The sequence below is a fragment of the Mus caroli genome, unplaced genomic scaffold (assembly GCF_978045245.1).
Source record: "Mus caroli unplaced genomic scaffold, Mus_caroli_1 scaffold_7, whole genome shotgun sequence".
In the NCBI taxonomy this organism is placed as follows: domain Eukaryota; kingdom Metazoa; phylum Chordata; class Mammalia; order Rodentia; family Muridae; genus Mus; species Mus caroli.
In genome coordinates this window covers 4,515,590-4,659,768 of record NW_028227262.1, presented here as the reverse complement: position 1 = coordinate 4,659,768, position 144,179 = coordinate 4,515,590, and the positions used below count along the sequence as shown (strand labels likewise).

At 46.5% G+C, this 144,179-nt stretch overlaps 1 protein-coding gene across 3 annotated transcripts; it reads right to left on the bottom strand.

Moving 5' to 3' along the window:
* Nucleotides 1–53,779: 53,779 nt before the first annotated feature.
* On the bottom strand, nucleotides 53,780–134,508 carry Bcat1 (branched chain amino acid transaminase 1). Of its 3 annotated transcripts, none has more exons than XM_021164868.3 (11): nucleotides 105,582–105,806; nucleotides 104,270–104,341; nucleotides 94,548–94,748; nucleotides 89,941–90,051; nucleotides 87,955–88,074; nucleotides 77,385–77,548; nucleotides 73,734–73,876; nucleotides 68,377–68,462; nucleotides 65,271–65,411; nucleotides 62,133–62,207; nucleotides 53,780–57,986 (listed from the first exon to the last, which is right to left on the bottom strand). In XM_021164868.3, exons 1-11 carry the CDS (start codon nucleotides 105,789–105,791, stop codon nucleotides 57,945–57,947), a joined length of 1,365 nt encoding a protein of 454 aa, XP_021020527.1. In that variant the 5' UTR covers nucleotides 105,792–105,806; the 3' UTR covers nucleotides 53,780–57,944. The 3 variants fall into 3 exon arrangements, with proteins under 3 accessions (XP_021020527.1, XP_021020528.1, XP_085695908.1); XM_021164869.2 differs by lacking the exon at nucleotides 105,582–105,806 and adding an exon at nucleotides 134,338–134,508 and having other exon boundaries at nucleotides 53,781–57,986; XM_085839782.1 differs by lacking the exon at nucleotides 105,582–105,806 and adding an exon at nucleotides 104,418–104,497 and having other exon boundaries at nucleotides 53,781–57,986.
* Between the last annotated feature and the right edge of the window lie 9,671 nt (nucleotides 134,509–144,179).

Genomic DNA, 144,179 nt, shown 5'->3' with positions numbered 1-144,179 from the left:
TCACCCACCCCAACTCTTACCCTGGTTTTAGTCACTATACAATGATTAGTTTTAAGTGTTAATTTGCCTGGACTTCAGCACCTAGATGGTGAGTCGAGCGTCATTCTATAAGTTTCTATAAAGTAGTTTTTAATCGAAATCACCAGGCTCTCGGGAGAGCAAATCACCATCCATTGCGTGAGTGGTTCTTCTCTGTTCTGCTGAAGGCACTGACCGCACAGCAGGCCACTCCGGGGATAAAGAACTCACTGTGCAAGCACTGGATCTCTAGGGATCACATTGCAAAGCTCTTTTATGGCATCCTCCTGTAATCCCCATGCTGGGGAGGTGGAGACAGGCAAAAGGATTCCTAGGATTCCTGTCCAGCCAACATAACCAAGCTATTGGGTTCCAGACCAGGGAGTGTTCCTGTCTGGAAAAACAAGGAAGATGTTTGCTGAGGAAGCTTCTGCAGCAAGAGGGCAGAGGTTGACCTCTGGCCTCACAGACACACACATCCATTGCACACACATGCATGCACACACACACACACACACACACACACACGCATGCATGCACGCTCATGCTACTGACCTCTTCCCAAATAAAAGGGAATCGTGTCAGCAGGCTGCCTGCTCGTCTATACAACATCACCAATTGTTTCTGGGTCTCCAGCCTGGTGCTCAACATCACAGATTCAGAAATTATTAGTTACAGAGAAACAGAGAGCACCTGGTTTCTATTGCTGACCTATTTTCAATAGAATTCCCAGCTTTAGGGGTGCCACAGGGGGAACGGAGAGGTGGCTCAGTGCTTATGTGTACACCTGCCCTCGCAGCACATGGACGCACAATTAAAAATAAAACTGAGTCTTTGATGGGAAAGGAGGCCATAAGAATACAGAGAGGCCTCTAATATGATGGAGTCTCTGTCCTGGTGAGAGCCTTCACAGAGCGTAAGAGCAACTGCGATTCAGAGACAAGGGAGGGCTCTCTTCTCAGAAGAACACTCATCTCTGTAACTTCAAGACTCACCCTGACATCCTCCACTTCAGCTCAGGTCACGGGTTCTGTGACTGCCACTGCAAAAGACTGCATGGCCACACAATGCTCTGACACACTGCATGGTCACACAATGCTGTGACACAGTTCATGGCCACGCAATGCTCTGACACACTGCACGGCAATTCAGCCTCCGCTCTCTACTCCTCTACTTACCAGGTTGACTGACTTTGTCAAGGATCGAGAACTGTTTGTCAAGCTTCCTCACTCCTTATTTCTCTGATCCTCCAAACCCCTTCTGTAATCAAAAGACCAAGACCAAACTATTGATCTGCCACTCGCCCTGATAAAGGCTCTGAGTGTCATGCAAGAACCCAGGACTCTGCTTTGCCACATGGTGAAAGTCTGGAGATCGCCAGAAGTACTTGGTTAGGGTGGCTCCTTGAAAGACAGACGATGGCCATAAACACTCACAGAACCCTGGAGGAGGCCTCTCAAGAGCAAGGTAGGCCTTTGCGCTATAACATAATCTCTGATGGCCCTGAAGAACGTATTTACTTAAATTCACAAAAGAGGGCTGGCTTTGCTCTGTTTCACCAACAGATTAGGGTTTCAAAGAAATACTGGCAATGTAGGTCATTGTTTTATTCTTTTTTAACGAGCTTTGAAGCCTCGCTGAAATCTTATCAGGGTGTCAAGATTTAAAAACTCCCACCTGTACCTCGTTCCTTCTAGAACTCTTTTGAGCAGTTGCGGCCTCCTCCTCATGCATGCTGGGCTCTAGCTATGAGAAACCCTGCCAGCCACTGCTCCGTTCTTACTGCCTCTCTGGTAGGCAGACTCAAAGCAGACATGAATTCCTAGGGATCGATTATAACAACCAGCAATGCAATAGCAGGCAGCCTCTCTCAGACCCTCCATTTTTCCAGCCGTAATTCTCCCAGAGTTTACTCACTGGGCTCTTTTTAAAAGGCGTGCAAATCTCAACACTGCGGCCATTGAACACCACAAGTGTGACTGTAAAGAGAGCCCAGCAGAATGAAAAGGCCGTGCTCTCCCGTTTGTCAACAGGGGGCTTCTGTGTAATGCTCCCTCTGCATCCAGGTCTGTGTGCTTGCTTGTCTGTTCTGGAAATGAATGCATCAAACCATGGCACACCAGAAACTGCCCGAAGGTCAAAGGCAGCCAATAAGTACGTTCTGCAAACCCCTAGTCTCCTGACATGGCAATCTGCTTTCTTCCGATCACCACAACTTTGTCCCTCGTAGATGGTTTCTCTGTAAACCAACTAACCAACCCCAGTTCCTATGACAACAAACAGCCCAAGCAAGGTGGCAAATTCTCAGATAGAATATGCTCTCACGGTTAACTTCACGCACTCTTTGGAAGTAATGGAGTTATTCCTAATGTCTGTGTATATTCTACCCAAATTTCAGACGATCTTGGCTGTCAGTGTAATACTGCACTAACTCCCAAAAACCAATGAAGCAAATCCAACAGGAGGCAGACAACAGGACTGGAAGTCAGAACTCAAGGCAAGCCTCTGATCTAGCTCAACATTTAAATATAAATATTAATATATTTAATAATAATAATAATAATAATAATAAGGCTCAGAGAACACATGGTATGGATTTGCATCCCAGCAATACTCCCCTTTTACCTTCCTGGAAAGTTGGAGGTAAAATCTTTTATCAAATAACTCAAAAAGAACTTGCCGCAGAAGTGTGAATTTTCCCAGCCCAATGTCCCAATTATCTAGCATGTTGAGCACAATATGTCTTTGAATTCCTTATAATTCCTACCCTCCATCTCATGTGGAATTCTATCAATTCTATTTTCATAGGATGAAGTCATCAAGGGTGGAAACTATGACTTAGCGGGGAGGAGTGGAACACTGCTGTGTCTCAGCCTGTGCTCTGGCACACAGGGACACGTGAATGGAAGTCTTCTGCAGGCATCGATCTCTTACTATAAAAGGGGGATATTGTGTTTCCTCTGCCCAACCGTATTTTCTGCCCACTGTGGAGAGAAGCCTGTTTGCTTTAACAAGTGTGGCTTGCTTTCCCACTCCTGGTATCAGGGCAGATGAAATCAAGCACCCACTGAGTGGAGTTCCCATTGTCTGTGTGAATCATCCATCTGTCGTAAGAAGCCAAGGTTGAAATTATGGGTTGTAGATATGAGGTGCATGGCTAAATAATATGGTGCTGAGAGTGGCGGACTTTCCTGAATGTCCACTTATATGATCAATGGGGACCTTTGAGTCTTCCCATGCAGGTCCACCTTAATGTACTAGGAGGTGGTCCACACACCACACTCAAGCCCTTATTCTGAAAGCACAGTTTATCTGTGAGCATCCACATTCTCTTCCATTTCCACCCACAGATTCTAAATCCTTTGTGGAATTTGAAATAATTCCTGGTGCCATGACACAGACTACAGATTCCACAGGAGCGCACGATGCAGACATCCAACTGTGAACCTCTCATTGGTGCCTAGATGTGGCAGACATCTAGCACAGGACAGCCATCTTTGGGGAAAGCCACTGCAAACGTTTTCTTTATTGTTTGAGAACTTTACACTCTCATACACTGTGTTTTGATGAAGCCCATCCCCCACCCGGGATGGTTTACCACTCTAGAGGAGGTAGGTCCTGGGAGAATAGATCCTAAAAATGAGGTGGACTAATGACTCATCCACAGCCATCTTTATTCGGGGCATCTGGCAGTTTATACCCGGAGGGGTAAGAAAGGTCACCTGTGTAAAGTTCTCATGAGTTCAAGCTGTATATAATCAAAGGGACAAGCTGCATGGGGAAGCAACATGCATTTCCATAGAGCCATATAAGCAAATGATAGCCAACTGCAGTGAATAATCTGAAGCAAACTCACTCCAATCTGCTACACCTGGGCAGGGCATGAAAGCCCATTCCAAGAACAATTGTCTCTTGTCTGGTTGGAGTTTTCTCACAAGCACTCAAAATATCCCCCCCACCCCCGCCGTATGACTCCATTCTTGGACCGTGTTCTGAAACAGGATGATTGCACAGGGCAGCCAGCTTGGTTCTGCCCATTCTGCTTCCAGTATTGCAAAAGAGTTGACTCTCAAGTGTCAGCTCCTTGGTATCTCAAGGCTTTGAATTCTCAAGCTAGAGATGTGTGGTGTTAGCGCTGGTGAGAAAACCCTCCTCCTCCTCCTCCTCCTCCTCCTTCTCCTCCTCCTCCTCCCCTCCCCAGAATGCTAAGAACAAATCTGTTCCCAACTTGGGTTTCAGGAGCTGAAGAGATGGCTCAGCATGTAAGAACACTGTGGGTCTTGCAGAGGACCTGGGTTCAATTCCCAGCGCCCATATGGTGCCTCATGAAAATGGGTAACTCTAGTTCCAGGTGATATGATGACCTCGCTGACCCTCTCGGACACTGCACACATGTGATGCACATACAGACACTCAACCAAAATACCCATACCCATATAATAATAATAATAATAATAATAATAATAATAATAATAATATTAATATTAATAAAATGGAGCTTTGAGGAAACCCAGGGAACTGTTGCTGTACATTAGTATTAAAACTGTTGATGAAAAAAAGCATTTTTAAAGTTCTATTTTATGTTCAGCTATGTGTATGTGTCTGCATGGGTAGGTAGGTATGTTCGTGAGGGCTGGTTACCTCAGGGACCAGAGGACTGGATCTCCTGGAGCTGTGCGCTGCTCAGCATGGATGCTGGGAACTGAACTTGGATCCTTGGTATAGACTCTCAACCATCAAGCTGTCTCTCCAGCCCCAGAAAAACATGTTTATACCTCACTTGAGTGTCAGTTTTTAGTGCGTATGTGGAGAGATGGTGTCGATCAGGTTGTGTGGCAGATGTGGTAGACCCAGTTAGTCACCTTCCTGTCACGAGCAGGGAAGAAAGTTTATTCTGGAAAGACAGTGGTTTTCTTCAGTTAGGAATCAATAGCAGACTTATTCCTCGCTCTAGGGAAAGGGAAATATCAAATCCCCCCACAGTTTTCCCACCACTATGTAATACCTGGTGGTCTGGAGGCCCAATGCAGAGCTCAGTGTGCTGACTTCCTAAGCAGGTTTTTAGTTACTGGGTGGTGGTTGTGCACACCTTTAATCCTAATACTTGAGAGGTAGAAACAAGCAGATCTCTCTGACTTCAAGGCTAGCCTGGTCTACAGAGTTCCAGGACAGTCAGGGCTATAATAGGGAAAACCTCTTTCAAAAAACAAACAAAACCAACAAAAAGTGTTTTTAATTGGAAAAAAAACTCATACCATATATTTTCATCGTTTTCCTTTCCCCAGTTTCTTCCAGATCCTCCTCAACTTTCTTCTCTCTCTCTCTCTCTCTCTCTCTCTCTCTCTCTCTCTCTCTCTCTCTCTCTCTCTCTCTCTTGCTTTGTGTTTAATAATAAACTGAATTTGAGGAGGCCATGTCACTCTGTGTATAAACATGTTCATAGTGACCCAGGGTTCCCTGGAGCATCTGTACAGACAGGTCGCTGGGCCCTGGAAAGACTTCATGATCAGCGTTTGTAAAGAGTGGGTTGGTCTCCAGCACTTGCGTGAGTCTTTTCCATGTGGCTGTTTGTTAGATCGAGTTCACACTCGTGAGTCTGACGACGGACTTCTCATCTACCCCACAGGAACTCTCCCACTGAAGAATAACAATTTGGCTGGAGAGTTGCAAGTTCGGGGTTAGAGCCAAGCAGAGGTGCATGCTGGTACTCCAGCAGCCAGAGGCCAAGGCCCAGGGCTGTGAGTTTGGGGGCCACAGTAACTAAAACAAAGCAAAAAAGATAACCTGGAGTGCTCCCTAACTGTCCTGCCAGCCACCAGACTAGAGGCTGCCATCAGAAGGTCAGGAGTGAAGGGGTAGTTTCTGCGTGTGCAACCATGAGAGCCTGTGTCCTGCCCACACCCCTCCTTCTGAAGCCTCTGGAGGGGCAGAGGTGGCAGCAGAGGGGAGGTTGGAGCGCACTTAGCTTATTTTGGAAACTTTCACTGTGTAATTTTTCATGTCGCCTACTGCACTTGGAGTATATTCTTGGGGTGTAAAACCCCAGAGGCCACTGTTCTCCTGATACTCAGGGACCAAAACTGCCACCTAGTCACCCTTTGAAAACTCCTATGATTGGTGTTGGGGGTGGGGGCGGGGAGTGATAAATGACATCTCTCAACAAAGGACACACTGAGTTTCCAAGAAAAATAGACTCTTAAGTGAATTTCTGGTAAATTCGAACGGTTCTGCTGATGAACTGAAGAAAGGTCAGCAAGTGTGGGCTCAGAGAAGAGCTGCGAGACCCCGAAGGCCCAGCTGGCCTGTCAGGCACAGGGCAACGTGCTCTACTCAGACCTTGAGGCTGTTGGCAACACGGCCTTCACTGCTTACTGCCCAGGAATACAGGATGGAGAGCGAACAACTCAGACTGGTACAGGAGCAGCACAAGAAGGCAGCAGCCTCCTTCCTCTTTGTCCTATAGTAAAGTAAACGGCTCATGGAAAGGCTGGAACTTCCCACAGTGGGGAGGTCGGGAGGGGGGCTGTGTCTCCCAAACTTTAGTTCACTATACCTGGAATTCCTGCCTGCCCCAGCCCCCGTCTTGAGGGGCGAGTTCAAGAATCTTCTCCAAGAAGCTGCCTTTTCCTCCTCCATGTGACCCCCGGAAACCATCAACACCAAGACGACGTCCAACCTCTAAAGCAGCATCCGGAGCTAGGGAGGCAGCTCCGTCAGTGAAAGGCCTGCAGGAGCGAGCCAGGCCCTGGGATCTGTCTTAGGTGACGTTACCCAAAGTCAGCTGCGGAGGAAAGGGCTGGACATGGCTTACACTTCCGCATCACTGTTCATCATCAAAGAAAGTCAAGGCAGAAACTCAAACATGGCAGGAACCTGGAAGCAGAAGCTGATGCAGAGGCCACGGAGACGTGCTTGCTCCCCATGGCCTACTCAGTCCACATTCTTACGGAACTCAAGACCACCAGGCAAGGGACGGGCTCTTCTGCATCAACCATTAATTAAGAAGATGCCCTACAGGCTTGTCCACAGCCCAGTTTTATGGAGGCATTTTCTCAATAGAGGTTCCTTCCTCTCAAATAACTCTAGCTTGTGTCAAGTTGACATAAAAATTATCCCAGAACAGGTTCTATACTCAAAAACCATGTTTTTAAAAGCCAGGCAAGGTGGCACATCCTCGTAATCTCTGCACTAGGATAAGTAGATTCCTGATGCTCACTGGACAGCCAGTCCAGCTTGCTTGGCAAGCTCTACACCAGGGAGAGACCCTGTCTCCAAAACACAGAACATGGATAGCACCTAACAGTTATAGCTGAGATTGTCTTCTGGCCTCTACAAGCACACAAACAAATACACACACACACACACACACACACACACACACCTGCTTAATTATTAATTTATTGATTTTTAAAACATAAGCTATAAATACTAACAAGAATGGGGAGGGAGCCCTTGACCTTCCATATTCCCAGTGGGGGCCAGCTTACCAAGCAACTCCAAGCAATGCTCCCTGACTCAAACCCCAGGCATCAGATCTGAGGGTGTTTCCAAGTAGTTACAATAATGAAACCAGACAACATCCGCCAGCATTGCCTTCCTTTTGTCTGACATCCTTCAGAAATGGCCGTGGTCATTTTTCATTAGTTCCCTAGGCTGGCAGTACTCCCCCCCCCAAAATAAATAAATAAATAAATAAATAAATAAATAAATAAATAAAAGTAAAACTACTGCATGTGACATTGATGGAGTATGTTTGGTATGTGGTGAGATTCTGTGTGTGCCTGTTCCATGTACCCTTAAAAAAAAATTTAGCAGCATCTTTCAGAGGAAGGCGCCTGGTAACCATGGTGCCTGGGATGCAGAGGCCCACAGAGCCGTGCCCGCTGCCCTGTGAATAAGGCCTTTGTTCCCTGCACTGTTTTGGTAGGAAATGGTTGCTATTTAGGTCTCCAAGCGGGAATATAAATTACATTCACCTAATCAAACAGACCAGTAAATACTGCAGTTAATCTGACAACTTCAAATTCCTGAGCTGCATTCTGACACACAATTTAACGCCAGCAATCCTTGAAAGCCTGCGTGCACCGTAAGCCTTTGGTTACTAAGAGCTTTGAGGTCTTTCATTTCATTCCGTCTTATTAATTACCACGAATGCCCGGTTCTAAATCACAGAAGAGGAAAGAGATGGCCTTGGGAAACATTAAAACTAAGAGTGAAGAACTCAGACGTGCTGCTCGTATGTCACGGAGGTGACATCAGGAAAGCCCGTGGTGACTCCTGGAAAACAGAAGCCCACCTCGCCAGGTCTGTTGGCTCAGGACTTCGAGGGTGTGTCTAACAGGTCCACTGCTCTGCTTCCGACTAGGTCAGCCCTGTGACTGTGAACATAAAAGCAACACCTGTTTATCCACGGTTAATCAACCGTCTTCCCATATCCAGACATTTCCCAGATTATCCACAGAGAATCATAGTTATCCGAAGTCTTGCTATCCAGTCTCCTTGAGGGTCCTCCCTCCACTGCAGGGACAGGAAAAACAAAAAACAAACAAACAACAAAAAAAACCTGAACTCCGCTAGCTCTGAAATGCAACATCAAATGACATTTTAAAGCCAAACCTCCCAAAAATGTGTTCATTTAGTCCCCGTGAATAAGCACCTACTGTTCGCTCACAGTTTTAAGACTCCTTTCAAACTTTTAAAGTGTCTTTAGGGCGCAGAGTCCAGTGTACACATAGCAAATACTAAAAGTGTTATCTGAACCTATGCATGCTCTTTTGAAGGAGAAAAGAAAGAAAAAGCTGTTTCTGGTTTTTAAAGGAGCCATTGTCGCTTCTGGTTGAATGTTTATTTTACTGTCTCCTGGGCGGGAGGGCGGGCAGGGGAGAGCAATTCACCTATAAGCCTGATTGCAGCTCACTGGGGCAATCTGAATACTCTAATCAATGCCAGTCACACTAGGAATAAATAAACTTTTATGGCACCAGGGTTGCTACCCTCTGAGGAAATTGTTGTTAATTTATTGAATCAATAATCTCAAAACAATAAATTATGATGTCCTTTGTTTTACTGAGCCCTTCTCCCAGTGTGTTAAAAAGCAGGGGCTTGTGTGAATTATCACAACATGCTGGAAGGAGGGGTTTGGAAGCCACCTCTTTGTATGGGGTCCATTAAGAGAGGAGCTAGAGTACAAAAGTAAAGAGTGGACCAGGGCACGTGGGCAGGGTGGACTTGAACATGCGCAGACAGGAACAGAACAGTGACAGCTCTGCTTCCTTTTCTACCTAAAGTGATGAGGAAGGAGCCCAGACTCTGTCCTCAACTCTGCCACTACTTAGGACAATGCAGGTTTATCTGTTAGTTGTGTGAGAGAATTACTCTATGTGTGGGGGGGGGGGGAGGAGGAGAGGGAGAAAGACAGACAGACATGACATGTGAGGGTCATGCGTGTACTTGTATGGCTGTGTGCCTTTGCAAGTGCAGGCACAAATGAATGTGTGTGAACACACAGACGGAGGACAGAGGTCAGCTGACCTTTATTTGATAGTGTCACTGTGCGTGCATGGTGTGCATGTGTGTTCATGAGTGCGTGTGCGTGTGCGTGCAGGAAGGTCAGTTCTCTCTCCACCTTTATGTGACTTCCAGGAATCACACTCTGGTTCCCTGGCTTTCCCAGACAAGCCATCTGGATGTCCCTGTTGCCTCATTTTTGGGGACAGGGTCTCACTCTGAACCTGGAGCCCACTAAATCTGCTAGGCTGTCTGGACAGTGAGCCTCAAAGATCTGCCTGCCTCTTCCTGCCCAGCACTGGGGTTTACAGACACGCGTGCCCCGCTTTGTATGTGGGTGCCCTGGGCCTAAACTCAGGCCTCACGCCTGCAGGACAAACACTTTATCAACTGAGCCATCTCCCCAGCCCCCAAATTATTACTTACGAGGGCATATTTATTACAAATCAGGATAAGATACTTCTCTGATAGGCTGCAGCTTGACTGCTGTGTCTTGCTGTTTCTCTCTGAGGTACACAGTCTGTTTTTTAATCTGCTCTCCATCGAAGTCCTTGGGGAAAGATGAAACTCTCGGGCTCATTTTGGATGTTGAACTTGCTACTGTCTTGACTTACATGGAATAAGTTAAAGGAGCTAACACAGTGTCTGGCCCCATGGTCGAGGCCAAACAAAACATAACGGCCCCCCTCTCTGGGGCTATCAGCCTGTTGCCTCTCCGCCGCACACAAGTTTAACAGGTCATGAGAATCGTACCCTAGAAATCTTAAGCAGTTTTCTCATTATGTTTTTACCTTTCGTGGCTATCAAAGTATCTTTTGGGTACCTATTCATCCTGTTACAAAATTGTACCCAAACGCGGGCTCCCCAGATCTAAAAAAAATATATATAATATAATGGGGAAAAGCACACATCTGGGGTAATATCTGCAGATGAGACATTACTGTGGAAGCAGTGTCCCAGAAGCCCCTAATATCCAAAGCTTTCTGTAGATTAAGCTGCTTTAACGGCCCTGCGGCTCCTATATGCAATTATCTGCTCGCTTACCGAGGCCCTTAAAGCCGACGTGAGGGATCTTCCGAGGCGAGATCTGCATACCTTAATTACGGAACCAATTTGGGACACTGTTTGCTCCGATGTTTTTAAAGGCCTTCCCTAGATTATAAGAACACGTCTAATTCAGGGTTGTTTTCTTGTGTGCTTGGAGACTCACAGACTTGAACGCAGGCTGCTGCAATGGCTCCCGGGAGCCCCTGGTTACCACCACAGTCTGCTGGGGGCCTTTCGGGTTCTGTTACAGACTGACCTAAAACCAGAAATATTAGTCCCCGGAGCTGAACTTGTGACAGGAGTGTGCCCTCTGTGAAACCCAGCTCTGATGATGGGATTGTAATGATCGAGCAACAGGGAACTGAAAACCAACGATTTGTGAAGTGTCCATCAATCTTAGACCAGAGTGCCTTAAAGAGCTGCAGGTGGGGTCTGTAATGCCTCCTTGGGATTCCAAAGAGCTCAGCAGACATCCCTGGACCAAATAAGGGAAAGGGGACGCACCTGTATACATCGCCCACTCGAGGAGAAAGCTGACACTAAGGTTATCAAGTCTCCTTGGGCTGGTCCAATTGTAAAAGATTGTTCCAGGCAAGAAGATACTGCTTTCTAAAACTCTCTGAGCTGAAGAGCCTATCAGAGTCCTGGTGCATTCCCAGGGGTCTAGTGCCCCTCTAACCTGGCTGCAGACTAGGAAGAACACAAACAGAGGCATCTTCTTTACATAAAACTGCTATATATGATATGTCAGACCAATTAGCATTCTGGGAGATCAGTGATATCTGGTTGTATTAAACGTTAAAAGATGGCGTCTGCGTCCAGGAAGCCTTGCGGAGCACCACCGTGAGAGATTTCCATGGGACCACTCTAGATATTCAAAGCACTTGTTTGGGATGGAGGATCAGATCCGGTTAGGATCTTGCCTAAAGTCGCAGGCTGACAGAGTCTGAAAGTGACAGACGACATGAACGGATCTCTGTAGCTCTGGTACCAGTCCTTCTGCCTGTATGGACTTCCCCTGAAGTTCATCTCTTCATAAGTCTGTATGTCTTCAAGCCTGGGTACCCAGAGTAGACACTAATCAGAATCTTGCTCCAGTGTGCAGTCCGCACCCTGAAATTCTCGTAGGCAAAGGATTCAAACTGAGCACGGTGACTGCATCAGCCAGGCCTCTTTAAAGGCACAGAGTCCATAGATTAGTTTCACAGTTAAAGGGAACTTCCTAGACTTTACGCGTTCACAGGGGCCAACTGGTGAGGCTGGGAACCCCGGAGCTACTCAGCCCACAAAACACGAGGCATCCACCACCCCAATGTGATGTTGAAGGTCTAGAGAATTCCCAGGTAGGCAGTGATCTCAGTCCACCATAGAGGACCAAAGAGGCTGGGTTCTGCTATCAGCAAAAGAATGTAGCAACAGTGGTGGAGGAGCTCGCCAGGAATACACTGGGCTCCTCCATCCGGCTGCAACCGGAAACTGCTGCCCACATTTAGGGGTGGGTCTTCCCGGTTCAAAAGCCTTTACAGGTGCATCCAGTATCTGATCTTCTAGTTAGCTATTGATCAAGTCAAGTGGATAGCCAAGAGTAACCATCACAGAGGCTTGCATCTGTTATTCCAGCTCTGGGGAGGCTGAGGCAGGAGAATTGCAATGAGTTTGAATATAGCATAACACATAATGGGAAAAGTTAGAGCTATAAAGCAAGCTCAAGCACATAAATAAAATCAATACCTACTGTCCAAGTACTGGGCTCCTACATGTCTGTGAATTCATTTCTGTAAGGTAAGGTGAATTCCGGCTTCACATCAGCGTATTAATATCCAACAGTTATTACTTTCTTACAGCAAACGTCCTGCAGTGTGTACATGATTCCCCTTAATGCTGCACAGAATGAATTCTATACTGTGATAAATGGGAGGAGAGGCCAGAGAGATGGCTCGGCCCTTAAGAGCAATTTCTGTGCTTCCAGAGGACCCAAAATGGGTTCACAGCACCCACGTCAGATGGCTCACGATGTCTAGTAACACCAGTTCCAGGGTATCTGACGCCCTCTCTGACCTTCAGTCATATATACTCATGTGCACACACACAGAGAGAGAGAGAGAGAGAGAGAGACACATAATTAAAAGTAAAAATACATCTTAAGAGACATACATATGGGAGGTGACATCATTGCACGGATGGAGACGGAAGGCAGGGCAGAGATTGAGGGGTGTGGTGAGGCCATACTGTAGACTGTAGTTCAGCATTCAGACTCCCCTCAGGATTGGGGCTCCCATTTCCCAGCTCCACCCACCCCAAGCTTCGGTTGTGGCTGTGTGTTGAAAGAGACCTCCTCCGAGAGTCACAGTGAGCCAAAGCCACTGCCTCTGCCCAAGGTTACACACTTTCTCGGGAAGCAGCTCATTTGCCAGGGTACATCCGTGTCCTTTGTCTTGCTTAGCCATGACATCAGTGGGTCGTCCTACTGGGGAACTCCCATTGGAGTCAGCCTGCTCCTGGCTGAATGAATCCTTCCACCCCTTCTTGCAGCTCATGTTCTGGAGACGCACCCGTTGTGTGAGACATTTCCTGGGAGATGTGAACAGGCATCTGCTCGCCTCAGGGTGGGCACTGCAATGAACCGAGGAGATGGTTCTACTCAAATCCAACCTAACAAGCCAGTGGGTTTCTTGGAGTTGCTTACCAATAAAGTGAGTGTGGGTGAGGGGTGCTGATGGGAGCATGAATGACTGACAGCCGGCTGCATCACTGAAAAGCCCATCCCATGAGAGCTGCAACCTAGAGCTCTATACTTGGCCTGCAGGCAGCTCAACAGGTCAGACTGTCTCACCCCTCCTTAGTCCTCTGTAGGCGTATAGATTAAAAGACATCAGAGAGAAGCCATCTGAGGCTGGAGAGATGCTAGGCTTGGCAGTTAGGAGGGAGCACTAGCTGTTCCTGTGGAGGATCCAGGTTTTGTTCCTAGTCCCTACCTGGTGACTCAACTGCCCGTAACTTCCGTTCTAAAGGATCCCACACTCTCTTCTTGTAAGGGAGCCTAGCCATGGGCACGGAACACACCCAGGCACCAAATTCTCCGCACAAAGGAGATTTTTTTTTTACCCAGGAGGGACAAGGTGGGAGTGGGAGGACTGCCTCTGAATTGGGCAAAGGCTTACAGAAGGTATATTTTTAAGAGCGGGGCTTTTAAGGAGACAGAGGAGAAGCCCGTGTTAGGCAGAGTTGGTAAGTCCTGATTGGAGCTGTTGGCCAGGGAGGCCAACATGAATTTTGATTGCCAGGCCCTATTAGAGAGCCCTTCACTTCTGACTTCTAAGGGGACTGAACACACATGGTTCACATAATACACGTAAATGCACATAAAATAAGCAAACATTTAAAACTAGAGTAGCCTATTATCTTAATGGATCTTGACTTGAACAAACCAACTATAAAATTTCTTGTGTGTTAAGCTATCGGAAAGATTTATTTTATTGATATAATGCAGCACATTTATTGATTCGAATCTAACGAACCACCACTGAGTCCCTGGATGGGTCCTGTTTGAGCATGAATACTTTGTTAATGTGCTACTGGATTTAATTTTCTGCTGTTTTGTTGGAGATTTTAATGTCAACTTCCATCAAGTACACAGACCTATAATTTTATTTGTGTTGGTTCCCCCCCCCCCCCGCGCCCCCACTTACATTTTTCAAGACAGGGTTTCTCTCTGTAGCCCTTGCTGTCCTGAAACATACTCTGAAGACCAGGTTGTCCTTGAACTCATGAAGATCCGCCCGCCTCTGCCTCCCAAGTGCTGGGATAAAGGGGGGTGTAGCAAACGCCTGGCCTTGGCTGTGTTCTTAACCTTGTTTTGGCAGGAAGGTGAAAATGGCTGTCTAGGGGTTTGGAGAAATTGCATCCTCTTTCACGGCTCAGAATAACGTAAGGAGAACTGGTGTGAGCTGTCCTGACAACCGCAGGTATTCAACATTGATACTGCCTGGTCCTAAACTTTCTTTGACGGGCATTTTTTCTTTTTTGCTTTTGTTGTTGTTGTTATTGTTTTGGTTTGGTTTGGTTTTGGTTACCTTCTCAATGTCACAACCCACAGTTTGGTTAGAGTTTCCTAAATGTTCACAATTCCTTCTAGGTAAGGTGTATGGGTTTGTAAATTTTCCATTTCTGCTAATTACAAAACTTAACCTGCACCCGTTTCCAGTGCTTGGTAAGTCTTGCGGGTTTCTGTGGTGTGCTGCAAGGCCTCTGCTTACCTGTGTCTATCTGAGTGAGGGTCCTCTCTCTTCAGGCGCAATAGCTAAAGGGAGTATCAATTTTATTTAACCTTTCTGAAGAGCCAGCTCTTTGTCTCTCTGACATTTTGACCTGTAGTCCTCATTCCACTGATTTATGTGATTATCTTTGTTTTGTTTTGTTTTTTCCTTCTAATTTTTGGGTTCCATTTGTTCCAATGGCAGTTCAGTTGCTTCAAATCTTTCTATATTTTGATAAAGCCACTGAATTGTATAAACTTCCTTTTTGGCACTGCCTTAGCTATATTCTATAGACATTGGTATGTTGAGTATTTTCAAGAAAATACTTTTTTTTTAATTTCTTCCTTGATCCATTGAGTGTCCAGAAATCAGTGGTTTTGTTACAGGGTTTCCCTCATTGTTTATTCCTAGCCATGCCATGTTCTTGACATGAATATTTGAAAGGATACTTGACATGGTCTCAGTTTAGTGCCCTGCATCCTATGTATCCTATAGACTGTTCTCTGTAGTGATCAGGAGAATGTACATCCCACAACCACTGACTGGAATGCTCTGCACACGCGCTGCCTTTATTATGTGTACGATGAAACCTCACTCTCCTGTTTCTTTGTGGCCTGTCTGGATAATTTGTCATTGTCAAAAGTCTGTGTTAAGATCCTTAGCTGTTCCAGTATTTGAGCGTATCTATCTCTGTGGGTCTATCATGACTCAAATATTGGATTCATAATTTCTATATTAATTTTGTGCCATACACTCAAAATAATGTGCAATCGTCATATTGAGCAACTCCTGCTGTGGTCCTCACTGGATGGCAGGCATTACTTCAAAAGTTTGACACCTAGCTTTCTAAACTCTGTATTGATTCTATGTGAGTTTCATACCATGTACCCCAGCTCAGCTCAGCTCAGCTCAGCTCAGCTTCCTGTCCCCACATATCCATCCTTTGCCCTTGCAACCTCCCTCCCTCAATAAAAACCACATATACACACAACAACAGGAAATAAACAAACAGCACAGAAAACATCTCACTGTGGAAACTGTAGTATGCCTCAGTGTGCCCTGCAGTATTTCCCTCTGTCCACACACCTTCACTTGCAAATGTTCGTTGCAATAAGTCATTGGTCTGGTTTAAGATCTCTGACTTCTGTGACGCTGTCAATATTGAATGCTCATCTGGATTCCTCCCAGTTTTCCTGTTGTTGCCCTGTGTAATGGAGATCCTGCAGCTTTGGACCATCAGGACTGGCCCTTTCACATGCCCCAACCATGCAGATGATAGGAATTTTGGGGTGGGCCATTTGAGAACCCTGGACCTGGGCCTGGGTGGTAGCAGAGTTGGTCAGCCTGCTGGGTCTCCCCTATGAGCTCTCAAGGGCAAGCTCTCCAGACAGCTCTAGTGAGGCCACCATCAGCAGGAAACAGGGTCAGCTCTCCTGCTGCCCTCAAACCGGCCCACCTGCACCCAGGCCTCCAGGGCCAGCTCCACTGTGCTGCCCAGGCAAGGCATGGATGTGACCCACTCTCCCACATGCTGCAGCCTGTGAGAGGCTAGGCCAGCTCTCCTGCTCTCACGACCAAAGGTGGGGAGGGGGTAGGAGGAAGAGAATCATCACCACCCCCATCACACCAGACAAGTTGCAGGACCAACTCTCCCACTCTCGCCCTTGTGCCCCCTCCATCATGGCCAGCTCCACTGTGCTGCCTAGGAAAGATGTAGGGCCCACTCTCCCAGGTGCTGCAGCTGGTGAGAGGCAGGACTAGCTCTCCCAAGCTTATGGCCCCTGAGGTCTGCTGTTCCCTTCTGAAAACCCCCTATCCCATCCCCTCTCCCCCTGCTAACTAACCCACCCACTCCCACTTCCCTGTCCTGGCATTCCCCTACACTGGGGCATAGAGCCTCCATACGACCAAGGGCCTCTATGTCTTTTAAGAGAGGAATTTGGTCCATTTATATTTAAGGTTATTACTAACAGTAGACGTCTTACAATCAACCTTATGTAACTTAGTTTTCTACTAGTGTCTCTCCCCATCTCCTACAGCTTCCCTTAGTGGGTACACATACTCTACATACCTTCCTGTGCTGTCTCCTTACTTGTTAATGTCTCCTCGTTTTAGCTCAAGGTCTTCCTTTAGCACTGCTGGTAGAGAAGCCTGGATGGAGGCATACGTTTCCTTTCTAAGGGTTTGTTTCTGGTTTTTTCAGTGCTTTTGGCTGATATTTGGAGTTCTTTGTGCTGACAAAAATCTGGTGCATGTTTCTAACCCTCGTGCCTTTCCTCTTACTGTCCATAGTGAAAACATAGGAATTATTTTATCTTAATAATCATTTCTTCCCTCTCCCACGACCAAGCAGAGGTGAATACAGTAGAAGGCCCCAATCAAGGTTCACAAAACCACACAGCAGCAGGCAGGCCTTGGATAACGTTTGCCCAGTTCAGGTGATTTCCTCACGTACTCCGAGACCCATCAGGATATATGCTGATCGAAGAGGCTCCCAGCTTCTCAGGAGAAAGCAATGGCGGATTGATTTGGCCACCTGGGCATCTGTGGCTCTAGGAACTGTCATTCATCAACATTAAGCTGATTTCTTTTCAAAGGATCTTCTGATCACATAGACTTGAGTTTTAAAGTTCACATGCACAGAATGTCTCTGCCCCTGCCCTGCCCTGAGGATGAAAACCATGTGTCATGGATGTGAGGCTGGAGCTGTGGCTCGGGTACATGGGTCTGGCATGAATGAAGGCCTGGGCCCAGTCTCCACACGGCATAATCGAGGCATGGCACACATACCTGTGATCCTAGTGTTGATAGGTAGAGACAAGATGGGAAATTCAAATTCAAGACCATCCTTAGCTACACAGTGAGTCCAGGCCTTGCCTGTCCAAAGCAAGAAAGATGTGTACGGTGTGTGCTCTATCCGAGTTGTTACTCGTTCCTAGGCTGGTCGTGTGCCCTGGGGATGGATGAGAGTCTGCTCACTATTTACTCCCTGTGATCGTGGTTCCCAAGGCGGAACTCAAGAAAGGAGACAAAGCCATGGCTAGGCTGTCCACATTCTGTCGTGGAAATGGGGAGGGGCTCGTGAGGCCCCCACCCTAGCTCCTGAGGAACTTCAGGCCATCTGCTTACTCATATTCCTCAGTGGTGTGATCCCTGGGGAGTTGTTTTGGCTCAAGTAAGGAACCCCTACTAGTCCTCACATAGGCACCCTCATTAAAGCGGGCCACACCCAACAAAAGACATGAAACAGAGGGGAAATTGGTGGGAAGAAGAATAGTAGAAAGAGCAAGGGGGAAGAAGGAGATGGTGTGTGTGTGTGTGTGTGTGTGTGTCTGTGTGTCTGTTTGTGTGTGTGTGTGTGTGTGTGTCTGTGATTGTGAAAAAATAGATGGATTTAATGAGTAGGAAAGAAAAGTCAAGGAATAATCAAAATAGTAAGAAAGAAAAGAAAATGAAGGGAAATGAAAGGGAGAGGAGAGAGAAGATGAAAGGAAGGAAATTGGTTGCTGGTTTTTAACTCCTCTTTTCAATTAACAGATAAACTGTGTGTTTTTACCATGGGTAACATGTTTGGAAGTGTGTGTAACATGACATGTCATGACATGTCACTATGGCATGTGCATAGTGACACAGGTAAGTCAGCTAGTTAGCACAGGCATCACCTCACACAGGCTTCATTTCTACAGTGAGAAACACTTTGTAGCCACGCTGGAGCATTTTCCAAGAGAATGGGCGATGAACTACGGTCACCATATTGTCCCATATGTGTTTTCACTCCCATGTGTAGCTTTTACTGTGTGCTGGGAAATCATCCCACACCTATATGCTAGATTCCAAACACCATTTTCCCATGAGCACTGTAATCTGTGTCTGTTCCTCCGAGTTCCCGGAGCCGGACATGAAGGCTAACAGGCAGGAGGCTGCAGGTTGTTCCCGGCACTGCAGAGAATGAACAACAGCTGCACTGTCCAGACAAGATTCCCACACTCATCCTCACTGCCTCGGAGTTTGCTTTTTTGAAGATGGAGGGCAAATAAACAAGCCCCTCTATCAAAAGCAAGGAGGAAGTCACAGTTTACAGTGTGTTTTCTTTACAGATTTAATACCATCACTTTTATCCTTATTTGGCTTGCAAGGCCCCCACTGCCCATGTCCTCTGGAAGTGGAGGACTTCAGTGAATTAGATCCCTTCTCGTATGCTAGATTACACAACCAGCTGGAAGAGTTTATGAGCATATGGCTTGTGCTCTGTGACTCTGGGCTAAACTGGTGCTGGAGGGATTTAGCTACTCCCCTGGACCTAAATACTATGAGGTCATGACAAAAAAGGCACCCCATTACAGGAAAACTCACCCACCTTTTTGTTCTAGCTGACCCTGGTTTTTCTGGAAGACAAGTAAAAACAAACTGCTACTGACTTCCACCTTGTATAACAGTCTACTGTCTTTGGCTAATACATAACAATGATTTGTATCCATGCAGAGCCAGGTGATACTTTGAAATGTAGATACTTTGTGTTCTAAGTTCATCCTGGCTGCTATGGGAAACATCAGGAGAAAAGCGGCATAAGGGAGGAAGGCCTGGTTCTGCTTCTAATTCCAGGTCACAATCTATCTTTCAGAAAAAGTCAGCTGGGCTGTGGTGGCGCACGCCTTTAATCCCAGCACTTGGAAGGCAGAGGCAGGAGGATTTCTGAGTTCCAGGCCAGCCTGGTCTACAAGAGTAAGTTCGAGGATAGCCAGGGCTACACAGAGAAACCCTGTCTCAAAAAAACCAAAAAGAAAAAGGAAAAAAAAAGAAAAAAAAGTCAAGGCAAGATTACCAGCAGCCAGGTCAGGAACAGTAAGAAGCAAATGTGCCCCCACAACTGTTGATTGTCATCTAGCAAACAGTGCTTCCTTCACACAACAGCCTGGGCTTTCTTTCCTGTGTCAATTAACAATGCATCCCCTACAGGCATGCATGCCCACAGGCCTAGGCGATCTAGGCAGTCCCTCATTCAGCCTCTTCCTATGTGGCACTAAATTGTAGCAAGTTGCCCTGTGTGATATTTAAACCAGGTTAAACGCACCTCTCTCTTTACTTATTATTTCCTTGTGATAAAAGCACACTCCTTTCTCCTAGCTTGCTGAAATGCATGCTATGTTCTTCTCATCTGTAGTCACCCTACTGTGCACGTGCACATCTCTGTCTCCTATGTAACTATAAGTTAATTCCCATTGACTACCCTCTCCCTGGCCTTCCCTCCTTTTCTCCACTTTCTGCTGACATCAGTCCACCCTTGGTGCCCGTGAAACCAGCCTCCAGATATCATGAATCACATCATGTGCTACAAACCGATATTATTCTTTCCTGAAGGTTTTTCCATTTATCTTGATGATCTCCTCTTCCAGCCATATTATAGGATCTTTTTCATGGCTGAACAGTACACACACACACACACACACACACACACACACACACTGTAGATGTTTATCAGTTGATGGGCACCTGGACACTTTCCATTTCTTTGCTCTGTTCATCATGCTGGCTGATGAGGCAGGCAGTTGTAGTTCATACAGGTCTGTGGGAAAAGTGTTTTGATATGTCTTCTCAATAATGTTTTTTTTTTTAATCAATAAGACTTTCTACCTTTCTGGACTCCAATAGCCTGGGATATAAAAGAGGGCGGGGAATGGTGGATTTTTGCCCTTGTAATGAGCCAAAGGGGGCTTTTGATTGCTGGACTTTGATAGCTGGATCTTTGGAATCAGCCTCAGGAGGAAGTGGCCAAAGTCAAGGCAAGGAATAAGAGACAAAGACAGGAGACAGAGGACCATGGAGAAGGGGAAGGGAAAGGGGAGGGGGAGAGGTGTTTGTCTCACAGTGGAACAGAGGGATACCTCTGGATAGAGCAGAGAGCGATGTGGTGCCTCTTTCCTTGGTTGAGAGATGCCTGCAGAATTCACCCTCCCTCCTCCATCTTTATGGTTTCTTCTCTGCTGGCTCATCCCAGCAGCCCCTCGTGCTCTGACCCTGTATCTTCTGAGGTTGCTGGATCATCCCAGGGGCCCCTCCTGTGCTGACGCTCTATCTTCTGAGGTTAGGACACACCTTTGCTCTTCTATTGGCACATTTCAGGAAAGTCACTTATGTCAGTGGTCATCGACCCCTTCCTTCTGATTCCCCTTTATCAGCTGATCACAGTAACGTTCCAGGGCTGTCCTGTCTCTGCCTCACAACCCTCTGCTGGTCTGGTGAGATGCCTTCTTGATTCGCTACTGTTTCCACCTCAGAGAGCAAGCCACTATCACTGGCTTCTGAATTACCAAGGCCTGCCACTGGACCTTTCTGCCATTCACTGAGAACGTTCAATATCAAATCCAAGAGGGGTCCTTTTCAGAAGCAAGCACCTGCCCTCTGCTCAGAGCCTCCTTGCAGCTCCCATCATGTTGGAAGTTTAAACTGTCATCATATCCCAGGATCCCCACCCTATCTGCCCTGCTCACACCCCTTCCTGCTCCTGCCCACTCTCTCCACCACCCTCTGTCCCTCCAGCCATGGCTCTATCTATTCCTTACCCTGTTGCTGGAACACCGCATAGTCCACAGAGGCAGAGGACAGGGTTTGGATCCCTGTAGATCCCAATGGCCCAGAGCAAACACCCTGCACATAGCATCGAACATGTAGCTGTTGAGTAAGGGCACCAAACTTGTGAACATAAAGGTAATTCGGACATGCTTTCTCACAAATAGACTCAAGCCTACCATTGAATTTCTTTTTGATAGCCTTTAACAGGACAGCTGTATGACCCCTCCAAACCCCAGAGACTATGACAGAAGGGGAAACAAAAAGACTATGAGAACCGGAAGATGAGGAAGAATACTGTGTGACACCATCTTGTGGATATGACATGGCTGTTGCAATAATGAACACTCAGCGCCTATGGCCACCTGCACAAGACATACAGACATGCGGACAGACAAGAGTCTGGAGAGGTGGCTCAATTGTTGCGTACACACGCTGTGCCCCCAGAGGACCAGAGTCTGGTGTCCTGCACTGTGTCAGATAGCTCATCACCACCAGTAGCTACAGATCCAGGGGAGCCAGCAGAAGTGGCTTCTACAGACACTACACACATGTGCACGTGTGCAGATGCTTGCCACATCAGGTACATCATTATGAATAAATAAGTAAATAAATAAATAGGGCTGGAGAGATGGCTCAGAGGTTGAGAATACTGACTGTTCTTCTAGAGGTCCTGAGTTCAATTCCCAGCAACCACATGGTGGCTCACAGCCATCTGTGATGGGATCTGATGCCCTCCTCTGGCCTGCAGGCATATATGCAGACAGAACACTGTACACATAATAAATAAATCTTTTTTAAAATTTTTTAAAAATACTTTTAAAGTTTTGAAAAAATTCTTTTGAGTCAGTGCCATCAGACTAATAGTTTCTTAACTCTATATATCAGAAAAAAATAGTTGATTGTGAACTATATAGAAATATTTCCTTTTGAATTATTTTGTGATTTTAGTTACTGGACAAGAGAGTTTTGGATAAATGAGGAACCTGTCCATACACACCAGAAACGGTGACAGAAACTTATGACACCTTGGGTCATAAGGCATATGATAAAACAGAGAAACTAAGATGTTTAAAGACTGGCCAGCCTGAGCATAGGAGCACACATCAGTAATTCCAGCAGATGTACTTGGATTTCTGTGCCTCTGAGGACAGCCTGGTCTACACAGGCAGCTCCATGCCAGCCAGAGCTACGGAGAAGTCCTGTCTCATATAAAAAACACCAAAACACAAGATTGGGAGTTCAAGGCCCAGCTCCATGGTGAGTTCTAGGACCAGGTCCTCGAGACACACAAAGAACAAACCACTTCTCTGAATTTGATTTGAAAGAAATATATATATATATATATATATATATATATATATATATATATATTCTAAACGGAGTATGGCAAGTTTACAAGGGTTTTGCCTGGTATTTCTTGGACATAAAAATAGAAGTATTCCCTTTCTCTCACATAACTAAGAGTCAAACACACAGATTCTCAGAATGCATCTTACAGTTCTGTCTTTCCCCAGAACCATGAAGTCTGGCTGACAGGCCCTTCCTCTCATTACTCATCCCCCATTGAAGAAGAAACTGCAAGGGAAATCCCGAGCCCTGGACACACCCTCTCACCTCCTCTGCAGCCATGGCATCGCCAGCAAAGGATTCCAACAAAGCAGTCAGCCCAGCCCTGCAGAGTTCAGCTTGCTTCCGCACAGGGAGCAAGAGTCTTGATCCCCACCGAGCCTGGCGAAGATGTTTGTAATTTGTGACTAAAGGAAACCTCCTGAGACCTAACTGAAGGCCCTCACTCTGCTTTTTGACATGACCATGTTTCTAGTAAGTTCCATTGAGGTTAGGTGCCTACTCCCTCTAGAACTGATAAGTTATTCAGGGGTACGCCTCGGGTATAGCTTGCTAGACACACCAGGCCAAACCAATTCATTTTCTCTCTCTCTGTCTCTCTCTTTGTCTCTTTCTGCCTCTGTTTCTCTCTCACACTCTCTCTCTCTCTCCCTCCCTCCCTCCCTCCCTCTCCCTCCCTCCCTCCCTCTCCCTCCCTCCCTCCCTCCCTCCCTCCCTCTCTCCTTCCCCCTCCCTCTCCCTCCTCTCTCTCATCTCCTCTCTTTTTTTTTTCCCTTTCGTTTGTTTTTAAGACAGAATCTCATATATTCCAGGCTGGCCTTGAACTTCTGGTCCTCCTGCCTCTCCGTTCCACAAGCTGAGGAAATCTGCATGTATTGACACACCTAGGAAAAACCTGACAATAAATGGGCACACATAATTTCCACATACCTACTTTTAGTCATTTGCTTTTAAAAATGCAGGGTGTCAAAGGAGGCTGGAAAGCCTGGGCCCCTGAGTTCCCTAGTCTATTCTTGGTTGGCATATTGAGTTAACTTGGGGTGAACTGTAATCCCATATTGAAAAATGTTTGGTGCAGTTTGCTTCCTGCAGTAGAGAAAGCTTCACTTCAAAAAAAAAAGAGAAAAAGTTACCCTGGTCTAAGTTTTGAAAGTAAAATGAGTCGTTCTGAATACAATTACGCCTCGGCTCAGTTTAAAGACACTCTTTTTATAAACGGTTTAACATTTTGAGTGATGGTGTGACATCTTTAGAAGAAGTATTTGTTTGAGTGGTGTTTGCCACCATCAGAAGAAATCCCAAGTTTCTGAAACCGCGGCCTGCGCTCCGCTCCACTCCTTTGTTAGTCCTCGCTGCCTGCGCGCGCAGGGCTCTTCCTGTAACATATGGGATTTTATACAGTAAAGCAAAGCTGTGTTTGTTAAAAATAAAAATAAAAGTCTGCTGATTTTAAGTTCTCGTTTTTATTCCATGTACGCTACACCCTGTTGGGGGGCGGGGGGGAGCTACCGATCATACTACGTTGCCCCAGATTCACGGTACAGAAGCCTCTGTCTCGAGAAAGGGGCGTTAATGAGAAGAAAAGCCAGGCTGCTGTTTACGCAGCCGCAAACATCACAAGGCAGTACTCTATGTTTATATTTGGCTGGAATATTTATAGAGGGTACGCGCTACAGTGAAGCCCTCTTCTCCACTCATAATGGATATCTTTGTGCCTGGATTCTCATATGGGCACAGTTGACATCTTTATCCCTCTTGGCGCCCGTTACTTCTGCATTAGTTTGTCCTCTGTGGCTCACTGTACTTTAGCAGCACCTTCTGGCCAAACAGAGACACGCAAAATCTGTAAGAATAAAACAGCACCGCAACCAGCTGGAAGGGCAGGCGCAAAGGGCTGGTGGGCACTCCCATAAATCTATGCTTCCCTCCCCTGTGGCCTGGTGGAAGCATCCAGTTTCTTTCTGTACAGTAATGGCCAACACCTGTATCTCTATTTTATTTATATCCTCACTAGTCAGCATCTTTAGAGTTTTCTAAGGCTGTTCTTAGAAAGTGGTACCAGTGAGTGAGCGTGCGGGTCCCTCTTGTGGTTGTGGGCATGGGTTTCAAACACGGCTGGTTTTCTTCCTGCCTTTCATAACCAGGGTCTTACTCCTTTGTATCTCTGCACCCAAGGCTCTCCAGCCCCACTTCACTTCTTCCCCTGCCTCACAATGTATCAGTTGCCGTACTATTGTGCTCCACGTTCAGAAAGAGACCCTGCCTCAACAAACGAGGTGGAGAGCAATAGAGGAAGACGCTCAACATCCACCTATACCCTCTACAAGTGCATGTCCATCTTCCTGTCTCTCAGTCCCTTCACAGATGTCCGTGCGTGGGTGAGTGTAATTTCTATGCATTACCGATATCTAGTTTGGGAGATGTTGATGGTGATCTTGGACTTGTAACAAAGTTCTCTCACTTGCTACAACAGTGGCAAAGTTTAAATTCTGTTACCAGTCCTTGCTTCCAGGCTTGCTCTTCCTTGTGTAGACATGAGAGAGAAGCTTATCTTTGCAAAGGATATCTTTCTCCACAGGAGTGTCCCTTCCTAACTTGTCTTCCTTTCCAACACTTTCTTGTCTTTCTTTTACCTTTTAACTACACTAATTCAAGAAAATAGAGAACAATTAATTCACTGTGCTAGGCTTTGCATTCTGATTCACACCTGTAAACCCAAGCACAGGAAAGGCTGAGAGGGAAGGTTTCTATATGGCTCTAGGCTAGCCTGGGCTACAGAGTGAGACCCTGCCTCAAAAGAAAAAGGCTAGGGAGAAGAAAAAAAAAACTATGCTTAGGATCAAGTGACGTGGGGTGATCCCTGCAGAATACCCCATCTGACCTTGGTCTCTTCTTCCCCATGCAGGAGAAAGTCTCCCTAGGCTTGGTCCTCTAGTGGCAAAGACAACTTTCAAACAAAGCCTTGGGTGGTGCTTACAGGAGACAAGTTCTTTACCTAGAAGGAAATCCCACAAGAAGACAGGAATGTTTCTGGTCTATGGTCTCAGAACTGAGCACTTGACATTCAGCCCTTAGAGTCTGCGTTTGCTCTGAGTGGCCTTGTGTTTTGTGCTTCTGTGTTCAGCTGGAGCATGTTCATCCTCCAGGACACAGAACACACTGAGTCTAGAGAGATACTCTGTGGTTGAAAGCATGCGCTGTTATCCAGCACCTACGTGGGAGCTCACACCTGCCTGTGATTCCAGCTCCATGGGATCCAACGCCCTCTTCTGGCCCCCACAGGCACTGCACTACCATGCACACAGCAGGCTTGCACGTGCGCGCACGCTCACGCGCGCACACACACACACACACACTCACTGTTGCACACACACAATTGTTTTTAAAAAAAATTGAATACATGAAATGTTCTTTCTGAAGAGGACGTGAGCAGAGGCAGGCACGACTTCCATGCACACATCTCCCTCCTTTCTCTCTGTCATACTGGGTTCCAGAGTGATAACATGCTGTATTACATGAGTGATCAACAGATCACTAAACTTGATTGAGTAGGCACATATGCTTAGAAATATGCAATACACAAGCAACAAACACAAAAACCCTAGACACAAACTACTAAAACATCATCAAGGTGTCCATGGTAATGAACGCCTTTAATCTCAACACCCTGAAGGCAAAGGCAGGTGGCTCTCTGGGAGTTCAAGGGTAGCCTGGTTACAGACCAGCCCTGGCTACATAGCGAGACCCTGTCTCAGAACAGCAAGAAGGAGCTAGCACCCTGTCCACCAGGTTGATGCTCCTTCCTTTGCTGCTGTTCAGCACTTCCCTGACTAGAGTAAATCATTTTCAAGAGAAGACAGGGAGGTCGCTTTTGCTGCCTTTTCTTAAACACTGAACGCACCATGGTTAAGAAAACAAATGTCCGTACAGCTAGCTGATTTTTCTGACTTTCCCTGTAGCTCCTATCTCCCAGGCACTTTCTTGAGCTCTGTGGCTCTGGGTTGCCGGGGATTCTGGGGGGATGTTATGCTTCACATCTCCACACCTTGAAGGGATACAGACAACTCTGCACGTCGGACAGAAAGTGAGTTTAACCTCTGAGTCTTGCATTAGTAGAGACTGTTTGGGCCTCAAATAGGCTGTCAATCATTGCTGCTCTCAGGCAGGTTTTCTGAATCTCTAACCATGGGATTTACACTTCCCCAAACAACTAGCTAAACTATTTCAATGACTATCATGTGGTCCTAATTATTATAAATTAGATGAGCTGGCTGACAACGTCAGAAACATGGATGCTTAGCACCATCTAATGTTCAAGAATAAAACAACTACATGGTCAACACCAGGAAGACCATCCTAGAACAGAGCCTTCTTTTTAATGCGTGCTTAGTAGCCTGCATGTATATGCACACACAGCATCACAGCATATGTCCGTGGACACCAAAAGAAGGTGTTGGATCCCTAGTACCGGTGTTATAGACACATACATATATATATATATATACATACATACATATATATATATATACATATACATTGTATATATATATATATGTATGTATGTATATATATATATATATGTATGTATATATATATATATATACACACACACACACACATCCAGATCAAGGTCCTATTTATATGTGCAGTTTTCCTTTTCTATGAGAAATAACTCAGGAACAGGCACAGGTCTCAGAGGTTAGGACACAAATCGGGTAAAAAGGAGCATTGTTCTGCCTGGAGCAGGTGAGAGTTAACACAGTAATTCAAATCTTGAACTAAATATCCAAAGTCTGAGCCCTGGATTTTGTGGGTCCATACACGGGCAACCCATGTTGACTTTCATGTTGACGGTTGGGGAAGAAGGTGGCTACATTCATGCTGGGGGCTGGGAAAGGAGATGGCTCTGTCGTTACAATCCCAAACTTTGGTCATCTTGCTCATTTTAGTGCTTGCACACCTGTACCTGTGCCTGCCTGGCTATTGCATATTGAATGCTTATCTTTAAATGGCCTCTTAAGTCCCACCCACTTTGGCCAGATGTGGTGGTGCACTTCTTTAATTATCCTGTGTCAAAAACAAAACCAAAAACAACAACAAAATAAAAAAAAAAAAAAAAAAAAAAAACAAAAAAAAAACCACCCAGTTCAATGGAGCGGTCCAAGAGGGACCAATCAGATCTTATTACCTTGTAACTTTGGTCATCCAACCTCTGCCTCTCATCTCATTCACACACACACACACACATTCTCTCTCACATGCACATGTGTATGCATGTATTTGCAATTTAATGTCATTTCTGCTGTACAGAATCACCCCCTTTTCAATGCATAACTAACTAATCAGTGGAAGGTGGGCCCTCCCACTGATGAAAGCCCATGCCTACTTAGTGATTCTGTCTTTCCCTCAGTTACTATTTATATATTAGCCATAGACAATCTTGATAAGGGTAACATTGATAACAGAAAACTGGTGAGGTGCTAGCTCTCCACTGCTACTGGCCCTAACTGAGAATACTAGGAAAGAACAAGGACAGGATTTGCCTCCTGTCACACCTACTCTGTCTTCTGATTGACAGCTCCAGGTTGACAACATTGGACGTCTCTCACTGGTGGATTTATAACTAGGGCTCATTGCTGGGAAAAAAACAAGTAGAGAGTCCCTGGAGAACAGATTCCTTCTCCACTTTCATTCAGGGCTGGACTTAATATCTATCTGTGAGCATGCATGGGAATGAGTAGATATAATAAAGTTTTTAAAATTCTTAAAAATGACTATCAGGTACTCAAGGTTTTTCCAAACTTCCTTCTCAAAATAACAACCAGGGCTGGCCAGATGGCTCCATGGCATGCAAGCTTGACAACCTAAGCCCCATCCCTAGAACCTGTGTGTTGTAGTTTCCTGTCTGTTGTGACAACCCTACAAACAAAAGTAACTTAGGGGAGAAACAGCCTTATTTACCCACAGGTCACAGTTCATCATGAGTCAGGTCAGGGCTGGAGCTTGAAGCAGAAACCATGGAGGAATGCTACTTGCTGGCTCACTCCCAGGCTCATGCTTAGCCAGCATCTTATACAGCCCAGGACCACCTGCCTAGGGAATGGCACTGCCCACAGTGGACTGAACCCTCTACATCAGTTAGCAATCAAGATAATTCCCTCACAGACATCTGCACAGGCCAAAGTGACCTGGGCATCTCTTCTCAGGTGCCCATAGGTGCATTAAGCTGACAGTTCAGCTAACTAGAGCATGCCATAAAGGTGAGAGAAGAGAACTGGCTCCACAAGTCGTGCACTGACCCTACATGTGTACTGTGGCACATGCACACCACGAACATACATACATGTATACATGCACACCCACATACATACATACATACATGTACACCCACATATACAAATACATGCACACCCACATATACAAATACATGCACACCCACATACATACATATATACATACATGTACACCCACATACACAAATACATGCACACCCACATACATATATACATACATACATACATACATACATGCATACATACATACATACATACATACATCACCTTGTCACTTATGGATCATGTTCACAAGCATGGAGTTTGACTGATACCAACTGTGTGGAATAGATACTGATGTTATGGTTGGAGAAACAAATGTCTACATTTAACTAACCAGGAGTTTGTTGACAAGGATAGGGAGAAATGGGTTAGAGAGATGGCCCAATAGTTAAGAGAACTTGCTCTTCTTCAGAGGACTCAAGTTCTGTGCCCAGCACATATTATCATGCAGCTCACAACCGCCTGTAAGTGCAGGTCCAGAGGATAGGACGGCCTTTTCTGACCTCCACAGGCACCAGGCACATGTGAGGTGCACAGATCTGTATACAAACAAAATTCTCATATGTACGAAATATTTTTCAAATTTTAAAAGGCTATGGAGAAGGTGATTAAAGTTATATTAGCAGTGACAGAAGGACTTGATTCGGCCCTCCAGCAAAGGCAGTATCATAAAATTCAGTCTTTAACTCCAAGTTCACTATAAGTAGTAGGTTCTAAGGAAAATAATGTGATCAAAAATACAAATAGTCTTCATCTCAGAATTCTTTATTATAGCAATAAACTGAAACTAATCTATGATATAAACTACTAGCATTCAGAAAAATGTTTCCTCTGACATTTCCTGACCTTAACGGTATCAGATTTGATTGCAGGACAGTATTTTGGGTCACTGAATATAAGCAGAAGTGACAAGAGTGGGTTCAAGTTCAAATCTACCCCCACCCCAAACCAACCTCTATGCATTCTTGCACTGGAGATAGTGAAGGGTGGAGGGTCAGACAGAGAATCCTAGAGGCTACTGTGCATATGCTCAAAACTAGTGCAAAGGAGCCTGCCTCCCTCCACCAGCGAGGGGGAACAGCTACAGCAAGGCGGAGCATCTGTAGTGAGAGGCAGAGCATCTGCAGTGAGGTGCCTGAACTCATTGCACTTCTTGTGAGCAAAAGATACAATCTTACCAGATTAAGATACTAAGTCTGAGTGTTTACCCAGCACAGCTGCTAATGTCAACATTAAGACGAACTTAAGTATCCAGTGATGGAGAAATTGGTCCAATAAACTTAAGTGATTTTCTCGCAACTTGGATTCTCTTTGAATGAATTATTGATCAGAATCTGGGCAGTCGCCAAGCCAGAAGAGAGATCAAAGCTGTGTTTCCATCCTGCTGGGTCATCAGCTTTAACCACAGCTCTTAAACAAATGCAAACCGTTTCCTCACTGCCAGCTTTGTGTGGCTAAGCTGGGGTCACTGGGCTTCACATCTTTAGCTCCTTACACTATTAGAGGCAGCAAAAGTAAATGAACAATAATTTAAATAAGTATGTGGAAATTCACCTCTAGTTAAATCATTTCAAAGTAAAATGACACAGTCTCTTTTCTTTACACTTGCTTTTTGGGAAGGACACACCCCTATGACAAGTGAGGGTCAGATGACAGCTTACAGAAGTTAGAGTCTCTCCGTCTACCATGTGGAGCCCAGAAGTCAAATATAGGTGATCAAGCTTTACCCACTGAGCCACCTCACCAGCCCCTGAGATGGCATGTTGTCATGATTTGCCATGAAATCATAGAAGAGTATTAAGGATTGACTAAACCAAACACCCCACTGTCTTGAGGCCCTGCCCCCCATCATTCAGAAGCCATTATTCTATTCAGACACATTTAATGGTGAGCACTCAGTGTCTCTAGAATAAAAGGTAGCTTAGAGTTCTTGTGTCATTTGATTTTGAGTGGCTGTAGACACAGGTATGGAAGGCAAGGTGGCGGGTAGATGGGCTGTGAGGTGCTAGGCCCTGCACACAGCACGTTCATGACTTAATCACAACCACAGCCCCACTGGGTGATTTGTCAGGAGAACCCAAGGTCAGAGAACTGCCATTCACACCTGGCTTATGAGGAATCCAACTCTGGCTTTGTGTGCAGTAGTCAAGCACTTTACAAATGACCTGCATTTCCACACAGAGCACATGTCTTGGTTTTTTTGTTTGTTTGTTTGTTTGTTTGTTTGTTTGTTTTGAAAAAGACTTCTCAACAAACTCAATTAGCTACATCTGCATGGGCTAGGTCTGTGTGCTGGAGACTCTGCAGTCCTATGTTAGCTGTACAACCACAGACAGACTCTCATGCCTCCAGCTCTTCTCTGTAAAATGGGGCAAATAATGAGTTAAGGCTGGGCGTGATGGCACATCTGCGATCCCAGCACTTGGAACATGGAGGCAGAAGAATAGAGAGTTCGAGGCCCTCCTAAGCCACACGGCCAATTTGAAGCCAACATGGGCTACATGAGAACCTATGTCAGAAAAGACAATCAAAATAACTAACCTGCACCCATCCCCCAAAATGATATCTCATACATGCCTCGGGAGACTTGTGATCGTTATCATAGATAGAATAGTGGAAAATGATTCTGTACTTTTTTTTTTTTTTGGTTTTTGGTTTTTGGTTTTTGGTTTTTGGAGACAGGGTTTCTCTGTATAGCTCTGGCTGTCCCTGAACTCACTCTGTAGACAAGGCTGGCCTCAAACTCAGAAATCCACCTGCCTCTGCCTCCCAAGTGCTGTGATTTAAGGCGTGCGCCACCACCACCACCTGGTGATTCTGTACTTTTTTGTGTGAAGAAAAAATAAAATAGAAGTATTGTTCTAAAAAATTAGAGATTTGCCTCCACTGTGTTATCTTTGAGTAGCTGATGGACAAAATATGTGCCATGATTGGACGGCAGAGCATGTGGTTAAAATGTAGCCACACGTCCTAAGCATATCCAGTTGTTTCCATTATTGCAACAAAATCCCAGAAGCTGGGTAATTTATGAAAAGGAAAGAGATTTATTGGCCTTGAAGACTGATGTTCTCCACAAGCTTGGTGTGGGCCCTTCTGCTTTTCTCAAGAGGGAACAAACACTGTCACGGCAGCCAGAGAAAGTCACAACTGCAAAGACAAGGTGCAGGGTGTGTTGCTTGGATCTTGTGCAAGAATTTGCATTTGAACTAGGAGTAAAGTTTCCAGAAAAAGTCCCCACCTCTGTTAGACATTTGACAAGGCCGATTAACCAGTTGTGAGGCACTGGAATGTTGCACAATGTGAGCCAAGATTATCGTGTGCTTGCTGCCCATCTATGTGTGTGGCTGATAAGTAAATTCTTCTAGTGGACAGACTTCTTGCTTCTACAAACCCAAACGCTAGGAGAATCTCCTCAAGTAACCCCTGAAACCCGCAGCAGAGACTAGCCCACTTCGCTATATCCCGCTTTCCTAAGATTTCTGCCAATGCATTTTAAAAGTATCTTTAGATGCTAGAAAGATGGCTCTGCGGTTAAGAGCAAGCACTGCTCTGCAAAGCATTGTTCTCAGTGTTGTTCTGTCCCCAGACACACACACACACACATGCATGCATACACACACACTCATACACATGCACATACACGTGTGCATGCACACACTTAAAAAATAAAATAAATCTTTTAAAAATGGAAAGTGTGTTGACTTGAGTATCTCTTGGCTAATGCTACAAAACTTAATGAAACTGCTACCAACTGAACAGAACAGGGTCTGTGGAGTTCTCTGCATTTGTGTTCTGGGCCATGGTCACTCATATTTGACTCCAAACAATCTCTTATTCCCTTTGAGGTGCAAGCTGTGTTTTTTATGTTAACAACTACAAAGAGCATATATACATGACAGCCACCTCCAGCCCCAGCACCTTCAGAATCATCCCCACCTTTTAAGAACAGACCACCCTCTTCGTGGAACAACCCTAGAAAAAGATTGGGTTGCTAGGATTCTGCCATTTCTGTCCAGTACGAGGCTTGTCTTGGGGTGTGGGACAGGATTATCTTGGCTCCAGGGTATCCCTCTGTGGGAAACACCAAATATCCAGTTTCAATCCGTCCCTTTTCCACAGGCATCTTATCCCCCAGTAAGCTGCATATATCCCTAAACCTAGCTCAGCACCCACTTCCTGGAAAATTCATGTAAATCACTTTGCAGCCCTCTTTAAGTAACTGACAGAAATTAGGTCAGGAGCTATTTATTAAATTAGTTGCTTATAAAACTGAAATTGAACAATTCAACGTGACAATGTGCCTTCCTCAAACTTTAAATGTAAGTGATAGCCCTGCAGATAACTCCTTAAATCTCTGCTAAGGCAGATACTACAATTGGCACATAAATCAGCGTTCCGGGATCTGCTGTGAAATGTCAGCATGGAAGGTGTGCGGCGCGTGTCCACAGACATAAACTGAAATTGATGGCTGGGTGGCTCATCCCTCTACTCAGCCACTGATGCTTGTAAATGAATTGCAGATAGATTGGCTCATAAAGACAGGCTCTGGAGGGGTGGCCCAATGGTTATGAGTGGGGAAGGTTGTTCTAGAGGCCCGAGTTCCTGTCTCAGCACCCAAATTAGGCAGCTCACAGCTACCTCTAACTCTAGAGCTGGGTGAGCTGGCGCCCTCTTCTGGCCTCAGAATACGCTGCACTCAAATAAACATGCCACACAGACACATGCAGATATGTATACACATGGTTTTTGTTTTTTGTTTTTTGAATCAGGGGTTGGAGAGATGGGTCAGAGGTTGAGGGCCACTTCAGAAGGACCCAAACTCAGTTTCTAGCATCCATATAACATAACTCACAACCACCTATAACTCCAGTACTAGGAGATCTGATACAGCTGGTGTCTGGTATCCATAGACACCGCACACACATGACCCACACCCATACACATACAGAAACATACACACATGACCCACACCCATACACATACAGAAACATACACACATGACCCACACCCATACACATACAGAAACATACACACATGACCCACACCCATACACATACAGAAACATACACACATGACCCACACCCATACACATACAGAAACATACACACATGACCCACACCCATACACATACAGAAACATACACACATGACCCACACCCATACACATACAGAAACATACACACATGACCCACACCCATACACATACAGAAACATACACAGATACAGAAACACACACCCAAACATAATTTTAAACGGATAAAAATGAATATTTAAAATTAAAAATAATTTACAAAAGCTCAGCAGCTCCCCCGAACGTAAGAAGAATCGGTGACCACATGAGACAGGGAGAACGCAGGGAAAAGCTGGTCTATCCACTGCTGTTGTCAGGATTTAATTAAGTATAATGAATCCGTTCATATTGTTTCAATCAGAAAGATGTATCAGAGTTCACCCATCCCTTACAATATCCATAGGGGTCAAAAGAACAAAAAGTGTCCACCAGGGACTGCTGACCAGCAGAAGTACCACGTGGCAAGAGAAGCCACCCTGAGTCATCTGAGCCACTGCTGGAGAATGCTGGCTATCTCTGTGGACATTCTGAGGCTCGTGTAAATGAGTGGAGATAATCTGTCAGGATCAGACCCAGAGAGACATAGTCTTTCCAAAGACTTTATTCCCTCCTTACAAGGGGTGGAAGAAGGAGACGGTGCAATGCTGAGCTGTTAACAAATAATCCAGGGTTCTGGGCTGTGGCCTCATGGCTCTGTGTGAAGGCCAGAGGAGGTCATCAAACCCCCTAGAGCTGTGGTTGTGAGCCACCCAACGTGGGCTCTGGGGACAGAAAATGGGTTCTTTACAAACAGCAAGTGTGGTTTCACATTGAGCCATCTCACCAAAACTCTTGGTTTTTTTTTTTAAGGTATTTTCCTCATTTACATTTCCAATGCTATCCCAAAAGTCCCCCATACCCTCCCCCAACTCCCCTACCCACCCACTCCCACTTTTTGGCCCTGGCATTCCCCTGTACTGGGGCATATAAAGTTTGCAAGTCCAATAGGCCTCTCTTTCCAGTGATGGCCGACTAGGCCATCTTTTGATACATATGCAGCTAGAGACAAGAGCTCCTGGGTACTGGTTAGTTCATATTGTTGTTCCACCTATAGGGTTACAGATTCCCCCCAGCTCCTTGGTTACTTTCTGTAGCCTCCTTGGATACTTTCTCTAGCTCCTCCATTGGGAGCCCTGTGATCCATCCACTAGCTGACTGTGAGCATCCACTTCTGTGTTTGCTAGGCCCCGGCATAGTCTCACAAGAGACAGCTATATCAGGGTCCTTTCAGCACAATCTTGCTAGTGTATGCGATGGTGTCAGCGTTTGGAGGCTGATTATGGGATGGATCCCCGGATACGGCAGTCTCTAAATGGTCCATCCTTTTGTCTCAGCTCCAAACTTTGTCTCTGTAACTCCTTCCATGGGTTGTTTGTTCCCAATTCTAAGAAGGGGCACAGTGTCCACACTTTGGTCTTCGTTCTTCTTGAGTTAAACTCTTGGTTTTTAAGCTTTCGTAACAACTCGGAAATTACTTAACGCAGCAGAACGTGCACGCCCCACCCTGTAGATGAGATTCTTGGGTGGGGATCAAAGCACATAACTCTTCTCTGCAGAGGAAATTGTGAGCTGGTGCGTTTAAATGTCTAACTTCCCAGACCAAAAAAACAAAAAAATGAAAACAAAAAAACAAACCCTGCAGCGTCTTCAAGCAACCTTGAGGAACACCTGAGGAGCACCTGAGGAGCACCTGAGGAACACCTGAGGAGCACCTGAGGAGCACCTGAGGAGCACCTGAGGAACACCTGAGGAACACCTGAGGAGCACCTGAGGAGCACCTGAGGAACACCTGAGGAACACCTGAGGAACACCTGAGGAGCACCTGAGGAGCACCTGAGGAACACCTGAGGAACACCTGAGGAACACCTGAGGAGCACCTGAGGAACACCTGAGGAACACCTGAGGAGCACCTGAGGAACACCTGAGGAGGAGCACCTGAGGAGCACCTGAGGAACACCTGAGGAGGAGCACCTGAGGAGCACCTGAGGAACACCTGAGGAGCACCTGAGGAACACCTGAGGAACACCTGAGAGGAACACCTGAGGAACACCTGAGGAACACCTGAGGAGCACCTGAGGAACACCTGAGGAGGAGCACCTGAGGAGCACCTGAGGAGCACCTGAGGAACACCTGAGGAGCACCTGAGGAGCACCTGAGGAACACCTGAGGAGCACCTGAGGAACACCTGAGGAGCACCTGAGGAGCACCTGAGGAGGAGCATCTGAGGAGCACCTGAGGAACACCTGAGGAGCACCTGAGGAACATCTGAGGAACACCTGAGGAGCACCTGAGGAACACCTGAGGAGCACCTGAGGAACACCTGAGGAACACCTGAGGAACACCTGAGGAGCACCTGAGGAACACCTGAGGAACACCTGAGGAGCACCTGAGGAACACCTGAGGAGCACCTGAGGAGCACCTGAGGAACACCTGAGGAACACCTGAGGAGCACCTGAGGAACACCTGACAGGAACACCTGAGGAGGAGCACCTGAGGAGCACCTGAGGAACACCTGAGGAGCACCTGAGGAACACCTGAGGAACACCTGAGGAACACCTGAGGAACACCTGAGGAGCACCTGAGGAACACCTGACAGGAACACCTGAGGAACACCTGAGGAACACCTGAGGAGCACCTGAGGAACACCTGAGGAACACCTGAGGAGCACCTGAGGAACACCTGAGAGGAACACCTGAGGAACACCTGAGGAACACCTGAGGAGCACCTGAGGAACACCTGAGGAGGAGCACCTGAGGAGCACCTGAGGAGCACCTGAGGAACACCTGAGGAGCACCTGAGGAGCACCTGAGGAACACCTGAGGAGCACCTGAGGAACACCTGAGGAGCACCTGAGGAACACCTGAGGAGGAGCACCTGAGGAGCACCTGAGGAACACCTGAGGAGCACCTGAGGAACACCTGAGGAACACCGCCACTTTGCATGCGGCTGTCGATCTTTCAAAGGAGATGGTGATGTCATAGTCTTCAGTCAAGCTGTCCTTCTTCCCAGTCTAAATGTCAAGGACTGTTGAATCTGTGAGACGTGTGCATGGGCCTGTCAGTCGCTTGTGCAGGCGAACACTCCTGGAAATGCTGTGGCTTCAAGATGCATGGTGCAACCCAAAGGTGTGTGGAGTGGCTGTGGAGGCTGGCTCTGTTAGCAGTACAGGTGACAAGAGTAAAAGCCCCCCTTCTCCACGCATCAGATCCTCACAGCTAAGCTCCACCTTCTGCGGTCTGACTCAGTGCTGTAACTATTATCCCGCTTTCTAACTTTCTTTTTTTGAAATTCTGGTCAATAAAACATCTTTAGAGAAAAGGACAGAGTGCATGCATTATTTCGTTGAGGCCTGTATAGACTGGGCTAATAGGTGATAGAGTGTTCACTTCCTACACATTTATACTAGAAATGTATCCATCATTTGAAAGAGCCAGAAGGCTGGACAACCTAGCAATTTTAAGACAGAGCTGCATACATGGGCAAACTGCTTCACTAACTGAGCCACTGGATACCTCTGCTGAAGTAGATGGAAAAGAAGGCGGCCTCCACGCCAGTTCCGGATATTTGGTTACCCAGTTTTAAGCACTCCATTTTCCTGCTGGGAATCCATCAGCTACCTTTAACTTCAGGGACATATGTCTGTCCTCCATGGAGCCTGCTTTTGTGTGTTATATCTGGGTTCTTCATTTAGAGAAAGCCCATCGATTGTGAGGTTTCCTTATCTCTTGTTGGGCACTTGTCCTGTTCAGCTGGTAACCCTCTTGTGGACAGATGTCTTGCCTGAACAGCCTGAAGGCTTGAGTCTTAGGCCAAATGGCAGGCTGCTCTGCATTATGGAACCTATAGATGTTTCAAGCAGGCCTTGAGTGTATGCTAGCGGTTAGAAGGAGTCATGTATAATGAGTTATCTAAGGAGTTTGAGACACCTACAGCCATAAAAAGACAGATTAGAAAAATGGAGAAGAAAAGAAAGGTCCCTGCCAGGAATTAAAGCCATTTTTCATCCTCAGAGCAAAGATTCCAACACAATTAATGACTGCTCAAGGCCTCTCCCTTCCCACTATAAACCTGCCATTTCTGGGACTCTCACCAGAAACCCTGTTTGCAGGGGAAGGGTTTGTACAGCCCTACCATCTTCTTATTTCACCTATAACTCCATCCAAGGCATCTACAGAGACACCTCATCTGTCTCTCATCAACAGAGAGGAAAAGAGGGGGTAGTTTCTTAGCAACTTTTGAGATGTAACTTGAGACCCACCAAAACCTTAAACTTGGCTACAGTTAAGATGACTCTTTGCTTCCATTCTGTGAAGACAGGAATGGCCTTACCCAGACTTGGTCTCTCACTTACCCATGAGAAGCACAGACCCTCTACTTGAGAATGCCTTACTTGCTTCTGAGTATCTCGTTCTCCTTGAGTCTCATTCTCATACCCATATTAGGATATCTGTAATTGCCAAGGAGCAGCCTCAGCTTGGTCGGGGCCCTGAGGGATGGGTGTTCGGGAGCCATGAAAAGTACTACTCATGGGTAGAAGCTGGCAGCCTGTGTTCTGATCAAGACAGCTTTCTGAAGATCACCAGACAGCTCAGCTCTCACAGAGCAAAGCCCAATCTTTTATTTAGAAATCAATTTAATCATCCACCCCAGGTTCCCTTTTGATTATCCCACCACCAATCAGCACGTTTTGACCTTAGCCCCTTGACTCCTAGGACAAGAAAGCATGCACATTTTTCGTAACACTGCAAATGAATAAAGAGATCTGCCTGCCTTTGTAAGCACAGACAGTAAGCTAGCTGGGTGGGATCTAGCTCTGAAACTGCCTCTCTCACCACACCAAGACCTAAAGTCTCTCTGTCCCAGGCTAACCCTGAACGCAGAAATCTGCCTGCCTTTGTATCTGCCTGCCTTTGCATCTTTCTGACAAGCTGACTCATAGTGCCTGTTCTTTTAAGTCAGTAAAGACCCGTATATATATATATATAATTTATATTGCATCCTTGTATTTTGCGTAGCTGAGAAATTTTATATTTTTGAAATCATGTTTTCAGAGTTCTTTCCCACAACCTTAAGGACTACCCCAAAGGTCTCAGTGGTCTACCATTTTTGCTAAGGACATAAATACACCCTCATCTTCCGGATTCATGCTGTCTGATTATCATGGAGTCTTTAACTTTTGCAGAGAGGACATTCCCTGATAAACTTGGCAGGGAGAATATTTCCCAAAGGAGGAACATGAAGTAAAAAAAAATATATATTACAAACAAGCTTCATGCCCAGCAACTGTCAACACTTGTGGAAGCCCACACCCTGCTGGCTCTGCTCCAGGGACAGGGCCATGTCATGCCTTCCCTTCTATGAGCAAGCAGGAATTTAACAAAACTTCTAACCCTGCTTTGTCATAAACTGGCTAGTCCTAAAATTCTTCTCTGCCTCGCAGCCCTGGCTGATTTGTCCTAAGTCAAGGTTCCTAGAAGTCCCAGGGGAAAGGGGACACAATTCCTCAGGCGGTGGAGAGTGCCAGTGTAGAGGTGTCCTCTTATCTCTGTGAATCATCTGTACATCACCCCCAATGAAAACGAGAAATGAAGCCCCCGAGGTCACTAAATTTCCACTCTACAGTTTCCCAAAATCTTTTTCCCATAGGCAAAATGACATCAAATTCCTTTTCCTAGGCTACTGTGGAAGAGGCTAGCCCATGGAGGCCACTGTCTTCAAGATCATCCTGTAACCCTCTGCCAGCTCTCCCTCCAAGGCACATCTCCTTTCTCCGCTAATAAAGAGAAACTCCTCATCACATTTTGACTCTGGAATCATTTCAGTAAACCTTGGGCCTCTGGGGTCAACCTGCATGTTGATATCAGCGCAAGCTACTTGCTTGAGTTGCAGTTTGATTTGTATTTTCATGGATTTAAATTTATATTTTGGAGAGGCTGCAATGCAATTTCAATTTCCATCATGCATAAACAGACATGGTAGCTCACACCTGTGATCCTAGCACTTAGAAGATAAAGGAGTTCAGGGCCATCCTTCCCTCAGAGGAACAAAAGAAAACACCACAAGGCACCACGTGAAAACTGAGCCCTGACATCCTGGTGCTGAGCCTTTAATAACTTCAGGTAGCAATGCGCAGCAAAATCAGCTCATCAGCAAAACAATAACACAGCAGGATTGCATGAGTATATGCCAATAGTAAAGGATTAGCAGGGCGGGGGCGGTAACAGAATTAACATGTGTCTCAGTCTGGGTTTCTATTCCTGCACAAGACCAAGAAGCAAGTTGGGGAGGAAAAGTTTATTCAGCTTACACGTCCATATTGTTGTTCATTACCAAAGGAAGTCGGGACTGGAACTCACACAGGGCAGGAACTTTGGGGGCAGGAGCTGATGCAGAGGCCATAGAGGGATGTTCCTTACCGGCTTGCCTCCCCTGGCTTGCTCAGCCTACTCTCTTATAGAACTCAAGACTCCCAGCCCAGGGATGGCACCACCCACAAGGGGCCCTCCCCACTTGATCACTAATTGAGAAAATGCCTTTCAGTTGGATCTCACAGAGGCATTTCCTCAAGGGAGGCTCCTTTCTCTGTGATAACTCCAGCTATGTCAAGATGACACACAAAACCAGCCAGCGCAACATGTTTCTTCTGCTTATTATTTTAAACTTAAAATATCGTTGAAAACAAAATTATATTAATGTTAAAATACTTAAACCAATCGCTCCTTCAGCCAGACCCAGTACTGAGCAGCCAACACTGTCAGCTTGGGAAATCTGCACTCAGAGGGCTCTGGAGATGTGGACTTCCTCTGCATCTTTTCTGGCAGATCCAGCAGCTGGACAGAATCAAGATGAAGAACATGGAGTGTCCATCACTCTGACCGACCCCAGGCCCCATGGAATGAACACATATGCTCATCTCTACTGTGAAACCTTAAATGTCAAAACATTCTTCAGGGCATAAAGAGGATTTCAGCAGAACTTTTTTCCTATGTCCATTTTGGTAGATCTGGAAGGGATTTTTGCTATCTATTTGACAGATGTATATATATGAGTGTGTGTGTGTGTGTGTGTGTGTGTGCGCGCACATGTGTGTTTCCTTGTCAGAAAACCACGAAGAGGATGGGGTATGTAATTTTTACCACAAGCAACATAATTATTTTTGGTGGAAATACTAGATATGAATATCCTTGAATAGTATGAAAATGTTATGTAAACTTTTATGGCGGGGTGCGGGGAATCCTCTTGTGCTCTCAAACGTGTTTCATTAACAAACGAGCTACACTCCCAGGCAAATGGAACCTCTTCACATTCCAAATAAAACTGGAGGACGATGAATCTGAGCAGCTACTTAGGGGCGTGAATCACAATCCTTAACCTTTCCCACTCACATAACCCTTTTCACACTCCATGAATATGTTTTTGGCCTACAGGAGTTCCAACTGTCCCCTTGTCTGATGAGCAGGTAACTTAAAGGACACGGTACGTGTACTTTTTTCCCTTCCCTTCCTAACAGAGCGTGAGGACTGAGAACAAAAGGCCCACTAGCAATTGACTCCTCTCAGGAGATGGGCCCATCGCCCTGGGATGCATCCCTCTCGGTAGAGTCTCAGGTTTGCCTTGAGATATCCCAGGGGCCTGTTGTCCAGCTGCTCAGCTCCAGATGGTGAATCATGGGTGAAATAGTGTTTAAGCATACTCCAGGAGCAAATCCTGCTAACAGATAGCTGTGCAGGAAGATCTAATTACAGACACTCTGATCTGTAACTTCGATAGTAGTAACTCAAGTTCTAGAGGATGTAATGCCCTCTTCTGCCCCGCTTAGGCTCAGCGCGCCTGCGATGCGCTCAGACTCAGTCAAGATGTTCATACGCATGAAATAAAAATAAATAAAAGGACTGGGATATATGTAACTCAGCATGTACAAGGTCTCAGGTTCTATTCCAATACCTTTTTAAAAAATGAAAGGTGAGGAGAGGTTATGATTTAAAGATTATTCACAATGTGTTGGGTTGTGTATATAGCTCATAACAGAATATTCTTAAGATTAGACAGTGTATTAGTTACTTTCTGGCTGCTGTGAGGAAACACCGTAAGAAAGGCAACTTACTTGTTGGGCTATGTATGGCTCCAGAGGGTTAGAGGCCCAGATGGCGATGGTGGAGTGGAGATAGCACGTGGCAGACATCGAACCTGGTGCCGGAGGTTCAGGCTCATGACTTGAACCTCAGGCACAAAGCAGAGAGAGACTGGAAGCAGGTTGCTGCTTTGAGTTCTCAGAGCCCTCCCCAGTGACGTACTTCCTCCTCCGCCACCAAGGCCACGCCTCCCAAGCCTTCCCAAACCTATCACCAACCAGCAAACAAAGATTCAAATGAGGGAACCTAGAGGGATACCTATTCAGACCACCACAGATGATCAACATCAGATACACACACACGCACACACACACACACACACACACACACCCCGCACCATGAGCATCTTCTAAGCAACTGAGATCCTAAGAGAACTGTAAGACAGAAACAAACAACAACAAAAAAGTCATAGAAAGGCAACGTGAGTCCAAGAGCAGACGTGCAGACCTCTCTGAGTTGCAACACTTGAAACAGAAAGGAGCTTCAGGGGTCAGGGGCCTGGTTAGTGAGGCTCCTTTCTCAGAGCCGTTGCTCTATTCACGTGTTGCGGACAGTGGCTCAAATTCAGAATTCTTAACTCCAAATTGAAGACTTTCTTGAGACAGTCTCTCGCTGCCAATCTCTCTCTCTCTCTCTCTCTCTCTCTCTCTCTCTCTCTCTCTCTCTCTCAAATTTGGAGAAAGTGCCTTAGACAAAAAATAAGAGGGAGGTGAATGCTGGAGAGATGGCTCAGGGGTTAAAAGCGCTTGCAGAGGACCTGGTTTCAATTCCCAACCCCCACATGGAAGATCAGCCAGAGACTCCAACTCCTCTGGCCTCCTCAGGCACAGGCACACAAGTGGTGTTCAGACACAGGTGCCCATAAAACACACATACAATATAACAAGGGTGCACAGAGGCAATCATGCGGGTGAAAAGAGAGGACACATGGTAGTTACCATGGAAACTGGTCAGCCCAACATTCCCAAAAACATGCATCCAACCCAGAAGTGTAAAGGGAGCATGACTTGAAAGGTCCATGTCTCCCCGACTGGCCAGTGAGCACCAAAGCACCCTGTGGAGGTCCGGGGTCTGAAGTGAAGAAACTGCTCTAGTTTGCTTTTCTGTTTCTGTGACAAAACACTGACCAAAAGTGATTTGGGGAGGAAGATTTTCTTTGGCTTGCACATTCCAACCACTGAAGTCATCAAACAAGTCAAGCAGGGGTAGAGGCAGGAGCCATGGAGAAATGGTGTTCTTGGGCTTGCTCAGCCTGCTTCCATACACAACCCACAATTGTCTGCTCAGGGCTGGCACTGCCCACACCAGCCATCAATCAAGAAAAGGCCATACAGACAGGCCTACCAGCCAATCCTACGGAGGCAACGTCTCAACTGAGTTTTCCTCTTCCCAGGTGGGGCTAGTTTGTGTCAAGTTGACATCAAACTTAACCAGGACTGGAGCAGAGCACTTGTGGAGGCTTAAGGCAGGAGACAAAAACCTAAAGAGGAAACTGAGGCAGAGGAGACCTTGGGATTTCACGGGAGTGGGGGGCAAAAGGAATATCGACAGCTGCATAATAACGTCCTGCTGTGTGGAAGGAAGACACACAAGGGAGGCTTGGTGTTTCTCAGTTTGGAGGTATCAGGCCATAGCTGGATTAAGGGTTATTTTGTTGTTATGCAAAGGAGCATGGTGTCCTGAACTTTAAAATATTAAAAATACATTTCAAAAAACAGACATAGTGGCACATTCCTTTTACCCAGGACTGGGGAGACAGAGACAGGCAGATTCCTGGGACTCACTGGCCATCCAGCCCAGCCAAACAGTGCGTTGCACCCAGTGAGAGACCCTGCCTCCTACAACAGGAATATAGATACCCAACGTTGTCTTCCGGCTTCCATATGCACACATAGCCCCTTTCCCCAAAAAAACATGTACACAAATACACACACACACACACACACAGTCTCTCACACACCCATGTATACTCACACACATTCACAAATACACACACACAGTCTCTCACACACCCATGCACATTCACACACACACACACACCCCTCACACCTGTCCTCACTCAGGCTCAGTTTAGTTCTAAGAAAACTGCAGCCCTGTAACTGAAGGAAGATGGCTCTCAGGGTTGTGCTGACCCTCAGAGGGCTCAGGTCCCTCCCTCGACATGTTCTCAGCCAGCCAGCTGCCATTGGCAGAGTCCTTGCCTGACCATGAGACTATAAAGAGGAGCACTCACGAGGGATGAGTTCCAAGAGACAGCCCGGCTGCAGCTTGGCTGGGAGTCTTGTTGATCTTTCTAATTGTGCAGCTATGCCCTCAGGACTAAATAATGTGTAGGAATTCACTAATTAAGAGCTCCTGTAATTTCCTGTGGTAATGGACCACCGTGATGCCTTCCTCACAGGAGACCCAGATGAGAAAGGAAATGCCAGGAAAAGGCTCAAAAGGAAGGTTTGCCATCTAAGGGAACGCTTCACACCGGAACCCAGGGCTCCTCTGAGCACTGCAATGTGAGCCTACTCTACAGCAGAATGGATTATTTCATGTTAGTGTATGAGGTGTGCTATGTACATATGTGTGCACATGTATGTGCATTTAAAAGCCAGAGGCTGACCTTTGATGTCTCTTTGATCACTCTGCACTGTATTTTTGAGACAGAGTCTCTCACTGAACCTGCTGCTTAGAGACTGGCTAGGTTCCTCACCAGAGAACTCCCAAGGATCTCCGGTTGCCCCAGCAACAGCCATACAGACACATGCATTGTGCCTCAGGATTCACACGGACACTGGGGATCTGAACTCTGGTCCTCATGCTTGTGCAACAAACACTCCCCACAGAACCATTCCCCCACCCCCAGTTCCTTTACTGATAAAATCATTTCTGCAAAGGATCTGACTGCTAGGCGTGCTGTGGCTCTGTGACGCTGAGCAGCTTCAAGATCAGTGCTTTGGGGCTAAATACACAAAGAAGGCATCTTGCCGAGATGAGAGTTCTGATTCGGGAAAGGCTCTCAGAGATTACACCTTATTTCCAAGAGCACGCAGGGGTTTCTATTGATACTGGTCTGCTAGCAAGGCAATGCATGGCAGGGTTTTAAATCACTTCAAAACCAATCCAGCAGGTGCAATTTTAGATTGTAAAAGATACCCTCTAAAAAAATTAAATTAAATTAAATTAAACCCACACACCAGGAAGCTAGAATGATTTTCAAAGCTAAATGGTTATGTCTCTTTGGGCCAAGTAGGAGCTCTTGCAAGCTGAGGCTTCGAGAGGAAATTGGCAGGACAACTCAGTGAAGACCAGAGCCAGGCCTGCCCGGAGGAGGCAGGAGGCAGGAGGCAGCCCAAATCACCATGGGCAAAGTGCTGTGGTAAATCCAGGTCGAATCAAAGCCATTTTCAGAATCTGAGTTAAAGACCGGCTGGTGGAGTCCAAGGCAATCATAATGAGGCAGGAGGCAGTGATCGCGTTCCAAACGTGTTGATCTAGAGAGAAGCTGGACCCATAATCTCTATGTGGGAATAGAAAAGTCCAGACTTGAAAAGGTGGTGGGTCCTGGCCAAAAATAAGCTGCGGTTCCGGGCACCGCATCCACTATAAAGAAGAACTTCAGCAGAGTAGAAATCCTGTCCATGAGCACGGATGGACCTACACATGAAGGTCCGGGGAGAAAGCTCTCATTCGGTGTGATCCAAGGATTTGTCCAGGACATGCCAGATGCTGGATTTTCATCTCAAAGCTAACTCCATGCTCAGGATTCTCAGCTGTTCCTTTCCTATCAGGCCTGTTTCCAGGGAACTCTCTAAGAGGGTGCATCGGAACCTGCAAGCCAGGGCTGCACATGTTCTCGAGAATAAAGGCATGGAGCCAGCAAGTGCCCTATTAGACACGAGCCACTGTGCTGGGAGCTTAAGTGGATCCTGTGTCTGTGACTGCAGATGTGTCAGTCTGATTGGAAACGGCCCCCAAAGTGTCATAGGGAGGTGTGACCTTATTGGAGTAGGTGTAGACTTGGTGTGTCACTGGGGGTGAGTCCTGAGGTTTCAGATACTCACGACAGGCCCAGTGTCTCTCTCTCTGTCTCTGCTGCCCAATAATCCAAATGTAGAACTCTCAGCTCTTTCTCCAGCACCATGTCTGCCTGTCTGCCACCATGCTTCCTGCCATAATGGTAATGGACTAAAGCTCTGAGCTATAACCCAGCCCCAATTAAATGTTTTCCTCTATAAGAGTTGCTGTGGTCATGGTCTCTTCACAGCAATAAAAACCCTAAGCAAGAAGACAGAAGAATTTTGTTCAGGAGGAATAGAAAACTGAATTAGACAGATTCTTTTAAGAGATTATTAGTCTAGTGGAAAAGACAAAGAGTAACATAATTACCAATGCATACAGTCATAGCTAACCCAAAACACCAGAAATAGAAAGAATATTAATAAAGGGGAAATATAAAAATAAAATTACCTGCAGACTTTGCAAGCTGACTCCAGACAGTTAAATAAATCAGCAAGAAGGAACAGGAACAGGAAGGAAATGTGACTCGTTTGGTGGCGTCCTTCCCTAGCTCCTGAGTATAACATACTCAAGGTGTGATGGCTCAGACACGTAATCCTAGCACTTGGGACGGGGAGGCAGGAAGATCAGAATTGTAAGGTCACCATCAAATACACGTGTGAGACCAGATTGGGTTACATGAGACTTGATCTTAAAACAACAGCAAAGGTTTGTTAAGCAGGGTTCAGAGAGACGGTTCAGTGGTCGAGAGCACTGGCTGCTCTTGCAGATGACCCTCATTCAGTTCCTAGTACCTGAATGGCTGCTAACGACCAGTCACCACTTTTCCTGGGGATCCAGCGCCCTCTTCTGGCCTCCATAGTCACTGCATACACATGGTGCACAGACATACATTCAGACAAAAAACCCATACACTTAGAATGTTATATATCTACACATACATACATAATACATGAATACAAACTTACATGTGTGTACATATATACATATGCACATGCGTGTATATGTGCTTATATATACATATGTACATAAATACATATGTATGTACATGCATGCACTTATACATATATATGCACATATATACATACACATACATATATGTGTACATGCATATATACATACACATACATCATACATACATACATACATACATACATACATACAAAAGTGAGGAACTGGGCAACACTAAGAATGACACATCCAAATGTTGATGGTGCCCTCTTCTGGTCTCCTACGTTGAGCCTCACAGAAACGGTGCAGTGAGCATGGACCTGGGCTTTATATTGTGTGAATGCAGCAGGTTCCGGAGGAACCACAACGGTCCCTGTGTCCATGAATTCAGTTGAGTCATGAGATGAGCTTTTATCATGAAGGTGGCTGCTTACTTGATAATGTCCTCCTACCTCCCCCCCCCCCAGTTACATACACACACAGGCACAGATCACACACACACACATAGGCACACATATGGGCACAAGCACACACACATAGGCACACATATGGGCACAGACACACATACACAGACACCAAAACCTTTCCATCCAACATTTAAATATTTTTGGATACATATACATTCTTAAGGCGTGGTATTCAAGCCAGAAAAACTAACAATTTCAGAGGCTTTTGTAACTCAGCCCTCAAAACTCTTTCCCTTCCAGATGCTTGAACATCCTTGTATGACAGCACCGTCCCTCTTTAGGGGGCAGAGCAATGCTAGGGGCTTTAGAACTCCTGCGCTTTAGAACTCCTGCTTCTCTTAGGCACTGTCCGCCATTAGTAAGCTAGCTGAGGTGCCTTAACTGATTAGCAGTGTTCTGAACTGGTGGGCATGGACCAAGAGGAGAGAATACTCCACATGTGTTCTTTCCTGAGGGAAAAAGCCTCAGCACAGGTGACAACGTCATCAGTCACTGGCTCAGTCTGGGTTCCTAAGACCCGGTTGGAAGGGGGCTCAATCCATGGCCTATATCTTTATCAGTTTAGACACTCAGTTTAAGGAATTCAGTTAGCTCATGATTTGAGACAGACAACAGCTTTTGGGACAGCCCCTGCTCCATTTGTTCAGGATCCACATGAAGACCAAGCTACATCTGCTACATATGTGTGGAAAGACCTAGGTTCAGCCCATGTATGTTCTTTGGTTGGTGTTTCAGACTCTGAGAGCCCTACGGGTGCAGGTTAGTTGATTCTGTTGGTCTTCCTGTGGAGTTCCTATCCCCTTTGAGTCCTGCAGTCCTTCTTCCATAAGAATCCCCAATCTCCACCCACAGCAACATTACTTAAGCAGTCCAGGTCTACCAGCCTAGGGAAATACTGCCCTTAGTGGACTGGGTCCACCTACATCTGTTAGCATTTTCTAATGTCCCATAGACATGTCCAAAAGCCAATCTTGGATTCCAGTCAGTTCTTCAATCAAGGCATCCTCTTCCAAGGGGTCAAGACCACAGCTGAAGCGAACTATAAAACAAGCCACAGTCAAAATGAACCATCAGATGGGGAACCTGACAGCTGGGAAATGCAGACATGTGACGCTGTTATCTTGAGTCAGAGACCTGAAGCAGACACCAGCAGGTTGAAGATCTAAAGAGGAATTTCTGTCACAGCCTAAAGGCCAAGTTCCTAGGAAACCTGACTGTGTCCTTAGGGCCTTGACTGACACATAGGGTTGGGGTCTGTCTAGCAGAGGGCCACCCCCTGTCCTCAGAGCTCACTGATCCAAATAGTCATTACGTCTGGAAGACTATGCCACCTTGACATCCAAGGTCTACGCTATCACGGCCTCACAAACACACAGACGGCCCATCGTGGTCCCACTCATGAGGAAGACGGAACTTGACTCGTCCGGCCATCTCCCACTCTGATTTCTATCTCTGCTGCTCACTGATGAAAGAATGAACTCGACCACAAGGTCAGCCAATGGCTCTTGGCCATTCTCTTTATTATTAGCCATCTGCATGTTAGGCTGTTTCCTTCTATCTCACAAGATGCCAGAGATTAAAGCATGAATCACCTGTTTCCCACAGTGAAGGAATCACTAATGAGAAATATTCACTACCTTATAGTACTACCCTTAAACAAGCTCAATTTAGTCTTTTTTTAAAACAGTTTAGCTTGGAAAGTCCATGCATGGAATAGTCAGCACAGATCTAAGAATGGAGCGGGAAGGGACTGGAGAGGTGGCTCAGTGGTTAGCACCTGCTGCCCTTGCAGAGGACCCTGGTGCAATTCCAAACACGTAAACGGCTGCTCACAACCATCAGAGGTAACTCGGGTTGGGGGGAATCCAATACGCTCTTCCAGCCTGTGGGCCCTGCACACACATGGTGCAGACATACATACATGCAGGCAAAACACCCAGACAGGTAAAATAAAAATGAGCATTTAAAAAAATGAAAACTTGGAAAGTTCTTTTTAATTATTGCATTTTTAAAACCTCCAGTAACTGTGATTTTGGGAGCAAATAGCCATGGGCTTTCTAGACAGAGCTAAAAAGCCAAGCAGTGGCTACTTTATGGATAAACATCTACCCCAACCCAGGATGCGAATTTGCCTCTTGTCAATGCTCTAAATGGAGTCAGGCTGTACAAGAAGTGGTTGTGACAAGAGGCAGAGGTCACATGTCTTATGTGGAACCCGACCCTTGATTAGAATATGCTTAAAATCATGTTGGATCAGCCTTGTACAAAAATCATTAGAAAAACTGGAGGCCCCCTTCTTGTTCTCTGTACGTCCTACTAAATCAACACAAAGAGACACTTGGAGCCCCGGAGGAGACATCTGTCTCTTCTCATCTGTCACATCAGTGTCTGCAAATGTGTCACCACACTCAGGAATGTCAGGTCTCCCTTTGTCATTCCTGTGGGGGTGCAGCATCGACATCCTCAGAAGGACAATGACCTTCCCAGCTCGAGTGCTGCTTCTCCCTACTCTACTCTTCTGCCAGTGCTGGGGAACTGAACCCAGAGCCTTGGGCATTCTAGTCAAGTGTTCTACCACTAAGCTGTGTCCCCCGACACATACATGTAACTCTGACAGAGATATTAGCAGGAGCCAAGATCTTCACAGGTTGACAAAGTGTAGAGAGGTCACTGAACACACAGACACGTCTAGGTTCTATATTTTTTTATTTACAGCAGTTCTTTAAAAGAAAAGCTGGGTTTTTTTTTCTATAGTTACATTAGTTTGAATGAGCCACAGAAATGCATATGTGGAGATGGCTCAGGGATTAAGAGCACTGGTTCCTCTTCCAAAGGACCTGGGTTCAACTCCCATCACCCACATGGCAGCTCACACCAGTCAAATTCTAGTCATAGGAGTCCCAACACCCTTTTCTGTCCTCCACGGGTGTCAGGCACACGCATGGTACACAGACACACATGCAAGAAACACACCCATACCCATAAAATCACTCTGTAAGTGCCTATGTAACAGGTGCATTTGAACAAGTGTTCATGACCAGCCAGATGGCTTCAGGCAGCTCGAAGATGGGGAGAAGTCCACAATGGTTGCTGGTTCATATCCTGGAACATCAGTAAACAGAGAAATGGGAAGTCTTCACTCAGCAGGCTTCTTCCCTTTCTGTGTCCAAGCGCCCAGCCCGTGAGACTCGGGGCAGGTGCTCTCCCTTCAGAGTTTTCTCTAAAAAAGCCTCCACCCAAGCTGACGTTTGAAACTGACCATTGCACCAACCCATCTTCCTGGGCAACCCTGAGAGACAGGAGCAGACTGATTCGGAGGGAGGGGCGGCTTTAATGAACTTGTCTATGTGTGCCTGTGTTGGGGGCGGTGAGAGCATTCTGTGGTACACAGAGGTCAGAGGAACACAGTTCTCTCCTTCAACCAGGTCAGTCCTGGGGATGGAACGTAGGTCATCAAACTGGGTGGTCGGCACCTTTGCAGCCCCCGCTCCCGAGCCGAGCCATCTTACCAGCCTGGGATTCTTAAACGCCCATTTCATTTCTTGTTCAAACATTTGGTTGTGTGGTTTCAGGTCTCTAGTGCCCTAAATCCTCACCTTCTTGGTGCTGCTGTGGTTTAAAGACATACATGCTATTTACTGCAGTCACTGACCAAAAGCCTCCAGACACAATAAAAGCGGCAATAAGGCATTCGTAGCTTCACGCACACCACCTTTCCAGTTTCATGACACTAGGCAAACGGTACGTTTTCAGTTGTTTTATTGGCAACAGAAAGGTAGACATAATCTGAAGAACCTGCCAACAGTGAGGAACGTGTCCATTACCCGCAGAACACCACCACTGTGGGTCCTTAACACTAGCAGGGCTTCACGTGAGACATCTGTGGTGCAAGGAAGCCACTTTCCATACTTAACTGTGCTTCTACGAACCTTTGGGAGAATGAGGTAGTTTCCTGTACCCAGTGAACTCCCACGCCACTCTCCTTACTCTGCACTTCTCTAAAGCCCTTCAAGACCTTCGAAACATCTACCCCGAAAGCCAGGCCTGTGCACAGCATCTGTCTGTCTACTTAAAGACCAAGGAAGTGGAGCCTTGTGGTGACATGGCTTTACCCAATGCTGATGCAGGAGAGATGGCGAGGACTCTGTTGTCCAGCTGACTCTGACCCCACCTGTAATCTCTGAGGTTGAAACTTGCGGTACATATCTGTTCTCAGCCACGAAGTCAAAGGGCACAGATCCTATACCTGTGTGGTTCCGTTCAGGCTTCCGCTGTAGACATGCTTTGGAGCATTCCCTACTGGACATCATCAGAAGAGATCTGCAGCTGTGCAGCTGTGTGCAAACCCACAAGTTTAATCTTGAGACCATCTTGCTACGCTACTGAAACTGAAGGTTGAATTTGCAGCCTCCTGCTTCAACTGTCTTAGTGTTTGGAGCTCATTAATCATGTTAGGAGGGTGTCTGTCGGTAGACCAGGTTATACTAGAACTCAGTCTGTAGCTCAGGCTAGCCTAAGACTCACAATCATCCTGCCTCATCCTCCCACGTGCTAGTGATTCAGCCCACCAGCTTTTTGGAACCTGATTTAAATCTCTGGAGAAATGAAAGAAGTCTCATCGGTGTTCCTGGGAAAGGTGCCAGAGCCCTGGGGTCTGAAGAGATATCTCCATCTCATCCCCACCCCTTAGGAAGATTTTCACAGCATTTATGAAACCAGCCAGAGAGAACAACCACATGGCACGGCACACATCTTAGTTGTAAGCCACATCATTTCCAAATCTGTTGCCCTTCATCAAGAAATGGGAATAGTGGTGTACAATTCTCTGGAGGAAGGAAAGGACAGACTACATCTTGCTAATTACTTGGCTTCAGGGCTTTCTGTATCTGAGAATGAAATGACTAAAGACAGAGCTTACACACCATGGTGCTTTTCCAGACTGGACGTTAGGAGTACAGAGCCTCTGTGCACCACGACCTTTAGAATGTAAACTCAAAGTTTGACTCTGGCATCTGGCAGGACAGGCCACTGGGCTGGCTCGCTGGCAACACTAACTGTACTTAGCACTGACTTTGAAGGCTGAAGGTCCCAGGACCTGGCAGAAAAAGGAAGCCCCTGCAAAAAACATGAATAGTTCACATCCCAAGATAGACTGTGCCTTCTCTCTTCACCACCTCCATTTGTCCTTCTCTTGTGTTCATTCAGTGACAGGTGCCCTGGGTCTTCACCACATGGCCATGCAGATGTCTGTCAGTGTACTAGACTTTAACTCACTCCCAGCCCCCGGTTTCCTTTAGCTCTTGGGATCTCGGTACATGATGTGAACTGAACATTGTATCACTGGAGTTTAAAAGCTCCCACATCAGTCAGACTCGTCATAGTATGAAGAGGACATCGTCAGGCATATGAAATCTCAAAACTCACACACAGCAGTTCTAAAGCACACTTTGTCTCTATGACGAATTTCATGCTTTCTTTTTTATTCTCTCTGAAAAAAACAAACAAACAAACAAACAAAAAAACCTGGATCTCCCTGTGCAGCCCTGTCTGGCTAGCCTAGATCTCATTATGTAGTCCAGGCTGGCCTCAGATTCAGAGACCCACCTGTGTCTGCCTCCTAAGTGCTGGGATTAAAGATGTGGCCAAAATCTCAAGTTCTTGTCACTTATTAGAGTAAATACGATCCACCGGTACCTTATGGAATTATTACCCACAAATGCTACCACAGTCTTCCTGAGCTTCTATATCAACCTTTCCAAATCACACAGCCCAGAAGTCTCTTACTATGGAACACATTAAGGAAGAAAGGTTCTTGATTCTACCTGGGCCTTTGAAAGGAACTCTAACAAGAACAGGAGGAGGAGGAGGAAGAGGGGGAGAAGGAGGAGGAAGAAGAGGAGGAGGAGGAAAAGGAAAAGGGGGAGGAAAACCTCTTTGTAATATCTTAAATGGCTTTTGTTTTTATATTCAAATCCTCAAACTGAAATTGGACCTGGTGCCCATCACTCCGGCTATTTGGGAAACTGAGGCAAGAAAATCGAGAATCTAAGGCCAGCCTAGGTTACAGAGTCTGCAAATTTGGTCATCAAAAGTGAGATGATATAAACAAATAAAAAGTGAAGAGAGAGATGCAGCCGGGTGGCAGAGTGCAGCTGTGTCAGATGCAGCTGACAATTCAAAACTGCTCCAGAGACAGGATACAAATTCAAGTGTATTTGTATACTTTGTTACAAATATAAGTGTAGATGACAGACATGCTGGGCAAGTGATAGGAGACAGGTGAGAATCCACAGACTTGAGCATGAAAAGACCTCTGTTCTAACCTCCCAAGCAGCAGAAAAGAAGAGAACCAGCTTATACAGGCTGAGATGAACTGTGATGGATGGCTGAGAGGTGTGCTTTCTCTGGTCCTCCTAGGTATCTATTAAACATCACTTTTATGTCTAAAGTTAGTTCAAGTTATCAGCCCACACTCTCCGTGAGGTAATCGTTATCCGCTACTTATGTTCTATGTGAACATGCTATCCCACTGTTGGCTGAGCGAGATGCATGTGTGCATGCACAATCAGTGTATACCAAACCAACCCTAATCCTGTGGCCTCTGCCCAGTAACATACAACATGAAAAATCTGAAACCCTTTGCCTCTTTGGGGACAGAGATATGTGGAACCTAGAAAGCTGAATAAATTCTTCCTGTGACAAAATAAAATGGCAGTTGCTACCACATGTCCATGAAATCACTCACAGGCACCACTGTTTGCAACTACAATGGCTAAATACTCATAAGAAACCTGCTTAGCATGGGTCCAGACATGAAACACATTATTTCCCATAGTCCTTAGCTTTGATGTGACCAATGGTATTCCTCTAAATGGTTTAGAAAGTACCATCCAATGGAAACAAGCAACTGTTGTCTGCCAAGAGACTTTCTGTCTCAGCCACAAGTTTTAAACTGAACAACATAATTTTATAAGGACAGAGGACTCTGTGTAGAACACAGAGCCAGGAAGGCAAAGAAAACGGTTATACAGACAGCTTCCTTCATACTTCAACTAGTTCCCTTAAAGTGAAAGTGCCGAATTGAAACAAAGTCTTCCCTACATCGTGCTCAAAGCTGTCACCAGGAGCCCAAGAGCGCTCAGCCCCGCAAGATGACGTCTTCAGCTACATTATTACCAAGCAACAAGTAACAAAATGATACAGTGAGGATTGTATCCCAGCGTGACTGAGATAGGCTCTCTACCTCTTCACAGAGCAGACACATCACCACAGAGCTTGTTTCTCTTCTTGTAAGAAGACTTTACATACACGTGGTGGGAGCAGAGTGTGTCTTCCCATCACATCACAGGCGTGCAGCTCCCCCTAAAGGTCAGAAGAGGACCTTTACTCTGTCAAATACTCTGGAACTGGAATTAAGATAGTTGTGAGCTACTAGGTGGGTTCAAGAAAGCGAACTATAGGGTGGCTACCAGAGCAGCAAGTGCTCTTACCACTGAGTCTTCTCCCAAGCCCCTTTAAAGCTTGCTTCTTACATCAGGAAAAGGTCTAGCTCCCTAACAAAGTTTCTCAGTCACGTCTTTGAATTTTTTCAAACACAGGCTGCCAGCTATCGCTCATTTATCCATTCTTTAGCACCCTTAATAGAGTCCTCCATAAGTAACCCTAACAACCACATTGCATCAGCAAGCCACGTTAGCCAAGGCTCAGGTTCGCTCTACTCCTGAACTCCTGGGTGTCTCATGTGTTCTGAGGAAATCTGACTTGTCTGTGAAAAGATGGAGCTATACAAAATAAGAGAATCCTCGAGAGCTTCCAGGCCTGTTTAGTCCCGGTTACACCCACTCCCATGTGACCCGGCAAATCTCATCTGCACATCCTGATTAAACATTAATAATTGCAGTGAATTATGCAAATATCAGCAATAATATTAATTTGTTGATGGTGCCCGGCAGATTAGCTTTACATGTTCCCAATGTTCCACTGTCTTATGCCTTAAACGATCAATTAGTGTTGGGATAGTGAGTCTTGAAGAAGGGGTAATTGCCTGGATACAATTTCAACCCTCATGCTGCATTACGCCCCTGCAATTAAACAAATAATGAACAGGGAAAAGGAATTACAGATGTTCCTTTGATCCCCATAAAGAAGCCATTGCAAAGGTCAGTTTCATATTCTGTTATCAGTAAGGATGGCAGACTGTGCTCTGTATCAGGCCTCTGGTTTTTAAAAACCATGTGTCCTTCCTTCCTTCCATTTTAACTGAGCCTGATGGAAGGCTTAACAGGTTTTGATTTATGAGGTCATAGCCCATGTTCCCGACCATCACATGGGCCATGCTTAATTTAAAAGTGTAAAGCCTTAAGTGGACTCAGGACAGACAAGGCACCTCCCTTCTCTCCAGACTCAGTTTGGTCATTCTGTGCTACCTGACAGCTACGACACCTGCTAGTCTATCCTAGATGTAAAGATGAAGTCAAAGAGTAGAGGGAAGCAAAGGAGCATCTCATGATGCTACTACCTCATGAGCACCTGCAGGAAGGATCCTGAACAGGGAAGGATGGAGACACTCAGCTCAAAGACACCCTCGCCCAAGACTTCAGTCACTAAAGAAAAGGCCCCTCGGACATATTTTACCATCTCCAGTCATGGCCTTCTCCAATTTTTCACTGTTTCTGTCTAAAAAGCCAGACAGATAAACAACTGGAATGGAACCTAAGTGCTGTGTGTGTATGGTTAAATGTTAAATGTCTTAAGGACTGTCTCTAATGGGTGGAGTTCTTATAAAGCCCTTCCCCCTGGGGCTCTGAAGAGACCCAAGTTCCATCAGTAAGCTGAAAGCTATGGAAACCAGGAAACCAAAGTACCATGGCTGAGTGTCGACCTTCCAAGGGTGACGGCTTTCTATCAAGACCTGACATTCTCCTGGATAAGCTGGGCCATGAGAGAACTTTTCACTCACAGTTCCTAACCAAGAAGAACATGGTCTGGAATTAGTGTCTGTTACTAGCCAGGCACTTCATCAATGCTCCTTCAAGAGAAGGGTTCAAAGTGTAGATTAAGATTCAAATCCAGAGTTTATCTCCCAACCTGACCCTTTATTTGGCATTTAACACATAATGTATAGTATCTGTCATTTCCACGTGGTTAGTACTTCATCTTTCCAGGGCAATTGCTTCAATTCCAAGATAATCTTAAAACATAAGACAATTTTCCAACTGACTGTGCTGTCTGGAGGAGTCCATGGACAGGAAAGACAGCCTGAGGTAAATACGGCTACATGCTGCCCAAATCAGGCCTGGCTTCTGAAAGGGTTTCAGCATGGAGAGACAGAAAGTACACTTCTATGTTCATTCTTAGAGTAAACATGTACTGAAAAAAATACCTACTATGTGCTGGGCTTTGAGGATGCAAAGATCTAGAAGGCACAGGACCCCTAGTCTCATAGCAGCGCAGTGAGCAGCCAGTTACGTAAAAAGGGCAGTGCGGACAACCAGCCTCAGACACCTTCGGTGAGATTAGTGCAGACCACGATACCAAGAAGGGACAGAGTCACCTTAGCATGGACTCAGGGACCTACAGAAGCATGGAGAAAAGAAATCCAGGTGACCAAACTTTTGATTAAAAAACAAAAACAAATCATGGTAGGTCACCTGTCAATCACCCCAGTATCCAGAAGGCTGAGGGAGATGGGAAGGCTGCTCTGAGTCTGAGACCAGCCGGGGTGAACATTAGGGAATACCAGGCCAGCAGGGCTGCATGGGGAGCCCAAATCTGTCCCAATTAGAAACAAACAAACAAACAAAAAAAAAAAACCAACCAAAACAAAAAACAAAAGAACCTCACCAGCAAAAGAAACAAAGTGTCCTGCTCTGAGGGTGCCCATGAGTCACAGGGAGGCCGCCTGTGACATTTCCTCAGTAGCCCTTCCAGCACACAGACATCTCATTGGTTGGGGAACCCATTCTCCTACTAAGGATCTGGTACAGGGTGAGGGAGACTACAGTAAGCAATTACTACCATGTATATAGGTGACACTGAACACTGGCAACTTTCTGTGGCTCAAGGAAAAACCTCATTTGGTAACACATGAGCAACGCGACCACAATGTGCAAGACTAGATGGTCACAGGTGGTCCCAGCTCGAGGGCAGGAGTCGCTCTTCTGTGGCACCCCGTCACCGATACCCTGAGCTTTGCCATCAGGGTAACTCGATTGTCCAGTCACTCTCCACCCTTCCATACTGAAACAAAAGCAAAAACACGTGTTTCAGTCTAAAAGCGAGCAGCTCAACCAAACCTCACAGGCTCCATCAGCTGCAGCAGGGGCTCAGCAGCTAAGAGCTCGGACTGATCTTCCAGAGGACCTGGCTTCAATCAGCACCTGGGTTCAAAAGTCTTTAATTCCAGCTCCATCGGATTCAGCACGCTCTCTGGCTTTCATGTGCACTGGCGCTTGCAAGTGCACATACCACCCCCTCTATTCCCATAGACACATAATTAAAAATAAAAGCGAATCTTTAAAAAAAAAAAATGAGTGTGTTGGCACCTACTCGTAGTCCCAGCACTTGGGAGGTGAAGGCAGTAGGATCTACAGGCATTTAAGGCTAGCCTGGAGTGTAAGAGACTATCTCAATCAATCAATAAAATAATAATGGCCTCAGTATGAACCTGCAGCTTCCTTTTCCTACCCCATGAAACAAGAGCCCATTCCTCACACCCCCTTCCCTGATGCCTGAAGCCCAGGCTCCTGCTGCCCCGAGGCAGGCATGGTGGTATAAATATCCATCTTGTTAGGATACCATGGAAGAATTTGATGCTTGCTGTGATGTGATGTCTGCGGTCTCTTCAATAGCTCTGGTTTGAAGGCTCTGCCCCCAGGGTGGAGCTACCAAATGATAGCAGAACATAAGTTGTGGCCTTGGCCCTTAGCTCACTAGAGCCATTGCCTTGAAAAGGACAGTAACCCCCTGTCGCTGCATGGAAACCTGCCACCTACCTGCCAGCCTCAGGAGAGACCAGATCAATGTCTACTCTCTAAAACTGTGAGCTAGACAATCCTTTTCTCTTTATAAAATGACTACCTCAAGTATGTTGTTTAATAATATGAAACCTATCAACGCCATATTGTTTAAGACATTTCCCATCTCTTCCTAGAATATGTAAATACACAGGAGTAACACATGATCTGTATTTAAAAAAAAAATATCTTGGCATCTCATTCCTTCTTTCAATGAAGAAATATTACTGTCTGTATACTCTACCCAAGACCTGTGCTAATCCGGAGGGGACATAAAGAGAAGTTTAAAAACAAAGCAAAAAAAAACAAAAACAAAAACAAAAACAAAAAACCCAAACAAACAAAAAGAACCCAAAACCCAAGCATTCAAGCAGCTCTAGGAGGGGACCGGTGTGACTGATTGTGACTGAACTTTGGAGTCTAAGTAGCTCAGGAGGTATTTAAAAGCTTTCCACAGGAGGTGTGCCGCACATGCTCTGGGGGAACTCTGGAAGGTTCAGGGCCAGCCTGGTCTACACAGTGGGACCCTGTCTTAAAAACAAATCCAATGAAAAAGTTCCTACAGGGATTGAACACTGAAGGACAGACAGCCATGACCCTATAATGCAACCACGAGGAAGGAGGCTCAGCAGAGATGGTGGCCTCATGAAACAAAGGGGCTTTTGGGTCCCCTCCCACCCCGAGAGTGGGAGCTGGGAGTGTAGGGTGGGTGGAAACAGGAGAGCAGGTGGCATGGCCATGGTGAGCTAGTGCCTCTCCCTCCTCATTATAAAAAGAAGGGGTGGGGCACAAAACAACCTTGTATTGGGACTGTGCCCTTTGCAGGAGGTAAAGCTAAGGTTCGTAAGCTAGCACCCAGGGACCAATGTGGATAATTAGCTACACCGGACAAGTACTTATCCTAATATTCAAAAGTTTATACATCTGAGGTTTCAAAAATTCCCCCTGGGTCATACTGGCAAGAGCTTGGGTTTTGATTTTTTTTGTGTGTGGGTTTTTTTTTTTTTTTAAACTCTTGTCTTTAATTTTGTGGAACACTTTGTAGGGAAACATCATGTTTCTGTGTAACACCCAAAGAGATCAAATGTCAAACATGATGTAACATCAGACTTCTTTTTTCCCCCTCAGTAATTACTAAAATTATTTTTCTTGGAAACAGGCGAGCTAGTCACTTGGCTAACAGCACCAATTTGCCATCTTGTAAGAGGATAATTTGGAGACTTGAGGACACAAGCATAAAATAATTGAGGGAAGAAGATGTGGTTTTGATTATGGACGGAAGGCCCTGTTGCTTAACGCATTGGGGGACACGGGTGTGTGTGCTTGAGACTGACTCTGAGTCATCTCTGATCTCCTGTGCCTGTGGTTAAGACCTTTGACTTGGTTCAGTATGGATTCTGAGTGGACCTGGGGGGCACTGTCTCTCACTTCCTCCCTCCCCCGCCTAGGCTGGCCTCAGACTTGCAAAATTTGTGATGACTATGAACTTCCGATCCCCATCTCCACCCACCAAGTGCTGAATTACCAGTATGCGCCTGCAACCGGAAATACTCTACTAGCCAGGCTGCTTCCCCAGACCTGACGTTGGACTTAGTGTCACCATCCCTGAAGCACATAAATCAAGAGGGGAAAGTTTGAGTTTTCTCAACTGCTCTACCACATGCATCTGTTATTTATTTTTTCCTTTTTCCATTGTGTGTGTGTGTGATGTTGTAGGCATGTATATATGTGTGTGGACATGTAGATACATATATATGTGCACATGCATGCAAAGTCCTAAGGTTGACACTCTTCTTCCTTATTCACAGAGATAGGGTCACTCAATCAAGCCCAGAGCGCATGGATAAGGCTGGTCGAACTGGGCAGATTGCTTTGGGGATCTCCTGGCTTTCTTTCAGAAGCAGGGATCACCAGGTGGGTTGTCATGTCATGCAGCATCTACATAGGATTCTGGGGACCTGAATTCTGTGGGTGATAAGCATTTAAGCACTCATCCCCTATGTGCGTCTTTTCTATTTTAACCTTTAAAAAAAAAAAAAAATCAGGTCTCACTACATAGCCCTGTTGATCGTCAACTCCCCATGTAGACCAGGCTGGCTTTGAACTCCGAGATCCCTTGCCCATCCCTCCAAAGTGCTGGGATTAAAGGTGTTCTCCTCACCAACTTTCTTATAAAAGATCTCTATGAAAAGCAGCTCACTGGTGTAAAATAATAAATAACTATTCTTTTTCCTTCTTTATTAGTTATTAGTTTTGGCTTTTTTGAGACAGGGTTTCATATAGCCCAGGCTAGCTTGGACGTTCATTTGGTGGAGGATGGCCTCTGGTCTCCTGAACTCCAGATGCAGTGAGATTACAAATGTGACCAGCAGTCTGGTGTGAGAGGCTGGGGACTAACCCCAAGGCTTTGTGCCCAGTAAGCAAGGAGTCCACCAACTGAGCTCTGTCCCCAGCCTGAGAAACTCGTGAGAGACAAGCAGATGGCTTATTATATAGAAAAAGCAGGTAACAAAATTGTGTTTAATTACAACTATCTTGTTGGAAAATATAAGTAGACAGGTAAATGCTTATATAATATTGGAGTTGTAAGCATTCAAAAATTAGAATTAACAGTAATTGTATCTAAGTGCTGGATCCATGGATAAATTTAATTCCTCTTTCTTTCTCTCCACCCCCCCCCCCCCCAGCTCTGGGTATTGAGACGTGACCTGACATTACCACATGGTAGGTTAAGACAGCACCACTATATTCCAACCCTGTCTCCTATTTTTAATATATTTTCCATTTTTGCAATAACATGTTATACTCTTAAATCAGAATTTTAAAGTATTGAAACACATTTATTCTGGAATGCTAGCTGACACCACATCCCTCATGAGTACTCCACTCCACCCCCACCCCCACCCCACCCCCTTTCTCTCTTTCTTCTCCGGTCTAACTCAACTCTGCTCATTCTGTCAGGAATATCTTCCTTAAGTTTAAATCACTTGCCTTGAATCACACCACTTCATCTCTTTCCTTTGTGGTTCTAGTATGTGGAGGACATAATGCTCTAGCAGTAAACATGGGCTACCTCACTGACCACAACCTGAGCCCCAGGGGGATTTTTTTTTTTTTTTTTTTAGTATTTTTTTTTCTTTTACGTATCTGAGTATTTTGCCTGCATGTATGAATGTGCATCATCCGTGTGGAGTGCCAGAGGCACACAAAAGAGTGTACCAGAACTCCTGGAACCAGAGCTGTGAACTGATTGATATGAGTGTGCTGAGACATGAACCCAGGTCCTCTACAAGAGCAGCAAACACTCTTATCCCCTGAGCCATCTCATCTCCCCAGCTTGCCCCCAACCCCAGGTGGTGAAGATGGCTACCTGGATATCAGTCAGCTTTCCCAGGATTCGACTTGCAAGCTTGGGGCCATTCTCCATCGTTGGAATGTGCAGCATCTGAGGAAGGAAGGAGAAAGGAGTCTGAGAGGGAGAGGTGCGCATGGTGGGAACAGGAAGACTGGAGTCTGAGGGGAAGAGGCACACATGGTGGGAACAGGAAGACCGGAGTCTGAGGGGGAGAGGCGCACATAGTGGGGACAGGAAGACCATTCCTACAACAGGAAGGCAATCCCACCAGACCAAGGGTAGCACCCGACATACTGCCAACACATGCTACCTCCCTAACCTGAGTCTTTTTTTTTTTCCATTTTTTAATTAGATATTTTCTTCATTTACATTTCAAATGCTACCCGAAAGTCTCCTATACCCCCACCCCTCTGCTCCTCAATCCACCCACTCCCGCTTCCTGGCCCTGGCATTCCGCTGTACTGGGGCATATGATCTTCCCAAGACCCATTGATGGCAAACTAGGCCATCCTCTGCTACATATGCAACTAGAGACACAGTTCTGTGGGGTACTGGTTAGTTCATATTGTTGATCCTCCTACTTGAATAAAAAACAGTCAATTAATGACAACATATTCATTTCCTACCAACTCAACTAAAAGCACAAAAGGCTTGGATGTCATTCTTCAGGGTGGTTTAAGGAATTCAGAATAGGGCTGGTGAGATGGCTCAGCGGGTAAGAGCACTGACTGCTCTTCCGATGGTCTTGAGTTCAAATCCCAGCAACCACATGGTGGCTCACAACCATCTGTAATGAGATCTGACCCACCTCTTTTGGTGCTGTCTGAAGACAGCTACAGTGTACTTATTTGTAACAATAAATAAATCTTTGGGGCAGAGTGAGCGGGGTTGACTAGAGCGAGCAGAGGTCCTAAAAGTCAATTTCCAACAGCCAGATGAAGGTTCACAATCTGTACAGTGTGTGCACATATACATTAAATAAAATAAATAAATCTTTGAAAAAAAAAAAAGGAATTCAGACTAGAAGGGGTCCCCGAAACAGTAGACTAACTCAACCCAGGAGTCTAAGAATTCACAGCATGGATAATTGCCCCCTACTGAACACGCTGGCAAGGAACCAGACCTCAAAGATATTTCTCAACAAACAAAAGCAAGTCATTTCAAAGAGATGAATTAAAGCAAGGCTCTTCTTTTACATAAGGAGTTTCTGAACCTACATCTGGGGCAAGGCCCACCTCCATGGGCCACAACTCCCATGGGAAGGCAGGGTTAAATTCCTAGCTGAAAGAGATCCCATGCCCTTGGCTTATATCTGAGCCATGCCTGTTCATGCCTTGCTGGCGGGCTGGCTTTTGATGCTTTGATAGTTAGTAGATAGCTCATATTCTCAAACACTCTTCTTATTATGCCTTTTAGTATAATACGATAATTAGGAACCCTTTGGGCTCTGAATGCCTCCCTGGAGCATTTAGGAGAAGCATTAAAGGTAAGTTAACCTCTGTAAACTTATTTCTAGAGTGGAGGAACAATTGGATTTTAGTTACTAAAATGGACAAATAACATACCTAGACATTATCATAAAATACTCAGACTGGGCCCTTGCAATCCTTTCTTCCTCTCTTTGCTTCTCTCTATCCCTCCCTGGTATGCATGCCTCCCCCTCCCTCTTCCCCATCTCTCTGCCTTATCAACATAAAAACCAGGTAGTTTCCCCACTGAGAAATATCTGCATGTCAAACTACATCACCAGCCAGCCCTGAAAAGCACATTCTAAAGTGTGAAGCAAAACATAATAACAAATAATAATAATAATTAATAGTAATGATAATGGATAGTAATAATGATCGGAGCAGTCAGCTGAGATTGTAAGGTTCGATTCATGCATCAGGGGACTTTGTATCTAACAAGTCATCAGAGGTCGTTAGTCTTGTAGGAACAACACCTACGCGGTTACAGGCTGCCTGCATGGCCACAGCATAGCAGCTGCACATTTATGGAAACCCTGGAAAGCAATTCCTATATCCTTACACTATAAAGACAGAGGCTGACAGATGTGCACGAGGAAAAGCCCTGGAACTGTCAAAATAATACACACAGGACACAAGCAAAAGTGAATTAATGGGGCTGGAGAGAGGGCTCAGTGGTTAAGGGCACTGGCTGCTCCTTCAGAGGACCCAGGTTTGATTCCCAGCACCCGCATGGTTGTCTGTAACTGCAGTGTTAGGGCCTCCACAGACACTGCACACACATGGTGCACAGAAAGACGTGCAGACAAAATACCCACACACGTGAAATAAAAGCAAATAAATCTGTTCTTTAAAAAAAAAAAATCAGACAAATGTAGCAAGAAGATAATAGGACATCAGAGGACATCATTTGAAATGTGCAGGGGCTGGAGAGATGGCAGTGGTTAAGAGCACTGACTAATCTTCCAGAGGTCCTGAGTTCAAATCCCACAAACCACATGGTGGCTCACAACCATCTGTAATGAGATGTGATGCCCTCTTCTGGTGTGTCTGAAGACAGTAGCAGTGTACTCACATACATAAAATAAATTATTAAATATTAAAAAAAAAGGAAAGTGTTGAAATGTCTGTGCAGTGTTCTACTGAACCCTCACAACAGCAATGGCATCTGATGAACTTTCACCTCGCACACATTCTGTGGCCGCTCCACTCCTAATTCCTAATGCAGCAGGCTGGCAGAACCAGGTGACAACGGAAGTCTCCGTTCTGACCAAGTTAGGCTCACACATTTTCCAAGGTCAGGGCTGACTTGATCTCATGATTGAGTTCTCATGAAACCACCAGGAAGGTGGAAATGTGTGAGCCAACCCAGGCCCATGCTCTCGAATTTCCCTCACGTTATGACTTCATTCAATTACAGGTAAATGTTTACATCTTTAAAATTCCATTCACTCATTTACTCGCTTATTGTGTGTGTATGTGTATGTGTGTGCGTGTGTGTAGGTTGGGGGGGGTTGGTGCAGACAAGTGCAGGAGAGGAGGTCAGAGGTAAACTTTGCAAGTCACTTTCTTTCCTTCCACTATGTGGGTTCTCAGCCTGGATGATAAATGTCTCCATCACTGGGCCGTCTCACCAGCCCTGGGCAAAGGGCTAGGAATGATGAGCACATAAAACTCTTTCTCTTACCTGGCCCTGGTACAGAATATCAGAGACTGGGCAGACAACGCAGGCTGTCCCGGAGCCGAACATCTCCTTCACTCTGTTACCCTCAAGGGCGGTGGCCAGGTCATCCATGGTGAGGTGTCTCTCACATACCTTAAACTCACCCTGTTTGGAATGTTAGAAAGAAGAGGAGGAGGAGGAGGAGGAGGAGGAGGAGGAGGAAAGGGAGGGGAGGAGAGGGGAGGAGGAGGAAGGGGAGTGGAGGAAAGGGAGGGGAGGAGAGGGGAGGAGGAGGAAGGGGAGAGGAGGAGGGGGAGGAGGAAGGGGAGAGAGAGGAGGAGGGGGAAGAGGAAGGGGAGAGGAGGAGAGGGAGAAGGAGGAAGAAGGGGAGAGGAGGAGGGAGTGGAGGTAGTGGTGGAAGAATAAAGAGAAAAAGAAAAAAAAAGAAAGTCACTGTGTGTCTTTGGATCTGGCTGAACTTGGATGTTGTCGTGATGGTGTCGTAATGGTCCGCTGCAGGGAGCAGGAAAGGGCCCCACTGTGCGATTACCTTAACAAGTTGAGTGGGAAAGGGCACACTGTGTGTTTGCCCAACATTCTGAGCAACCCACTTCCAAATCACAGCTTTCAAAGGAACTTGTCTAGATATTCATCATGGAGTCATGACACACAGTCATGACTTTAGGACGTGCACATTGTCATGGATCTCACAAGCAGCTGACTCTAAGAACCGCTTCATGCACTTAGCACATTTTCTGTATCTTCCATGATAGAGGAGAACAAGCGACCGCATCAGACGTTGGTATGATAATGGCCGTTTGACTTTGTACCCACCATGGGCCGAGGTCTCTAATGCTGAAGACATCCTCTTGACGTTACAGGTGAGGATGCTTGGGCTCCAGATGGGGAGGGGCTTTCCCAGGGCCAAACAATCCTCATCTGATTGCCTTCAAAAGTAGTAAAAAATCATAACTTGAGCTCCAAGAGCTGAAGTCGTCGCTCTTTGTTAGGAGCCAGTGTTTTGACTTTGTATGAGCAACTACAGTGAGAGCCGTTGTGATTTTGTTCAAAATTAAATAAATTACTAAACAAGTAAGTTTCAGCAAATCAGCAAACCTTACTGAGAGCTGCTGAGGTCTGCGTTCTGGAGAGAAGCAACAGAAAAATAACCCTCTTGCACATCAACAGAGCAGGGCTCGCGTACGGATTAGCTCCCTGCTCGGCAAGCCGTGACCCCAGTGCCTCTTGGCATTTTCAACAAAGCTTTAAAGTAAGCTGCAGTTAAGGAGTCGAGGAAATGTTTCTAGAAAAACCTAGCTTCCAGGCTCAAGAGCCGGAGGTGTGAAACTGGCTTGTACTGGCCTGGTCGGCCAACCTTCTGTGCTCGGTTGATTCACTCTCTTAATAAAACAGAAATTACTGAACGTCAGGAAGCTATCTTTCCAACTGCAAACATATGTGGGACAGGGCAAGCTGTTGAAATTAAACCAGCAGCTTGCAAAGGCCGTGCCCACTGTGCACCAGCCAACAGGCGGCACTGGGGTTTTGTCCACTCTGGACTTGGTAGGGTTATTTAGCTCACAGCCTCTGTTTGCAGTCTTCTCCAGAGAAACTGTGGTCCACTCCAAAATTATGTGTGTGTCCCAACATTTGTGTACGAGGACTGTCTGACCACAGTGTCCTGAAAACCTTTTCATGGTCTATGGGGACTTTTGGAACACATGAATCATTAGTGCCAGCCAAGAACCCCTGCCAGCCAGCCAGTCTACTCCACATCAGTCTTACAAACGCTATGTCACTTCAAATAACAAACACCCTAAAACTCCGGCCTTGGTCCCATGGATGTGAACATCCACAGAAAACAACTTTATATTTTCTTTGAGTGTGTTTAATTTTAAAATAAACATGTGTGGAAATCTGAGACAATGGGAACGGGGTAGTGGAGGAAGAAAAAAAAATCAGGACCAAATTAACATTACATTGATATTAATATATCAATAAAAATCTGTAGCTCCTATAATACTGGAATACATTACAGGATAGGATATGTCATCAACACAATGTAGAATGGCTTACAGTTTAGACTGGGTGGAAACATCCAGTCTGACCAGGCTGGCTTAGAAGGCACCCTGCACACGGACTGGGGCTAGTATTGAAGCCCTCCTCAGTAAGACATCTTGTCCAGCTGGTTCCCTGCTAAAAAAGGTCTGCCAACACAGACCTTCTCAGGAGATCTTTGCTCGAGGTGAGATTTAAAGATTAGATAACACAGGTGGGAACTATGGGGTAGGTTATCATTGCAAAGCAAAGCTCATTTGGATTGTGTGTGAATGTGTGTGTGTGTGTGTCTGTATGAGTGTGTATGTGTGTGCATGTGTGTGTATGTCTGTCCGTGTGTGTGTGTTTATGTCTGTGTGTGTATGTGTGTGCACGTCTGTGTGTGTGTGTATGACTGTGTGTATGTCTGTGTGTGTGTGTATGTCTGTGAATGTTTGTGTGTGTATATATACATCTGTGTGTCTATATGTACATCTGTGTATGTGTATGTCTGTATGAGTGTGTATGTGTGTGCATGTGTGTGTATGTCTGTGTCTGTCTGTGTGTATGTCTGTGTGTGTGTATGTGTGTGTGTGACTATGTATGTCTCTGTGTATATATATATATGTCTGTGTGTCTGTATGTACATCTGTGTGTGTGTATGTCTGTGTGTGTGTATGTGTGTATGTCTGTGTGTGTGTGTATGTGTGTGTGTGTGACTGTGTGTATGTCTCTGTGTATGTCTGTGTGTCTGTATGTACATCTGTGTGTGTGTATGTCTGTGTGTATGTCTGTGTATGTGTGTATGTCTGTGTGTGTGTGTATGTGTGTGTGTGACTGTGTGTATGTCTCTGTGTATGTATATATATATATGTCTGTGTGTCTGTATGTACATCTGTGTGTGTGTGTATGTCTGGGTGTATGTCTGTGTATGTGTGTATGTCTGTGTGTGTGTGTATGTGTGTGTGTGACTGTGTGTATGTCTCTGTGTATGTCTGTGTGTCTGTATGTACATCTGTGTGTGTGTATGTCTGTGTGTGTGTGTGTGTGTGTGTGTGTCTGTTGGGCTCATGGAAGTTGTTCAGGCACTCACCCACTGTTGTGCCAGCTCCAGGATGCTCTGCCTGGTCACTCCCGGGAGAATGATGCCATCTAGTGGGGGCGTTGCCAGCTCCTCTTCTGTCAATTAGAAACAGGGATGATTGCAAGATTTCCATCATTAGACAACATACCGCAGCAGTGACAATTCTTAAAGCCACTTTAATATGAGAACAGAAGAGACAGCTCAGAGGATGCCAACAGCTGCTGCTACTCAGACCAGAGCTCTGTTCTTGTACCCACATAAGGAAGCTCACAACCCCCTGACTCAGCCCCGAGGCATTTGGTCCTCCCTTCTGGACTCCATGGTCCCTGCATTCGTGTGCACATTCCTACACACACACACACACACACACACACACACACACAGTTAAGAATACAACAAATTTTCTTAAATAAGCAGAAACATATGACAGTGGGTAAGGGCACTGGCTCCTGAGTCTGACCACCTGAATTCAACGCTCTGGAATCCCACAGCAGCAGAGAACACCAACCAGGCACTCACAACTGTCTATAACTCTAATTCCAAGCATTCTAGCGCCCTCTACTGGCTGCCAAGGGTATCTGTAGAGAGCATAAACACATGCTGAAGACAACACATACACAACTAAAAAATTATAAATAAATAATTTAAAAGTGAACTCTGTTCTCAGTACTGAGAATTAAGAAATACTCTTCAAGATGAGCAGTCATGTCAAAACTATTCCCAAAGTAGATAAAAATTAATTGGCACCTATAACAACATGCATAAAATCTTGCTCTGCCTGAGCCAGAGAGATGACTGGAGGCAAGCAAGAGCTTTTTAGGGACCTGAGTTCAGATCCCAGCACCCACATAAGAGCTGGATGGGATGGCTCACACTGGTGCTACAGAAACAAGGAGACACTGCCTGGCCAACTAGTTTAGCCAAACCAGTAGCCCTGGGCTCAGTGAAAGAAAGGCCTTGTGTCTCAGCACATAAGGTGGAAAGAAGCAAGAGAAGACCCTACCTCAGTCCTCTGGCCTCTACAGCAGTGCACCCCCACAGGAGCACACACAAGAGCAGACACCCTCCCTTTCTCAATCCTCTGACCTCCACAGCAGGAGGAGGTCACAACACACACACTCACACACACACACACACAAAGTTCTTCCTCCTGGTGCTGCCTGCACACTGCCTTCAGAAGCCCACATCATCTGTGCTGCATGAATGGGGGCGATCCGGAGTTTCCCACAGAGATCTGAAGGCAGTGGGCTCAGGGGAAGCTTCGTGTCTTCAAAAGAAGAAAAGAGAAAATGTGAGTACAGTCTCAAGAGATGAACTGCCACTCTGACTACACCGGAGACCCCCAAGTGAACGTTCCACCGTCAAAGCCGGGCACAGCGCTCCAGCTGTAAGCTCTGGGTAACCCTCCCCCTTTAAAGTCACTTTGGTGGACTCAGGGAATAGATCAGTAGATAGATTGCTTTCAGAGTATGTGTGAAGCCCTGGGTTTGATCCCCTCACCACATGAATTGGATATGGGTGACTTACAGATGCAATCCCAGCACTAGGGAGTTGAAGGCAGAATTGGGAATTCAAGGTCATCCTTAGGTCAGATTTGAGACTAGACTGGGCTGCTCTATCTTAAAAAAGTCATCCTTGGTAGTCAACCCCCCCCCCTTCCTTCCCACTACTGGCATCTAGCAATGTAGACCAATAAGCCTTAAATATCACCTTACAAAGATGCTGAACCTTATAGCAGACAACCTGTCTATGACCTACCCCCTGCTTGCAGAGGACGTCACAAATACACTTAGAGAAACACCAGATAGAATCAATAGAGGAACTGCCCTGCTATTGCAGGGCTCACACTGCCCTGTTGCTTTGGGGCTCCCCCAGAGCCTTGAATATAGATAGGAACTTTAGAACTAACCCAGACCAATCCTTATTTTACCAGAGAAACAAATGTGTGTTTGCCCAGACCTGTGAGAGAAGGCTCGGATCCCACAGCAGTTCAGGCCTGGAACTACAGCTCTCTGTCTCAGGACAGGATGGAGCTAGGATCTCTCCTGCTCTCTGATGGTTTCCATCTTTGTATGCCCCAGTTTCTGCATGATGTCTGGCCTAGGGAGTTATATGGGGTTTTGTTTTGTTTTCATGTACATGGGTGTTTCACCTACCTGTATGTATGTGTGGTACATGCAGGTAGTGCCCTTGGACAGAAGAGGGCCCCAGATCTGTAAGTGCTGGGAACTGAACCTGAATCCTTTGGAAGGGCAGCTACTGCTCCTAACAATCATGGAGCCATCTCCCCAGCCTCCATAATAAGTATTTTTTAATTTTAAAATATGAATGAATGAATTCTCTTTGCTGGGCTGCAGCAGGGACCATTTATTTTCTGAAAATCACTTTTTAGAAAGAAGAGATTGGTACTGGCGATGTTCCCAAGGGTACTTGTCATTTGTAAAGTGTTTATGGTCTTAAAATAAATGTGTTTGGGATAACTCGTTAGCTAGACAGAGAAATGCATGGGTGTGTGCATGTGCGTGCATGTGTGTGTGTGTGCAGTTTTCACACAGAGAGAGACCTTTCTTACAGTTAGTGTAGATCTCCGACAACACCGAGTTAAACCCAAACAGCAGTGTTCACACACGCAAAGGCTGTTCTGTGGAATGAATTTAGCCTCCTACTGTAACCACCAGCCTGAGGTCAAGAAACAGAACATCTGTCCCCTGGTTCTCAGACAGAGCAGACGACATGGGACATCTGTCCCCTGGTTCCCAGACAGAGCCGGCTACATGATAGCATTTGGGTGAGAAGTATTCATTTTCCTCTGCAACCACAACACACTCCCAGGAGCCAGAGCGAGTTCCAGAACACCCAGGAGGAAACAGAGCCCCACAGACATGGCTTGTGACTCAGCAAATGTTGCAGTTGGTTGCTGTCCTGCATTCTGTGGGCTGCTATGTTCATCCATCTTCATCCTCCAACGAGGAGAATCGCAGGAGGTTTCTGTTACATGGTGTTAGATTATCAGTGAGACAGAGAAGAGGGGTAAAGAGGCAGGAACCGTTTGTTTTTTAATTGTGTGTGTGTGTGTGTGAGAGAGAGAGAGAGAGAGAGAGAGAGAGAGAGAGAGAGAGAGAGAGACTTTATGTCCAAGTACGAAAGTGCCTGTGGATCTCCCGGAGCTGCAGTTACAGGCAGCTGTGAGCCGTGAGCTGCCAGGTATAGGTGCTAGGAACTGAAGTTTTCATCCTGACCCATCCTCTCCAACCCCCCTTTGCCTGCTAAACACCCCAACTGAAGAAACACATCGAAACTAAAACTGGCTTGGGCAAAAGTTATAAAATCTAACTCTTAGTAAGGCTTCATATATTTTGTAAGAGGCAAAAAACAAGCCCACTTATCCCCACTGCGGCCTGCCATGTAAGCGTGTTCCATGACTTGTGTCTGGATAAGGGACAATTATTTGAGCAGGACAGTGTCTGGTTAACTTGTATGACTATGACGTAGATAGTGGCTAAGTCCTTGACACCTCCCATAAATAATGACTTTGCCTTTTCTGAATGATGTCCCTATTTGTATCTGTGGTGCTGGTAGGTGGGGACCAGGACAGGAGTGGCTAGAGAGGAAGACGTCTCCTGAACACAGAAGTCAGCACTGGCCATCTTCTCTCTACCATCACTTCCGATGTATGTTTATGTGAAGTTCTAGTTTGAAATCCCCCAAATTCCAGCATAAATTTGGTTCTCTTACATTTCCAAGTACAGCAGAAGTTGAAGAAGGTGCCTGGTGCATCTGGCAGAATCGCATGCCCAGGGCCAGAGGACACCAAGCAGAAGTGCCCAGAGTGAGTTCAGGGCAGGCTGTTCACTCTCCCTCAGATGGAGTATAAGGCAGGCCTGTACTCAGATCAGCATGCAGGGCTGCATGCAGCCTTGGCTGAATCACCTCTTCCCACCTCGATAGCAAAATGAAGCCAGTGTGGAGGCTTTAATGGTCACTGAAGCCAAGACTGGGAACTTGTACATGGAAGTACTATCTTACCGTGTGCGTGCGTGCTTGCGTGCGTGCGTGCGTGCGTGCGTGCGTGCGTGCGTGCGTGCATGCGTGCGTGAGAGAGAGAGAGAGCATATGTACATGTGTATGAGCATTTGTTCATTCAAGCATGTGTGCACATGTACAAGGGAGTGTGTGCACACACATGTGTGTGTGCATACACGCAGAACCAGAGGACAACATTGAGTGCCTTCCTCTAGCGCTCTCCATGTTATTTTTGAGTTAGCCTTTCTCACTGAACCTGCAGCTCACCCTGTCTGGGAGGCCGATGGGTGAGTGAGCTCCCAGGGTTTGCCTGTCTCCACTTCCTAATGCTGGTGTTAGAAACGTGAACAGCCAGCCACACCCCTGACTTGCACATTCTCAGTGTCTGTAATTACCATGAAATAAACAATCTACAATCATAAGCAGGTCTAAAACGTGCTCCTAAGTTCTGCACACCTATCGAAATGCTAACGGTCGACACAGGTCTGCTCTGTTCCCTGCTTTATGGCATTTCACTCAGTGCTACATAAACTGTCAACACTTCCCCTGAACTCTTATCAAAGCAGGCACTGAGCAGCCAGGATGCTAAAGATAGTCACATATAGTGGCACATGTTTATAATTATAGCATCCCAACCTCATTCCAGAGGAAGATTTCTGTAAGCTACCAAGTGGTACCCTGTCTTAAAAAAAAAAAAAAAAAAACCACTCAAGCCAGGTATGATACAATCCCATATATTCTTGCCATATAGAATGAAGGATCTAATGTTTCAAAGTCAGCCCTTGTGGTATAATGACTTCAAGGTTATCCTGGGCTATACACACACACACACACACACACACACACACACACACGCCGGGCGTGGTGGCGCACGCCTTTAATCCCAGCACTCGGGAGGCAGAGTCATTTCTGAGTTCGAGGCCAGCCTGGTCTACAAAGTGAGTTCCAGGACAGCCAGGACTATACAGAGAAACTCTGCCTCGAAAAAAAAAAAAAACAAAAAACCAAAACAAACAAACAAAAAAAAACAAAACACACATACACACACACACACACACACACACACACACACGGAGTCCAGAAGAGGGCACTGGATCCCCTGAAATTAGAGTCACAGTTGTGAGCCACAGTGTGGTTGCTCAGAACAGAACTCAGGTCCTCTGCAAGTGCAGCCAGTACTTTTACATGCTGAGCCATATGTACAGTTTGAAATCATTCTCAAGCTTTTCAAGCCAAACAGCAGAAACAAGAATAAAAACCAACCCTGATGCGGTCTCCACAGCAGCCACTATAGTCCCCCGCCCCCTGCAGTCTTGACATCGAGTCACCAGAAGAGCAATTACCTCCATCTTCGTTTACCCAGTAGAGGAAAAGATTCATTGTGCCTACTTCAGTTATCTGGTTGTCCTTGCCGTACAGCCACAGGACCTGCTGACAGCCATTCTCCATGGCCTCACACTGAGCCAGAAGGGAGGCTCCATAATTGCTAGGGAGAGAGAGAGAGGGAGTTAGTTTAAGACTTGAAGGTGGCCAAGATGGCTCACTTCCATCAAGGGCCTGACCTTACATCTTCAGATCCCACAGGGTGGCAATAGTTAACCCACTTCCATGATTTATCCTCTGATCTCCATACATGCACTGTGGACACACCAACGGGGGGAGAGGGGGGACCAATTGTTCCAGACACTGGGACAGGAGGCACATGTCTACCTGAGTCTTTCTCTTTCTCTGCCAACCCAAGATTACTATAATCCACTTATAAATTTGGAAAATTAGTGGTCTTATAACTTGGTTAAGGAATACTTGACATTGTCTTGGCTGGGAAAACCATAGGCTATACTCTGGGTTGAGGCTCCAACAAACTGACTGATCTCCTCCAAAAACTTTCCTTAAAAAACACTTCTTCCCTGGGCCGGAAAAGGGCTCAGTGAAGGAGCTTGCTGCCAAGCCTAGTGACCTGGGCTTGATCCCAGGACCCACGCAGTGGGAGGAGAGAACTGAGTCCCATGAGGGGGTCTTCTGACCCACCATGCATGCCCTGGCACATCACATCAACACACGACACACAAATGACTTAAGTACCTGTAGGACAGACAAACATGGATGTTAAAAGATAAATGCTGCCCTGGCAGAGAGAGGAGGGGAAACAGGATTTGAGAACTAACCTGGAACTCAGGCTGGGTATGAGCCAAGTGGTCAACTACTCAGGCTAACACATCTCCACTCACTCTCAGAATGCCACGAGGTATGAGCCTAGTGATCAACTAACTACTCAGACTAACACATCTCCACCCACTCTCAGCATACCACGAGGTATGAGCCTAGTGATCAACTAACTACTCAGGCTAATACATCTCCACCCACTCTCAGCATGCTTGGCTTCTAATCGTTGGGAAAGGCAAAGCCTCACTGAGAGTTAAGAGAAGTCTGCCAACCTCGGGCTTATTTACTTAAATACTCTACATTGTTTTCTTTGTGTTTTCTCTCTCTCTCTCTCTCTCTCTCTCTCTCTCTCTCTCTCTCTCTCTCTCTCTCTCTCTCTAGCTGTTTAGTGGCTTCAAATGGGAGTCCAAAGTGACCTGGTTTTCCTATTCCCCAAGCATGGAGACCACGCCCACACATGACTGGAGACCACGCCCACACATGAAATGGTCAGCCCATGCAGTCACGCTTTTAGCTTCTGAGCAGGATTTGGGAACCTTAAAGCCATTGCAGAATATTCTCTCCCTCAGTGATGTCCACACCCTCAGGCTCAGAACCTGTGACTGTGTAAAGTCACTTATGTCAAGGCACCCTGCAGGTGGTATTAATGTCTCCAAGTAACCTTGATGTCACCATGATAGCCCAGGGACAACTTGGACTGAGGGAGACCACATTTCCCCACAGGAAGGTTTGGGAGCAACTTGCAATGGGAAAGAGTGACCAACTTTGAAACTGATACAGGTGCCATAAAACCTGGTTGTTGACATGGGCAGAGAAGGGGACAAGAAGTGACAGACTATAAGCCGGGCGTGGTGGCGCACGCCTTTAATCCCAGCACTCGGGAGGCAAGGGCAGGCGGATTTCTGACTTCGAGGCCAGCCTGGTCTACAAAGTGAGTTCCAGGACAGCCAAGGCTATACAGAGAAACCCTGTCTCGAAAAACCAAAAAAAAAAAAAAAAAAAAAAAAGAAGTGACAGACTATACAAATAACAGAGGGGCTGGAGGGCTGAAGAGGGCCACTTCAATATTCTCTCCCATGAGGAGACACACTCCACATTGGGAGTCCAAGCATATATATTAACAGCTTCACACATGCACGCTGCTCAGAGTTTGTTCTGGGTTAACCTCCCTGCCATCTCCCTGGTCTACACCATTCACACTTCACAGGGTTTAAGTCCAAACATTAGAGAATGCAGTCAGAGATGGCAAGAAACAATAACAAGAGAGGTGCAGAAGCTGGAGAGACATCTCCGTGCTTAAGAGCACTCGATTCTCTTGCAAAGGAGCCCAGTTCAGTTCCTAGCACTCACACGGCAGCTCCTGACTACCTAAAAGTACTCTTCTGGCTTCCAAGGGTACCAGGCAAGAGCATGGTTCACAGACTCGCACGCAAGCAAAGCACTTGCTTTGAAGGCTGGTTTGTGTTAGCTCCACCCCTCCCTGTGAAGCTTGCTGGATGCAGACAAGGTGTGAGGTGAGATAATATTAACTTGGTTTTCTACTGTCTTCTTAGATCACGGGCTCTGTGAATAAGGCATGCCTAAAGCTCACTCAGTCCCTGCCTTGCTCACTGGCAACATGAACAGTAACACAAATATGCACTCTCGGGGTGTGTGTGTGTGTGTGTGTGTGTGTGTGTGTGTGGTGTATGTCATGTGTATGTGCCTATAAAGGCCAGGAAAGAGTCTCAGATCCCAGGGAGCAGGAGTTACAGGTTGTTACCAGCCTGCTGACACAGGGGCAGAGAGCTTAACTCAGGATCTCTAGAAGAGCAGCAAGTGCTGGTGACTGCTAAGCCGGGAGGCTAGAATTAATTCTGTAGCAGATACTGCTCAGGTGAGACGCAACAGTGTTGCATACACAAAGACAGAGGAAGCTGACCTGAGGCGCCCAAGCTACACTTTTCTAGAGAAGCCGGTCATCTATAAATGCTCTGTGAGGGGTGGGGAGCACATGGGGCTTGTGGGATACCTTTTGCATCTTGCTGCCATCAGCCTTCATATCAGAGGCCTATCCCTGGGCAATGACTTTCCTAAACCTCTCAGAACATCACTGAAAGTCACTTTCCAGGAGCATCTCTGTATGTCACCAGTTGATTCAGACCAGGGAAAAGTGTGGGGTACTTGCTCCTTCTATTGTATCCACCGAGGGACATTCTGAATCCAGAGCCAAGTCAACCCTGAAACTGGCCAGCACATCTCAAACGCTCTTTTGTTTCCTGCCAGCTACAGATGGCCCGTGAGGCTGGCCAGGCAGAGCCAAAGCAGGGCTTTCCTCTGCCCCTTCACAGCAGGTGAGCCTGCCATCTGTGGCTAAGCAGACAGTGAAATAGTCACCTTTCCAGACAGGGTTCCCTGGAGCCAAGTGAAAGCATCACCCCCAGGGCCAGTCTCTAGCTGGAAAGGACACTGGCTCAAGTCACTGCTCCACGCCCATGCCACACTGCTGCCTTAGAGGGGCCACAAGCAACACCTCCAATAACTAACATGTTTACAAAGCTAAATCTTTTTTTTTTTTTTTTTTTTTTTTTTTTTGGTTTTTCGAGACAGGGTTTCTCTGTGTAGCCCTGGCTGTCCTGGCGCTCACTCTGTAGACCAGGCTGGCCTCGAACTCAGAAATCTGCCTGTCTCTGCCTCCCAAGTGCTGGGATTAAAGGCTTGCGCCACCATGCCCGGCTACAAAGCTAAATCTTAAACCACAGACAGCTACTCGCTTGTAAACTCTACCGAGCACACGGCCATTGAAAGCACACAACTGTCACTCTACAGGAAGGACACACGGACCAACTTACCCGCCCATCTTGCAGTCTCCAGTCCCACCTTTCCAGGCTCTGATGTACTTTGGATTGGCCCACAGAGACACCGGAGTAAAAGATCCACTCGAAAAATAAGGTCCCACGGGGCTCAGGATCACAAAGAGTAGGGCTTTGGAAGGCTTCTTGACGCCAAGAGATGGCTGTAATAGAGAGACCATGCCTCTGTAAACAACAGTGAGACATCCTTCTTAAGAGTCTAAAATAGACCTGTGTCCACATCCCAGAAGGTCACCCAAACAAAGCTTAGTGACGCAAAGCCTTTTAAAGAATATACTGAGAATGGGTATTTAAATTTGGGTGTGGGGGATAAAAGGATGAGACACAGAGGCCTCAGTGGATAAATGCTTGTTTGCTGCCACACCTGAAAAGTTGAGTCTGATCCCCGAGCCTCACGTGGTGGAAAGAAGAGAGCCAACCACCACAAGCTCACCTTGTAAAACCAAAACTGGGAAGGCTGGAGTGTAGTGGGATAGCATTTGCCTAGGATGTGCAAGGCCCTGGGTTCAATCCCTAGCACCATTTAAAAAAACAAAAAAACAAAAAACAAAGAAACTGACTTGCTTATGTCGACTCCTGGAAAGCAAGCTGACCAGTGGTGGTCACAGACAGCTTCCTGAAAATTCTAAGCTACTTCCCAGACTGATGGTATTTCCGTCACAGCATTTACCCAGAAAATAACTATGTGACTCCTTGGCCTGGTTCCTGCCAGTTGGATCCTACCTGACCAGAAGTCAGTGCTGCTACTTAGAGCAGACATTCCTAAGCTGCACAGTGGCATCCGGGCTCCTGAGTACCAGAACCCTGAAATCTGTCTTCCCAGAGAAAGAGACGGAGACCAGAGGGGAAGGAAGCATCCTCCACTCTCAGCTCACTCTGTAGCACTGAGAAACCGAAAAAAAGAAGACCTGGGCTTGTATTAAAACTCCCCAAATAAAACTTTATGGAAGTGTTTATTTGTTAAAGTCCAGTACCAGAGAGCAGAACAGACATGACAGTTACTATTCACAAGGGACAGTGTCCTCACTGGTTGGCTGTCGACAGCAGCTCACACATTCATACTCACATATACACACTCACTCAGATACATACACACACCACATACACCCACCCACATACATACGTACACTCACACACATACATTGGCACTCACACACATTCACACACATACACATACAACACATACATACACACACTGTCTGTGGGTAAGGATATCACCTGAAAGCCCCCCACCTCCCTCTATCAGGAGGACCAAGCAGGGCTCTGAGCCCCTAGAATAAACTGATGGTAAACTACATGACTGAGTCAGAGAGACCAGTCTGAGAGCAGTGGGGCTAGTTTGAATATGGTTGGTTGGTTGGTTTTTGTTTTGAGACAGTCTCTCTACATAACCCTGGCTGTCGTGGAACTCACTCTATAGCCCAGGCTGGCCTCCAACACAGAGATCCCCCTGTCTCTGCCTCCCAGATGCTGAGATTAAAGGTGTTTGTTCTTTAATAGGAACGTATTTTCTCGCCCTGCAGGATGAAGAGCTTGAGAACTCTACTGTCTTCTCATCTGGGAGGGAGACTGTGCGCAGATCCACACCTGGTTTGTCCCAGCTCTGGGGGAACCATCTTATCTCTGAGAGTTTCTTCAAGGGTGAGACTGTGTGGGCAAGGAGTCAGACGGGAGATAACTGAGGAAGTCTACCTCTTTGAGGCCTTGAAGCTGCAGTTAGGATGTTTCTACTGTGTCAGAAGCAAAGGCAGCCAGGGAAAGGAGGCGCACTTTCCTAGTTGCCACACACAAACACCAGTGAGGGTGTGAGGGCTCAAAGAACCCCCAGCTCCCCGTCAAACACTCCCATTGTAGCTCTCAGTCTCTCTTCCCTTTGGGGCTTTTCTAGAAGCTGGGAGGAAGACATACCCTAAAAAGGGAGACCCAATCCACACTAACCCAGGGGGAAAGGAGTCACTTTATCCAATAAATATGCCACCTGCCTTATAAATAACCAAAAAACATCTTTTAAAAATAGCACAACTTGTCAGGAAAAGGAAAAGGGGTTAATGGGAGGAGATTGGTCCAAATATGTTATAAACGTGTATGAAATGTCAGGAGACCCCTTAGGTATAATTAGCATAGACTACTGCAATGTAAAGTTTCAAAATCCACAACCCAGAACTCAGTGGGCCGCTCCTCATTATGGTCCATACTGCTCCAGGCTCTCTTTGAAATGCATATTCTGCTTTGCTAGATAAACTGCCTCTGAAGTCTTTCTTTGGAGAAGAACCCGGAGGAATTTCACTGGTGGCAGCACCTCACATCTAGAGGGTCTCACCTGGCTGCCTTTTGTTCGGTTAAGGATGTGATTTCCTGCCTGCCATCTGTCATTCCTCCCCTGCCATTGTGAGCTGACCCTCTGTAGCCATCAACCCAAATAAACCCCTCCCTCTGCCAGCTGCCTTGTTCACGGTTTGATCACAACAGGAGACTAACCAACTCAAATGATAAGGAATCCAGAGAGACCACTCAGATATGATATGCTAGCTGTTATCTGAAGGCCACATCTAGCTTCTAAATTTCTGAATGAATTGTCTGTCTTATGTACAACCTAATAGTACTATGTCCCCTACCTCATGAATGCTGGTGCACACACACCAAGTATTTTATACAATTGCATTATACAAAAAAAAAAAAAAAGGTAACAGTAGCTACAAATTAATAATTTTTTTCTCTGTGCTAAATTTCACCTCATTTGGGCTGGGACGTTAGGATCTGTGAGGGTACACAGTACAGAAGCAAAGGTGAATTCCTTTGTGTGCGTGTGCTTTCCTGACCTTGGTAAGTTAGTTTGCATTTAGTCCACTAGGGGGCAGCAGCGAGCACAGATGGAAAGACGCAGAATTCGACACAGCCATCAAATCTCCCGCTGACAAAGCATCTTGATGAGTCGCTTCATTCATATCCATATCCTTAGCAACAGCTAAGTTATACAATAAATAGCATTTGTTAATGCTGGCCAAGGCTGTGCATAGGAATGTATTTTCTAAAATTTAATCCAGCTCCACTCACGACTGCAAACCTGAAGTTCCTCTGTGGACCATCGATGGCGTAGGAACCTTCCATAGCTTACATCCATTGTCTCTCCATGAAAAGAATTCATTGAGAGGGCTGGAGCACCGGCTCAGCTCTTCTTGCAGAGAACCCAGGTTCAGTTTCCAGCAACCACATGGAATCTCAGTAACTCCAATTCCAGGGATCTGATGCCCCCTTCTGGCCTCAAATGGGCACAGCACCCATGTGCACAGATAGTAAAATAAAAATCAAATCTTCAAAGAACTCACGGACGTTCCTTGGAGAGCAAGTGGGGAGAAAGTCTCCATGCCGCTTCAATACTGAGTCAAAATTCAGTCTAGGCTTCAAGAAAGATTTGGTGACAGGCATTGTCCCACTACCACACACACACACACACACACACTCAGGATCCCTGACTTAGCCCCTTGCTCCAATCCCCTGTTCTACCCTGAAAAGCAATTTAGATATCCTGTGCTCCTATTAAGTGAATTTTATTATGTAATGCCAACCGAATGACAGACAAGGATAATAAAGGTGTGCTTCTTATTAACTAGAAGAAAAGCCACATAACTAAGTAGGGAATAAGGATGTCAGCGGCCGGTGGACACTGCAAATGGCCTGTGCCAAGTCTGTTTGTCTCAGGAACATTTCAGCGTGGTGGGTTTGTTTTAGCTTTGGGAGATGGGGCTAAGCAATAACTAGACCCATTAGTCCTCTGCACAGACAAATGGCCCTTGGGTGTGGTGAGAAACAAAGGCCGCTTCTTTCTGGGTCACCCAGAAATCCCTTCACAGAAGGGGGGATGTCACGAGTTATTTGAAGGGTGGCAGAAAGGAGTCAGTGAACTGAGAAATTCCATTAGTCTACAGTGTGGCCTCAGAGGCAGGGAGCAGGGCAGCCCGCAAGTGGGAGGACAGTTCCGACCGAAGCCAACAAAGCAAATAATAAGGTGGCTGGGTCCAGAGGAAGACCAGCTCGCTTGCTTTCAGAGACTTCTGTTTTAAAAGCTTTCAGAGTTAAATGAGAAAATGGAACCATGTCTCATGCCTATCATCTCAGCACTTGGGAGGCTAAGGCAGGAGGATTGGGGGTCAAGGCCAGTTTAGCTGCATAAGATTTTGGGGCTGAATAAGTCTAGACGAGGAGGAGGAGAAGGAAGGAGAGGAAGAAGAGGAAGAGGAGGAGGAAGAAGAGGAGGAGAAGCAGCAGCAACAACTTAGAGCTGGAGAGATGCCTAGGTGGGCTATGAGTGCCTTCTGCTTCTAAAGGACCCAAGAACAGTTCCAGCACCCAAGTGAGATATGCCTTACAGAAGCAGTAATTCCAGTTCCCAGGGATTCAAAACCCTCTCCTGACATCCCCAGTCATAAGGCAGGCATGTGCTGCACACATGTACACACAGACAAAGCACTCACACACATATAATAATAATAATAATAGACATAATCAATACAGTAAGTACCCAAGACCTTCCCTGAATGCACTTGCCGCTGCCTGAGCTCCATCCCCGATCATCATGACTTGTCACTCAATTCTCCTCCCTCTCCACCTTCCAGGTCCTCTCCTGCCCTCCCCACCTCTATTACCAACTGGATTATGTCCTCTGAAGTCCACGTTGAAGCCCTGACTCCTGCATTAATGACTTTTCTCACTGCTATAAGGAAGAAATAGCATAGGGAATGTGGGTGTCTGGTCTCTGGGTCCACAGTCAGAGAGCAGGGAGAGGGATGGGCACTGATGCTCAACACCATTTCCCTTTTGTTCAGTCAGGGACCCAAGCCCGTGAGTCAGTACCACGACATTCAGGACAGGTCTTCTCTACTCAGTTAAACCTCTCTGCTAACACCCTCATAGACTCACTCAGAGGAATGGCTGCTAGGGGATCGCAAATCCAGTCAGGCAGAGAGTAAGATCACAGCTCTGGTATGACTGTCCAAAGCCACAGGGGCTTTTAGGTTGGTGCATCATGGGAGGTCACAAGAGTAAAGCCTTCCTGCCAGACTTGGGTCCTTATAGAGAGAAAAATCCACAGAAACTCTCCCTTATGGGCAGACAAGGGCCAGGGAGGACCACCTGGAAGGAAGGTACCACCAGAAGCCAGCCACAATCAGGCATGGATGCCCAGGCTCCAAAACACTGCAGTTTGAGCTGCTCAGTCTGTGAGAGAAAGGCTCACAGATCTCAACTCTTGGTCTCCAGATGGTAGAGATGTCTGGAAAGGAGATGGAACCTTTAGAAGATGCAACTCGTGCTAGAGGAGCCAAGTCAGACTAGGCAGCAGGGCTGTGGGCTTTGAGGGTTTATAATCTGACCCCAGTTCCCTCTCTCCCTTGTGCCAATGGAAATGTGATCTACCAACTTTCTGCCCAATGCCACACCCTCCCTACGTGATGAGCCCCATCCTTCAGGACCTCACATAAGCTAAAGTAACCTCTTTCTTCCCCAAGATGCTTTTGCTCACGGTATTTAATCATAGCAACTGAAAAATAATGAACTCACTGTGGCACTGTGACAAAGCAGCCGGTCACACTAAGACTCATCCCGGCGGCATCCAACATTGGAGCCCATCTTACACATCCTTTAGATGTCACTTCAGGAGCAAGTGCCCCAGCCTGCGTGAGGTGCTGTGGTATGTGGTTCTCCAGCACCCTCTTGTCAAAGGCGGACTAATAGACATCTTCAATCTACTCATTTCTTTCTGTTTTGATAACCAGTGTCTCTCCATAAAGCAGGACCATTTTTATCATGCGTGTTTTGTCTACATGTATGTAAGTGTACTGTGTGTGTGCCTGGTCCCTGCAGAGGCCAGAAGAGGGCTTTAGATCCCCTGTAACTGGAGTGACAGATGGTTGTGAGCCACCGTGTGAGTGCTAGAAACTGAATTCAGGTCTCTGCAAGAGCAGCCAGTATTCTTAGCCAGTAGCCATCTCTCCAACACCATTATTCCTGATTTTTATCAAATATTTGTAGAAAAACAACCAAACCTTAGTAAGACATTCCTTGTAGAAAATGGGTATAGAGATGGGCACGGAAGCAAGCAACTGTAATCTCAAACACTTGAGAGTCTGAGGCAGAAGAATTGCCGTTTGGTCAAGTTCAGCCTGGGCTACAAAGTGAGTTCAGGCCCATCTGGGATACAGGAGACCTTGTCCCACACAAATAACATCAAAGCCACTACATCTGAAGGTCAGCCAGCTCAGGGTTCCATTGCTGACCTCCCACAGGCTTTGCTATTAGAGAATAGCTCTGTCCCGGTGGGCTCAGGTGATGAGTCCCTGGCTACTTTTCGAGGATTCTGAAGGGCACTTCTGAGAACAGTGACTTCACACTTAGACTCACAAATGTCCCGCAGGGTGAGCAGAAAAGGACAAAGGAGGGCTGGCAACTTTTCTCCACTGAGGCTTCACCTCGAGGCTAATGACACCTCAGAGAAGCCAGGCCCAACACCATAGGTGTACTGGCTGGCTTTGTGTGTCAACTTGACATAAGCTGGAGTTATCACAGAGAAAGAAAGGACACTCAATTGAGGAAATGCCTCCATGAGATCCAGCTGTAAGGCATTTCTCAATTAGTGATCAAGGGTGGGAGGGCCCATTGTGGGTGGTGCCATCCCTGGACTGGTAGTCCTGGGTTCTATAGGAAAGAAAGCTGAGCAAGCCAGGAGAAGCAAACCAGTAAGTAACATCCCTCCATGGCCTCTGCATCAGCTCCTGCTTCCTGCCCTGTGTGAGTTACAGTCCTGACTTCCTTTGGTGATGAACAACAATGTGGAAAGTGCAAGCTGAATAAACCCTTACCTCCCACACTTGCTTCTTGGTCGTGATATTTTGTGCAGGAATAGAAACCCTGACTGGGGCAGTAAGATGTGCAAGGTGCAGCAGTGGAAACAGGAGGATCCCAGCCTCCTCCTCCTCCACTGCCTGCTCCCACTCCTCTTCCTCCCTCCTCCAAGTCACCAAGCTAAGCTCCTGCAGTTGGGAAACAGGTCTGTGAGCAAAGCTGCCTCCTGCATTACTGACACTAAAAAGAGGCCCCACCCTCCACCGCTCAAGTCACTAGCACAGAAATGAAGCTGTCAGTGACACAAATGACAGGTATTACAGCCTTTTCCACTGAGGCTTCACCTCGAGGCTAATGACACTTCAGAGAGGTCAGGCCCAGCACCATAGGGTGTGTGAGGGTGCAGCATACTGACAGGAGATGTGGTCCTAGAGCTTAAAACTCAGTGTTAAAACTGAAAACGAGCCGGGCGTGGTGGCACACGCCTTTAATCCCAGCACTTGCAGAGGCAGGCGGATTTCTGAGTTCGAGGCCAGCCTGGTCTACAAAGTGAGTTCCAGGACAGCCAGGGCTACAGAGAAACCCTGTCTCGAAAAACCAAAAAAAAAAAAAAAAAGAAAGAAAACTGAAAACGAATGCCAAGGAAAAGTCAGATCATGAGGTTAGGACCTGAGAAACACGGCTCGGTAAATCTAAAATCAGTCCTAAGCAGAAATGCCCACAAGGTCAAGTGCACAGGGACACTGGGAAAGGGTCAAGAGGAAGAGAACACAACAGGTCACTCTCAGACAATGTCATTTGTTCGCTGTCCCTCACAGTCGCTGGCCCGCTCCTTTCCTTCCGGTGTGATGGGACAGGCTTGGGACAGGCTGAGTGACTATGTGGCTTATAAAACCCAAGGTGTGTGGGGCCTGCTCTGAGCTGTAGGGCTGCACAGTAAGAGATGGCTCATAAGACTAGGACTCTCCTCACTGCTCTGACCTTACCATTCCAACTGCTAGCTCAAGCTGGGTAGAGGAGAAAGCAAACAAAGCCAGATGTGGGGGGTGGGGATGTGCTGGCAATCCCACTCGGGAAGCAGAGGCAGGAGATTACCTGTAAATTTGAAGTGGACAATCAGGGAGACAGGCTGAGACCCTGACCCACCAAAAAAAAAAAAAAAAAAAAAGGATTCTGATTCAAGCCGCCAATCCCAGAAGTGGGGACGCTGGCCCAATAGCACTGGTATAAAAATGAGGCCAACCTGGGCTACTGCAGGGTAAATTCTAGGCTAGTGGGGCTAGGCTAATGAGAACTTGTCTCCTCAGGCTAAATAGTAATAACAAGTAAGCTGTTGTGTTTTCATTCCAAGACTGAAACATTCCATCCATCCCAGAAGCTCCTCAAGCTGTAAGCTAAACAACTCAAAACAGTTCCAGGGTGCCCCTGATTCAGGACCGCCACCCCAACACTCTGGGCTAGAGCAGGCAATAAAAGCTGAGAATCTGTCTCAGAAAAGCTAAGCTGCAAAGAAGACTTGGAGGCCCCACCAGCTGCCGTGGAAGCGGAAACCAGCTGTGGCAGAAGCGGAAACCAGCTGTGGCGGAAGCGGAAACCAGCTGTGGCGAAACCAGCTGTGGCGGAAGCGGAAACCAGCGGAGCCGCCTGGGAGAGATTTAGATCAACTGTGAGGCACGTGGAAAGGACTGGCCAACCTGCTGCGCTGCCTGCAGGCTGTGGCGTGCTCCAGGTCCCCAGCTTTGGGAGCTGTCACCTGTGCTGGGGTGGGCTTGTGATGCAGCTGTCTTTGAGTCATTTCTTCTCCAGCAAGTGACCCCTCACCCATATTCCTGTAAGGAACAATGATGAGACTCACAGGCTCACCATGCTGGATTTTGGTGGCATGTGCTTCAGTCTGTTATGGGCTCCCTATCTGCTATGTGTTGTGGCTCCCCAGGAAAAGGTTTGTCAGCCAAATGACAAGTCCCTTACTAACTTCTAAAGTTAAGACATCTCCAAAGAGGCCAGCTAACCAAGGCTGGGTGTGAGGGAGCCAAGGGCACAACACTGAGAGCAAAGACCACGGCAAGGCACGGGGGCAACAAACTACATAAAGAGAAGACATGGGTAGGAAGCCCCCAAAACAGACATTACCAATCAAAACCTGATGTGCTGTGAACAGGCACTGCAATCAATATGGAATTGATTCATCCAATGTGGAACTGTGTAATGGATACCTGGGGATACAACTTGGTGTCTCTGCGGAGAAAGTGAGCTCTTTAACATTCACATGGGTGAGGTTTAAAGGAAATAAAACTTTAAAACAGAGGAATAACCAAGCGAAGAAGCCTTTAAAACACATTTAAAAAAATCAAAAAACAAAAGATGCGAACAGTGACTTTAAACTACAGTTAAATACTTGAGTCAGGCAGGTTACCCACACCTGTAGCCACCAACCCTTGCAAGCTGAGCAAGAATCAAGCCACAGGAGCCACGTGTGGGTACACACTTTTAATCTCAGTACTAGGAGGCAGAGGCAGAAGGACTTGGCGTTCAAGGCCAGCCTGGTCTATAGAGCAAGTACCAGGCCAGCCAAAGCTACACAGAGAAACCTTGTGTTGAAAGGACCTGGGTTTCATTACAGCTCCCATAGAGTGACTCACAACCATCCATTACTACAGTTCCATAGGGTCCAATACCCTCCTCTGACATCCTAGGGCACCAAGCACACATGTAGAATGTACATACATGTAGGTGTAACGCCCATAAAATAAATGAATGTGAAAGCAGTTCAATACTTGTTTCTCAACAGATGCCAATTACAGACAGAGAAGTCATCTGCAATGGATTTATCTTATAAAGAGTGGGTCTTGTGAGATAGCTCAGTGGATAAAGGCACTTGCCAGCAAGTCTGGCCTATCTAGCAGCCCTAGGTTTTATTATCCAACCCTTCCCTACCAGCTCCTGGTGAAGTACATTTTCAGCAATTTTTCTTCGAATGGGGGCCCTCTCTTCCTATTTTTTAGCAGAATTGCTAAGGATTCAGGATAATAAAAATAAAACCAAAGCCGGGCGTGGTGGGGCACGCCTTTAATCCCAGCACTTGGGAGGCAGAGGCAGGTGGATTTCTGAGTTCGAGGCCAGCCTGGTCTACAAAGTGAGTGCCAGGACAGCCAGGGCTACACAGAGAAACCCTGTCTCGAAAAACCAAAAAAATAAAAAAAATAAAAAAATAAAAAAATAAAACCAAGCGCTCTCCCTGACAAACTTTCTACAGCATGACCGCATCTATCTCCAAGGGTCTGTCATGAGGGAGCCACACCCCAGAACTAGCCATCAAGGGAGGCCAAACATTACTGGGACAGGTGTGTACAGGGAGGGATATGTGTAAGTGCAGTGTGTGTGTGTGTGTGTGTGTGTGTGTGTGTGCTCACGTGGTGGTGGTGGGGTGAGTGATTAAAAAAATGAAAATTACCTTTGGGGCATACAAGATGACTCTGAGGATGAAGGCACTTTCTGCCAATCCAAACTACCCAAGCTCCATCCCCACAGCACACATAGTAGAAGAACCAATCAATACCCAAGATGCAATTCTGACACCCACATACATGGTGGCTCACACGCGCCCACTTATGTACACATAAAAATAAATTTTTTAAAGACTTTAAATTATATATATATATATATATATATATATATATATATATTTCCCCTAAATGGAGCCAGGCCGTACCTCAGTTCCGATAAACGTGGGGCGGATGTAGAGGCTGGCAGAGGTGGAGTAGGGAACCCATTCTTGGTCGATCTGTATAAGCTGAAGAATACACTCTAGGAGCTCCTCCTTGTCAAACACCTGAAAGGACAGAATCCCTAATGAGTTCCAGCAAAGGACAGAGAGTCAGACTCCCAGATCAGAGAGCGGACAGAAGCTCAATTTTCAAAACTGCCCCCATGTGGCAGTGCCGATTGGCTCCTTCAACAGCTTTTATTCACTCTTTCCTAACAAGAAACATCGTGAAAGGTACCCGTAATAAATGCTTTAGAAAAAAAAAAAATCTGTGAATCCCTCTGGAAAACTATGAATTATTCATAAGGAAAAGATAAGACGTTAGATTCTCTGAGGCTTCAAGATGGCTCAGCTCAGCACGTAAGGGCTCATGCCGCCAAGCCTGATAACCACATGGTAGCAAGAAAGCCAAGTTGCTTCTGAACTCTACACTCACCTCCCTGCCCCCAAATAAATAAATGAGATTTTTGAAAAAGATGTTAGATCCCTATTGACCATACTCCCATATCAGTTATACTTTTACACTCAAATGTAACAAGTTATAATCTTTATTTTAAAGTGGACATCTGTGGTCTCTTATCAATTATAGTTGGATTTTATGCTCAAAAATCAATAAAATATTATTACTTCTATTTAAAAATTGATATCTGTGAGCTCTTCTGTTCTCAATTATAACTGGATATTATGATCAAGTATAACAAAGCATCATGGCTTGTAATTTTAAAAAATAGATATCTACAACTTTAAGGTTTAAAACAACCTCTTACGCAGAAAACATAAAACATAAACAAACCACAAGGGAAAATAAAGATAAAATTTGCCTATTTGAAACTGAAACTCTGGCTTTTCAGATCAGGAAGCTGATGGTGAGATACCAATGAGGAATTGCAACAGGGAGGGCATGTTCTGAACTGAATACTGGTCACAAAGACAAGGGGACGTCAGCTTATCCCAAAGGTGACAAGTGTGCTTTGTAAACTGATCAAGCAGCTTCCACTCATCCACAGGCCAGAGGGGGACACTTTCAGAGACGTGATGTACTATGCAAGGTAGAACAGCACCACACACTAACTAGCATGATCACACTGTACTAGCATGATCACAGTGCACTAGCATGATCATGGTATACTAGCATGATCATGGTATACTAGCATGATCACACTCCACTAGCATGACCACAGTGCACTAGCATGATCACAGTACACTAGCATGACCACACTGCACTAGCATGACCACAGTGCACTAGCATGATCACAATGTACTAGCATGACCACAGTGCACTGGCATGATCATTACAGTGCACTAGCATGATCACACTGCACTAGCATGATCACACTGCACTAGCATGATCATGGTATACTAGCATGATCACAGTGCACTAGCATGATTATGGTATACTAGCATGATCACAGTGCACTAGCATGACCACAATGCACTAGCATGATCACACTGCACTAGCATGATCATAGAACAGGAGCATGATCATATTGCAGAGGTATCAGATGTGAGGATGGCTGGCTATTCAAGTAACCTGTGCCAACAACAAGTCAGGTCTTGGGGGTGCTGAGCAGAGATGAAGTTTAATCAATTCCATGACTGCATGGGCCAGGAAACCGCAGATCACTTTGCTGTCCTCCTTCTGAGTGGCCTTGGACAAGTGGTTTAACCTCCCTGGACTGGGTTTTAATTTTCTTCTTCGTACAGAGGTACTAAAATGTACAAATTAAGATGCTCAGCATCTTAAGGGGCTTGCCATAAACCCATGTGGTACAGAGAACTGATTCTCAAGGTATCCTCTGACCTCTAATTGAACGCATCACATACATAAGTCAGCATTCACTCTCATTGTCTGATGCAATTATTCATCAAAGATTTTTTTTGGATGTGAGAGCAGAATAACCATGAAATAGAAGGGAATGCAAATGTTCATACCGGCAGCGTGGTCCTCACAGCAGATCGGCACATTCTATCCATGTTGAGGTCCGGCCGGAACAATCGGATCTTGTTATCAACTCCCCGAAAGGCTTTCAAGCCTTCAAACAGCTGAGGAGAAGAGAAAAGTCTCAGAAGGTGACTAAGAGTTGCTATCCTTGGCCTTAACTGGAATGGAGAGGGGAGGGTGGAGGGGGAGCAATGTGGGAACAAAAAGGGAGTGGAAAGGTCCTTTCAGTACTCAGCCTGATCGGCTACCAGGACAGGACCATCTAAGGCATGCTAGTGCCACTCCACCACTCCTGCTCAGAAGTTACCTATGAATCTTGGAAGGCCAAGGAAGAGAGAAGAAGAGGGAGGGGAGGGAGAGAGGGAGGGGGAGGGGGGAGGGAGTCCACTCCTGTGGGTTGTCCTCTGACCTCCACAGGCACACCGTGGTGATCTCATGCCAGCCCCCCCCCCCACACACACACACACAAATGATCACATAGATACATGCAAACATGGGGACCTGAGTTCAATCCTAGAATCGACATAAGTGAAAGCCAGGCATGGTGGTACATACTTGTAATCCCAACTGCCAGGACAGACAGATCCCCAGAGCTTGCTGGATGGCCTGCCTACTCAATCCCAAACCAATGAGAACAAGGTGGATGGTCCTTAAAAGGCAAGCTTGCTCGCTCTCTCTCTCTCTCTCTCTCTCTCTCTCTCTCTCTCGAGGGGGGGGGGGTTGAAAAGGACAGATTTCTGAGCTAAAGTTCTCTGATGAAGGGACAACTAGGCTAGAGATACCACAGAGCTCTCCGTAACGGTGGAGAACAGGAATGTTGTGGATCCAGAACCCTGAATTATCTTTCTTTAATCTCATGGCCATTAATTACCCACCTGTGCTTCTAACCTCACATTGTTCCGAGCCAGAAGCTGAAAGGACGTCATCAGACAGCAGGACTTTCTACTTGGCCACCCTGTTACCCACTGTCCCCACCAGCACATTCCATAAATGCGTTGACTGGTAACCACTTCCACAGTAGACTGTGTCATTCAGGGCCACGTGATTCCACGCGCCCAGGCCAAGGCCACTCTCTGGCTCAGTATCACATGCCTCTTACTCCCTCTGGACAGGAGCTATGTTTCTTTCACACCACACCCCTGCCTCCATGAACAAGAAAGTTCCTAGGAGAAAAAGGCTCATACAACAGCCTGGACAAGGACACACAATGGAAAACTACCGCCTCCGAGACTCACAGAGGAACACTCGCTGCCCTTAGACCCCAGTAACCACACTCCACAGCTAAGATCTTCTCCCTGGGCAAGCAGGCAAAGAGTCAAGAGACATACACCTTCTTTTCTGGATTAAATTCCAAATATGTACTTTCCCAACATGCCCCGCCCAAGCAGCCCTGAGCCACTCTGCCTCAGTAGCCCCTTCACCCTCTTTCCAACCAAGCGCTGGTCAGGGCCCACCTCATGCAGGAAGTGTGGCTATTGACGGACAAGAGTGCAGAGCTGGACCCCACAGCTCCGTGTGTGATGGAGGCGCATGCTACGGACTGAGCTGTTTTCCTCGTCCCCAATCCAGTTCTCTTTTCCCCTCTAATTGAAAATAGATTCTTTCTTCTCACATGACATATGCTGATTACAGTTTCTCTCTTCTACTCCTCCCAGTTCCCTCTGACCTCACCCCCCTTTCAGTCTCTCATTAGAAAATAAACAGGTGTCTAAGCAATAACATAAGAAATCACAAGATAAAACAAAAGCTAACACATGGGACTTGGGCAAAATAAATATGAAAGAGCCCGATAGAAGGCAAGAGAATCAGACCCACTGGTTTGCACACTCAAGAATCCCATACAAACGCTAAACCGGAAGCCAGACGATAGATTCAGGGGACCTGGGGCAGACCCGTGCAGGCTCTGTGCATGCTGCCTCCGGCTCTGGGGTTCCTAGGAGCTTTGCTCAATTGATATAGAGGGTCTTGTTCTTCAGGTGTCCTCCGTCACCTCTGGCTCTCACACTTTCTGGGGGAGGAGGGGTGGGGAAGATGGTTCCCTGAGCCCTTGGAGGAATTAGATGGAGACATTCTATTTAAGGCAGAGTGTTTTTAGCTCTGAATTTCTACCCTGTGTCTGGCTGTAGGTCTCTGCACTTGTTCCCATCTGCTGCAGGAGGAAGCTGCAGGGGGAAGCTTCTGACGATGGCTGGCTCTGATCTATGAGTACAGTATTTTATTGCTACATTTAAAAACAAACAAACAAACAGTAGTATTTGACTTTACCTTAGGTCCCTAGACTGTCGGTCTCAGGTTCTTGGTCACCCAAGCAGCCCAACCTGATTCTTACTGAAGATATTTCTGGTAACTCGGTCTAGCTAATCAAACCTTATGAAGAAGCACTGTATTTTATTAGATCACTAATAATATGGAGAAGGTTGTGGCTTTCCGGCAGAATGACTGTAATTTGAGGGCTATTTTTGGTTTTGCGTGTGGAACAGAGTTTTACTCACACAAGGCAAGTGTTCCGCACTAAGCTACATCCCCGGACCTGACATTTTCTTAAAAACTGTGATCATAGCATTTGAAAGGCTGAGCCAGGAGGGTTGCTATGATTTTGAAGCCAGCCTGCCACCAATAATAATAATAAAATAATAATATGAAAAAGTCAAACTGAAATTTCAGTTGATGTACTCCAAAGCCCCAAATTTTTTAATTCTTCCTAATTCACCTCCTATAAAGGCCAGCAGGTCTCAGACTGTGGTAGCTATGCAGTTGGGTGACATAGCTTCAAAAGTGAACCCCATGGTAATTCTGAGCCCTAAGTCTGAGAATCAAGGGACCTAGAGGCGCTGAGGTTCTCTGAAGGGGAATGGTCCGTTCGCCTGTCATTTGATGCAAAGAGCTTGCCATAAATATAACGCAGCAGGCCACGCGACTAGCAGTCATCTGGGAACGAAACTAAGAATCGAAAGTTCAGACTGCTGTGGCAATGTGTACCTGTGTCCCCAGTATCTAGAGTTCAAGGCCAGCTTCAGCTATACCATGGACTGGAAGCCAGCCTATCTTTAGAAAAAAAAAAACAAGGTACTAAGGAGTTGTTCGTCAGACCCAAATGTTTACCCCAAGTGTCCTCCAAACCTAGAGCAGGCTGGCACAGAGAGGGGGAAAAAAAAAAAACCAGCAAAAACACTGTGTCCTTGAATCTCCGCTGGGAGGCAAAACATTTCTACAGACGTTACCACTGTTTATCCCATGTTTAAAATGCCTGTGGTAAAAATCTGAAGCCGGGAGCTGGTTCGAGGGCAGATTGCTCCCCAAGACTGTGTCTCCCATGCAAGGACTATCCGGGCCCTGCCCTGCTGATCTCCCCAGATCATTCAATCTGGAGCATTCAGGGTGGTCTAACCACAGACACCCCAAGTCCCTTCCTACTGAGTGTTGTGAGCACCGCTTTAATGATATGACTTCACCTTCCTCTCTCAGTGGGGCTGCCTGGGCTGTCTCTCCCCGTGAACCTGAGGACATTTTGCTATTCCTTTGCTCTGTGCTGGCGGAATAGCTGTCCCCCATCCAAGAGAGCACACGGCCTGGTCTATGGACTGTGCAGCATAGCTCACCGCAGCCGTTGTCTGCTCTCTCGCTCAGTATCAGGCATGGCTCTACAGCAGTGGCTCTCACAACCTTTGGGTCTCAGGCACCATGTGGGTGCTGAGAACTTTGCTACAGTCCTCTGCCAGATCAGCAGGTGCTCTTAACCCCCGAGCCAATGCTCCAGCCCTGAATGTGAATTCGAATGCTTCTCACTTCAGATCATTAAATGGGTGGATTCCGGGGTGTTCTGGTGGGAAATCTGAACTGTAAACACAAGTAGTGAAATGAAAATGATCTCTATAAAGTATAAGATCTCTCAAAGGCACAATCTTGGGAACCAATATTCAGAAATGAATATTTGATCCTGTTTCCTGTGGCCATTTTCAGTCTCTTGGTAGATCAGAATTTATCTCTGTGCCTTCAGTGTCCTGGGGAAAGCCATTCCATGTGAAGAAACCAGAATAAACTGAAATGTAGGGCCAGGGGGATGGGACAATATTCTGCATATCTGGTTCAGTGTGTATGGATCAGCAGAGGACCAAGAGATGGAGTCTCCAAACACTCCACGGTGAAGGAGCGTGCTCAATGCCATCCCACAGGCTGGTTATGAGAAAGCAGTTAGCACAGCGTCTCATCCTGTGACCGACCCTTGACAATCACTCAAAGATCTGAGAAAAAGCACCTAATAAATTAGTAATACTCATTGCTTTGGGGTTCTTTGGGGTTCTGTGGCCTAGCCTGTCCAGAAAGAAAGGCATAATCTAGGTTAGCCTTGGACTTTCAGCCCATCCAGTCTTAGGTTACCAAGTGCTGAGATTTTCACACACACACACACCACGTTTTACTAATATCACAGATAAACCAAGTCAACCTGCAAAACTAGCTCTGAGACTAGCAATCCACTTGGCTGCAGGAGAAGTTTGAAGATGTTTATGACAACCTCCAGCTAAGACAGCAGGACCTGTCCCCGACCCTAAAGAAGCTTGCAAGGCCAGAGAATCACAGCCCACGGGTAAGCACTTACTTCCACAGCGTAGTGCAAAACAGAGGCAGCGGGATGTATGGGCAAGTTTTCAAAAGGCTTAATGTGAGGTTTCTCCCATCCAGACGCAGAGGACCACTCCACCGTCAGCATGTGGTCAGTAAACGTAGCTCCAAAGACCAGCGAATCCGGGTCCGGCTTCTCCTTTAAGACAGTGGCTGGTGTGATGATGAGATCTTTGGCCTGTAGAGGAGAAAAGGAAAGTGCTTGGAGCCCACACTGCATGGGCTAGATGGTCCAAAGGCCCAATGTGAACACCATTCCTTGGTGATGACACGACCGCGCCCAGCACAGAATTTAACACTGGGGGGTCTGAGGACTCGCTGCAGTTGGTGGGGTGCTTACAGAAGCCCCGGGTTTGACCACTGAAAGACTGGAGGCAGGAGGTTCAGAAGTTCCAACCTTGTGTAAAAAACCTGACCCAATCGAGTCTCAAATAACAACCCCAATATCATACCGTTAACACTGAGAACCAAATAGACCAAACCTGTGCTCAGAGTTCAGTCAATTGTTCAAAATCTCTGCAACAGGGCCTGACAAGGTGACGAAGCAAGTAAAGACACTTGCCACCAAACCAGCAAACCTGAGCTTGATCCTAGGACCTACATGGTGAAAGGGGAAAACCAAGACCCCACAAGTTGTCCTCTGAGCTATACCCAAGCACCGTACATGCACCTCCCTCCCTAGCCCCCCACAATAAATAACTGCCATTAACAATGCAAAATAATAATAACCTTAGCGCCGGAGAGACGGCTCAGTGGAAAAGAGCATTTGCTGCTCTCACGGAGGACCCAAGTTTGATTCCCAGCTTCCCCATGGTGGTTCATAACCATTCTTTTTTTTTTTTTTTTTTTTTTTTATATGTAAGTACACTGTAGCTGTCTTCAGACACTCCAGAAGAGGGAGTCAAATCTCGTTATGGATGGTTGTGAGCCACCATGTGGTTGCTGGGATTTGAACTCCGGACCATCAGAAGAGCAGTCGGGTGGTCTTACCCACTGAGCCATCTCACCAGCCCCTCATAACCATTCTTAAATACAAAGTTCGTGGGGATCCGATGCTGTCTTCTGACCTCCACATGCACCAAGCATGCACATGATGCATGCACACACATATGTAAAGACAAAACACACTTTTATTTCAGAAAATCAAATGAATCTAGAAATACATTTTTTTTAATAAAACTCAATAATCCCTGCAATAATACGGTGGTATACGCCAGTCATCCTGGCACTCAGGAGGCTGAAGTAGAAGAAGAGACACAAATGTGAGGCCAGCCTAGGCAACAAAGTGAGTGCCAGGCCAGCCAAGGCTACACAGCAAGGCTAACTCACAAACAAATCCCTGCAATGGCTTCGGTTGTAATGCCATGAGAAGCAAACTTTAGGGGTGTGGGAGATGTGGTGAAATGATTCCTGATTCCCACCAGACCCCAGAGGAGCACTCCCAGAAGACACACAGCACTGCTCACAGTAGCAGGGAGCATCCTTCAGGGCACACAGCACTGCTCACAGGAGCAGGGAGCATCCTTCAGGGCACACAGCACTGCTCACAGTAGCAGGGAGCATCCTGGGCACACAGCACTGCTCACAGTAGTAGGGAGCATCCTTCAGGGCACACAGCACTGCTCACAGTAGCAGGGAGCAGCATCCTTCAGGGCACACAGCACTGCTCACAGTAGCAGGGAGCATCCTTCAGGGCACACAGCACTGCTCACAGTAGCAGGGAGCATCCTTCAGGGCACACAGCACTGCTCACAGTAGCAGGGAGCATCCTTCAGGGCACACAGCACTGCTCACAGTAGCAGGGAGCATCCTTCAGGGCACACAGCACTGCTCACAGTAGCAGGGAGCATCCTTCAGGGCACACAGCACTGCTCACAGTAGCAGGGAGCATCCTTCAGGGCACACAGCACTGCTCACAGTAGCAGGGAGCATCCTTCAGGGCACACAGCACTGCTCACAGTAGCAGGGAGCATCCTGGGCACACAGCACTGCTCACAGGAGCAGGGAGCATCCTTCAGGGCACACAGCACTGCTCACAGTAGCAGGGAGCATCCTTCTGGGCACACAGCACTGCTCACAGTAGCAGGGAGCATCCTTCAGGGCACACAGCACTGCTCACAGGAGCAGGGAGCATCCTTCTGGGCACACAGCACTGCTCACAGTAGCAGGGAGCATCCTTCAGGGCACACAGCACTGCTCACAGGAGCAGGGAGCATCCTTCAGGGCACACAGCACTGCTCACAGTAGCAGGGAGCATCCTTCAGGGCACACAGCACTGCTCACAGTAGCAGGGAGCATCCTTCAGGGCACACAGCACTGCTCACAGTAGCAGGGAGCATCCTTCAGGGCACACAGCACTGCTCACAGTAGCAGGGAGCATCCTGGGCACACAGCACTGCTCACAGTAGCAGGGAGCATCCTTCAGGGCACACAGCACTGCTCACAGTAGCAGGGAGCATCCTTCTGGGCACACAGCACTGCTCACAGTAGCAGGGAGCATCCTTCAGGGCACACAGCACTGCTCACAGTAGCAGGGAGCATCCTTCAGGGCACACAGCACTGCTCACAGGAGCAGGGAGCATCCTTCAGGGCACACAGCACTGCTCACAGTAGCAGGGAGCATCCTTCAGGGCACACAGCACTGCTCACAGTAGCAGGGAGCATCCTTCAGGGCACACAGCACTGCTCACAGTAGCAGGGAGCATCCTTCAGGGCACACAGCACTGCTCACAGGAGCAGGGAGGATCTTTAAGGACCCAGCCACTGCCCGCTACAGCTGCCTCCACCTCCCCAGAGCATTCCAATCACATGTTCCCAGCTCCTCCAGATACGGAGGCTCACAGATGAGCACAGACAGCAAAGAAGTGCTCTCCTCTTTGAAGACGGACAGGCAGAGAGAGAATGGAGCCGCAGATGCAAACCCTGTCCTAGGAGGAGACAGACAGTAAACAAAAGCCCTCCTATTCAGCCGCACAAAAACAGGAAGATAGGAAACAACTGCACTCAGCTGTTCTCCACCAAGCCAGCTCAGCCATTGTCACAAACCCAAGTCACCTCGGTTCTGATCCTTAACTTGGGAACAGCTAGAGAACAACAACAACAATAAATAAAGTACAATTTTAAAAAGAAACTATGAAGAAGAAAGCTTTTGGTGGTATTGGGGATAGGGGGAGTCCGTCAGAGTCTCTTGTCACTCAGGCTAGCTTAAAACTCTCCAATACTAAGTCTCTGAGTGGTGCACACTAGCCAAGCACTCTGTCAGCTGTACTACATCCCCAGCTCCCACCCACAGTTCCCGACAATAAGATTATTAGCAAAGTTTCTCACAGGAAGATGCAGAACAGGTGTGTCTGTTAGATGGTCAGTGTGAGCTGAACAGTGAGACTGAGTTCTAGACATATCTTAAACACGGAGAAGCCAGCAGACATCAGCTTTCTAGACTTTCATTAATTGTTGTATGTACATACACATGGTACGCATGAATGCAGGCATACTCCGCAGCTCTGTGGAGCTCAGAGGACAACTTCTGGGATTTGGTTCTCTCCTTCCACCACAGGCACCAGGGATCAAACATGCGTGTCATCAGATTTACACGGCAATCACTTTTACCCATTATGTCATCCATGGCCCTGATTTTCTTTCTAAACAACATCATCAATAATGTGCATGGCTCTTCAAAAGATCTGGCGAAATTTCGCTCTTCCAGCCCCAGCTTCACTCACTCTGGCTGACTGCACACCACCCTCACCACTTCACTGCATTCCCAGGCTCTGCAGTACTACTTCCTGACATGGAATGGACAGACAGACAGTAAACAGCTTATCCTGAAATATCCTGAGGAGGGCTTTCTCTCCTCCCCTTACCCATCTCCCTCCTCCAGGCAGCTGCCAAGATTTACAGCTTGCCCACCCTGCTACTTCTCTCTTGAACTTTAATAAAAATGTCTTCAAGCTTAAAAACAAAAACAAACACCTGAGCCTTGCTGTTCACTGGCCATCTGAATTAGGATAATTTGAAAGTGAACTCAGGCTCTGTCTCATCAATATTGAGGGTGCCCGCTTTTCCTCGTTACTCAATATCAGCATTCTTTTGTAATTATTCTTAACATTTTAAATTTTATTTAAGCTTTAATCGCAGAGGCACTGAGGCTTGGGGGGTGGTGTATAGAATATACCGAGACTCCAGCCCTTGTTTACTGGACTGTGACTGCCAGCCAAGGACAGTTACAAATTGGCATGGGTTATCCACAATGGATTATCCAAACCTCCCACCTAGTATTTTTGAGCTACTCTGTATCTTTAATGCCATGGGTCATTAGAAACACCCATCCTTGCTCTGCAAGCAAAGGGGAGATAAAGGAATAACGAGGAAACTAGATCAAGGTGATTAATGCTTTGAAGAATTAAAGGAACTCGGAAGAAGAGGCAGGGAAGGGGACTTTGGTCTTGGCTTTGCAGAGGTATCTGAGCACACCTGAATGCAGGGAGCAAGCAGGATGTCTACAGACCTAGGAGTAATGTATTTCAGGCAGATGGACAAAGTAGGACATAGCAAAGATCCCTGCTGCAGGAAGAAGAGGAAGGGGAGAACAGGGGTGAAAGGTCAGAGGTCTACAGCTATTGCAGTTGGGAAAGCTAGGCAAGTTATGGACCAGGATAGCCGGCTATGCCCCTATATACCAACTCTCTCAGGCCTCTGGCTATTTTGCTGAGACCACAGCCTTTGCCATCTCCTTCCCAGGAAGTAGTGGGCCATAAGCTCAGGAAGCCTCTTTATTGCTCTTTGCAGGCACCTGCCTGCGGGGAGGGAGCAGGGATGCCTGGCCTGCAGAGGTGAGACTGTCCTGGATTTTCCTGGCATTTTAGTGGTTGAACAAGCAAGCCGGCTGTGGTGAGAAGATATAAGTAAAAGAATCTGAGCAGCCGGGCGTGGTGGCGCACGCCTTTAATCCCAGCACTCGAGAGGCAGAGGCAGGCGGATTTCTGAGTTCGAGGCCAGCCTGGTCTACAAAGTGAGTGCCAGGACAACCAGAGCTACACAGAGAAACCCTGTCTCGAAAATCCAAAAAAAAAAAAAAAGAATCTGAGCAATGCTGAGCTTTATGCAACTTCACCAGGCTTCCCCACCTCCATACCAGTGATTTTCCAGGCCCAGGCCCCGAGCCTCTGAGATCAACTGCAAGATAGTTCTCCATTCGAACTCTATCTGCCAAGGTAAAAATCCCTTTCAAAACTTTGAGCAAAATGTCTCAGCCTCTGGCCCCTTGGAGGTCCTGGGCCCATTGACATGTGATCTAGCTTATAGTTTTTAAGTCTTCCCACAGTAGGGAGAGAGCTCAGTGAGAAAGAGTACTTGCCGTGAAAGCAAGAGGCCCTGAGTTCAAATCCACAAGTTAAGACAATCAAGGTGTCGTCAATATGATTGTATACTCTGAACCCTTCGCCTAAAAGGCTTCCAGAGCCGAAGCTGCAGGGCAGGGCCTACAGTGTGTAAGTCCTGGGTACAACACCCAGCATTGCAACAAGCAGAAAAACGGAAGTGGGGCCCACCCACAGTTACCCAAGGCTAGACCAAAACTCTGAACCCTTCGCCTAAAAGGCTTCCAGAGCCGAAGCTGCAGGGCAGGGCCTACAGTGTGTAAGTCCTGGGTACAACACCCAGCATTGCAACAAGCAGAAAAACGGAAGTGGGGCCCACCCACAGTTACCCAAGGCTAGACCAAAACTCTGAACCCTTTGCCTAAAATGCTTCCAGAGCCTAAGCTGCAGGGGCAGGGCCTATAGTGTATAAGTCCTGGGCACAATGCCCAGCAGTGCAAGAAGCAGAAAAACGGAAGTGGGGCCCACCCACAGTTACCCCAGGCTAGACCGAAGCACCAGAGCTGCTTAAGGGCCAAGCTGAGACACAGAGCACATTTATATTCAACTTAGTGCTTTTCTTCTAGAGCCAAAGAGACAGCTCAGAGGCTGTTTCGCGGGCAAGCTGGGTTCACTCCCAGCACCATCAAGCAGCTCAGGGACAAGCATAACTTCAGCTCCAGGGCCTTCCAGCACCTCTTCTGGCCTCTGACGCCACTGCACTCACAGCAACATCAGTACAAACTCATAAGTAGGTCAAAAAACAAGTGAAATTGGTGCTCTAATTCTAACCTTTGAATACCAGTTAAAACTCTAAATGATAAAATTTCCAGGCATTCCCTCTGTTTGTGGGAGTCACGGTTATCTCCCCTGACCATTTCCCTCTAATCCAGATTTGAACATAAAGATTTCCCTCCTATATCCAGTTTTTTCAAAGTAACACAAGATCTTGTGGCCTCTATAATTTCACCAAGAAACTCTAAATTCCTTTATTTGAGACAAGTTCCATAATTCTAGAGATTAAAAGTTAGGGTTGTTTTTTTGTTTTGTTTTTTGTTTGTTTGTTTGTTTTTGACAGAGTCTTACTATATAGCCCCAGATAGCCTTGAGCTCAGAGATCCAGCAGCCTCTGTCTTCTGAGTGCTGGGATTAAAGGCAAGGCCTGATGTCAAAGGAAGTTGGGGGTGAGGCCTGAAGACATAGCTCAGAAGCTAAGAGCACCAGCTGCTCTTTCAGAAGACCTGGATTCGATTCCAGCACCCACATGGCAGCTCACAATGATCTGTAACTCTGGTCCGAGGGAATCGACACCGTCAGGCCCGTGTGGACACCAAATATGCATAGTCCATGTGGAGGGATGCACCCATAAAGTAAAATAAATCTTAAAAAACTCAGATGGGGTGGTACACATCTCTAATCCCAGCATTTAAAAGGTTAAGGCAGGTAGATTCCTGAGTTCAAGGTTAGCAGGCTAGCCTGGTCTACCTGGTGAGTTCTAGGCCAGCCAGGGCTACACAATGAGACCCCTGTCAGAAACAAAGTGGGGAAGGGGAAGTCTAACTAAGCAGCCTTTGTACAGCGATGCTTTATATCATGATCATTGGAAGCAAACAGGGCAGCCTAGTACCTGAGAAATGACACAGGGCATATTAAGAACAAGTTCCTGGGCCAGCTATACGGCTCAGTGATGCTTGCCTCCAAGCCTGACGACCTAAGATCACTACCTGGATCCCACAGTAGAAGGGCAGAACTAACCCCTAAAAGTTGTTCTGACTTGCACATGCAGGTACCTACACACATACACAAAAGAAGTAAGCAAGCACATGCAAAAAAAAAAAAAAAAATTTTAATTTAAAAGGGGGGAACAATTTTCTGCTTTGACGCCATGATGAGGAAGCACCTGAGCACTTCGGTTCTTCTCTGCACTGGAAACTCACTAAGACTCGCTCTAGCCGGGCGTGGTGGCGCACGCCTTTAATCCCAGCACTCGGGAGGCAGAGGCAGGTGGATTTCTGAGTTCGAGGCCAGCCTGGTCTACAAAGTGAGTGCCAGGACAGCCAGGGCTACACAGAGAAACCCTGTCTCGAAAAACCAAAAAAAAAAAAAAAAAAAAAGACTCGCTCTAAGCCCGCGGTGCGGTGCATCAGCACTGGAAGCACGGGGCTTCCCAGGGAGCTCCTGCATGCTTCTGCTCCACTGAGAGAGACAGCTCTCATCTACTCCGTGCTTTCTCTGAGAACCTAATGAGGTCTGAAGAAGAAAATTCTACAGCTTTGAGGCCAATCAGAGGAAACTAGAATGAAGAGAGCTCATCTCTGAGGTCCATAGGAAAAGTCTAAAGTAGTAAATACAGCTTCTTAAACAAAGGCGGTTGAAAGGATCTGGAGAGCCGGCTTGCCGGAAGAGTGCAGGCAGCTCTTCCAGAGGACCAGGTTCAATTCCCTGAACAGTGTCAAGTGGCTCACCGCCATCTGTAACTACAGTGCCAGAGGACCCAGGGCATCTGGTATCCAAGGGAACTCATACATGTGCACGCACAAACACACAGAGAGAGAGAGAGAGAGAGAGAGAGAGAGAGAGAGGACAAAGAGGCACACTTAAAAACAAATTTGTTGAGAAAAAAAAAAGAGAGAGAGAAAACTAGCCCACAAAGAGAGTAAAGCACGCTGTACAAGCCTGACTGACAGCCTGCGCTCCTTCCAGAAGGTTCAAGTCTTGATGGGAAAGGAGAGAGACAGCCCCTCCAACTTACCCCTGATACCACACATGCACCAGTGGTGCCCTCTTACAATAACAAATACACAAAAATTTTTAAATGACAATAGATTTTTTTTTAATTTTGAAGAATTAGATTTAAAAGGGGGGAGAGAGAGAGAGAGAGAGAGAGAACTGATTTCTTGGCCCAGCTAGCACCCTCATTTTAATATGTGAGGATTGAGAACAGAACAATAATAGGAACAGGACGGAGGAGAGACCAGGGAAGCAGCAGTCCATTAGCAGATAGAAAACTGTAAGAAGCAGGGATCACGGCTAAGCGTGTGACTCAGTAATAAAGGCTCTTAGTGTGTGCAAGGGCCTGGGTTCAACAGCCAGCACCATGCAAAGCCAAGTAATAAAACCTGTCATTTCTATTCCCCAGATTATCGATACTCTCAGTCCACACCTAAAACGCAAGTAGAGTAGGTCACGCTTTACCATTGCTACGCAGAGGACGTGTACAAATTTCAACTAACAAATACACTATTTTTCACTATGAGTTCTATCTTGCACTGAATGCTTTGCATAAAACCATAAAGTCATTTCAGTTGAAATGCATACAATAATTTTTTGAGATATTGATTTATTGAATTATTGTCTTTAAAAGGTTAGCAAGAGTTCAAGGCCAGCCTGTATAGTTCTAAGTCAGCCAATGTGACCCGACACTTTTCATTTATTAGAGCTGAGTCCTGGAGGTGCTTAAAGAACTGAGCCCCAGCGCTACTGACTGGTCATGTGACCCACACGTAACCAGTGTGGGACTCTTGGAAGCGCTACAAGGAAATTACATTAATACACCAGAAATCAGACAGAATCCACAGCACCTCACTGTAGTATATCTTACTATATTTTGGTTTAAAACAAATCGCTTGTGAGCAGAGGGCTTATCCTGAATTCACCATTCTGCTTTGTGCTCCTAGCACTGTCCCCGAACACTGAGTGTCCCCTGTGGTTCAAAACAGACGAGTCAAGTTCCAGTCCCTCTCTGAACCCTGCCAGGATGTGAGGTCACAGGGACATTCTGTACTATGGGTGACAATTGACAGTGAGTATCAGAGCCAGGAAAGTGGCAGAGCCAAGCACCCACGAAGATCTGCAAAACCCTCCAGGCTGGGGGCTGGTGGAGAAGGATGGAGGGCTGTCAAGTGCTTTAATAAGATCTCTGTCCCTCCAATAACTCTGCTGGGAAGCAGGAGACCGTGCCATACATAAACCACACAGTGCAAGGGAAAGAAATCGCAGTCTGGGACTGTAAACGTGCTCGGTGATTTTTTTAAGGTGAAAAAGTACAGAGCCCTTTTCTTGGGCAAACAGAGCGAAGGGTTAAGCTGATGCAATTTAAAAAGCAACCTCCAGTTCCTATTCATTAATTCGCTCTTTTCCGATAAATGTCTAATTCATAAGACAAAACAAGCAGCTTGCTGTTAGGCAAATTTTGCTTTGCTGACTGGTATTAATCTCAAATGGCTTTTCCCCTGGCTGTAATTTAAAACTCAAGAACTCACTCACTTTAAATTCCCCAAACCCTAATCTCAACCTGAAATGCATTAACTCAGTAACTTAACCACCCCAGCAAATGCCTTACCCTAAAAGTCTCGGCCACTTCTTCTGATCCTCTTTCTCCAGCAAACGGCGCGGAGCATCCATTACTGCAGTCCTTAAAAATAAAAATAATTAAATCTCCATTAAATAAAGCCAGGTGAGTCAGTGCGGGACCTGGTCAAGGGACTTACCATCACAGAAGACAGAAAAGCCAAGTCTGTACTGTCCAACAGGCAAGGCCAGCTCCAGCCAGAGACTGTCCTAGGCTTCCCACCCGGTCCCAGGTCTGACTTATATCTTCCCGCAGCTTAGGGAGGAGCTCCTTAAATTCCGGGTCAGTCCAGGAGCCGGGGTTCTCCAGCAAAGAACAAGAAGGCAATTGTCTCCCAAATGTCCAGTAAGTCGTCTAGAACGAGGGTTTAAGCCATTTATAAAGGGGTGGAAAAAAAAATCTCCCGAGCGCGCTCAGCCTCGTGGTCTTGTCAATCACGGGCGCACAATAGGCAGGCTGCTTTAAGCGTGAGGGGATGCGGACTGGCTGGAACCATTTTCTCCACCCACAGGGTCCCCCATGCTTTGGCGGCGGCCAAAACATTGCACTTGAAAAACAAGATCTCTTGATACTTCCAGCAATTAAATAAATAAATGATACCGTGGTTCTGAATTAACTAGGGAAAGGGGCAGGCATTCAAAAAGCTGCAAGCCAGTTTGCTAAATAACTGGGAAAGAGGGAACGAAGGGATCCAAGACTGCAAAGGCAGCGGACTGGATGTTTTGGTGGCAAATTCTTCCCTTTATCCTCCAGTTTTCCTAGCCTAGACTCCAGCATCCCTGGTGATCCCCAGCCATCACATCATCCGTAAGGTGCCCAAGTTCCTGTGGCGACCCTCATCTAGCACGTTTTCTCCCCGTGCTAGTCTGTGACCCCAGCAACCCTTGTGACGACCCCTGAATTCCCACAGTAATCCCTCAGTCCCCAGTAGTGTCCTCAGTGAAAGTCCCCAGGATGACCCCAGAATTCCCCGGCGGAGACACTCTTAGCTCCTGAGTCCCCGGTGGCCACCACGAGCACCCATGAATTATCTCCATCCTTGAGCCCCCTAGTGGCGCCCTCCGCGGCTACCTGGAGACTCCTAATCCCTGCGTCTTCTGTGGCAACCTCCGAGTTCCCCGCACCTCCAAGTCCCTCGCCGTGACCCCCCCGCCCCGCCCCCCCCGCATCCCCTCACGACCAGTGTTGCCTTGCGGCGATACCCAAGAGCCTAGTGGCGCCCTCCCGCAGAAACCCCCGCCCCCCGAGTGAGTCCCCGCGGGATGCTGGTCCTGGCGCCCCTCGCCTTTCGCCACGCAGGTACCTGGCGGGCCAGGGTTGCAGTTGCTCGGGGCAAGCAGGCCATGACGAAGCTGCGGGCGCGTGGGAATACGTGGCACAGCGGTGACTCGTGGCGCACCGCGGGTCCCGAGAGCCCGGGACTGCAGTTTGGCGTGGCGGGTGATAGAGGTACGATGGGAGAGCCACCAGCAAGCACCCGGCGGCGCAGGGACGAGCGCAGCCGATGCAGCATCTCCGCGTCGCGGGTGCGTGCAGTCACGCATGGCTGGGCACGCGCATAGAGGGCCCAGGAGCACCCGCGCTTTACTAAGGAACTCTGAAGGGCAGGGCCCTGGACATCTCAGCGACACATTAGCATCACAAGGGCCCTCTCTCCGATCAGGATTTGCAGCAGGGACCTGCATTTGTGCTTCCGCTCTCGCCTGCAACAGTCCTACAGTTGCTGAACTCAAAACGTGAGGACTCTGCCTCGCCGTTCCTGTGACCTAGCTACCCTGCCAGTAGCCTCCGATGCAACCACCGTGCGGCCTATGATTCAGGCAAAACAGCCGCCCTGCTAGTGCGGGGTGGTGTCTGTCGCTTTTAACCCCGGCCCTTGAAGGGCTGATGAAAGATGATTGCTAAGAGTTTCCGACGACCTGTGCTACACTGAGACCCAGCCTCCCAAGCAAGCAAGCAAACAAACCAACCTAGGAGTTAGAATCCACAACCACTACCAGCTCCAAGGACCACCAGCTGACCTTGAGTCCTTGCACTCAGGTGTCAGAAGCTAACTCCTTCATTTCTGCCTTCACTACTGATTTTAATGAGCTAAATAATAACAGGGCCTCCATTCTCCCTATTGTTCACCTCTGAGACTTGTTTCCAAAGGGGTCCCATGGACTCTCCCAAACATCACCGGCTATAGCCAAGGCTAGTGTTTACTCTCCATAACCTCATGGTAAGGCCCTGTTTGCTGAAGACATAATTTGCATATGTCATCAAACATGGAGAATATTAGCCTAACTGAAGCTCTACCCCTCCAGACCAGCACACGTGGTACATCACATACCACCAGAGGAGAAAAGTAATCACCAATATTACCCATCTATGAACCACAGGATCCACAACGGAGACCTGACTGCAAGATGGCACGGGGAGATAGTGGTTGGTACAAAGGTTATTGTTGGATACAAAGTTACATTGTTGGATACAAAATGGCTCTCAAATGGCAATGCTGGTGATTGTGTCCTAAACAGAAGGACTCTGACTTGATCAGGTAAACAGAAGGATGGTTACAAAAGGAAAGAAAAAAAAAGGCGAAAAATCAGCATCTGATAGCAATCTCTTATTGCAGGATTGTGTTACCAAGGAAGCCACTGTATCCCTTACGGACCTGACCTCTGGCAAGGGCATCTAGTTCCTGGCTAACCCTGCACTAACACCTACACTTTTCTGGCCTTCACCTCTCCTTTCCTGCCACCTAAAAGCTTCCTGCTCTGTCCACACACCCACTCCCCTGCCAAGACAGCACAGCATTTTGACTCCTCAAATAAGCTTTCCTTTCTATCCTCACTACAGTTAGGGGAGTAACTGGCTACTTTTCTATTAGATTTAAGGCCCGCCCACTCTGTGAGATGGAATCCATGCATTGCACTGCTTAAGTGGCCAAACTGAGACTAGTAAGTCATGGGACTAAAGGAAAACCTACTAGTATTCTGCTAAAGAAACATAGCGATGAATGATCCCTAATGACCTATCGCCATGCCCATGGGGCAGAGTATCACTCGCATCAAAAGAGCCAGACAGTAGATGGGATTGATGCAGATCCACAACTGGACTTGGATATAGATGGTGACTGAAGCAGCAGTAATAAAGAGAAAAAAATCTGTGCTGTGGTTCACTACTGTGAACCTGCCACTGTGACCAAGTCTGTTCATTTTTGAGACAATGTCTCACTTAACCAATGCTGGCTTCAAAGTCACTAAGTATTCCCACAGCATGAACTTCGAATCCTCCCTCAATCACCTCCCAAGTGCTGGAATTGCAAGAGTACTACTCCATGACCAAGTTATACTGTGTGCTAGGCTCAAACCCAGGCGACCTCCCCAGTGCCTGAATCTCTGTTATCTCACAATGTGGACAGGGAGCGCTTGGGATGGAACTGCAAATCAATTTGCTGCTCTGCCTAAAAAGGTGTGACTTGCTTTTACCGAGCTGGTATTTTCTTTATTCTGGATGTATTCTTTCACCGTGTGTGTGTGTGTGTGTGTGTGTGTGTGTGTGTGTGTGTGTGTGTCTGTCTGTCTGTCTGTCTGTCTGCATTTTCTTCACAAATCTCTTAAATCCAATTGTCCCTTTTGCAAGAACAATCAATTAACACTCCATGACCTAATCTTTAAATCTCCTTACCCCTGCTTCTATAATCTGCACAGGGCAAGCCTGCTGAGAGACAGGTCCACAGATGACCTGGTAATAGGAGTCTCCTCTTCCCTCAGACTGCCACACAAAATGTGTCACAGGGTGGCCATATACAGACAGATTACAAGGCAGTCCAGTGTCACACAGAAAATGAATGTGCTAAATGCTTCTGACACCCCAGGCTCCTCTCAGGCCAGAAACCCGAGCCTACCCCTCACTCCCCCACTTTCCTATGGGCTGCCCATTATCTCTGCCTTAGCCTGAAAAGCCTCCAGCCATCTTGAAGCTCTGTCACAGGAGTGACAGATGGACCAAGATGCGGAGGCTAAGTAGAGATTAGAGATTTCAGTGTTTGTTTGGAAACACTTAGGCTCGAAGCTTTGTATTTTACAAAAATAGATTCACATTTCAAGTTCTGAGTGGGAGACATTAAACCTAATTAAATGAGGCTAAAAACAAAACAGGTATTTCCTTCAAGACTTTAGAGGACATTTTATTTTACACTTTTGTCTCACTCCGTAGTCCTGGTTGGCTTCAAACTCACAGAGATATGCCTGCTTCTGCCTCCTGAGTACATGCACCCCAGCACTAGATGGTACTTTGCTCTTAAAATTCAAGTTACAGAGCTGGAGGGGCAGTGCTCAGTGGTTAGAGCACTCGTTGCTCATGCAGAGGACTGGAATCTGGTTCCTGCCACTCACACAGGAGACTTTCTTTACAACCACTTGTAACTCCAGTCCTCAGTCCTCGGGGAGTTCCAACTCCTCCTTCTCATCTCCACAGGCACTGCACTCACGTGCATAACTCCGTACGCAGACAGAAGGGGAGCATCCCATGGCCCCGTGATGATGACCACATAAAGATAAAGGTGCTGCTGCTCAAATCTGGTTCTGATTTAACAGGAGGAACTGCCCCTGCCAGCTAGCCCTGATTGCCCAGCCCAGCCCAGCAACCTCTGCCTGTCTCCAGCCCCACGCCCCTTCAGTGGTCTTCAGTATCTCCAGCTTTGCAGTCATCCTGTGTTCATGGGAAAAGTGTATCTGTGTGCTTTCTGTTGCTGAAAAAAACACCGTGAGCAAAGGCAGCTCTGGAGTTAGGGTTTATTTGGCTCACATATTGGGATCAGAGTCCATCACTGAGGGGATTCATGACAGGAGCACCTTCCCAGGGGTGGCAATGCCCACAGTATGCCGGGCCCACCCACAGCAATCAACAACCAAGACCACACCTACAGGACAGTCTGCACAGAGGCATTTTCTCACCTGAGCGTCCTTCCTCCAGATGACTCTAGTCTGTGTCAAATTGGCAAAAATCTAAGCAGGACAGTGAGTGTAAGATTCCCTGCTGCTGGGGTTGCAGATCCCTGCCTGACATGTGTGGATGTATTTAGAGCCTAAGCCATGCATACCAATCCTATGCTTTCTCCTCTCATAATTTACGTTATTCCCAGGAGACCTGTGATATTGGACACAAAGTTAATTCTGGACATATTAGTTACTTCCTGGTTAGTATGAGGAAATACCCAACAGACAGTAATGTTTAGAAGAAGGGCTTACTTCAGCTCTCCAAGGAAGAGGAAACAGCCCTACTGTGGAGGGAAGGCAGGGGACAGGAACTAGGCTGCCAGTTCACCTCTGAGCAGACTTGAATCTGACACAGGAAAGCTGGGACCAGCTTTTCCTTTTTCCCATTTGACTCAGTCTAGAACTCCAGCCTGTGGTGTGGGTTATTCACAATCAAGGTGGGTCTCCCCCTCCATCTGGGGTTAATACTACAGAGGTATGCCCAGGGTATCTACTGTTCTGTGTCCTTCTCAGTGTAGCAAAGTATACAACCGAAATTAACCATCACACTTCACAAACAGTTGTTGCACTGTTTTGTGTAGGGAATAAAGATGTGGGGACCATATGTCATCTCCCACTTGGGGATTCTAGCTTCCAATTATTTAATACCTGCAGCTAGATGGGAATAAATGTAGATAAAGTCCAGGAAACTATCTAGGTGTTCACAAGATGGGAAGCTATGTGGAGAGAGGAGCGCATGGGAAGAGAAACCCAAGTAAGTGGGGCCAAAGGGGTACAGTGGGAAAGGGGAGGGCAGAGAGTAGGGGAAGACCATGGCAGAAAGGGGAAGCATAAAGCAAAAGTATTATGAAAATGCCACAAAGAAGCCTATTACTCTCTAAGTAATTTAGTAGAAGGGAGGGAGGGAGGGAGGGAGGAAGGGAGGGAGGGAGGGAGGGAGAAGGAAGGGAAGGAGGGAGGGAGCGAGGGAGGGAGGAAGGAAGGAAGGAAGGAAGGAAGGAAGGAAGGAAGGAAGGAAATGGGGACGGAGGAGGGTACACATGTGACCACAGCAAGCCTGCTATGCTCCCTGGTGTGCCCTGATTAACAAACACAGACCTAGCTGCCACTGTATTGTTCCCTGCCTGAGCCAGGTAGTCTCTACTCCAAACTGTGCATGGTTCTGAGGAGAAAGCCACAAGGACATCCCTCACCCATGTTCTCATAACGACCCATAGACTCCCTCCGATAACCTCACTGGTTCACAAGACTGGGCATTCGACAGACTGCTGTGTCCATCAAAAACTGACGTAATCAGGCACCCACCACTCCTTGGGAAGTCCTTAAGTCCACAGCAAACACCAGCATGCTGAGCGTGCCCATCAAGCTTCCTGGAGTTGACAGTGCCAAGGGTGTGCCTGGTCCTGGTGAGCTCTTTATAACCTTAAGTGCCATTGTCAGTTTGGGCAGGGAACTGTCAATCACAGCATCCGGAGGAACTCTGTTTGCCCTGTAGAGATCTTGAATCTCAGGTAAAACTGGATCCCTGGTTTTTGAGGGACAGAGAGCCAAACTGGAGTTCAGGCAAAGACATTTTTAAGAGTTAAGAGGAAGAAAGAAAGCTAGGAAGATAGCATGCTTGCCTGGCATGTGCAAGGCCCTGGGTTCAAACTCCAGCACTAACAATCTTAAATGGTAATAATAATAAAATTTAAGAGGCTGGAAAGGTGGCTCAAGGATTAAGAGCGTTGGCTGCTCTTGCTGAGGCACAGTTTCAGTTCTGAGTAGCCATGAGACAGCTCACAATCATGGTTAGTTCTAGGGAATCCAACAACCTTCTCTGTCCTCCACAGCATCAGGCATGCACATGGTACACATGCAAACAAAATACTATACACATTTACAGACAGACAGACAGACAGACAGACAGAGACTGATGCTTAAGGGTATGCAGTATCATGCCTAGCCAAATAATTGTATGTGAAGTGTGTGCCTCTGTGTATGGCCCTGTGAGTGCCTTCAGACTCCAGAAGAGGTTGCTGGATACCATTGTAGTTACAGGCTGTTGTGAGCAACCGAACAAGGGTTCTAGGAAATGAACTCAGGTCTCCTGTAACAACAGTACATGTTACAAACCGCTGAGACCCTTTTCTTCTTATTTGATAAGAGGAGGGGCATGGTAGTTGCACTTGTGACCCTGTTCCACCCTGACTAGGAGTGGCTTCTTCATGAGGCAAAGCTGGGAAGACAGACAGGGGATTTACCGTGCCCTGATTACAGGAAGGCTTGGGACACAATGACCTAAGTTATTCATTTCTCCATGCCCTAGCAACTTTTGTGGCTTATCCCTTGGAGTGAGTGCAAGAAAAGCTTTGATTTTTTTTTTTTTAAAAGAGAGGAAATGTGTGTGTGAAAAAAGAAACGGGAACTGTGCTGCCAAGATATTCCCTCCCGCAGATGCTTTCTGCCAGGCAAACCTTGGGAGAGATTTAAATAAAGGCTTACCAAGGACAACACCACAGGCTGCAGACATAACTCAGTGACAAAGGGCATCCCACCAAGCCTGACAACCTGAGTTGAATTCCCCAAACCCACGTGGCTTGTGGGAACTGATTCCCCACGAGTCAGACTACAAGTGTACCATAGCCACACCCACACATACAATAAACAAATGATCTCTCTTGAAAATCACATTTTTAAAGATCTTACCTGCCTCTGTTTTCACTTTGCTCTAAAACAAGGTGTCAATATGTCCCTCTGCAGCCCTGACTGGCCTGGAGCTCAGTGTAGACCCTGATCGTGAGCTGCGGACAGGAAATGAAGCCTGTGAACGCATTGGCGTTCTCAACCAACACATTAATTGGAAAGAAACCAAAGACAGATTCCAGACGCTGGTGACCAGCTCTGACACCACAGGGCAAACCCAGGCAGGCAGCCAGTGGGGGGGGGGGGGGGGGGGGGGGGGGGTCAGTGCTGGGAGCAGCTGACCATGTTGGTCCAGACACTGATGGGGGCTGCTGCCTATGACAGCGAGGGATTAGAGCAAAGAAAGGGGGGAAATCAAACACACACACAGAGAGAGAAGGGTTGAAGCAAAAGACAAGCTCCAGCAACTTCACACATATAAACACAGACAGACAGACAGACAGTCACACTTTGGATGCTCCAGCAAGCAGGCTACAAGCAATTCATGTACAGAGAGAGAGAGAGAGAGAGAGAGAGAGAGAGAGAGAGAGAGAGAGAGAGAGAACTCTTGGTGCTGCCTTCTAGGAATTTGGCAGGAATTTGGCATTGGGATAGAAAATTCTGAGGCCCCTCCCCCTACTTATAACCAGGTCTCCTCAGCCCCACTCAGAGGCCCTCAGGGCTGTCTCCTGTTTAACCTCCCTTGCTACATCCACCCAGCCCAGCTGCTGAGTCATCTTCCTAGACTTTTGTCCTAATCAGACTTTACTCCTGTGCTGCAGGGCTGGGATCCCAGGACAGGGGCAGCAGAGACCAGAGAGGTCTCCTCTTCTCGGGGACTCTGGAGTGTGTCAAGAGAACATTAAAACCCACCCAGGACACCTTCCTTCTTGAATGTACATCCTCCGTGACCACAGAAAGCTGCTGTTTGTGTGGTCCCCAGTGGAGTCATGTTATAGTGTTGTCTAGTTGTCTTTTTCCTTACAATCCCTCCCTCCCTCCCTCCCTCCCTCCCTCCCTCCCTCCCTCCCTCCCTCCCTCGAGACCCCATTGACTGACTGAGCTGGCTTGGTCAGATGGTATCTCAACATGGAGGGCTCAAGTACACAGGGTACAGTGAAGGACACATTGGGAAAAGGAAGCGTGTGCAAAGGAAAATAAAGAAAATTGGGGCTGGCAGTGAGTTAACCCTGTAAGAATGGGGCAAGGTAATGGTGGAATGCGTTTTATACATATGCTTAAAGATATGCTAAAATCACCGGGCGGTGGTGGCGCACGCCTTTAATCCCAGCACTTGGGAGGCAGAGGCCGGCGGATTTCTGAGTTCAAGGCCAGCCTGGTCTACAAAGTGAGTTCCAGGACACCAGGGCTATACAGAGAAACCCTGTCTCAAAAAACCAAAAAAAAAAAAAAAAGATTTGCTAAAATCTAGAGGAGCCAAGATAAGTCAAAAACAGCTTGCCCAGTTTCTGACTTTTATAGAAGAAATTTGTCCTTGGCTCTCTGAGGAAGGTATGGTAAGTTTACAGACATGGGAGAAAGAACAAAGCTGTTCCAACCACACTTATTTCTGAGGTGTCGGACAAGGCAGGAAAGAGTGACGCGCCTCTTGATCCTAGAGAGAAGATTGAACTAGAGGAAAAGGCTGCCAAGTATCATAATGAGGCCTCCTTCTCGGGATTCGCTTAAGGTATTTTTTGCAAAGGAATAGACAAGGATATCCCAGAGACAGAAGATGAAACAACAAGAATTAGCTCGACTTGTTGAAAGACTTGAGCAAGTTCTCAGAGAACAAAAGAGCATCGAAAGTTCAGATTCCAAGGAGGACGCATCAATAGTAGAGCCAAAAAATGAAGGTTTTGCCTCCTCCAGTGTCTTTAAAGAGCAACAGAAATGAGGGGAAACCTCTTACTTTAAATCCTAGAGTTACTCTGTTATCACCTCTTCAGGCAGGACTGAAACAGCTATAGAACGAGGGGAAGACATACAAGGACATGCTCTGCAATGCCCTGTGTCCTTGAAGCACAGGATCAAGAAGGGAACCTGTTAGATACCACACTCCCATTCCTTTGAAGTAGCTAAAGGAATTGAAAACTGCTTGTGCTCAGTATGGACCTACTGCTCCATTCACCATGGCCATGATAGATAGTCTCTCCACTGTGGGGGGATTGCAGGCTGGTCTAAAGTTGAGCTGAGGTCTGAACCCTGAAGGGTGATAATTCACCTATATGACACGGTAGGTGTTCCCTCATGCTCCTAGAACTCTGGCACCTGCCTAAGTTATCGCACCCCACAGCCCCCACAAGAGAAGCATGGCTAGAAGTCACATAGGCAATGGCCCAAGCTTCTGACCTTCAGGCTAAACTCCTCCCCAGTTACCTAGCAACAGTAAAGACCATAAAAAGGGCTGTTCAGCCCCCCCCCCTTCTTGCTCTCTTACTTCTCACTCTCTTACTTCTTACCCCTCTCTCTCACCCCTCCCTCCTCTCTCTTTGTCATCTCCTCTCTCTCTCTCTCTCTCTCTCTCTCTCTCTCTCTCTCTCTCTCTCTCTCTCTCTCTCTCTCTCTCCCCCCCCCCCCGCCTTTCTATAATAAAGTTCAAAAACCATAGAGAGTCTCTGCTCATCAAGATCCACTGCACTCACTCTCACCGGTGTTGGGAACCTCTCTTCCCTCATCCCTCTCTCCCATAACTCTGGTGGCTTTAGCAAAGTAGCTCCAGGGTTCCCAGGTAGGGCTGCCCCTTTGCCAACCCCCAAAGAGTGGGTCAGAGGAATTCTCACCCAGGGCTGAGTGGAAAGTGTATGGCAGCTCTCCCACACCTGACAGACCAGAGAATAGATAAAACTCTGGCAGGGTGTGGGTCTCCCCTTCCCCTGGGCATCCCCTGGGCCCCTCCCCTTCCTCAGGGCATCCCCTGACACTCCACTGAGGCTCTTCATCCTGCAGATTGGAAACAATTAGCTCATGTGTGCTTGGGAGGAGGAGATTATCTGCTATGGAAAACAGAACTTTCTGAAAGATGCCAGCAGACAGCAGGAGTTAAATGCTAGAGCTAACTATCTGTTTACTTACGAGATGTTAACCGGAGAAGGTCAATATCAGGATATACAGAATCAGTTACAGTTTAATCCTGGTACTTACGCTCAAATTGGCGCTGCTGCTCGCGGGGCCTGGAATACCTTGCCTACTAAAGGGGATTTGTCTTAAGATATTTCAAAAATAAGGCAGAGACCTGATGAGTCTTTTCAGGAGTTTGTTGGTAGGTTGATGAAAGCATCTGGGAGAGTGTTTGGAGATGCTAGTGCTTGGGATGCTTTTAGTAAAACAATTGGTTTATGAGAATGCAAACACAGCCTGTCAGGCCACCAGAAGACCTTACAGAAAGACTGGAACTATTACAGACTATATTAGATTATGCTCCAACATTGGACCCTCTTATGGGTGGCCATGGCCGCCACACTACAGGGAAAAACTGTATGACAAGTTTTGTTTCAACAGACTGGAAAAGGAAAGAAGAGGATTAATGGGCCTCCAGAAAGTTGTTTTGGGTGTGGGCAGATAGGGCACCAAGTGAGGAATTATCCAAATAGAATGGAGGAAAATAGTAATAGTAATTAGAGAAAACCAGGGTTCTGTCCTAGTTACAGGAGAGGGACACACTGGGCTAATAAATGCAGGTCAAAGAAGGATGACTTAGGAAATCCTCTCCCTCAGGGAAACTGGTGAGGGGGCCAGCCCCAGGCCCGGAAACAATGTTATTGGGGCCATGCAGTTAGTTCCTCAGCAAAACAATCCTTTCAGGATCTCTTCAGAGCCACCCCAGGCGGTTCAGGACTAGACCTCAGACCCTCCACCTACACGGTATTTACTCCTGAGATGGGGATGCAGGCTCTTCCTACTGAAATATATGGCCCGCTATTGCCAGACGCTGTAGGATTGTAACTGGGAAGAATCAGTGCCACTAGGGCAGGACTGATGACTGCACCAGGAGTTATATGTGCAGAGTATACCAGGGAAATTAAAATTATGACGGCTTCACTACCCTTCAACCAAGACAGAGAAATGCTCGATTACTCCTTATACTGTTGGTTATGATAAACAATAAGGTTAAAGCTAATGTTCGAGGGTCAAAAGGATTTGGTTCTTCTTATGCTTATTGGGCTCAAGCAATAAAAGCTGAAAGACCTGAACTAGCTTAAGAATAAATGGAAAAAATTTTTACAGGGCTGCTGGATACAGGAGCAGATGTATCTGCAATCACTTCTGTTCATTGACTTGGATCTTGGCCTAAAACAACTACTGTTACTAAATTACAGGGACAGGGCAAAGTCAGAGCCCTGAGCAAAGCAGTGGTCTCTTACACTGGGAGGATGAGGAAGGCCACCAAGGATATATTCAACCTTACATTGTTTCTAATTTGCCAAGGACATGGGAGTCTTTTTACACAGTCCAAATAACAAAGTTACTCAACAAATATTTGATTGTGGTTATTTGCCTAACCAAAGGTTAGGAAAGCAAAATCAGAGAGAATTAGCACCCATTATAGCTATCCCCAGCAAAGGTAAACAGATTTTGGGTATTTTTAATGGAGACCATTGGCACTCCATGCAGATAAAATTACTTGGAAAAGTGATGTTCCTGTATGGGTAGATCTATGGTCTCTTACTTTAGAAAAAAACTCTCTGGCGGCTCAACAGCTAGTGCAGGAGCAATTCCAAGCTGTCCACATGAACCTTCTATTTCCCTCTGGAACTTACCTATATTTGTAATTAATAAAAAAAAAAAAAATCAGGCCAGGAGAGATTATTACAAGATTTACAAAAGATTAATTAGCCAAGCATGGTGGCACACACCCTTAATCCCAGCACTCGGGAGTCAGAGGCAGGTGGATTTCTGAGTTCGAGGTCAGCCTGGTCTACAGAGTGAGTTCCAGGACAGCCAGGGCTACACAGAGAAACCCTGTCTCGAAAAAAAAAAAATTAATGAAACCATGGACCGTATACTATTTTATACTGTTCTTTCACATCCTGATGGTTGCAAAAGGTTTGCATTTAGTGTGCCTGCTTGTAATTTAAAGAACCTATGGGGGCTGGAGAGATGGCTCAGCAGTTAAGAGCACTGACTGCTCTTTCAGAGGTCCTGAGTTCAAATCCCAGCAACCACGTGGTGGCTCACAGCCATCTGTAATCTGATCTGATGCCCTCTTCTGGTGTGTCTGAAGACAGCTACAGTATACTCATATGCATGAAAGAAAGAACCTATGAAAGTTTTGCCTCAAGGAACGGCCAATAGCCCTACATTATGTCATGTTTGTTGCTGCTTCAGTATAAGAGATTAGGACATTGAATTCTTCTGTGTATATTATTCACTAAATGGTAGATATTTTATTAGCTGATCCCTCTGAAGGAGTTCTACTACAACCTTTAAAATCTTGGGGGTTAGTTGTTGCTTCAGAAAAGATTCAAATACAATATGTCCTTTTCAATATTTGGGACATCAGTTATATCCTAAACAAATTGTGGCACAGAAAATTCAAATAAGACAACACTTACTTTAAATGATTTTTAAGAAGCTGTTAGGAGATGTTAATTGGCTGAGACCTCATCTTAAGCTTACCACAGGAGATATTCTCATCGCCCTTGATATTCTCAAGGGCGGTGCAAATCCTAATTCCCCTGGGCAATTAACTGATGAGAGATGAATATCTCTGGAGAAAGTAGGAAGCCATCAGCCAACAACAGATACATTATACAGACTAGGACCAAGTGCTGGCTGTTTGCGTTCTTGCTACCTCTCATGTACCCACAGCAGTTCTTCAGCATGGACCTGACCCTGTACTCATATGGGAAAGAGGCCACATTTATGTTTTTTCACAGGAAGGAAAATGGAGCATGATGGCTGCCCGAAGGGCTGGTGTGACACATGGAACAATCCCACCTCCCTGCTGATTCCCTTACTGATGAAGAGGATTCCTGCACACAGTGAAGTCCACTGAGCCTATGTTCCTGACCCACCACTGATACACTGGGTGGTCTAGACCGGTAATAATATTCAACTTCTTGGATCTCCCTGGGCAAGGGAGTCAACTCATAATAAGACCATGACTTTCAATGCATTTGGTGATGGGATTCCTGTTTGTTTTGTGAAGAACAGTACAAATGATGGGTATATTTCTGTGTTCACGCAGATTTGGAAAAAAAAAAAAAACATTTCACAAACCGTAACACAAAGCATAGAGATGGACACAGTTAAATATTATGAGGAATCTGCCCCAGATCCTCTTGAGATATGGCCTTGTGGGTCTGAACCCACAAAGAATGTGGAACAGGCATTTCACACAACTGTTAAATGGAGAAAATGTTATAATCAACCCCCAATGTGGTTTAATGTTTCCAATAATATGTGAATTATTGATTGGGCAGGGAATCAATCAAACATTGGGTAAAGGAGATGTCCATAGGCCTTTGGCAATCACAAGCCATTTCTAACATCATATTTGGAAGTTAGCTACCACTCTCTATAAAGTTACGTTGGCAATAGACAAAATTGGGACAGGATCTGGATTTCAAACAAGTGTTAGTGCATGTGTTAAAGCTCCCAATCTTTTATTAGTTGGTCATGTTAAGATTACTTTGTTTCTTCTACAGTATTTAATATAAGTTGAGTTGATTGTATACTTTCTAACTGTGTTAGTGTGCTGGAATCTGGCATTTCTGTGATGGTGGTCTATCAACCAACTTTTGTTTTACTGTCTGTGAGTATAACAGGACCTTGGCATTCTGAAAAAAGCCTACAAATCCTGGAAGAAGTGAGTCAAGCTTTAAGCAGAAGCAAGAGGGCGGTGGGCTTGATTATTGCTGGTATAGAGGCTTTGATTACATTAACAGCCAATACCACTGCTTCTGCAATTGCTTTGACACAAGAAGTTAAGACAGCCACTTTTGTTAATCATTTAGCAAAAAAAAAAAAAAATGTTTCTAATGCTCTGAGTATTCAAGAAGACTTAGATAGGCGTTTGGAACAATGGATTGATGCTCTTTATGATACTATTCAAATTATAGGAGAGGAGGTTCAGAGTCTCAGAGTAGGAAGCCATCTCAAGGATCATGCTAAATACCAATGGATTTGTGTTACTTCTAAAATTTACAATAATAGTCACTATAATTGGGAGAAAATTCAAAGACATTTATTTGCAGGGTATTTGGCATAATTCTAACACCCCTCTGGATATCTTAACTTTGTACAACAAGATTATGAATTTAAAGAATACTGCAGATACTGCTGATAGAATAACCCTTCTTGTCCTGGGAATACTTTTATTCCTGCCCATTTCAATAAAACTTGCCTTTAGGGGCTGGTGAGATGGCTCAGTGGGTAAGAGCACCCGACTGTTCTTCTGAAGGTCCAGAGTTCAAATCCCAGCAACCACATGGTGGCTCACAACCATCTGTAACAAGATCTGACTCCCTCTTCTGGAGTGTCTGAAAACAGCTACAGTGTACTTACATATAATAAATAAATCTTTAAAAAAAAAAAAAAAAAACTTGCCTTTAACAACATCAGCATGTTGGTGGCCAAAATACATGGCTTGAAACTAAAAATGAATCCCCAGACAGAGCCATTAATTTAACAGCCTAGCAGTCAACTGATGGATGAGATTCCGTACAGAGTCTTAACTAAGACAGAAATGCATTACTTTTGATAATACATATTCCATGATGGGTAAGGAAGGTGTTCTTGTCTGAACAACCTAAGGCAGAGGAACTCTTGTTTATGAAATAAAACAGGGGAGATGTGGAGAGCTCTTTGGGCTGATTTAGGAATTTGGCAGGAATTTGGCATTGGGCTAGGACAAGGAAGTAGACTCGAGGTGAATACAGCTGAGGTTTGTGTCCTTTGTATCTTGATGGGTCTTGTTAGACCCTGAATACAGTAATCAGGGTCTATGCTTTTTGTCTATGCTTTGTTGTTCAACTACTCTGCATATGCCTCAGGACTGACCACATTCTTAGCATGTACCTAGAGTGATAGAAAAGCAGACTGAAAAAAAAAATTAAACCAACTTTAATTAAATTAAAATTAAAAACAACTGTGTGTTTATAAAAATATACACGCAGTTGGCAGGTGGAAGGAATGATGCTGCAACAACGCTATTTTTTTCTCCCATAGTTTATATCCCAGCAAAATCTTTCAAACAGTATAAAATTACGATGGTGATTAGGTTTTAGTTCTAGTGAATGATTATGAAAAAAAACAGTATGTTTCCTTTGCAAGAAACAACATTTTGTAGCACAGGTAAAGAAAACAAATTATTCCTAAGAACCTACTTACATTTGTAACTAAGCAACTTGTTATAGTTTAGCAAAGTGTAAGCAAGCAGCGTGGTTTACTCAGCCAGTTTCTCTTACTGGGAGGCAGTAATTTTCGGTTACCAAGAAAGGATTTTTTATTATTTATCCTTTTAAAAATCAGTCATATAGCCAGGCAGTAGTGGCACACACCTTTAATCCCAGCATTTGGAAGGCAGAAGCAGGCGGATTTCTGAGTTCGAGGACAGCCAGGGCTACACAGAGAAACCCTAACTCGGAAAACCAACCAACCAACCAACCAACCAACCAAACAACCAACCAACCAACCAAACAACCAAACAACCAAACAAACAACCAACCAACCAAACAAACAAACAAACAAACAAACAACCAACCAACCAAACAAACAAACAAACAAACAACCAACCAAACAACCAACCAACCAACCAAACCAACCAACCAACCAACCAACCAACCAAACCAAAAAACAAAATACCAACCTTCAGTCATATCTACCTTAAATCCCCAGAGTTGGTCATCACTAGTCAGCCTCAGTGAGAGTCACGTCAGTCAGTGCTGCCTTTGTTCTTGGTCCCTGACCATAAAAAGTCCCTAACTTAACTAAGAAGATGTGCCTTTTTGAACTTCAAATTGTTCCCTAAGATTTTCTACATCAGAGCCAATAACAAAAACATCTTAACTTAGCTTCACTAACAATTTTATTTTTCCAAATGTTTTTTTTTTTTTTTCCCTAAAGGTCATGGTCATTGCTGGCAATCTACATCCTAAGTTCTCTCCTAGGGTGGAGATTGAATCATTAATCTGCTCCAGCAGCAATGCCTGAGACAGATCAAGCATTAGTACTGTGAGTGCCAGAGACACTGCCCAGTGAGAGACTGGGAGCTCCTTAGAGTTTTCATACAATTCTTAGATTAGGAGGGATGTGAGGGCAGCAAGCAGAGCAGAACTCCACAACAGCATGACGTCCTCAGGACACATGGTCCTCAGGACCCTCAGGGTAGTTCCTCTCCGAGGAGTACCCACCTTGGCTGTGCTAACTGGCTGGGTCACATTCCATAAAGCCATCTGTGGCTTCGCCCTCAGCAGGAGGTTTCAGGAAAGAACAGTCAAGGTAGCTCAGGCAGGACTGTGTGTTTGTAGAAGACCGCATGACCATAACAAGGAGAATTATGTAGGGGGTGGAGAAGGGGGACTTGTCTTCTCCTAGTATACAAGATAACTGATTTCTTCCTGGCACCAGCGCTCCACCCTAAACCAGCAAGGTCACCAAACAGCAAGGTCACCAAGCAGAGGACATTTTTCTTTCCCGCTTTTCTTTCTTTTTCTTCTTTTCTTTCTTTTTTCTTTTTTTAGATTATAATGCATCATACCCCTGTCTCATTCCTCCCTCCAAGTCCTCCCAGTTGCTGTATGTCAGCAGAGGGTCTCTGACCTGTGAAGCAAGCAGGTAGATGTCTGCAGCACTGTTTGTCCACATGGTAGGTGTCTCTAGATGGATGGTCAGCACTGGTTTCTAACTGCCCCAATTCTTTCTGGCTCTGTCTCAGTGTGATGGCCCAGGAGGTGCCTCGGGTGGGTAAGATAAAGCCAGGTGCCACTGGGGTTACAGAAGAGGTATCTGGTAAGATGCCTAAACCACCCAGATTAGCCTCTGGGAAATTTCGGAGAAATGCATGCGGCAAACTGTCCTGAAAGCTTTGATCCTCAGGCACTGAGAGACTCACCAGACTTCAGAGAATGGGGCAATGAAGGTCTTTAAACAAAGGGTCTCAGCCCTGCTCTGTCTGGCAGTCAGGAGCCCCACTAGTGGGACACACAAATTCTTGGCTGTGATTGGGAGTGGCTTCTTGTTGAGGCAAAGCTGGGAGAATAGACAGGGGATTTACGGTACTGTGATTAGAGGAAGGCTTGGGACATAATGACCTAAGTTATTCATTTCTCCATGCCCTAGCAACTTTTGTGGCTTATCCCTTGGAGTGAGTGCAAGAAAAGCTTTGATTTTTTTTTTTTTAAAGAGAGGAAATGTGTGTGTGAAAAAAGAAACGGGAACTGTGCTGCCAAGATATTCCCTCCCGCAGATGCTTTCTGCCAGGCAAACCTTGGGAGAGATTTAAATAAAGGCTTACCAAGGACAACAACACAACAGGCTGCAGACATAACTCAGTGACAAAGGGCATCCCACCAAGCCTGACAACCTGAGTTTGATCCCCAAACCCACATGGCTTGTGGGAACTGATTCCCCACGAGTCAGACTACAAGTGTACCATAGTGCCGCCCCCAACACACACACACACACACACACACACACCCCAAATATTCTTTCTTTTTTTTTTTTTTTTTTTTTGGTTTTTCGAGACAGGGTTTCTCTGTGTAGCCCTGGCTGTCCTGGCACTCACTTTGTAGACCAGGCTGGCCTCGAACTCAGAAATCCGCCTGCCTCTGCCTCCCGAGTGCTGGGATTAAAGGCGTGCGCCACCACGCCCGGCATATTCTTTCTTTAAAAAAGAAAGAATGCACCATCATGCCTGGCTTGGTTGATATTGTTCTATTTCAAAATTACAAGACACTTTATTCCACAAACTAGAATGCTTATCAGATGTACCGAATGATGGGTTAACATACTTATCAGACATACAAACTGATTGGTTACCACCAGCAAATAGCTGATAAGGGCTTGGCAGAGGGAATGATTTGTGTCTGTTGAATCTAGAAGAGTGGGTGACTTGGAACTTAGGCGTGACTGACTCCATTCTGATTTTAGCTTGATCAGTATCAATTCGGAGGTGACAACAGTCATTTCTGCTGACTTTACCCAAAAGGTTGGAAACTGAAAGACCCAAGCTTCTCTGTGGGGCGGTCCTCTTTGCAAAGTGGTGCAAGTTGAAGAAACCAGTTCAACCCCACATTTTGTAGGGTGAGTACAATACTGGATGGCGGCCATGTCTTGTTCTGCTCCAGAACAGCGACCGCATTCTTAAATGTCTAGTGCCTGCTATGCTGTTTGACAAATGTATGAAAGTTGGTAAATTATGCAAGTGGAGCCCTGTCGCCAGACAAAAGCTAGGAAGGTTGGGCGGATTCAGAAACCCCAGTAACTCTCATATCTGAGAACGGTAGGTGGTTCATCAACTCTTGACCCAGTTCCTGTCCTGGAGCCCATGACCACGACACCCCACATGAGGATCCTGAAAACTAGTCACGTAGCGCGAGGTATCTAGATGGCCTGTCGAAAGCGTTTAGCCAATAAGCTTCCCTTCCCAGACATTCCCTCCTGCAAAAGGTATTTAATCTCTGGTCCACCCTGAGTAAGTTGTGTGCACCCATTTTTACCGTGAATAAACAGTTTGGACAAACACGGACTATCTCTCTCATCAAGAACCTGTGGGGGCTGGGGGAGGAGCCTGCATCATACAGAGAGCTTCACGGACTGAATCTCCACGAAGAAGGACACTCCAGACACTCATCCCTGAGCTAAGCTCCTCCCTCCCCCAGGCCAGGGCGCCTTGCTGGCCTCCGGGTCCCCTCCATTCCCGACTCCTTGAAGTTCCCAGGGGCACCTGGCCCCAGCCTGTGTCGGTTCTCACCCTGGGGTTGGAGCTTCCCATCTTAGGCTGCATCCCACCACCCCTGAGCATGTGTCTTCAGAGAGCCTAACCACCCGTGGTCTTTGAAGAAGGAATGTAGCCTAGCACACACCCCCTTTCACATTAAAGGTACGCATCTTTTATCCCAGCAGTTGAGAGAGAGTGGAAGAGCACAAGGGACCTGCATTTGATGTGCACCTTTAACCCCAGCACTCAAGAGGCTGAGGCAGCTGTGTTAGAACCTGGACTACACAGTGAATTCCAGGCCAGCCAGCTCAACTAGTTGAGACTCTGTTTCAAGTGATCAAATGAAACAAAAGTAGCTTTTAAATGTGGCTGTTTCCGTGTCCGCTTTAGATCAACTGAGGCGGTTCAGTACACTGCCTCTACCTCTTCACACGATAATTGCCTTAGCCCAACTTCCACAGATAGGCCACTGGGACTTTTGCATATTTTCTTGTTTTGGCTTGTGGGAGTGATGAACCTGCTCTTCCTGAGCTGTGCCTGTAAGCACTCTGAGGTCCCAGGTGGCAGCCATTAGACAGCTCACCTGAATGAGTTTGTCTTTTCCTCAGTCCCTTGCCTTGTTAATCAGGGTTCTAGGAAACAGGCCTGCAAGGCCATGCAAGTACACACTTTAACTAATAAGCCACCTCTCCAGACCTCACTCACATTTGTGGTGAAGATGCGTACTGGGTCTGAAGTGCTTCCATTTTTATTTTTTGGGTTGTTTTATTTTATTTTGTTGTTTAGCTTTGTTTTTGAGAGATGGTCTTGGGTAGCTCAGACTGGCCTGGAACTCACTGTGTGGCTCCGGCTGGCTTAGGCCACCTGATCCAACAGTCTTCTTCTGCAGTAATGGTTGCAATGCACTCATGGGGTGTGCTCCAACACGCCCCAGATTCAAGCGCTCCTTTGATCTCATGTGTCATTTGTGAATCCTGAGCTGTGTATAACTTGGGGAGCAGAAAAGACCCACAGAACCTGAGCTCCACAGAGCACAGTTGCTGCCTGGCATCATGAGAACCCTGGGCAGCACTGAGTAAGACACCTGAGCTTACAGGATCCACTGGGGCTTTTGGCAAACCCATTCTGCTATGGCACAAGGCCGTCCCATTTCCTGAGGAAGCTGGCTGGTTAGCCTTTCCTGGATGGCTGGAGTCAAACACAGAAAAGCCAGTTTACCACTGGGGTCAGCTGTAGCCGGACCTCCAAAGAGTTGAAACTTACTGAAGTTAGTTTCCTCCTAAAGTTATTTTTGCTAATTACAGGACATAGTTTTACCTCTGTAAGGAAACCTGATATATGACAGTCCCAGTTTAGGAAGCAGGTGAATTAGGGGTCTTTAATATTTTTTAGTGTTATAATCTTTTTTAAATTTATTTTTGGATTTTGTTTCTTCTTTTAAGGCAGGGTCTTAAGGAGCCTAGACTGGTCTTAGACAATCTGTGTAGAATTTTTGAATTGTTAAGAAAATAATCAAACTATCACTATGTTCCCCAGACTGAAGAGAATGACTACATAGTTTAAAGTACTTGTTGTTCCTCCAGAGCACACAGTTCTCAGCACGAGTATGAGGTTGCTCACAACCACCTGTAACTCAAGCTCCAAGAGATCCAGTGCCCTCTTCTAGCTTCTGTGGGTAAGTACACTCCCATATGCACACACACACACACACACACACTCATGCACACCCACATGCACACACAATTTTTAAAAATACAATAAATATTTTTAAGGTTTAAGAAAATCAGACTGAAAAAAAAAAAAAAAAAAAAAGAAAATCAGACTGGCCGGGCGTGGTGGTGCACGCCTTTAATCCCAGCACTCGGGAGGCAGAGGCAGGCGGATTTCTGAGTTCGAGGCCAGCCTGGTCTACAAAGTGAGTTCCAGGACAGCCAGGGCTATACAGAGAAACCCTGTCTCGAAAAACCAAAAAAAAAAAAAAAAAATCAGACTGGCAGATCCCATAGAGTGCAGCTGAGTTCACACACACACACACACACACACACACACACACATACACACTCACACACACACACACACTCACACACCCTGGCTGCACAGGAGTTCAGAGCCTCTGTATCACTGTCTTCTCCCTCAGGGCCCCAAGACCTTCAGTAGGGTCAGAGGCTTACACAGTGTCACATAAGTCTCATGTGCTTCATGTGCACATTACAGTAACCTGAGGTCATGATTCTGAGTCAAAAGCAAGCCAGGAACAGAAATCCTCCTCTGCTGTTAGCCGTACTGCCTGCATCTGTTTGCCAGTGCATGAGAGGCAAGCAGTAGAATCTGTGGGTAGAAGCCAAGAACCCAGGATGTTAGTTATAGATGGGAGAAGGAGATAGCACAGGCTATGACAGCACAGAGGGAGAAGGAGATAGCACAGGCTATGACAGCACAGAGGGGTAGTTACACAAAACAGCACTGGCTGGGGTGGCTATGACCACCCTTCTCCAAGCCCGAGGGAAGGGACTAGCTACTTCTTGGCCTTGAAGGCTGCCTGCCATAGAGATAACCTCTATTACACTTTATTGTGTTTGCCGCCCTGCCCCCTCTCAACACAGCTGTTTCTCAAGACTTAGAACGAGGTGAGCCAAGGAGAGACTCAGCGGCTACCATCTCTGCAGCCATCTCGGGCTGTTTACTTACAGGTTGGTACTTTTCCACTCTGACAAGAGACTTGTTTTCCTAGCATGATGTTTTTGCAAGAAGCCCACCATGGCTGAACACACTCAGATAACATCTTGCTTTTCTCCTACACATCCTGGACTTGTGGTTAAGTGTCTCCAGCTGCACTCTCCAGGGTGTGCATATATACCCATAGTTGCCTTCCAATAAACGAGACTTGAGACTTGACCAGATAGACTGTTTTGTCTTCATTCTTCGAGTCTCTTGGTCTGCAGTCCCCACTCTCTCTCTTGCACACTCCATTGACTGACCTACAGACTGGGTCAGTGGGAAAAGGTGCTCACTGCCAAACCTGCTGCCCTGAACCTGAGGAATCCCGTGGTGAGGAGAGAACTGACTTCTCGAAGCTGTCCCCTCACCGCCGTTCGCTCTGGTTTGCACACGACCACACAATACTCTCTTACTAAAATACTAAGGTAACACTTTTGCTACACAGTGTAAAGCCTGCCTAGTAGCCTTAGAAAGAGCTAGCTATGATAAGGCTCAAGTATATGAGAATTAAACCAGCTATTGTTTGCCAAGTCATTATTGCATTATATAACTAGTACATTAAAGACACATTTATATCCTCTTTTGTTGGGGAGGCTCTTTGTTTGTTTGTTTTTGAGATGGGAGTGCACGCTGTCCTGACTGCCCTCAAACTTGCGGTACTCGTTTGCCCAAACACACATACACACATTCAGGTGTGCACAAAATTAAATGAATAAATGTAAAAATAAATAAAAAATATGCATGAAAACCCTTCGTAAAGCTGTCAGGAAAAGCGAGCATAGAAAAAACATTAGGGGTAATTAATTTTCATTAATTTAATACTAGCTGGTAAGAATATTACTATTGAAAAGGAACACTTAGGAATGCGGTAGTTTGAGTAGGAATATGGTCCCCATAGACTCTGGTTTGATTTCTTGGTCCTAAGGAGTGGCACTGTTAGATGTGGTCTTCTTGGAGTAGGTGTGGCCTTGCTGTGGAGGTAGGCTTCAAGACCTCATGTGCTCAAGATACACCCAGTATGGAAGACACTCTCCCTCTGTTGCCTATGGGCCAGATATAGAACTCTCAGCTCCTTCTCCAGCACCATGTCTGCCTGCACACTGCCATGCTTCCTGCCGTGATGATAATGGACTAAATGTCTGAACTGTAAGCCAGCCCCAATTAAATGTTTCCTGTATAAGAATTGCTGTGGTCATGGTGCCTCTTCACAATAAGAGGAACCCTAACCAAGACACTGTCTCCCTGCCTACTTTATGGCTGTAGTTATCTTAAGTTCCACACAGCCCAGGCTGGCCTCAGACTTTAAACCGAGTGACCTTGAATGATCCTCGGGCCTCCACCTCCACAGTAAATGCCTAGATTGCAGGCATCCATGACTGTGCTCCACCCTCATTTCTAACTTTTATCTTTTATCTTCAGAGTTAACTTTTATCTTTTATCTTCAGAGTTCAAAGAAGTACTTACTATATTTTCACAATTTGACGCACAAACATTCAGGACAAAGAACACCCCAGCCAGCTGATGAGTTATGAATAGACTTGGCAGAACTCCCCTTCTGTGTGGTGATGGGATGCTCAATGACTGTCCGGTACAAACCTGCCATTGTCTCATTTGGGATGGATGCAAACCACATCTCAGCTGAGCTCCTTTGCCAAATAACCATGGCTTCTCTGGGTGAGCATCCCAGCAGTTCACTTACGGTTATGCTCATAAGGAATCAGTGTTTGACCTCAAACTCTGTGCCAGAAGTTCCCTGTGTATATATGCAGCGTCATAGAGGGCTACACGAGGCCATCTCAAAGAACCAAAACCAAACAAGGCTTCCACAGGTAGACATCAGGTAAGACCAAAACGCCAGAGGCACACACTAAGGTCCAGACTATAAACAGCACCAACTGATCAAATATTCAGGTGAATATATCAAAACAAAGAGTAAACAAACGCACTGGCTTTTATAGTAGATAACCACTTTATGCTTATCCCTGACTAGCTTAAGAATAAATGAGACTCAGACTATGGTTATTCCATTTGGCTTTGACAATTACTGGGGGGGTCACCCCTAATCTACTCTTCTAACTGCCAGCCTGGCTGCCTCTCCAGGGATGTACCCCAGATACAGTCCTGGCCACATGCTCATGGGCCTTCTTCCCCCACTGTGGCTTCCTCCTCCCCTCCCGTTCTTCTTCCTCCTTCTCCAGGTCTCTCCCCATTTCTCAGCCAAGTAACTCACAGCACGCCTACCCCTAATCCCTCCTGAATTTGGCGGTAGCCAATTTTATTTAACCAATAGTTATAAATCAAGGAATAAGGTTTGCACAACAAAAGCTTGAGAGTGAAAATTCACTCATACATTCATAGCTTCCCGTACAGAATTTAGCATTACAATACCTAGCAATGGCCCAAACTTCAACAGCTTTTGGTTTTTAAGCTAAGACTGCTTTTATTTTATTTTTTTTAAGATTTATTTTATTTATGTGAGTGCACTGTCTTTGCCTTCAGACATCCCAGAAGAGGGCATCAGATCCCATTACAGATGGTTGTGAGCCACCATGTGGTTGCTGGGAATTGAACTCAGGACCTCTGGAAGAGCAGTCATTGCTCTTAACCTCTGAGCCATTTCTCTAGCCCCCTAAGACTGCTTTTAATGTACAAGCAAGTTAACAGGTTTTGAGTCCTAAAGAGCCATGGTCTTTAGTATAACTAGAAACTATCTCTGGGCAGTGGTGGCGCACGCCCTTGATCCCAGCACTCAGGAGGCAGAGGCAGGTGGATTTCTGAGTTTGAGGCCAGCCTGGTGTACAGAGTGAGTTCCAGGACAGCCAGAACTACACAGAGAAACCCTGTCTCGGAACAAAAAAAGAAGACAAGAGAAGAGAAGAGAAGAGAAGAGAAGAGAAGAGAAGAGAAGAGAAGAGAAGAGAAACTATTGCTTACTATGTAATTATATCCTTATATAGCTTCCTGGGGGTTTTTTCCTCTTGTTTTGTTGTTATTTTGAGTTTTTGTTTGTTTTTCTGTTTTCATTAGAGAAAAGGTCTTGCTGCATATATGGCCCTAACTGCTCTTGTACTGAATATTCAGCCTAGACTGACCTAAGATTTTTGGCAAACTTCCTGCTTTGGTTCCAAATTGCAGGAACTTCATGTTTGTACCACCATGGTTGGCTCTTTTCTTCCATTATTTTCTCATGTTTGTCTTTTCTATTTACTTTGATTCTTTTTCTATATTTCCAGAATATTATTATTTAACATTTTCTCTTTCCTAAAGTATGGTAGCGCATGGTGGTAGATATCCCACACTCTGTGTTAACCCCCCCCCAATCAGTGGTAACCCCACTCAACAATAACCCCACACTCCATGATAACCCCACACAATCAAACAAAAGTGGGGCTTGGAGAGATGGCTCAGTGGTAAGGAGTGCTTCCTGTTCTTCCAGGGGATCTGAACTCAGTACCCAGCACACCATCAGGCTGCTCACAAGCATCTGCAATTCCCAAACTAGGGGTTACAAGGCCATCTTCTGCCCTTTGACGGCACCCACAGACATGTGGTATACACGCTTACATGCACACACAAATGGAAAAACGAAATAAATCTTTAAAAATAAATAAGAGTTAAGATCGTTTAATTATCTTTCCCATTAACCAGTAAACACGAGACAGATGTTTTGGGAAAACCATTTTCCACCAAAAAGTCTTAGCTTATATGATAGAAAAGTGTCTGTGAGACATACCATGCTGGTGCAGGTAAGATGTCTACTCTCTACGCTATTTTAAGAGCATACACATTCAATTCTAAAAGTGATGTCATTCAGTGAGTGATTCCAAAGAACTATTCTGAGCAGTGGTGAACTGCTAGTTCCCCTAGAATTATTACATAAAGAAGTCATATGGGGCTGGGTGGCTCAGTGGGTAAAGCAGAACCATAAGGATATGACCTCACACGTCCCCGGAGCTCAGTAACTCCAAGTGAGGTGATGATGCTATGTCTTAGATTCCTGAAAACTCACAGGCTGGCTTCCCTGACATAACTCAGTAGCTAACAACAGAGACCCTGTTTCAAACAAGGAAGGCAAAGAGTGTGAGAAGTTGCTCTCTGACCTCAGCACATAAGTGTTGGCGTGTGTATGCATGCACTTACACACATAAACATGCAGACACGGGCTGGTGAGATGGCTCAGTGGGTAAGAGCACCCGACTGCTCTTCCGAAGGTCCAGAGTTCTAATCCCAGCAACCACATGGTGGCTCACAACCATCCGTAACGAGATCTGGCGCCCTCTTCTGGAGTGTCTGAAGACAGCTACAGTGTACTTACATATAATAAATAAATAAATCTTTTTAAAAAATAATAAAATAAAAAAATAAACATGCAGACACAAGCACATATCATATACATTCACACAAAAGACAATGGCTCAGTGAAATGGCTTCACGGGCAAAGGTAGCAAGCCTCGTCTCTTCAGTTCTATCCTGGTGACTCCCATAGTGGACAGAGAATAAACTCTCAAAAGCTCTCCTCTAGGGCCTGGAGAGATGGCTCAGAGAGTAAGAACACTGGACGCTCTTGCTGAAAACCCAGGTTCAATTCCTAGCATCTATATGGTGACTCAAAATCTGTACCTCCAGTTCTTTCTTCTGGTATGTATGTGGTACACAGATCTACATGCAACTAAAGTATACATGAAAAAAAATTTTTAATGAATAAAGAAATATGACTAGCAGGCTTTGAAGGAATAGAGATGTCTTAGTCAGGGTTTCTATTCCTGCACAAACATCATGACCAAGAAGCAAGTTGGGAAGGAAAGGGGTTTATTCAGCTTACACTTCCACATTGCGGTTCATCACCAAGTAAGTCAGGGCTGGAACTCAAGCAGGTCAGGAAGCAGGAGCTGATGCAGAAGCCATGGAGGGATGATCTTTACTGGCTTGCCTCCCCTGGCTTGCTCAGCCTGCTCTCTTATAAACCCAAGACTACCAGCCCAGAGATGGCGCCACCCACAAGGGGACCTCCCCCCTTGATCACTAATTGAGAAAATGCCTTACAGCTGGACTTGTGGAGGCATTTCCCCAACTGAAGCTCCTTTCTCTGTGATAACTCCAGCCTGTGTCAAGTTGACACAAAACTAGCCAGTACAAGAGAGAACTCTTGCCAGTCATCTCACAGCACCACCACAAAAAGCTTTCTATGAAGCATGCATCCTGAAACCCCAAAAGGCGTCACCAACCCGGATACCCAGGCAGAGTCTTTATTTCTGCGCTTAAGTAGGACTTCAGAGTAACCCTAACCTCTCCACTGGTGACAGCTTCCAAGCCGTTCCCTCATGGACACAAATGAGATGGGAATAAAACCCACAATCACAAAAACAAGGGAGTCACTGTAAAATAGCTTTTCTCCTCCTGAAGTAACTGTCGTCGTCTGCTGGCTTACCACCTCCATCTGCTAACCTCAGCCTAAACCTGGAAGCGTCTAGCCTCCATACAATCTAATCCAGGCCTAGAATGCTTTCAGCCTCTGAGACTTCCTGCTCCATAAACTCACCCCTTCCTAGCTCTTTCTGAGCTCTGGCTGGCTGGTTCAACTCAGCTGTCCTGGCTCAAGCTCCTCTCCAAGCTGACCGATGCAAACTTGCTTCTGTCAGCCTCTGACTGAATTGCTCTGCTTGACCTCAAACTAACTTTGGCAACTTCTGGCTCCTTCTCATTCACTGGCTTGTTCTGTCTTCACCTGTGTCTAGCTTGTTTTCTCTCTGCAACCTGCCTCTCTATAACTGTCCTTGTAAAACTGCCTTCTTCCTCTCTACTGTTCTCTCTTAAGTGGCACCCCATTCTTCTCTGTTCTTGTGAGAGTTGGATGTACCCTAGCCTGTCACATCTTTCTCTGATCCGTCGCTTTGTCTGCCACTCTATTAGACAGCACTTTCAAGCATGGGTGTTTCTTTCTACAGACTAACCTCACCTTCATTGTTCAGGAGAGATTAAAGGTGTGTGCTAAGGGCAGAGCCACACTGTAACACAGACTCAGGGCTCACAGTGTGATCAAATATCCTGCAACATCACGGGTACACCAGAGAGCTTTATCAAGTTTTAAACTTCCTTCCAAAAAGTTCCAACCCATTACAAATATAAAGCATCAGGATCCAATGAGCTGGAAATAATTCTTCCCCCCCCCCCCAGACAGGGTTTCTCTGTGTAGCCCTGGCTGTCCTGGAACTCACTTTTGTAGACCAGGCTGGCCTTGAACTCAGAAATCCGCCTGCCTCTGCCTCCCGAGTGCTGGGATTAAAGGTGTGCGCCACCACACTGGAAATAATTCTTATACAGACTTTCCCCGACAACTTCCCCCCCAACCCCCAGGGTCCCCTGCAGCCTAAGGTGGCTAGGGGCTGCTGTATAGCCAAGGATAGCCCTGAACTCTTGATTCTTCTCTCTCTACCCCACAAGCACTGAGACTACAGGTATGTGCTAAGCCCGGCCCTCAGAGACATTTAAGGAAAAAAGAAAAAAAAGAAAAGAAAAAAACTTTCCATCCTTTGTCTCTATGACTCAGAAAGCAAATTAAGATGAAACGCACCACTCACCCCTGTACCACTCCTTCCCAACAAGGCAGGAGCCATCTTGGCTTAGCCCCCTTCATTAGTTATACAGATTTGAGCCTTGCCAAGGGGACCACAGCTGGGGAATTTAAACCCTTTGCTCAGCTGGCTTGCGTCTTCTAGCTTTTCCCTATACACAGACTGCCCATCTATGGAGTCTAGGAACTTATATTTTAAGGTAGATATATACAGAATGAGCAAATGACTAAGAAAGATAGTGAATCCATTAAATGCATGTGTATAAAATTATAAATGCATATGATTTAGTGAGATAAGGTAAAGAATGTAAAGGAAAGGAGAGAAGAAAGAGGGGAGGCAAGGAGAGAGGAGAGAGAGAGAAATGAGAAAAGGAGAGAAGAGAAGAGAAAACGAGAAAAAGGAAAAGAAAAAAAAGAGAAAAGTTATCTATCTGTCAGGGCTAGAAGCGAGGGCAGCACAGTGGGGATGGAGAAGTGACGTGTGGATTCCCTCCAGCTAGGCTTGAGCAGTCTGAGTGTCTAACTTCCTCCGCCTCCTCAGAAACTGAAACGTGGCTCAGGCTCCGCTCTATAGCTCCCTGAAACCCACATTTTATTACTCGAATATTCCTTCCGGGAATCTAGGTGACTGCACAGCCGACAGAGTATCATTTCCCTTAGGAAAGGAAGCTTTTCAGATCTGGCAGTTTTTCAGACAGCCAGAGCTCTGGCTCTGGAAAATATCTTAAAACGCCTCAGGCTGGCCTCTGAGCCAGCTATCTCAGATGATAATTAGAGTTCACCGCCTGCACGCTCCGGTCCTTCGGGCAACCCTGAAGCTCGAGTGATCCGTAACTCGGAAGTTTCCACTAGGAACCTGGACCTTAAAAGACAAGCTGTCTGCTTTCGGCAGCTAAGAGGGACCTCCTCCCACTTCTATTACACCTACCCAGAAGAGCGTCCGAGCATCCTCGCCAAACCTTATCTCTGGGCAACGATACGGTCCTTCTTCCCGCCTAGGGAGCATGTAGGAGAGGCGCTGTGGCATCCTCTAAATCTGGGTACCGCATTTACAGAACCGGGATACCGGAGCGGGAGCGTCTGCGGGTGGATACGAGGCTAGATCCCCACGCTTAGTAGCCCAGGACGGGGGACAAAGCAAGTTGGTCCTTCCATCCTCCTCTCTCCACCCAGAGTCCGAGATATCCCGGGTGGGTGGGTAGCTGCATTCCAGCATGAACTTCAGCAATACACTTACCTTCATTTCTCGTGCCTTAGGTCGTGGCTCCGGCTCCTGGGTGTAAATGTGAGTCTCCTCTGGAGGAGGCGGCTGTGCAGTGACACGTGGCGCTCAGGGTCGGCAAGCGCGCGGAAGATGGAGAGCTGGGCGCGCTCCGCTGCGGATTGCATCAGCAGCGACTGGCTCAGCAGCGAGCTACAGCCCGACCTCTGGCTCACTCCAGGGTGGGGACACTGTGATGAATGGAATTTGTATCGCTGGAGGGGAGGTAGCAGAGGAGGACAAATCTGAAAGCATCTTTGATTCATTTGCTGCCTCCCCAGTCCCTCCCCCCTGAATCTTACGCTGCACTAAGGTCTGGTCTCAGAACTGGGAAGTTTTAAGGTATATTTTGGATAATAAGAGGAGTTTGGGTTTTTCCGTCTCGTTTTCACGCTCCACAACCAACAGACAACTCTCAAATACAACCACTCTTACCAATTCCTTTTCTCTTTAATTTTTATAACATTTAAATAAATATAGTAGATTTTGAATAGGAGCGGGTGGCTAGATGGGCAGGGACAGTGGTGGATAAGGGCCAACTGGCAGGAGCCGGTTCTCTCCTTCCACCATCTGAGCCCGGGCTGGAACTCTCACTCTCCGTCTGCGGTCTACGGGTCAGTAATCGTCTCTTAGTTTGCATGGTACCGAAGTAATTTAATGTGAAATGGTCCTCATCACCTGATCACTTCCTTCCAGTGTCCACACAGGGTCAAGGCGACTGACTCTAGCCTCAGGCAAGGCTCCCACTGATGGTGCTCAGAGGGATTTTGGTTGAGGAGAGGATCTCTCTCTGAAAATCTGAAAACCGAATCCACCCAGCCCTGAGCTCAGTCCCTTGGTCACCTGGGTGGTGAGGAGAAATGGAACAAACCAGGAAGGGACGGAGAGGACAGAGAAAAGGTGATAAAATTGCTCTAAAATTAGGTGGGAGACATACACTAAAAACCATTACAGGGTTTCATTGGTGGTCAGTTGGTCGGTAGTTGGTTGGTTGGTTGGTTGGAGACAGGATTCCACTGTGTGACCCTAACTGGCTTAGGAGTCACTTCTATCTACCTGCCCCTCCCCCATGGGCACTGAGATAAAAGGGTGTGCCACCCTGCCTTGGGCCACGTTGTTTAGCTGAGGTACACGTGTGTTGGAGATCAGGCCCTGCCCTCCCCCCAGTTGCTCCATAGAGTGGAATAATGCAGTGGTTTTTCTCAGTTGGTGCATTGCCCTGGGAGAACCACTTATAAGCAGCTTTTTTATTCCATTCTGATGGGAGAAGGAAGACCGCACACAGGAGGAGGTAGATCCAGAAATGGCAGCATCTGTCAGGAGCCACCCACCCAGCACAGGGCTTGTTCCTAAAGGGACTAAGCTCCGAGACAGGCTGACTCCATGACAGGCTACAAACTGACAATTTGGGAGACTAGGCCTGAGCTTTTCTTTCCCAGAAATGAAAACCGGGATCCAGGAACCAGTGGTGAGGTAGCCATAGCTTCAGGCAGCCAATCCGAGGATGCCGAGTCATCTGGCCTGAAGTAAGAATAGGTAGTTAAAATGAATAAGCGACCCTCCAGGGAGCCTAACCAATTGTAGAATGAGTCAGACCCCTAGAGATAGAGCTAACCAATCAAGGTAAAAGGGCACACGCCCCTCCCTGAAATTCCCCTAAGTGACAATAAAAGCTGGGCCTGTGGGCCCACTAGGTGTGTCCATTCCCAAACAGGGGAGACCCCTGCATGCAGGTCTTTCAGCTGGATAAGGACTCTTCGCTTTCCCATATTGTTTGAGTTTGGGGGTGTCATTCACTGGTGATTCTCAAACCCTAACATTCCTAGGCAGAGAAAGGGGGCACAGTATAAGTTTATTGGGGAAAACTGAGACAAGGAGGGCTCACAGATATATTATAATCATATCAGGGGAACAAGACTCCAAAATTTATCAGACCTGCCAACCAAAGTGTGACACAGCCGCCCTCACTGAATTCCCAGCGATGGCATGGTGTCACGCTAACCTATCTTCTGACACCTCGTGGGGCTGAGGGTGTCATGGTCTCTTCCTATCTCTGTCCAGGTTCCCTGCTGCTGACACCGCATACTGGACTGCCCGCCCATTCGCCTGTCTGCTAGTCTGGACCTCCCATTTTTCACTTCAGACCATGTCTCATTCTTGAGTCTGGGTTCAGCCTCTCACCTCACAGTTGAAATCTGCAGGGCCACCCTCAAACCCGATTCCAGTAACTTCAACAGAGCATCCCTCTGGGGGATCTGGTTTGCTATCTTATCACCAGAGGCTCAGCACAGTCTGTAGCCTGTTGGAATCTGCTACAGCTTTGTGCATTTATTCTGTAACCTATACATCCATATGTGGATATATCAGTACATTTGCTGTGTGCTGTATGATATGAGAATTAATATTAACAACTAAAACTAGAATCAGAGAACCTGCCATTGAGCCGGGCGGTGGCGGCGCACGCCTTTAATCCCAGCACTTGGGAGGCAGAGGCAGGTGGATTTCTGAGTTCAAGGCCAGCCTGGTCTACAAAGTGAGTTCCAGGACAGCCAGGGCTACACAGAGAAACCCTGTCTCAAAAAATAAAAATAAAATAAAATAAAGAACCCGCCATTTGCCTGAGCCATGCTACCAAGTAAGGGGGACCATAGGACACTGCCACTGAAACTGTAGGCTCTTGGGAATTGTTACAATACATTCTGACTTGGTGAAAGACACAAATGTACCCATCTATGTTTCTGGCATATCTCACTCATGACAATGTGTAGTTATAACTCAATAAAATGTTACTCTTAAAAGTCAGGGTAAATTGTATGGAGGATAAGGAGAGTGTGACCCAGGCATGGTGCTGGCATTATAGACCCTCATCTTCATTATAGACCTGAAGAGATGAGTGAACTCCAGAGCATGGCCGGCAGTGACATCCAGAGCCAAGGGCTTCCCAGTGTAAGGGCTCTCTCCTCACCAACCACAATAGAAATGTGCAGGTGGTAAAAACATAGTCTGACAGGAAGGAGGGATAAAGGGAGAGAATGTGGACACTCGCTGTCCACAGAGGAACAGAACTAGAGAGAGAGATCTGCCTTCCTGTGCCTCACAGTGCTGAGAGGAAGACCCCAGGGCTCTCCCTGAAGGATACATGACAGTTTCCAAAGATGCCTTCTCAGATAACACTTTTCCCAAGGATGAGAGCCCAGCATGGTAGCTCACGCCTGGAACCCAACCCTTGGAAGGTAGAAGCAGGAGGATTAGGAGTTTAAGGTCATCCTCAGCTACCTAGTAAGCCAGAGGCAAGCCTGGGCTACCTGAGACCTTCTAAACTTGATGTATGTCATATCAGTCTCTGTGGGCAGCAGCTTTTACTAAAGGGAGACATTTTCTACCTAACCTCAGAAAGATGAATTCTAAGGTTGATGCCAGGGTTCCAGACGGCTCAGCTACATTACATAGGCACTGTCAGTAATTGGGTCCTGGGCAGGAAAGTTTGCAGACAGTAATTGTGCATTCTGTCATGAGTGAAGGAAAAGCGGCTAAAAAGTCTTCTACATGGTGGGGGGTGTCGTTTTATTTCATTGTCTAGTTCTTATAACATAAAATATTTCAAAATCACACCTTTTTCTAACGTTCCTTGTAAAGCATGCGTTTGTTACTTGTATTCACACTAGATTCAATACTCAAGACTCATCCACACTATTTTCTGTAGCGTGGTGGCTATTTGTGCTTGCAGCTCTTTCAGAGATGCTGAGTTCAGTGCCCAGGGTCCCTGTTAGGTGCCTCTCGACTGCCTGTAATTCTGCCACAGGATATCCTATGTTCTTTCCTGGCTTCCTCCGGTATCCACACACATGTGCATACATTCACACAGACACTTAGGTTAAAATGAATATTTTTTTAAAAATAAAGAACATTTCCAGTACGACATAGATTTGCTGGATCCAGTCTTTCGGCACAAATTCTAGAACCCAAATGTCATGTAACACTGGCTCCATTGTACCAGAGAGGTTTGCCACCTCACTCAAACTGGAGCATGCCAAACTGGCTGGTCTCATCTACTCTGGCCTCCTAACATCTCAAAAGCAGAAGGACCACACCTAAGGAGTCATGTGGAGCATGGAGCCAGTGGTGACCCCCATTGGCTCTTCCTGTCTTCCTAACTATTTCAACAATCTTTGGGAAAACATTCTCCAGTCACCAGGGAGTGGAAGACGAGGGTTTTACAATTCCTCCACACTTTCCTCTCAGTCTGAATCATACAGAGTCCCTTCAAGGAGCTCAGCAAACCGTTAATTGAGACAAAAGGCTGTTTAACAAATGCTTGTCAGCAACGCGGAGGAACTGCAGAGGGAGGTACAGACCCCGACCCCTACTCCAGGTCAGCAAACTCCAACTGTTAGGGGCTTTCAAATTATCTAACCTCTGCGAAGCTCAGTTTGTTTGCTTGTGGGCTTGCTTTGTATCCCTAAGGTTAGTGACTTGATTGGGTGTGGAATAGAGACGAGGCATATTCAGGGTGTTATGGCTGCAGACTACTGGAGGTATATCACAGGAGACGGACGAGGTACCCTGTGTACAGTGTCCAGCAAAGGAGGCAAGTCAGCCCTGCAGATTTCCCTCTGACTTGACAACCCAGCTCCTTGGAGTAAGTAACAGCTACTAGGAATTCCCAGAAGTAGCCGTGGTGTACTTCGTGTGTGTGTGTGTGTGTGTGTGTGTATAAATATGTAGATATATCACTTCCTAATCAAGGAAAGTCACTCAGGCCTAGTGGAGTATCCCTGTAATCTCAGCATACTGTGAGGCACTGGGCAGAAAGATAATGGTTTTGAGGAAAGCCTAGGCTAGATAGTGGGTTCCAGATATGTATATATGTATGAATACATATGCAGTCCATGCTTCATGGGGGCTCTGGACCAATGCTAGACCTTATCTCAAAACACAAGGATGCCATCTTAGAGAGAATAAATGGAAAAAGCAAAGAGGACTCCCAGGGGCATTAGGACTCTCCCATCTGACCACCTGTCCTGAAAGGGTGGTGTGTTCCTTACCTGTGTTATTCCTGGATCCTCAGTGTGCCTCCCCGCTGGCCCACATTGCAGACCTTCTCTGAAAAACATTCCTTCCACCTTGCTACCCTGTATGGTTACAGCTTCCTTGCTGGGTTTTCTTCTCTATGAGCACATGTGTGCACATATATGCATTCATGTGTGTGTTCACATGTATGCATGCACATGCTTATGTATATGCATGCACATGTGTTCATGTATGTATGGAGGTCAGAGGTCGACTTCTGGTGTTGTTCTCCAGTTGCTCTCTGTAGTGGTTTGAGTAAGAATGGCCCCTGTAAGCTCAGATAACAGAGCTTCCCTGTTACTCTCTCTCTCTCTCTCTCCCTCTCTGCCTACAGATGAGGTTGTAGCTCCAGTGTCATGCATGGTGACAATGGACTAACCCTCTGAAGCTGTAAACTATATTTTCAAAAGAGTTGCCTTGGCTGTGGTGTCTCTTCACAGCAATAGAAGAGAGACTAAGATGCTGCCGGCTCTTTGTCCAGGCAAGAGGAGAGTGTCAAAGGCCCCAAAGAAACACACCGAGCCAGGAGTCTCATTGAAGCAGGAACTCAACTTTATGGCATCAGTCTCTTGCTTATATAAGTTCGGAATGTAGGGAGAGGGATTTTTGGTGGGGTAAGATGCCTTAGGAGGCGGGGAAGGATGATGGAGGGTATGGAGTGACTGACAGGGCCAATGGCAAAGCTCTACATCCGCAACAGAGGGGCAGAGGCAGGGCCAAACAGGTCTTGCTGAGTCACCCTGATACAGAAGTGACTGAGACAGGTCTCAAAACTCAAGCCAGATTTAGGGTCTCTCACAAGTTCACATAAACTAGTGCCAGACTCGGGTTTGTCCTCAAGGCCCAAACCAGGGCCATAATGGGGCCCAACAAGATGCCATCCTTGTATTTTGAGATACGGTCTTGCATTGATTCAGAGCCTCCCATTAGGATAGACTGGCTGGCCAAGAAGCCCCAAGGATCCACCCACATCCACCTTCCCAGCATTGTAAATACAAGCATGCACAGCTCACACAGGTTTTTCTAAGTTCTGGGGACTAAACTCGGGTCCTAGTGCCTATGTGCCCAGCACTTCACCAACTGTGCTGTCTCCCTATTGTGAACTCACCCTTTCTCTGAAGCTATCCAAAACACTGGCGATGCACTCACCCTACCCAAATCTAATCTTGAATTCACCCAGACAATCTCGTCTGAAAAGTCCCATAAGCTGCACCAGATCCCAGGTTCACGGCAATCACCTCAGAGCCAGCGAATCCAAATCCAAGCACAGAATCTTTCCTCTCAAGCCTTTTGTCTGAGGACATCTTTTGCCACGCACTCTGGCCGAGCCAGCTTGACAGGCCGAGAGGCCTGGAAGCCACTCACAAGGCAGAAGAGTTTCAGGAAACTCACTTCCTAGAGTCTGGAGTCCTCTCTAACCCATACATTAATATTCCACTCCCGAGTTAGTCTAGTGTATAGATCCACGTGCTCTCTTTTAGTATTATCTTATTATTATAAGTGCCTTTTAAGATTGAATTCTGACATAGCTAAAGCCTTCGCCAGTGTTCCAACAGTCCTAGAAAGTCCTTGAGCAGACCATGGGCTTGGAATTCAGTAAGAATGTTGCCTATTCAGTGACATTCAGAATTGCCTCTGGCATTACACTATCACTTTGAATAAAAGCTAGGTCACTGCCCTACACAGGAATTTACCATCTTCTAGGAAGAAGGAAGTTTGAGACCTAAAGAGAAACCAGAATAGATACTTAGAACTATAGATAGCTGAGTTACACCCATACACACATATTTACAATGGCCTAAGGGAAAGGTGGACTATACAATAGACTAAAATAGGAACTATGGCAAGGATGCAAAGCCCTTGACCCTGGCTTCCAGGATTAAGTGAGTCTTGGGTGGAGCCCTTATTGATCCCAGTTGTTAACAATGAATTCTATCCCAGGTGGTTCCTGTTAGACCTTCTGTGTTTGTATTCCTCTGTTTTGTGTAAGAATCCAGTAACCTCTTTGTACCTTGCTGGTGTGTCACCCAACTTCCTCATTTTCTTCTATATAAAAAGTTTGATGCTCGATTTGACAAATTACATTCAGATTCTACACAACCTCTCCTGTGTGCATCTGTCTGTCATCTCATCCAACGCTTTGCCCACCTTCCCCAGAGACCCGTTCCACCCAGACAAAGGGAACCAGAGGGTCTGTGGCAATCTTTGTAGATTAACACAACAATGATTAACTCAGAGTCATCAATAAGGCCGGTTAAACAAGCAGGCTAATACAAAGGGATAATGGTCTTAAATGGCTTCAGGGGGTATTATTACCTCTGGCTATGAGGTCCAGCAAACCTTCCGGACTCAGAACATAGGAGATGTTTTCATGATGTAGCATCAGCACAGACAGACAGCACAGACAGACATCCTTCCAGAGACTCAAGCTCCCAACTGTAATTGGTTTGTATCTTCATAGACAGCATTTTAAGGGTGGAGGGAAAGATCTGAGGCCCCTCCCCCTACTTATAACCAGGTCTCCTCAGACCCACTCCGAGGACCTCAGGGCTGTCTCCTGTTTTAACCTCCCTTCCTATATCCACCCAGCCCAGCCACTGAGTAACCTTCCTAGACTTTTGTCCTAATCAGACTTTACTCCTGTGCTGCAGGGCTGGGATCCCAGGACAGGGGCAGCAGAGACCAGAGAGGTCTCCTCTTCTTGGTGACTCTGGAGTGTGTCAAGAGGACATTAAAACCCACCCAGGACATCTTCCTTCTTGAATGTACATCCTTCGTGACCACAGAAAGCTGCTGTTTGTGTGGTCCCCAGTGGCTCCTTCGTGACTCCCCTGGAAACCCCTCCATTCCTAAACTATAGTTCAGTCTTTGGTTATCCCTCCTTCTTGGGGCCATCCTGTGTCCTTTGACAGTTTTTCCCTCTTTCATTCCAAATGTTCATCATGGGAAATGAGTTCAACATTGGATAATTTTATTATTTATCTGTTGAGAGGCCATTTCCCTTCTAGTAAAGACTTGGGGCTTTTTTTTTTTTTCTTTTTTAGTTTATCTTTAGTTATGTGTATTTGTGTGTTTGTATGTGCACTTATGTGCATGTGGAGAGTTCTTGGTGCCTGCTTCTAGAAATTTGGCAAGACTTTGACATTGGGCCAGGACAAGGAAGTAGTGTCAGGCAGGAATTTGACTTTGGGCTGGGACGAGGAAGTAGACTCAAGATGAACACAGCTGAGGATTGTGTTCTTTGTATCTTGATGGCTCTTGTTAGACCCTGAATACAGTAATCAAGAGACCTTTGTCTATGCTTGGCTTGTCCTTTAACTACTCTGCTTACACCTCTGGACTGACCACATTCTTTGTACATACCTAGAATGATATAAAAGCAGACTGGGGGGAAAAAAAACCCTCTTCAGCCTCAGCACTGGCTGGAGTCATGTTATAGTGTTGTCTAAGTGTCTTTGTCCTTTCAATCCTCCCTCCCTCGAGACCCCGTTGACTGACTGAGCTGTCTTGGTCCTATGCACATCGTAGGGAGGCCATAAGAGGCTGAGGTTACAGGCAGGTGTGAGCTGCCAGATGTGGGTGCTGAGAGCAGAACTGGGGGCTTCTGCAAGAGTAGTATGTGCTCTTAAGCACAGAGCCATCACTCCAGCCCTGAGGCCTGGCTTTTTACATAGGACGTGCATAGGTCTTTGGGATTAAGAATTCACCTCAGATACTCGAGAGGTTGCAGTAAACTCATCTCACACTCCCGTGGACTGGACGGACAAACGGACCGAGTTTGGGTCAAAGAAACTTAAGAGGGAGTTATCTGGAAGCTCAGCTTCCCAAAAGGAAAACTGAAAGTTGGGCAAGACCTGGCTATACAAGTCTTTTAAAAATTATTTATTTAATGTATATGTGTGCTTTGTCTGCATGTGTGTCTGCTTACCACATGCCTGCCTGCTGCCTGAGGTGGCCAGGTCAGGCATCAATCCCCAGATACTAGTTACAGACAGTCATGAACCAACATGTGGGTGCGGGAAGTTGAGTCCTGGTTCCCTGGAAGCCATTACTCTTAACTGCTGAGCTGCCTCTCCGAGACTCCCTACAGGGAGGTCTTCATTTGAGTTAACCAACTCAAATGAAGCCTTTTTGCTTCCATGGCCACCTAGTGGGACATGAGGACATCAGCCTCCTGTGACCTATTAGAAGGCATCTGAAAACACTCAGCTCCCAACTAAATGCCCCAGCCACCCCTTCCTGTCATTGCAGGAGCTCCAAATATCTACACACCTTTCCAAAATGCTTTTAGGGGTTCAGAAGTATCACCCTGTTAACCACTGCAAGGTAAGGTAGATGCTCAGGGGTGAAAGGGTCATACCACTGTGTGGACCTGACTTGGAGACAGTGGTGTGAGCGTCTACAGTCCCAGTGTTTCTGTGAGGACTTTGGAGGTGGGGAGCCTGTGGATTAGGCAGGCACTCACCCTGCAGCCAATGTGAACATCTGTGTGCACACGTGCCATGGCAACTGTGGGATGAGTCCTTTTCTTCCCCCATGTGTGGTCCCTGGCTCTAACTCAGGGTAGTCAGGCTTGGCAGCAAGTGTCATTATTCACTGAGGAATCTCTTTAGCCCTTAACTTGTTTCTCTGTATAGCCCTCGCTGTCCTGGAACTCACTTTGTAGACCAGGCTGGCCTCGAACTCAGAAATCCGCCTGCCTCTGCCTCCCGAGTGCTGGGATAAAAGGCATGCGCCACCACGCCCGG

What these genes read in the sequence shown, in the direction of transcription:
- Bcat1 (XM_021164868.3), bottom strand. Translation starts at nt 105,791, where the DNA reads ATGCTGCATCGGCTGCGCTCGTCCCTGCGCCGCCGGGTGCTTGCTGGT. An exon ending in TTTTGCACTACGCTGTGGAA is followed by an intron (nt 90,052 to 94,547) that starts GTAAGTGCTTAC and finishes TCTTCTCCTCAG; the next exon opens with CTGTTTGAAGGCTTGAAAGC. An exon ending in CTGGGTAAACGAAGATGGAG is followed by an intron (nt 68,463 to 73,733) that starts GTAATTGCTCTT and finishes TCTAATTGACAG; the next exon opens with AAGAGGAGCTGGCAACGCCC.